Source organism: Sturnira hondurensis, unplaced genomic scaffold (genome assembly GCF_014824575.4).
Source record: "Sturnira hondurensis isolate 20B ecotype Veracruz unplaced genomic scaffold, ASM1482457v3 Scaffold0001120, whole genome shotgun sequence".
Classification (NCBI taxonomy): Eukaryota; Metazoa; Chordata; class Mammalia; order Chiroptera; family Phyllostomidae; genus Sturnira; species Sturnira hondurensis.
The window spans coordinates 1,229,167-1,337,367 of record NW_028073751.1 but is presented as its reverse complement, the minus strand read 5'-3'; the positions used below and the strand labels follow the sequence as shown (position 1 = coordinate 1,337,367).

Here is a 108,201-nt window from a genome sequence, read left to right as displayed (position 1 = left end):
TGAGAGTGGGGCTTGGAGTTTGGAGGACTTATTCTCAGGTTTCTGGGCTAGTGCAGTGGAGGTCAAGGTGAAGAAGGGCCTTTGGGAGGCACTGACTCAGTCCTTTTTAAAAAAAATTTGGCTGTATTTTTTCCCATTACTATTTAGTCCTCTTATACCCCGCTCTCCCCCACAATCACCACACTGTTGTCCATGTCCATGAGTCTTATCCTTTTTGCTCAACATAGCAAGACAAAATTCTCTTTCCCCATCTGTCTGTCTTTATCATATACACAAGCAGCCACCTGGTCTCACTCCTCCCTCTCTCCATGCTCCTCAGAGGAGAGAATTAGGCATGAATATACATAAGTCATATTTTTTCATCCTGCATGCATATTTCAGTTTAAACTTCTTAATGGCCCTCTGAGGGAAGGTGCTATTCCCATTTTACAGATGGATAAACAGCTGTCTGGAAGGTAAATCAGCCTAAATTCACAGAGCTAATCCCTGGCAAGTAGATTTGAAGCAATGGATCTGTGCGAGCTGTGAAAGTGCCTGTGACCTAAGGCCTGTGAGGCTCCGGAGTTGGTGGGGGGCAGTTAATCCAGGGTGGGGGCGTCAGGAGGAGGCAACACGTGAGTAGGATCTGAAAGGACAGAGAAACTCAACCGATGGAGATCAGCAGAGACGTGTTTCTTAGGAAGGGAAGGAAGCCTGAGAGATGATCGTATCCTATAGTGGGATGTCAGAAGGGAGGCCATCTCTTTCCTCCTTCTCAGTGGCATTTAGAAGGTCTGCCTCATTTCCCAATTGCCCCCGGCAGACTCTGCCTGCCCTTTAAACAGTCTCTGCCACAATGCCTCCTTGTGTCTTCTGAAAGAGACAGTCTGATTCAGGCTGGCTCCCCATCCAACCCCCTTCCCTATGGGGGAACTATGTGGTGAGGGAGCCCAGCAATGAACTCCTTCCTCAGCCAAATCAAATACTCTTAATTCCTCAGGAATTACATGTCATGTCTTAGGGAATGCAGCTCTCTGGTTCAGTGAAAGCATGTTGTAGTGAGAAGACCACAATGGAAAATGAATCCAACTTGAGCTGGGTGTGAATCTCAGCAAAACCACAGTTGACCCTTGAATGATGTCGGGGTAAGGGAAGCTGACACCCCCTCCCCATCCCCATACAGAGGAAAACACAGATATAACTTTTGACTTCCCATAAACTTAAGTTGTCTGTATCCACAGGAGAATTGGTTCTAAGACCCCTCCCCATACCCAAATCAGCAGGTGCTCAGATCCCCTATATAAATGGTGTAAATGAATGCATGCTGCTTCTCCTTAACATCTACAACTCCAACGGGTTTTTTTTTAATTTCTTAATTATCTGAAGTTCAGCATCTAATTCAATCATTTTTAAATACATAAATAAAATAATAAAAATATTTTTAAATTTATTTTTAGAGATGGGAAGGGAGGGAGAAAGAAAGGAAGAGAAACATCAATGTGTGATTGCCACTCACACCTCCACCATGGGGACCTTCCTTTAGAGGGGAAGGGAAGGAGAGAAATATCAATGTATGGTTGCCTCTCGTGAGTCCCCTGCTGGGAACTGGCCTGCAACCCAGGCATGTACCCTGACTGGTAATCGAACCGCGATCGTGTGGTTCGCAGGCCCATGCTGAATCCACTGAGCTACACCAGCCAGGGCTCATCTGTTTTAATTTTTAAAATATTTTATTTATTTATTTTTAGAGATGGGAAGGGAGGGAGAAAGAAAGGAAAAGAAGCATCAATGTGTGATTACCATTCACACCTCCACGGTGGGGACCTGATCTGCAACCCAGGCATGTGCTCTGACTGGGAATTGAACTGGCCACCTTTTGGTTCTCAGGCCGGCACTCAGTCCACTGGGCCACACCAGCCAGGGCTCATCTGTTTTACTTTTAAATATATTTTTTATATTTTTGCCTTATCCCAGGAGACATTTGAAGTGTCTTATAAAAATACACAACATAACAAAATGAAAACAAAGGCACACAAACCAGGTTGAGGAGAATCAGAGTGAACAGACAAATCATTTTAGTAATCTGTGATGCACGTGGAAAGGTCCTGCCCAGATTAGTACCATTACCATGAAATCCCTAGTATATTGTGCTTGCAGGGAGTAGGGGTTAGAAAATATATCTTAAACAGAACTAAAGGTAATATTTCTATTTTATAAATGAAACTGGGGGTAAGTCCTGCCCTGATTCCAGTATACAGGGTGTATTTGTGTGTGTGTGTGTGTGTGTGTGTGTGTGTGTGTGTGAAGGAGAAGGAGAACTTTGTAAATTATACAAAATTTAGGACGCCTGTGTTTGTGTTTGGCAAGAAGTCACAGGCAGCAAGAGAGGGAAGCCAAAGGAGAGTAAACCTGCATTAATATTTCAATAAGTTATCCTGCCACACAAAAATTTATAGAGTGTGTTTTATGCACCAGCTAGTCCACTAAGCACTTCACACTTAGAATGTATTTCCTGTGTAGTATAGTCTCAGTTATATGTTGGAGGATAGGTAGCCTAGGAGTTAAGGGCACCATCTAGGGTAGGACAGGTGGGAGTCCGCCTCCCTCAGAAGCTTGCTGCACATCCTTGGCTATGGTGCGTTTCTCCACCTGCAAGCCCCAGTTTCCTCTCTGCCCCTTGAGTCTTGGTAATGAATCTGTGAGCTAAAGAGTATTAAGTGCTTTGCCCAGTGCTGGTACACAGTAAGCAACAATATGACGGCAAACGTTTTTTGACTGAGATGGATGGCAGGGGCACCCAAACCCTGAAACATTATCCCCCTCTCCTGTCCCAGAGCAGCATCCTGGGTGTAGCTGGGGCGGTGACGTTAGTGCCCCACACCTGGCACGTGTGGTGGGGGAGCCACGGGCATGTGAGGAGGAGGCCCGCCGCCTAATGCAGTTGTCCGTTAATTAGGGTAGAAGGTTATGTCATTAACAGCGGGATCGATGCAAAGGGAATTAAGAGGATCTGGCAGCGCCGCCACTGTGCTTTCTGCACGAGCCTTGAGCCCTTGAGCCGAATTCAACAAAAATTCGATACGCATTAGCGGACTATCAACGGCCGCCCGGGGCGCGGGGCTGTGAAGCTGCGAAGCGTGGGAGCTGCGCCTGCGCCTGGGTCTGGCGGCTCCGGAGGGACACGGAGCACAACCAGGAAAGGCAGGTGCGGAAGAAGGCAATCCTGCTGGAGCCGCCCAGAGGCCCTGCGAGGGGTGAGATGCAGGGTGGGGTGCAGGAGGTCCTCCCGGGCCAGCATCGCAGCCTGACCCTGGAAAGGCTGGGGCCGATGTGAAACGTCCCAAACTGCTCCTTGTGCTGTTTCCCTAGCACACTCTGACCTGGCTCCTCCGGAAGCCCCCTCCCACTCATCCTTTGCGTCCAGTGACTTTGGCACAGGAAAGCTTCCCTGACCTCCCCAGATGAGGCCAGGCCACAGTGTAACCCACCCTTCCAGTACTTACTTCTCCTTCATGGACTTACTCACAGTGTCATCTATACAGCTCTCTGGTCAGTGTCTTTCTCCCGAGCAGGCTGTAAACCTCAGGAGAGCAAGGACTGGGTAGGCCTGCCTGGCACCCACAGAGCCCCAAACATGACAGGTGCTCAGTGAATATTTACAGGAAGAATGAAGTCCCTCAGCATCCCAGTGAGTTGGTAGAGTGAGGAAACTGAGACTCAGAGAAATGAAATAGCCTACCAAGATGAGCAAATCACCTAATCTCTCTGAATCTTGGTTTTCCCATCTAGAGAAAAATTACTTTTAGCTGCCTCCGTAGTACATGCTGGGGACTGTGCTAATACTTATTTAGATTTGCCCCTTTAATTCTCATAACAACCCTGTGAAATAGAACTATTTTATAAAGAAGAAATTTCTTCCCTGGCTGGTGTAGCTCAGTGGATTGAGCACAGGCCTGTGAAGCAAAGGGTTGCCAGTTCGATTCCCAGTCAGGGCACATGCCTGGGTTGCAGGCCAGGTCCCCAGTGGGGGACACGTGAGAGGCAACCACACATTGAAGTTTCTCCACCACTCTTTCTCCTTCCCTTCCCCTCTCTCTAAAAATAAATAAATAAAATATTTTTTTAAAAAAGAAGAAATTTGCAATTAGTGAGACCTGGGCCCATCATTTGCCTGTTTGGCCTCAGATCCATTGCTCCCCTTCTGATACTGTGTCACAGGTGGGCTGCCCCCACTCCTCTACCCCATCCCACCTCCCAGCAGGCTGCATTTCCCAAGGTTCCTTGTCTCCTGGGTTTTGGCTGAATTTGGACATTGGGAGCCACTGGCACAAGATTGGAGGGCTGAGGACAGGAGGAGCCAGGGTATCCCCAGCCTTGGCAGTATAGTGAGAAAGAAACTCTCTTGGACTCTCAACGTTCTTTCTGAACCCTGACTGGTGTGGCTCAGTAGGTTGAGCATTGTCCTGCAAACTGAAAGTTTGCCCAGTTTGATTCCCAGTCAGGGCATGTGCCTGGGTTACAAGCCAGGCCCCTGGTTGTGGGTGTGTGAGAGGCAACTGGTCTATGTTTCTCCTGCACATCGATGTTTCTCTTCTTCTCTTTCCCCCTCCCTTCCTCTCTCTCTCTCTTAAAAAAAAAAAAAAGAATCTCCAAATAAAGACCTGAAAATAACCATACTTTCTTTTTAAAAAGAAATTCTTTTCACTGGTCTAATAATCAAATGGACATGAGACAGATTAGTAACAGAAAAATGACCAAATTTAATTGCATATGTATGGGAACCCCACGTACATGAGAGTCAGAGACCCCATATACACAAGACGTGTATGAGGTAAGACATCTTGGGGCTTCAGAAGGTAATTTCAGGGAGAGCCCATGTTCAGTAATTAGTAGTCTTCCCTGCCATATAGAGAAGTCATAAAAAGTTATTTCTGGTGATAGCTCTTATCATTGGCCAGGCTTCTAATTTAAATTCTTCTAGATAGTTAAGGGGTGGGTGAGTTTCTCTTGAGCCTACAGGGTCTTGGTTGCCTTTAGCTCAAAACAATCTGCAAACCACAGAGGCCCATCCGGAGATGCCTTGTTCTAAACCCTTGCAGCAGCAGCTCCTTCCTTTGGCCTGTGGACCAGGAATGGTGGTGGTTTCCTGCTCTTGCTAATCTCTGGGTTAGCTCGCTTTCCCCTGTTTGGCCTCTCAGTTCTTCCATCACCTAAGCGACCAGGGTGTTAAATTCCCTGTGTTGAATTCCTTCTGTTGGAATACTGACAGGGAATTCATTTTCCTGATTACCAGAAGAGCCGAGATTGAAATCCAGATCTGCCCTGACCACAGAAGTGCACTCTAAGTTTCTTGTAGAAGATGACAGCGAGGCAAAGCAGTAATAGAGTGATGACCATTTAACCACTCTGCTCAGGGAGCTCTTCCCAGGTCCCTTCTTCTGTGAGAGAAATTAGTTTTAAAGATTATGTTCCACTCATAAAACTTATTCATAATTTATTATTATGTTTAAGAAATTCTACTTTCGATAATTAAAATATTGTTTATACCTGTAAATGGATTAATAGCATCAGCCTATTAGAGCTGTGAAGATTAAATGCACTAATGTATGCCGAATACCTGGCATGTGGTAGAAATTCAGTGATAGCGCCTTCCCTCAATCTTTTCAAATCTGGAGACTTGTTAGTGTCTCTGCTTTCTCAGCTTGGTGATCCTGGAATGTGGGGGACAGCAGCTTTGTCTTTCATTCTCTAGTATTCTCATCACAATGTAGATTCACCTTGTCCGTCAGACCAGTAAGTGAGTGAGAAGTAGTAATCAGATGGCTTGCTTGGCAGCTACAATACACAGAAGATGTGTGCAGTGAATGTTAGATCTGAGTGAATGCTCCTAAATCAATTGCACTGCCCCAGAGACTTGGCTGGCAATGAATGAGAGTGTGAGGTGCTTTTGACACATGCATACAGGGTCTGATTTGAGCGAAGATGTCTGCTCAACAGTCCCGAGGGCAATTTTCTCCTGATTGATTTGCAACTTTCAATCTTAATGGAAAAGAAGCCAAGTGTAAAGGAGGTAGCTTTCTCCCTGAACCAGAAATCCTTGTTGTGCTTTCCTTTCTGAACTTGATGGAAGAGAAGTGGGGGTGGAGGGTGGGTACCATCTTCTATTACTTGCAAAGGGGCTACAGAGCCAAAGTTTACTGGGGGTGAGTGCTTTATAGTGGGGGGTGGGAGTTGGAAAGAGGAGCTGCTTAACTTACACAGTCTCCTGTGATTCTGGAGAACCGGAAAACCAGACAGACACTGCTCCTGATGACTGAACAGTTGCAGGTTGCAGATCGGGTCTTCAGGCACCACAGCCTGGAGGCTGAGGTTGGGAGTCCCACCTGTGGACAACGCCCTTCATTTGAACCTGCCTTGACTACTGCCGTGGTGGCTGGAGGCTCGGCGGAGCCCTGGTAGCTCAGTTGGTTAGAGCGTGCTCCCAATACACCAAGGTTGTGGGTTTGATCCCCTGTTAGGGAACATACAAGAATCATCCAGTAAATGCATAAATAAGTAGAACAACAAATGAGTGCTTCTCTCCTTCTCTCTCTCAAATCAATCAATAAAAAAGTTTTTAAAACATGGTCTTCTTAGAAATGAGTTTATATACTCAAAACACACCCTTACCTCAGTAATTTATTAAGCATAAATCAGTCAGACCAGTTATTAAGCAGTCTTAACCACAAACTAGTTGAGAAACACTTTTTAAAAGATTTTATTTATTTATTTTTAGAGACAGGGGAAGGGAAGGAGAAAGAGAGGGAGGGAAACATCAGTGTGATACATCAACAGGTTGCCTCTCCCACACCCTTAACTGGGGACCTGGCCCACAACCCAGGCATGTGCCCTGACCAGAGTTGAACCAGCAACCTTCCAGTTCACAGGTCAGCATTCAATCCAGTGAGCCACACCAGCCAAGGTGAGAAACATTTTTTTACCCACGTACCTAGGATATTTTGTCATTATACTGACAGCACCTGGAGGTTCTCAAAAATTGCATTACATGATCATACAATTTTTAAAAGGATGTTGAGGACCTAAGGATGGATGGTGTTAGAGGACTTACACTGAGAATAGGAAGCAGGATGAAGGGGGCAAGGCCATCTGAGAGTGTGTGTTTCTAAATGTCTATTATTCCCATCAATAAAATGGGTGTAACAATGTACCCACTTCATGTCATTGATCTGAATATTAAATGAAATAGTGCATACAAAATTCTTTCTTTTTTAAAAAATATATTTTATTGATTATACCATTACAATTGTTGTTCTATTCCCTCCTTCATTCCCCTCCACCCTGCACACCCCCTCCCCCACCATTCCCCCCCTTTAGTTTATGACCACGTGTCTCAAATTCTTTAGATTCTATATTTTCCCTACTATTCTTGCCCTCCTCCCTATCTATTTTCTACCTACTGTCTATGCTATTTTCTGTACCTTCTCCCCCCCTTCTCCTCCTCCCACTCCCCTGTTGCTAACCCTCCATGTGTTCTTCATTTCTATGGTTCTGCTCCTGATCTGGCTGTCCTCTTGGTTTGCTTTTGTTTTAGTTGTGCTTGTTAATAACTGTGAGTTTGCTGTCCTTTCACTGTTCCTATTTTTCATCTTCTTTTTTTCTTATATAAGTCCCTTTAACATTTCATATAATAAGGGCTTGGTGAGGATGAACTCCTTGAATTTGATCTTATCTGAGAAGCACTTCATCTGTCCTTCCATTCTAAATGAAAGCTTTGCTGGACAGAGCAATCTTGGATGTAGGTCTTTGGATTTCCTGACTTGGAATACTTCTTTCCAGCCCTTTCTTGCCTGTAAGGTCTCTCTTGAAAAATCCGCTGACAGTCTGATGGGAACTCCTTTGTAGGTGACTGTCCCCTTATCTCTTGCTCCTTCTAGGATTCTCTCCTTCATTTTAATCTTGGCTAATGTAGTTCTGATGTGCCTTGGTGTGTTCCTTCTTGGGTCCAACTTCTTTGGGACTCTCTGAGCTTCCTGAATTTCCTGGAAGTCTATTTCCTTTGCCAGACTGGGGAAGTTCTCCTTTATTATTTGTTCCAATAAGTTTTCCACTCATGGCTGTTTCTTTTCCCCTCTGGTACCCCTATAATCCAGATGTTGGAATGTTTAAAGATGTCCTGGAGGTTCCTAAGCCTCTCCTCATTTTTTTGAATTCTTGTTTCTTCCTTCTTTTCTGTTTGGTCATTTTTTTCTTTCTTCTGGTCCACTCCCTTGATTTGAGTCCCAGTTTCCTTCCCATCACTATTGGTTTCCTGTGCATTTCCCTTCGTTTCAATTAGTTTAGCCTTCATATGTTCCTCCAATTTGTGACTATAATCAACCAGTTCTGTGAGCACCCTGATCACCAGTATTTTGAACAATGCATTGGAGAGGTTCTCTATTTCTTGGTCACTTAGAGTTATCGGCTCTGGGGCTTTGAGTTCTTCTTGAGCCATATTTTGGACTGTTCATGCCTGTTAGGTATGAGGAGCAGAGCCCTAGGTGTTCACCAGTGTGGGGCAACTCAGTTGCTGGGTTGTGATGCTGTATGTGGGGGCGGGGTCAAAGGAAAGCAATGGCGGCTCCCTCTGCTGCCTCCTGCCACTGCCAGGGCCACTCGGTCCGTCTCACTGCTCACTCCTCTGCTGGTTTATCGGCGCATGAATGTGTGACCGAAGTCAGCCTGCCCTGCACCCTCACTGGGTCCATGCTACTACCCCGGCTGCCTGCGAGCCTGGGTCAGGGGATCCTTCCTGCCCAACCCCGACTCCGCCGCTGGCTCCGCCCCTCTTACCAGTCCCAGTTGAATGGTTCGTTGTTGTTGGACTTCCTTATAGTTCAATTTTCTGTTCTTTGGCTGCGTCTTTGTTTAGTAAACCTTTGTTGTGTTCAAACTTGGTTGTGGGAGAAGGCACAGTGTTTCCACCTACGCCTCCATCTTGGCGGAAGTCTGCATACAAAATTCTTTATCCGGTGCCTCGAAATGTATGCAGGTTAAAATCTGTAAGTGTTTTATTGGTGGCTATGATCATAAAGATATGACAAGACTTGCTGCCGGAGACAGATTTTAAAGGGAAATGCTCTAAAAGTAAAGTAAAATGAAAGTAAATGCTCTGGTATCCACTTTGTCCTGGTAGGGACTGGGTCTCGGGTGTCGTGGTTTTCTCAGAGCCTAGTGCCTATTCAAGTTTTTGAAGAAACATTGAGCCTTCAGTGTGGTTATCCCAGGGCTGAAAAGCAGTTCGAAACTTTGGAAAGTACAATGGTAATTTTAAGAGGATGCTAATGGTGTAGAAATATTGAAAAGCAGGTAGATGAGAAGAGTGGAAAGTAAGGGTCCATGGACTTAGAAGCTTAGCATGGCCATAGGCAGAAAGTGACAAATTCTTAAATACACAAACATGAGTTTAGTCAGGAAGTATTAACATGAATTGTGTCCCCCCCTTAATTCATATGTTGACGTCCTAACCCCCATTGCCTGAAAATGTGATTGTATCTGGAATAGGGTCAGTTCAGATACAGTTAGTTAAGGTGAGTTCATACAGGGGTAAGGTGGGTCTCTAATCCAATACATTGGGTAGCTTATATAAAGGGGATTATCGGATATAGAAGAGCACACAGAGAATGTCATATAAAGATGAAGGCAGTGATCAAGATAGTGCTTCCACAAGCCAAGGAAGGCCAAAGAGTGCCAGTAAACCACCAGCCAGAGAGGCCTGGAACAGATTCTCCCTCTCAGCCCTCTGAAGGGAACAACCCTACTGACACCGTGATTTTGAATGTCCCGCCTCCAGAACTGGAGACAGTAAATTTCTGTTGTTTATGCCACGGTGATACTTTGTTACAGCAACCCTAGCAAACTAGTATATGAGCCAAACAAATCCAGATAGGCTGCCCCTCTAGCTCTCCCTGTGCTAATTCACGCCCAAGTCCAGGTATTGAGAAGTATCTATATGTGTTCGCCATCAACCATTTCTGTTATAACAGCTCCAAACAAGGTCCCTTCCAAGCAGTGGGCAGAATGATGTGGAAAGCCCTTGACCTATTAATCCCAAGGAGCACAGTAGTTTCAAGTCTAATCAACTACAACTGTGTAATTAAAAAAAAATCCTGCTTAGGTCTGAAGAGCTTAAAAAATGTTTGGAATTGTTTAGCTATTTCACCTTAGCATTATAGTAATAAGTAATCATAATTGCAATATTTTGATAGGAGTGAGGGAGTTTGCTAAGCACTTTATGTACATCATTTCTTTACTCCTCTCAATAACCTTCATAGATAAGAACTGTTATTATATACTTTTTACAGATGAACTGACTCGATCCCAGGTCCTGGGGGCCGAGGAGTTATTGATCAGATGAGACAAATTCACAGACTACCGAGTCCTGTGGAGGAAAAGCTTCTCTCTCCAGGGGAGAGCACCTCAACCCTCACCTTGACAAGTTATTGGGTCCCATTTGCACTGGAATACAGGGTGTATATGTAAAGCTCATCAATTGTTGTCAGGCAGAAATTATTAAACAATAGATAACATTCAAAGAACTTCTGGGGGCTTATTCTGAGTCAGGGTCAGATAGTTAAAGGGCCCTAAAATTTGGGGAACAAACTCATTTCCTGCTTGGACCCTTATCATTTAAATTGAGGGTATTAGCAAAGTAGGTTTCATAGGATTTTATGCATTTTTTCTCAGGTCTGATTGCTCTAGGGAGCCTGCCCTTTCCAGCCCAAGGCCACACCCACCTCCAGCATTGTTTCAGGCTTAATGCATTGTCTCAAGCTTAAATGAGGCAGGGGAAGTAAGGCAGCCAACAGATTAGGAGACTTCTTGCAGACAAAATGAGGACTCAGGCTATGTCAAAGCCGAGGGGCAAGAGTCCTCACCCCATTTTTATAGCCCCCTAAGTTCTTTCCTGAGGGCCCCTTCATGACCATGCCTGTCTTAGGTCATCCCTCTTTTGAGGAATCTTATCCATCATTGGCTAAATAGTCATCCGCCCAGGGCCAAGCAGGGTGAAGTAAAGAGGGCAGAGGTGGTGCCTCTACAATGAAGATAAGCTTTGTCTCCTAAGTGGCTTATGGTCCCAAGGTCCTTTACTCAGCTTTAGCCATGGGGGATTACAGTTTGTGAAACCAGGCAGGGCAGTTTCCAACAATGAACAACCTAAGACTCAGAATTAGATTCTCAATAAATGTACAGCTAATCAGTAATGGAGCTGACCTCAGATGTGAATTGGCCTGAGTCCAGAGTCCACATTCTTTGGTCCCACACTCCTCTGTCTCCTGAGAGAGTACTGGGCCTAGTACATAGAGAAGCTTGTAGAATATTATGTAGGGGAAGAAAATTTTCCCTACCTTCAAGGTTCTTCCTGCTGGTTTAATAGTCAAATACACAGGAGACAGATTAATAAGAGAAAATAACCAAATTTGATACATACACATGTATGGGAGCCTCATATACCAGAGTCAGAGGCCCCACATGCATGAGAAGTTCAGAGACAGAAAGGGAAAATGGGTATATAAGACCTTCTGAACCCTGGCAGGTGTGGCTCACTGGATTGAGTGCCAGCCTCTGAACTGAAAGGTCGCTGGTTCAATTCCCTGTCAGGGCACATGCCTGGGTCACAACCCAGGCTCCCCAATTGGCTATATCCCCAGTTGGGGAGTATGCCTCACACATTGATTTTTCTCTTCCTCTCTTACTCCTTCCCCTTCCTTCTCTCTGAAAATAAATTAAATAAATAAATCTTTTAAAAATATATAAATAAAGAAAATATTAAAAAAATAAAATAAGATAAAAAAAGACTGTCTGAGGCAGGTATGAGGAGCTTCCCAAGGTAATTGCAGGGAGAGCATGTGTTCAGTAATTAGTGGTTTGCCCTGCCACCTACGTAAGGTAAAAAGTCATTTCTGGTTTTAAGTCTTATGTTCTAATTTAAATTCTTCTAGATAGTTAAGTGGGGAGGAAAAATTTCTCTTGAGCCCACAGAGTCTTGATTGCCTTTAACTCAAAATAATCTGCACATCACATATGCACATTTGGGCGGGGGTGGGGGCTTGCTCAGAATCCCTCCCCTTGTTTGATGTAGTCTCATTGTAATGAGACATAAAAGCTACTACCTTTTCTGCTTACATTTTCAAGCTCAAAATGACATAAAAGTGTCTGGCACATGGTAAGTGCTCAGTGTTATCTGGCCTGACTATTAATATTGCATTGTACATGTTCCACTCTGGCAATGGAGGTAAATCCCTAGTCTATTGCTAACAGTGGGTACTTAGAAGTGTTCTTGGATGACAAGATCAGTGGGGTAGGGCCTGGAAAGTAAAGTTGATCTAGAAAAAATGAAAAGTGAGGGTGGGAAGGCTGGGCCTGGGGAGTGGGGGAGGGACAGAGAGAACAGTTGGCTGGAGGCCAGACTTCACTTCGCCTTTGGTGTGGCTGCCCCTAGGGTTTGGGAGGGTGGTGTATAGCCCTTCTGCTCCTGATTGGTCAGCTCACCTTGTATCCTTTATTTCTTCCCTTTTGGGGTGATGGGGAGGCTGCAGCTTGTGGTTACATAAAGCTTCCTGGAAATCTTCCAGGAAGAGGGGAAGCAAATAAGGTGCTGGCAAACAAAGGTGGTGGAGGGTGAAGGAGTATTCGAGGAAGAATGATTGCATATGAGCACTATGGGCAATTAGCAGGCTGAAGAGGAGTCCAGGCATTGGAATCAGGACAGTTCAGATGCAGATCCCAGCTCTTCCTTTTCAGCAACTGTGAGACCTTGGGCAGGCAACTTACCTGCCTGAGTCTGAGGTTCACTTCTGTAATAGCAATGGTACTGGTACTGACCGTACCGACATTTTGTGAGGGCTTAATGCACTAAAAAGCATAGTACAGTGCCTAATGAATAATAGTTGTTATTATTTTTATTGTTATACTACTAAGTGTTAATAAGAATTTTATGTTCTCTGTGCCTGAATATATGGATTTCCCTCCTGTTCCCTTGGTCATGAAAATTGGAGTCAAATACCCCTGAGTGCCCCTTGATACCCCTGCTTTGCCCTAGGCCTCCCAGGGGGTCAGGTCTTCCTTTGGAGCCCCTTGAGCAGCCCCAGGACAGTGCAAAGCCCTGGAGCATCCTTCTATGACAGGGGTCCCCAACCCCCAGGCCACAGGCCAGTACCAGTCCATAGCCTGTTAGGAACCAGGCCGCAAGGGGAGCTCACCTGAGCTCTGTCTGCTGTTCTCCCTACCCCTTCCCCTACCATTCCTGGAAAAACCTGTCCCTGGTTTCAAAAAGGTTGGGGACCACTGATTTAGACACTGGGAAGGTCTTTTCTTTCACAGCTAAGGAAGGATTGATAAAAGTCTTATCTGAGTCACATTCTATTATGGGATTAAATCAGACTTGCTTTGGGGCCTTCTGGCTGCTACCCTGAGGCTGGATGCCTGCAGCTTCTGGTTATTGCCTTTGACCCAATCTGAGGTCATCACACTTCCTTGGGCCCAAGGGAACCGCAGAGGCAGGGGCTGAGGAGAGGCTCTGGCAGTCATTTGGAATCACTAGTTTCAACTAGTGAGCACTGACTATCCATGGCAGCCAATGGCCAGGCACATGCTAGGCACTATGGGAAGGAGCAAACAGGGAGGTGGGACACTTACCCAACCAGCTCCAAGCTGAGGCACCAGATGACAGGCTCTGTGAGGGCATTCCACAGGGATGTGGGAGATTAGCAGGCTCAATGAGGCAAAGGAGTAGTTGTGTGATCCCAAGTAAATTGCTGGATTTCTCTGGAGCCTTGGTTTCTTTGTTTCCGAGTTAAAGGTTAATTTCAATGGGAAGGTACTAGTTAAAACAACGTTTTTATGTATAAACCTGGGTTTGGATCCTGCCATGGCCGTGCACTCGCTTTGTGCCATGGCTGTTAACTTCTCAGAGCCTCAGTCTCCTCACATGGGAAAAGGAGGAAATAACACTGCTGTCCCAGGTTTGTTGGGAAGACTAGGTAAAGCGGTTAGCACTTACTCACCGCACACCCTCACCCCCACCCCCAAGGGTGGCTCAGAACGTGGGAACTCATGAGTTTTCTTCAACTTAGGTCACTGTGGATGGGGATTTGGTTTAGCCTCCTTGTCAGCCTCCCCAGTCAGAGAGGCAGGAGAGAAAAATGCACTTTTTCTTGCTCAGGGCTTGAGGATTGGGAGTGGGGCTGGTGGGTGGGGTGCATATCTTTGTGTGTCCCCTGGCAGAAGGAGGCTGGACCGAGCCACATGCCACCTCAGCATGAGGTCACTAACGTGGAGACGTGTTTACTGGACTTGGATCAGCTTGGGACCAGCCTCGGTTTGGAAGGCAGAGCCTGGTGCGGGGAGGGAGAAAGGGGGATTTCATTAGCCTTTAACAAGCAGGGAAAACTTGGAGTAGACAGGAGCCAGCCTGTGAGCTGTCTGGGAGGCCTAAGCAGGCAGGATGCCCTAGCAGAGACTGGGTCCTGAGCCTGCGGTGCCTGTTCCAGGACTCCCAGCTTGTACTTCAGTCTCTCTCTGCCCAGATGTTTCATCCTCCTGGCTCCTTTCCTCTCTTTTACCCTTGTTTTTATTTGCCACTGACCCTAAATTTATTGTGGTTGATTCTTTCCTGACCTGGGCCCAGTTGATAATCTGGCCAATGTGGAAGGACACCGTCCCCTGTGGCCGTTGGAAATGCAGCAGACTGTGTACCTACTATATGCGCAGCACAACTTCATCTCATCCTCAAAACAACCCTATGAGCAACCTTTTCTTTTTTAAAAACCTTTTTTGAAAATATTTTAGTTATTTATTTTTTAGAGAGAGGGGAAAGAGGGAGAAAGAGAGGGAGAGGCAACACCTACTGGTTGCCTCTTGCACACCCCCAAATGGGGACCTGGCCTGCAACCCAGGCATGTGCCCTGACTGGGAATCAAACCAGTGACATTTTGGTTCATAGGCCAACACAGTCCACTGAGCCACACCATCCAGGGTGCAAACTTTTCTTAATATCCTCCTATTCCAGTTGAGGGAACTCTCTCATTCTAAGAAATTAACTGCTCATGGTCACTTGGCTAGGAAGTGGCTGAAGCAGGACTCGAATCAAAGACCGACTGACTCCAAAGCCATGACTTCTACACTCTGACTCCAAATAAAGAGCATTCTCAGGGCTGAGCTGCACTTCCTACTCCCATGGACCCTGGGCAAGAATGAGAGCTCTGCTGTTTTCTCAGGGAGGGCCCACGAGCCCACTACAGTGGCCACTGTGGCCTCCGGAAATGTGGGCTGCTACAGGGTCCTCTGATGTCTTCCTCAAGAGCAGGAACCAGGCCCTGAAGTTTCAGGACAGTGGAGATGATTCCGTCTTAGCTTTAAAGGGGAGCCCAGAAGTTCCTGGAGAACACAAGCAAAATAAAACAAAAATGGGGGAGGCAGCAGGTACCCGTAGGTTCCTCATACCATGGCAGTGGTTAGGCATGTGGGCCTTGGAGTCTGGCAGACCTGGGTTCCAGTGCCGCGCTGGCACCTGCTTCTCTGTGTGAACTTCGGCAAGGCATTAAAGTTCTCAAGACTCTCTTTCTTTCTGTATAAAATTAAGATGATAGTAGTTTTTTGTTGTGAGGATCAAATGATAGCATGCAAGTAAAGCACTTAGCCTAGTGCCTGGACCTGAATTATGGTCAGAACGGTATTATTAGTAGTAAAACTGGGCTAAGAGTAAACACTTGTCAGAAATGTTCTACAGTTGATCCTGGAACAAAGGGGTTGAGGGGTTAGGGGCACTGATCCACCGAGAAACCAAAAATCTACCTACAACTTAGGTCAGCTGTCCACATACATGTAGTCCCCACTACAGATCAGGAATACCTATCTCTTGCCCTGGCTGGTGTGGCTTAGTGGATTGAGTGCCAGCCTGCAAACCAAAGGGTTGCCGATTCTATTCCCAGTCAAGGCACATGCCTGGTTTGCAAGCCAGGTCCCCATTTGGGGGCGTGCAAAAGGCAACTGATCTATGGTTCTCTCATGCATCCATGTTTCTCTCCCTCTCTTTCTCTCTCCCTCCCCCCGCTCTAAAAATAAATAGGTCAAATCTTAAAAAACAAACAAACCTCTTTTGCCCTGGCTCGTATGGCTCAGCGGTTGGAGTGCTGGTCTGTGAACTGAAAGGTTGCAGGTTCTATCCCCAGTCAGGACACATGCCAGGGTTTCAAGCCAGGTCCCCAGATGGGGGCCTGTGAGAGGCAACTGATCTATGTTTCTTGCATACATCTTCTTTCTGTAAAATATAATAATAAAAAAAGCATATCTTGACCTGAGTGGTGGTTATATGAATATATGACAAATAAATAACAAAATCATCGAACTGTACACTTAAAATCAGTGTGCTTTTCTCATTTTATTGTATGCATTAACCAAAAAACAAGAATAACAAAAGAAAGCTTTTGTCAGTCAACATTGGCAAAGTGAAAATGTTCAACTTAAAAAAAAGTCTGTAGCCTAAAACATAGGAGAAAATGTATTATCGATGTGTGACCGGCAGTTAATTAGTAAAAAACAGGGTTTCCTTCCTCCTGGATTTCATAATGCTTGTGGCATTTGTCAGTCTTCTTAAATGTGTCTTTGTTGTGACTTCTTTTATTATCTAAGTAAATATTCACTTTTGAAGTTAAAAAATTTTACGCCAGGAGAGAAAGCAGAAGATGCTAGGTTGGATAATGTTGGAGCCACACCCAGCTTGGAACCATGGGCAGCCTGTGCGGGTGGGGTCCTGTGGTGGTCCTGGGGGAAGCCACCCATCAGGCAATTTGGCCTGCCTGATGGGAAGCCTGCTGCAATCAGGCTCAGCCTGCTTCCCCTGCAGAGGAAGCCCCTTCTGGCTCATCTTCCTGAGACAAAGAGGCTGAGCAACACAATGATGTCAGCTTGATCAATTTTTCTTCCTAACAGTTCTCAACAGTGACCTTGGAGGTGAGGCATCCTTAGGGGGACCTCACTGAGTAATAGAGATGAAGGACACTGAGAAGGGGGTACCCAGGCTGCAAGCCCCTGATGAGCAGTGCTGGTAGCAAGGCCTCCCATTACATCCTGGAGCTATTACCTTGGGGAGAAGGAATTGGACAAGCCTGCCTTTCCATTATGCAAAGAAAGGGCTTTTCAAGTAAATTTCCATTTAAGTATGAGCTTAGATCAGTGAAGATGGGGACATAATAGCTGAGATGGTCATCACAGCTATTAAAAATACATTTTTCCCTGTGCTTAGGCTGCCTATCATCTTCACAATGTTCATCCCCAGAAGAATATGACTCAACCTTTCCCAAGCTTCAGGGAGGCAGGTTAATGTCCATCTGTATCTCCACCTTTTTAATTCTGCCCACACCCTAGCACATGTAGTTCCCTAATCCTTTTCTTCACTGTTCTTCTCATAACTGTTATTAAATAATTCCTTGTGTAATTGTTTGGTTATTGTTTTTACCCCCTACTAAACAGTCAATGAAGCCCATGAATGTAGGGATTGACTATCTTATTCATCACTCTATTCCTAGAGCTTGACACTTAGTGGGAGCCAAGTAAGTAGTTGTTAAATAAATGATGGATGGATGAGTGAACAAATAGGTGAAAGATAAGTTTCCAGGAACCCCCACATTGCAGCATAAGGCTTTGGAGATAATCCTGGAATCCCAATTCTACCATTTCCTAGCTGTTTGACCTTAGGTAAGTTTCCAACTGTGAGGGTTTCAACTCCACATTTGCTCTCTCCCCTTTTCTTTGTGACCCTCTTAGCTTTTTCTATCAGGTGAGGGGAGCTAGTTTCCTTGTTTTAAGGATCTTCCCACAACTCCCAAGCGTTGGAAACGGGGCAAGTGGCCCTCAGAGTATACCCCCTACTCTACTAGGTCCAGCACAAACAATGCCTCCTTTTTAATGACAAAATCTTTTATTACAAAATCATAAGCATGTAATTTGGTAACATCGTATCACACTCAAGAACACCATATGAGACGTTAGGTGAAATGTTCAGATTAAAACTATAAATTATTACACTCATATTATCTATTGCCCTACCAGCCACACTCAAGCAAGTGTTACTTCTGCTGGACACTGTGTGTAGACCGCTGCCTCAGCACCACTAGTGGCTGCGAACCAGTGGTTCTCAAAAAGGAGGGATTCTGCCCTCCACCCCTTTCCCAGACACTTGGCAACATCTGAGACATTTTCTGTTGTCAGCTTAGGGAAGGGGCATGCTACTGACATCTAGTGGGTAGAGGCCAGGGATGCCAAACGTCCTCCCCCCAGCCCCAACAAAGAATTAACCAGCCCAAATGCTAAAAATGCCAAAACCCTGCTGGGAACTGACTGTTCTTTCAGTCCTCACTGGGTTTATATGTAATAAATTCTTCCTGGTAGTAGTCAGTCCTCACCCTTCTTTGGCCTCTAGTGTGGTAGTGGCCACAGTCCTCCCATATGTGGCCCAAATAGCTTTTAAACAACAGCTTTTCTGCTTAAGCAGTTTGAAGAGTAGAGAGAGGGGGAATGACTCTATCTGTTGGCCAGAGCAGGATCACAGCAGGAGAAGGCAATGAAATTTTTTCCAAGAAAGGCCTCAGGTATGTTAACTGTGCTACACACCCTGAGGGCAGCTGGAAAATGTTGGGTGAGATAGGACATGCCTGGATAAAGCTGTTACCAAAGCTGTTGTGCATAAGCTTGAGGTTAGGGCCTAGAGTTGTATTTAGCAATTTCTAATTCTTCTTGGAATGTTTTTCTTCTTGCTTTCTAGTATTATTATTTTTTATTTTCTTGCAACAGCCCTGGTGGGTATGGCTCGGTTGATTGGAGTGTCATTCCATAACTGAAGGGTCCCCAGTTGGATTCCCAGTCACGGCACATGCTTGGCTTGCAAGCCAAGTCCACATTTGGGGGCCTTCAAGAGGCAAGTGATCAATGTTTCTCTCACACATCCATGTTTCTCTCTCCCTCTTTCTCCTTCCCCTGTTTCTAAAAATAAAGAAATAAAACAAACTGTGAAATATATGATACTTTATATAAGTGTGCTTTTATAGCATACAGGAGAGGTCCCCAACCCTTGGGCTGTGGGCTGGTACTGGTCCTGAGGTAAGTGGCAGGTGAGTGAGCAAAGCTTTACTGCCTGAGCTCCTTCTCCTGTTTCGCCCCCACCTCCCACCTCCACGGAATGGGGTCCTTGGTGCCAGAAAGGTCGAGGACCACTGCCATAGAGTATCTAAGTACCTTTTAAAGAATAATATTAAAAGGAACACCATGACCCACTATGCAGATTAAGAAATAGATCATTACCAGTTCTTTAGAAGCCCCCATGAGACACACAGTCTCTTTGCTTCCTCCTTCCCCCCTCCTTTTTCTCCTTTCCTCTTCTCCTTTTTTTTACATTCTTTCTTCCATTCTGTTCCTTTTAAATAATTTTTTTCTTTCCGCATTCCACCATTTTATAACTGTGCAATCTAGAGCAAGATACTTAATTCTTTAGCAACCTTATCTGTAAAATGTCAATAATAATGTGACAGTGGGAAATTGTAACCCACCCACCATTCTTTTGACATTGTTGCTCTAAGTGCTGACTCTGACTAATACGTGGCTTGTAGATGAACAACATGTGTGTGTAAGAATCCTAGAAACTAGTTTCAAAAGATAGAGACTCCACCTTCAAGCATCCCAATTTCCAGAGATTTGCTGACCTACGTCCATGAAGCCAGGATGACTAAACCCGGATGATGCACACACACCAGATCATCACCTGTTTTGTCAAATGGACTGTGCTAGTCTGCACCCAGGGGATTTTGCAACCCTCTCCCTTGATCTCTTTGTTCTGTTCCCCTCTCCCTCCTTACAAAAACCTCTGCCTCCAGTGAGAGGTGGAGATAGGCTTTGAGACCTAAGTCCCTCATCTTCCAGGTGGCCAGCACCTGAAAATAAACCACTTTCCTTTACATCAGCACCACCTCTAGAGTATTGGCTTTTGTAATGGCAGACAGCTATACCTGCTTTCGGTTGCAATAAGAACGATATCTACCCTGCTGGCCTGTTGTGAGATTTAGTGAGATAATGTTTGTGTAAGAGTTAAAGTGAGATAATTTATGTAAGAGTTTAGTACAAACCTTGGCATATAGTTGCAAGTCAATAAATAGGGATTGTTTGTGTTTTTATTATTTTTATTCTTTTCGAGAATTAAATTTATTTACTTATTTAATTCCTTTTTTCCTTTTTGTTTTCTTATTTATTTAACTTCCTTTTAAAAAAATCCTCACCCAAGGACAATTTTTCATTGCTTTTAGAGAGAGGGAGGGAGAGAGGGCGAGGAAGAAACATTAATGTGAGAGGGCGAGGAAGAAACATTAATGTGAGAGAAAAGCATTGACTGTTTGCCTCCTATACTTGCCCTGACAAAACCTGAAATCCAGGCATGTTCTCTGGCCAGAAATCGAGTTTGCATCCAACCGAGGGCTTGATGCTCCAACTAATCGAGCCACATTGGCCAGGGTCTCCGTTACCATTTATCCCCCCTACACTCTCTTTCACCTCCACCCACCATTCCCCCATTTACTATTATCCATTTTCTATTATTTTTAAATCCTTTCTTCTCTAACAAAAGAATTCTGTGGTATAATGGAAATAAGCATGAACTTTGGAGTTATGCATTCAAATTGTGGCTCTATTAGGTACCACCAGTGGCTTAATGCAAGTCACTAAATGTTTCCATCTACAAAACAAAGGTGATGATACTAGGATCATACACAGTCGTTTCACCATCTTAGAAATCCTGTGCTCTGTCACTCATCCCATCTTTTCCCCTTATCTCTGGCAATCACGGATCTTTCTACTTTTCCAGAATATCACATAGTTGGAATCATACAGTATGTAATCTTTTTATATTGGCTTCTTTCACTGAGTAAAATGCATTGAAGTTTGCTCCAAGTCTTTTTATGGCTTAATAGCTCATTTGGTTTTAGTGCTAAATAATATTCTATTCTATGAATATACCAATTTATTTATCTATTCACTTACTAAAGGACATCTTATTTTCATATTTTGGCAATTGTGAGTAAAGCTGCTATAAACATCCGTGTGCATTTTTTTTTTTTTGCATGTTCAAGTCCCTTGGGTAAGCACCAAAGAGCACAGCTGCTGGATCATATGGTAAGGGACTATTTAGTTTTGTAAGAAACTCAAACTATCTTCCAAAGTGGTTGTACATTTTGCATTCCCACTAGCAATGAATGACAGGGGTTTTTTTGTTTGTTTTTAGAGAAGGGAGGAAGGGGAGAAAGGAAGGAGAGGGAGAGAAATACTGGTGTGAGAAACATCAGTTGGCTGCTTTTCGTACATGCCCCTACTGAGAACCGAACCTGAAACCTAGGCATGTGCCCTGACTGGAACTGAACCTGTGACCTTTCGGTTTGCAGGATGCCTCCCCACCAACTGAGCCACACAGGCCAGGGCTGAATGAGAGTTCTTGTTTTTCCACAGCCTCGCCAGCCGTTGATGTCAGTGTTCTGGATTTTGGCCATTCTAATTGGTGTATAGTGGTATATTTATTTTTCATTTTGGTTACTGTATTCAAGTTTTTTGTATTGACCATACATTATTTTGTGATAGAAAAAAATGTATTATAAAATAGAAAGCTATAAAGTCCAAATAGTAGCAGGGAGTAGAAGGCATGGTGAAGGAAAAAATATAATACAAAGTAGCGATACTATCAGAATGGCTATGATTTTAAAAATTCTAAAAAATTTTGTGTGACAATTATATCCAATTTAGCTTTTCATTCTTTGGGAGGAAAGACTGGCTACACCAAAGATGTGTTGCTTGTAGAGTAGTAATTGCCAAAAGCATCTTGAAATCATCTCTATTTTGTTATTGAAAAACAACAAAAATTATATACAACTATAAAAACAAAAAAAATTGATAAAAGGCAAAATGTAAGAATGCTAAACAAGTCATAAAAGCATTATTGGCCCTGACCGGTGTGCCTCAGTTGGTTGGGAGTCCTTCCACAAACCCAAAAGTCACCAGCTAGAGATTCCCAGTCAGGCACATGCCTGGGTTGCAGGTTTGGTCCCTGGTCCGTGGGAATGAGAAGCAACGGGTGGAGGTTTCTCTCTCCCACTGATTTTTCTGTCCCTTTCTCTCTCCCTTCCTTCCCCTCTCTCTAAATCTCTCTAAAAATAAATAAATAAATAAATAGATAGATAGATAAAATCATAAAAGCATCATTTCACTGCCTATAATGCCATTGTTAAATAAAAAGTTTTAACTTCCACGACTGAAAGCGTTGATGAAAATAAAGGGTTTATTAGACCATGTCTAACAAAAAAAGAAGAAGAAGACCGGTCTTGTAGCATACCATCTCAACCCGGCAGCTTGACTAGGTAGGAAAGACGACATGTCATCCCAGAATTTTGCAAGCCTCTTTTTTCACCAAGTAGCGGCAGAAAGATGTAATTTGTTCTGAAAGAATTCACTAGACATAGGCATCACTTGATTATCCAGTGGCACAGGATGCGCCCACAAACTACACTTTATCTTTCGTTCAATCACATCACCCCAAAGGTGCAGGACACTCCCTCCCTGCAGTCTTTCTAGCTCCTACTCCCACCCTCAGCTTCCCAGGGCACATTTCACTTATTCCTCTCTGTCACGCCCAGAGATTGTGGCTTTTTTTCCCTCCCTTTCCTGTTTCTAACTTTCCCGCCCCAGTAGGTCTTGGCCAATCAGAAAAGTAATTGTTTCTTCTTTCCCGGCCTCTTGGTGACGTAACGCAACACAAGATCTATGATTGGTTTTCCTGGAGCAAGAGTTCACCAATAACAGGCAAACTTTTTTGGTGCAGGCGCTCAGCTAGTATTATCGCTGGTGATTGGCTGAAGTGGCTGAGACAGAAAAATGGCTGTGAGTCCATCTGTAGTCCCTGTGGCCCTGACGGCTCCAGTGGTACCTGTCTTGTCAGCGAGTGGCGATTTCTCAAATTTGCGGGAAATTAAAAAGCAGCTGCTACTTATTGCCGGCCTTACCCGGGAGCGGGGCCTACTGCACAGTAGCAAATGGTAAGATGTCGGGGTGGGAAGGGACCCGGCTTAATCCTTGGCTTTGGGGGCTTGTGAAGCTGATTCCGTTTGCCGGGGTGTTCCAGGTCTGCGGAGTTAGCCTTCTCCCTTCCGGCGTTGCCTCTGGCCGAACTTCAGCCACCTCCGCCTATTACAGAGGTAAGGACTTTACAGCCCGCGCTCGCCATCAACCGAAGAGGTACGGAGTGACCTGTCCCTGGAGGGGAGCAGATTACTTAGCAGGAATGTTTGTAGAGGGAATTCAAGCATTTAAAGAGCAGGGTGGTTGTGTTGAGCTTTGAAAGATCTGGTGGTGCTTTTACTTACGCTGGGGAGAGTAAGTAAACACTCCTTGCTTAAGATTTCAGCCCTTTAGGTTTTGTAGCCCAGCCTAGTCAGTAGTCATAACGATGAGCAGAATTAAGAGTTTTTACAACAGTACGAAACTGGTTTTGGATTCAAACAGCTATAGGTTCAAATCTCAGCCACACTACTGACTTTTGGCAGCTTAACCTCTTGAACCATAGTTTCCTCGTCTGTGAAATGAGGATACTTGTATTTACTTTATGGAATATTGAGAGAATTAAATGAGATATGAATATATATTTCATACACATATGAAATATATATTTCATTTATAGTACATATGTTTACATAGTTTGTGTAATCTGAATGCTTTTATCATAATCCATTTGTTACATGATTCCAACAACTCCTCTCCTCATTTAAAAACAGTGACTGTTCTTTACCCCAAAAGGTGTGATGCAAGTGAGAGGAGGAAGGGGAAGAAATAAGCAAATGGCAAGTGGATGTGAAAAGAGCCACCACAATCCTAAGCTAAATAGCCACATTTAAGACATTTTTACTAGTGAAGGACATGCCAAATATGTTTTGGTTCCTGTTTTGGAACAAGAAGAATGAGGAGAATTAAATTATTAAAGTTTTAATCAACTTATTCCTAGAATTTGGTTGGGAGGGTTGTATGTTTTTAACTTAAAAATGCATCATTTCATTTTTTTACATAGAGAATAACAACAGTATTCTGTACTTTTTGCAATACTAACATGTCAAAACCTTATTTTACTTTACCAGTTTTTAGAGAGAAAAGGGAAGAGAGAGAAACATTGATTTGCTGCTCCACTCGTTTATACATTCATTGGTTGGTTTTCATATGTGCCCCAACTGGGTATTGAACACACAACCTTGGCCAACCTAGGCATATCCAACGATGCTCTAACCAACTGAGCTACCCAGCCAGGGCTTTTCAAAATGCTCCTGAAGTACAAAAAAGTACAAGTAATCGCACAGTGTATTGCATTTATGCAGGGATTTAAAAGCCTGGAGAAGGAAGGGAATGTTAAATATTAACGCCAGACATTTTCCATGGCTTTTTTTACTTTTTCCTTATGTCAAATCTATATTATTGGCTCCATTTTGCAGATGAAGACCTGAATACTCGAGAAGCTACGTAGCTTCCCTACTAATGTCATGAAACCAAGAAATCAAAGAGTTAAAATTTGAATACAGGTCCCTAATACTAAAGCTAATATGCAACCTCCACTACATTTGCAGAAACAATACAAATTTCTGAGTGGTTGGTTTAGTTTTTTTTAAAAAAAAAAGTTTTATTTTTTTGCCCTGGCTGATGTGGTTGAGTGGATGGAGTGCTGGACTGCAAAGCAAAAGGTCACTGGTTCAGTTCCCAGTCAGGCACATGCCTGGGTTGCGGGCCAGGTCCCAAGTAGGTGGTGTGTGAGGATCAGCCACACATTGATGTTTCCCTCCCTGTCTTTCTTCCTCTCTCCCCCTCTCTCTAAAAATAAATAAATAAAATCTTTTAAGAAATTTATTTTACCCCCAATGTTTTATTTGGGGGGGGGGTGGAGTTCTCTGACCTTGTTTCATAATAAAATAAATATATATATATATATTTTACACGTATTTCAGGTTTTTTGGGAGGAGGAAAAATTACTTTTTCTTACATCTTGAAATTAATGAATATACATCATGGATTTGAACTTCTATTGCCCTATTCCCAACCACTTACAAAAACTTATCTCTTTTCTAGGAGGATGCCCAAGATATGGATGCTTACACCCTGGCCAAGGCCTACTTTGATGTTAAAGAGTATGATCGGGCAGCACATTTCCTGCATGGCTGCAATAGCAAGAAAGCCTATTTCCTGTACATGTATTCTAGATACCTGGTGAGGGCCATTTTAACATGTCACTCTACCTTCAGTGAAGCATCTGTATTTAGAACCAAGTAGAAAGAGTTAAATCTTTTAAATAGCTTAGCAGTAGTCTACTTGGTGAATATACTTTATAAAAACTTTACAATAATAAAGGAGTTATTATTGACATAAAGTAAAAAATGATATGAAATAAAATATTTAAAATATTGATAATATTAATTATTAACAAAGATGTGGGCCAGTAGACCCCATTTTAGTAGTTAAACGTTCATACAGCCGTATTGGAAGTCAGTTTTGGCTGAGTATGTTCATTTGAAATGCTATGACCAAACAATTCTACTTTAACTTGTCCAATGCAGATACCCCAATATATGTACAAGATTATATGTACAGGGCTGCTCACTGAGGTATTTTTTGTAATACTCCCAAAATGTCAACAACCTTAATATCCATTTGTCAAGAAATTCACTGTTACTTCTTGCCTAAAGTATTTTTTACTTTGGTTGCAAAATGATGATCTTTCCCTCCAGCAGTCTCTACATGTACTACTTACCACTTGGCATTCCACTCTAAGCAAGAGCCTTTCCATTGATCACTGTGGGCTCAAGATTTCTTGAGAAGATTTCAAGATTTCTTTCAAGATTTCTTTTATTTTTAATCATTTATAATTCAGTACTGTACTTAATTATTTTGGTACTCATATTACTCCAGATTTGATCAGTGGTAGCCCCTGAATAGTTACTTAAAATTAGTAACCAGTAGTCGACACCGTTTTGTTTGGTCTTAAGCCCTTGAGATATTAGAATCAGGCTGCTCATTTTAGAACAGGATCAGAATAAATTGGTAAAAAGGCCTGAGTGTGGATTTTCTCTTACAGTCTGGAGAAAAGAAGAAGGATGATGAAACAGTGGATAGCCTAGGTATGAATTTCTTTTTCTTACCTTTTAGATAAGGCAGGGGTTGCACACACAAATGGCTCTAGGAACCAGGCAGATAACACACGTGTATGAAGTAATTTAGGGAGAGCTGTTTCCAATTAGATCGAGTAACTGGCTGATTGTCACCCAGCTCTAGCTGAGGGCTGCTTTGTGGCCTGGAGTTGTCAGGGCTTTCTTTCCTAGGCCCTACCTGGTCACTGCAATCTGCAGCCAGTAATTCAGATTTTTAGTTGAGACTTCTGATTTTTAAATGTTACTAGTTCAAAAACTTAAACACTTTTGTGGTCCTAAAAAACTATGACTGCAGACCACTATCAGCTGTAATTTTTGGAAGAAAATAAACAAGTTGTATAAGATATCATCGGCCACTTGTGAGTGCTTGCTGGAAGTTTCAGGTGTAGCTGCTTGATGCCAAAGGGAATATCTAGGTCTGTACTTGAAGACAGTAGAGACTTTGTTTCTTTCCTAGGTCCTCTAGAAAAAGGACAAGTGAAAAATGAGGCTCTCAGAGAACTGAGAGTAGAGCTCAGCAAAAAGCACCAGGCTCGGGAACTTGATGGATTTGGCCTCTATCTGTAAGTGTTAGAGTAACTTAGAACTTCCTATAACATGCTCCTGAGTAGAAAAGATGTTACAGAGCATTAACGTTTGTGATTGTTTCCTTCTTTGCTAGGTATGGTGTTGTGCTTCGAAAACTGGATTTGGTGAAAGAGGCCATTGATGTATTTGTGGAGGCTACTCATGTTTTGCCTTTGCACTGGGGAGCCTGGCTAGAACTCTGTAACTTGATTACAGACAAAGAGATGGTAAATTGAAATGAGATATGTGAAAAACCCTGTGCTTCAAGTCTTATGTTATTCTGTAATAATGGGGTGGAGGGAGAGAGGTTTGCTAAACCTTTGACTGTAGCTAGCTCTTGGCTCCTTCTCTAGTCTCTTTCACTGTTGGGATTTTGGTCTTAAGGTCTTCATTTGAAAGACAGATGTCTAGCTCTTGTTTGGTAGTTGCTGTTGGATTTGCATTTGGTCGTATTAGAATATCTTTTCATGTTCATGTTTTCACATTCAAATTTTACTCTAACTAGTTTTATAGACTAAATGCTGTTACAGCGTCTCTCCTGATTCTAAAGATGCTACAGGAAAAGTTCACCTGATATCAAGGATTATATTTAAAATATGTTAAGTCTGCTAAGCTCACAGGACTCTGTGAAGACATAGAGATTTGTTAATGAAATAATGTATATGAAATTGCTTTATACACTGTAATCGTTTTATTAGTCATCATTAGAGGATATTAACTACAGAGTTTATTTTGCTGTCCTTCAGTAGTTAATGGAAATGAGGACACATTTCCATTTGCTTGCTCTAAAGAGCCAAAGGCTGATTGATTTCTCCCAATAATGATATATGCTACTAAATCTGTGTCTGAAATCTTAACCTTGGTTTACTTGTATTCATCTGTCTCTAACTGCCTACTAGACTTTATCTCAAAATACACAAAACTAAATTTCTCATCTTATCTGCCAAATTCTTTTTCCCAACTCAATAGACTCATTAGTGGCACTATTTCTCAAGACACTCATTCTTAATGTCTCATTCATATTAGTCTCTTCCCTTTCTTTTACTTCCTTTACCTATTCAGTCACCAGATAGTGCCATGGTTTTCTTCTTGTATACACCTCTTTCTCTCAGCTTCTTTTGCCATCTTGGTTTTCATATCCAATTTGGATTTCTTATAAGTAATAGATACTTTTACATAGCTTTCCCATCTTTAATGCTCCCATTTCCAAGCCATCCTGCATACCATTTCCAAACTTTTTCTTAAAACACCCATGTATCATGTCATTCTCTTGCAAAAAACCTGCAGTGGTTTCCTATTTGCATCGCATTTCTTGTTGCACCATAGGACCCACCCTACCAGTTCAGTCTTACACAAACCACCTTGTTTGCTCAACTTCTTTACCCACACTCATCATGACTATTTTCCCTCTGTTTTTGTTGCCCTCTCATAGAACATTGTCTTTTTTTCCTCCACTCCCTTTTTTTCTCTTCAAATTTACTCATCCTCCAAGACACCTCAGATCCTATCTATTTTGTGAAGCCTTCCCCATCTAGGCCCTTTTCTCTGTACTATGCTTGTAAGTCCTATTATAATTGAACTGCCCTTTGTTCATTATTAAGTGCTGTGATAAACTTTTGGTGATAAAGTCCTTTATGCCAGCGATTTTCAATGTTTTTCATCTCATGGAACACATAAACTAGTTACTAAAATTCTGCAGCACACCAAAAATATGTTTTTTACCAATATGACAAGAAAAATAGGTATAATTTTGCTTTATTCACACCAGGAGACTATTGTATCAGCTGTTGTCTTTTTTTTTAATTTGACAATCTAAGGGAAAAGAGGTCAGTGCCCCTGACTAAATAGTTAGGTATTGCATGTTTTAAAAATCCTTGTGGCACACTGGTTGAAAATTGCTGCTGTAGACAATAAAAATAGTTCCTTGATGTTCATTTGGAGAGAGGTCAAAGTATACTAAGTATGTTCCCCTCTCTCCTGCTGCCAGCTGAAGTTCCTGTCTTTGCCTGACACCTGGATGAAGGAGTTTTTTCTGGCTCACATATACACAGAGTTGCAGTTGATAGAGGAGGCACTGCAAAAGTATCAGAATCTCATTGATGTAGGCTTCTCTAAGAGCTCATATATTGTTTCCCAAATTGCAGTTGCCTATCACAATATCAGAGGTAAGTGAATAAGGACAATGAAATCCATTAAACCCTGAAAGTAGCATTGTATTGTTTTCTGAACTATCTTCTTTCTGCAGATATTGACAAAGCCCTCTCTATTTTTAATGAGCTAAGGAAACAAGACCCTTATAGGATTGAGAATATGGACACATTCTCCAACCTTCTTTATGTCAGGGTGAGCTGCTTCCTTTACTTGGTCTTCATTAGCTCTTTTGTGCTTTCATCTGGGTTGGATTGCCACTCAGTTGCATTAGCTACAAGAAAAATAATTTAAGGGTTTCCTTTTTCATGCTTAGACCATCCTTTTCTTTTCTTCCAGAGCATGAAATCTGAGTTGAGTTATTTGGCTCACAACCTCTGTGAAATTGATAAATATCGTGTAGAAACGTGCTGTGTAATTGGTAAGAGTCATCATTCTTTTTCTTTTAAGTTTTATCTTTATTGTAAGTAATTCAAATGTAAAAATAACAACAATATAAAAGTGTCAAAGGTCACAGAATTATATACGGTAGAATGTGAAAGCTCACTGTGTAACCCTGTCCCCAAGGTTGTTTGGTGAACATGGCTCCAGAATGTTTCTCTGTGAACACTAAGAATGTGTGTGCATGCACTTGTGTGTGTACAGTTTGCTTGTAAAAATAATATCATTATACACACTGCCCTGTAACTTCCTTTTTTTAAACTTAATATATCTTTCCATTTTTTTAATTTTACTACATCTAGATTTTTTATTATGTTTTTATGGCTATTTTGTATTTTATTATATAGATGTGCCATCATTTTTATTTAATCATTTTCTATTATATAAGGTATGACCAGTGTTTGTTAATACTAAAATTGCTTCAGGAAATATCTTTTTTTTAAGGTTTTATTTATTTATTTACCTTTAGAGGGGAAGGAGAGAGGGAGAGAAACATCAGTGTATGGTTGCCTTTTGTGCATCCCCTGCTGGGAGTTGGCCTGCAGGGAACTGGCCTGCAACCCAGGCATGTGCCCTGACTGGGAATTGAACTGCGATCCTCTGGTTCCCAGGCCTGTGCCACACTAGCCAGGGCCAGGAAACATCTTCGTTTGTGTACATCTATTTTTGCTTGTTTATGCAATTATTTCTGTGTAATAAGCAATAAAAAGACTGGATGAAAAGTGTGTATATTTTAACCTTTAGTATTACTGAAAAGTTTGTAAGAATTTCCAGGCCTATGTAAAGAGATGGGAGTACCTGTTACCTGTTTCTCTGTATTAGGTTGTCTCAGTTTTGGCACTAATGACATTCTGAGCTAACAGCCTTTTTGTGTGTGGGGCTGTTCTGTGCATTGTAGGGTGTTAGCAGTATCCCTAACCTATACCCAGTGCTCCCTTCCCCCAGTTATGATGATCATATATGTTTACAGGTATTGCGAAATAACTTCTTGGGGTCCGAATCATCCCTGGTTAAGAACTATGGTCCTATGTACTTGGCCATGCTAGTGTGGCCTGATAATCAGTTGATAGAAAGAGATGAATGGCCATTCCTGGATAAAAGTAAGCTTGGTTGATTGTAATTGAAAAGCATAGGTTCCCTGGAGGTGAAAGAGATAGTGTCCCTGAGTCTTTAGTGACACACTGCATTGAGATCATGCATTTGTATCTCTCAAGCTCAAGATGTTGTTAATAAACAAATAGGATTTTAATACATTAACTATTCAATAAGTATTTACAGCCCTTGTGGAAATTGTAGTCTGGCATGGGAAATAAGTATTAAAAAAAAACAAAACGTAGTGAATCCTATGGGAACATAGATAAGAGTAGGAACAAGTAATCTTTTCAATATCAGAACATTATGAATCCAGTCCATTAAGGTGAGGGTGGAACTCTCAATTTATTCAGAAAACATCATGCATCTGAGTACCAAGCACTGTGCTTTGTATTGTAGAACCTACCCTGATTGCCTATTTAGGAAGGCAATAATAAAACAATTATTATACTGCGTGGTGAGTGTTATGATTGAGGCAAACATAGGATGCTAAGAGAGTACATAGTAAAGGCATCACATCCAGTGTGAGATTAGGGAAAGTGATGCTTGAAGAACAGGCAGGAGTGGAAGAGTTCAGTAAGGGAGAAGGATGGACTGCGGAAGGGTATCACAGTGCAGAGGTAGTTAAGTGTGGAACAGATGTTGTGCTGGAAATAGTTCAACATCCTGAAGCATGGTGTGGGAGGTAAGAATGTATCAAAAGGGGCTAGATCTTGAAGAGCCTTTTTTGTCTTAAAGTTTAGATTTTCTTCTTTAAGGCAGTAGGAGTCTTCTGAAGGATTTTAAACCAGAGTGATGAAAGTTTTCAGGTTTTCATTCTCAAATGATGATTGTAGACTGTGCTGGGAGGATTAGAAAAAGGCCAAGACTAGAGGCACTGAGACCAGCTAGGAAGCTTTTACAATAATCCAGTCTAAGGATGATGAGAACCTAGGAGGAGGATGTATTGACAGGAGGAATGGAGAGAGGAATTTAGGAACTAGAGGAAACAGGAATTGGTGACTGGGTAGCCAGACTGATAACAGTGCCCTTTACATGAAGAAAGGAAATAGAAGTGGGGAAGATTAACAAACGGTTCTTTTTTTCTAAACCTATTGCCTTAAAGCCAATTAAAAGAAAAGGCCACATACGTATAAAGAGGAATGATTTAGGAGTTTCTTGTTTTTTTTTTATTAATCACTTCAGATGAACTCTTCAATGGACTGTTTTTTTTTTCCTCAGCATATCTGTAATACCCAGCAAAGTTCCTGAGATTTAGTTAATAAATGTTTGTTGAATTCAGCCCACCTACCTTAAAATGTAAGAATAAGGAACATTAGCCCTAGCTGGTGTGGTTCAGTGGATTGAGTGCCAGCCTGCAAAGCAGAGCGTTGCTGATTCGATTCCCAGTCAGAGCACATGCCTGGGTTGCGGGCCATGTCCCATTAGGGGGCATGTGAGAAGCAACCAATGGATGTTCCTCTCATACACCAATGTTTCTCTCCCTCTCTTTCTCCTTCCTTTTCCTTTTCTCTAGAAATGAGTAAATAAAATCTTTAAAAAAACAATGTAAGTTGCTTAGCACATTGTAATCATTCAATACTTTTTAGCTATTCCAACTGGTCAAAAAATCACATCTACTTAAACTTTGTTGAGGACTTCCGCCAAGATGGAGGCATAGCTGGAAACACTGTGCCTTTTCCCATAACCAAGTTTGCATACAACAAAGGTTTGGAGAACAAAGCCACAGTCAAAAAACAGAAAATTGAATTATACGGAAGTCTGACAACGACCAACCGATCAACGGGGACGGTAAGAGGGGTGGAGCCAGCAGCGGAGCGGGGTCGGGCAGGACAGATCCCCCAACCTAGGCGTGCAAGTCAGGGTGTGGGGCAGACTGACCGCGGTTGCACATTTGCGCACAGTGAGACGGACCGCGCAGGCCCCAGGGGGCGAGGGCTGAAGGTGATGGCACACTCGTGTGCAGTGGGACAAAACGCATGGGCCCGGTGACGGTGGCACCTGTGGCTGCGGCGCGGGAGGCGATAGCCAGGTCGCCATTGCTCCTCGTTGACCCCGCCCCCACATACAGCATCACAACCCAGCGACTTAGTTGCCCTGTTCTAGTGAACGCCTAGGGATCCGATCCTGCTATGGAACAGGCACGAACAGGCCAAAAGATGGCGCAAGAAGAACTCAAAGTCCCAGAGCCAATAACTCAGCGACCAAGAAATTGCCAGCCTCTCAGAAGCACAGTTCAAGACACTGTTTATCAGGATGCTCACAGAACTGGTTGATTATAGTCACAAATTAGAGGAACATATGAAGGCTAAACTAATTGAAATGAAGGGAGATGTCCAGGTAACCAATAGCGATGGAAAGGAAACTGGGACTCAAATCAATGGAATGGACCAGAAGGAAGAACGAAACATCCAACCAGAATGGAATGAAAAAATGAGAATTCAAAAAAATGAGGAGAGGCTTAGGAACCTCCAGGACATCTTTAAATGTTTCAACATCCGGATTATAGGGGTACCAGAAGGGGGAAAGAAACAGCCACGAGTGGAAAACTTATTTGAACAAATAATAAAGGAGAACTTCCCCAGTCTGGCAAAGGAAATAGACTTCCAGGAAATCCAGGAAGCTCAGAGAGTCCCAAAGAAGTTGGACCCAAGAAGGAACACACCAAGGCACATCATAATTACATTAGCCAAGACTAAAATGAAGGAGAGAATCCTAGAAGCAGCAAGATAAGGGGACAGTCACCTACAAAGGAGTTCCCATCAGACTGTCAGCTGATTTCTCAAAAGAGAACTTACAGGCAAGAAGGGGCTGGAAAGAAGTATTCCAAGTCATGAAATCCAAAGACCTACAGCCAAGATTGCTTTATCCAGCAAAACTTTCATTTAGAATGGAAGGACAGATAAAGTGCTTCTCAGATAAGGTCAAGTTCAAGGAGTTCATCATCACCAAGCCCTTATTATATGAAATGCTAAAGGGACTTATATAAGAAAAAGAAGATGAAAAATATTGACAATGAAAGGACAGCAAACTCACAGTTATTAACAACCACACCTAAAACAAAAGCAAACCAAGAGGACAGCTAGATCAGGAGCAGAACCATAGAAATGAAGAACACATGGAGGGTTAGCAACAGGGGAGTGGGAGGAGGAGAAGGGGGGAGAAGGCACAGAAAATAGCATAGATGGAAGGTAGAAAATAGATAGGGGGAGGGCAAGAATAGTGGGGGAACTATAGAATCTAAAGAATTTGAGACATGGTTATAAACTAAGGGGGGAGAATGGTGGGGGAGGGAGTGTGTGGGTCGAGGGGAATGAAGGGGGGGAATAGAACAACTGTAATGGTATAATCAATAAAATATATTTTTAAAAAAACTTTGTCTAGAACTTAACCATTCTAACTTCTTAACATCTCCTTTGTCATCCTGATTTCCTTAGCAGCTAGGTTATACCTTTGCTACCGCTATGACCCCATTTCTCCTATTCTGTTACAGAAGTTAACCTTTGGGCACTCTGCCTAGGGTCTCTGTTTCTGAGTCAGGGGCAGAAGCAAAGATATCTTTGTGCAAGACATAAAATTCTCCATTTTGCTTTTTTCCAGGTGAATATGAACTTGAAATTGTGCTTAAACAATCAGGTATAGGGTACAGACAATTGTTTTAAATAATTTCTCCTAAATCGAACTAACAACTGGGTCTATAAAGATTTCAAAAAAATATGGAAGTTTTCTGTTTTTTCCCAAAATGAAATCATATTCTGTAATTTCTCTGCAATTTGTTTTTTCTACTTGACAGTATATCATACTCTGTGTGTGTGTGTGTGTGTGTGTGTGTGTGTGTACACACACACGTACATATCTCAAAACCTCTCTATTTAGTTTATTTGTGCATATACAATATATACATAAAGGAGATTTTTTGAAGTGCAGGGTTTTTTTGGTGGTGTTTTTTATTTTGCTTGCTGCTCCCTTTCCCCTTTAAGATACATGTGTTAGGATGTTCCATACCAAATAAAAATGTATATACACATATGTAGGGTTTAATGGGCTATTTGCTTTACAAAAATAGATCACATTAGCTCTGGCTGGTGTGGCTCAGTTGGGTAGAGCATCATCCTGTAACCTGAAAGGTTGCCTGTGTTATTCCTGGTCAGGGCACATGCCTGGGTTGCAGTTCAGATCCCCAGCTGCGGGCACACGAGAGGCAGCTATTGATGTTTCCCTCTTTCTGCTTCCCTTCCCCTTTCTCTAAAAATAAATAAATAAAATATTTTAAAAAATATGTAGAAATACACATTTCTCTGTATTTCCTTTTTTTTATTCAACAAGATCTCGTAAAATTTTCTCCAAGTGTTGGTATAGCTGTAGTTCATCTTCTTTTTTAAAAATTTGCTTTATTGAGTCCTGGCTGGTGTAGCTCAGTGGATTGAGCACAGGCCTGTGAACCAAAGGGTTGCTGGTTCAATTCCCAGTTGGGGCACATGCCTGGGTTGCAGGCCAGGTCCCCAGTAGGGGACACATGAGAGGTAACCACACATTGATGTTTCTCCCACTCTTTCTCCTCCCCTTCTCTCCCTAAAAATAAATAAATAAATACAATTTAAAAAATAGCTTTATTGAGGTATAATTTACAAATCATAAAATTCATCCACTTTATAGTTCATGAGTTTTTATGAATTTATACAGTTGTGTAACCATAGCCATAATCCACTTTTGGATACTCTTGTCATCCCAAAAAGTTTCTTTGGGTCTATTTGCAGTCAGTCTCACTTCCATTGCCTAGCAGGCACAGATCTGCCTTCTGAATGTTTTATCTTTTTTAGAAGTGTCATATAAATGAAGTCTCGCAGTATTTAGCCTTATTGTCTGGTGTCTCACCTAGCAGGTTTTGAGGTTCATCCATGTTGTAGCATGTAGCAGTAGTTATTTCCTTTTTATTGCTGACTAGTATTCCATTGTTTGGATATATAACACATTTTGTGTGTCCATTTACTAGCTGACCTAAGACAAATGGCTTTTGTACCCTTTCTTCAGACAAAATCTTTCACAGAATCCTAATATCTTTGACTTGCTTTTTTAAAGACCAGTAATAATATAACTGCTTTGATTCCTGAGGGAGAGGGAGCTCAGAGCTCCACATTTTTCACCCTTGAGTTACCTATCTCCTTAGAACCCTAAGAATATAGTTGGAAAACCACCAATCTAAAGCTTACTCTAGAAATTTCCTACCCTTTAAGAAAATATGTGTATAAAAACTATATCCAGATGAAAGAAAATGAAGGAAAAAACTTGGAGCGTTAGGGAACGCTTTTTTTTTTTGTTAACCAGAATGTGTGATAGATGATACATATTTCCCAAGGGAACACTGATACTCCTCTTGTGTACAATTTGGCTTTTCTACAAGGACCTTGAGGGAAGTGGGTTATGCTTTCATGCTCACTCTGTGAAATGCTGTCTATTTCGGAGGACTTGTGTTTTTACCTTTCTAATTATTCCTATTTTTGTTCGTTTTTCAATCAGGCAATTATTATAGTTTGCGTTCTCAGCATGAAAAAGCAGCCTTGTATTTCCAGAGAGCCTTGAAATTGAATCCCCGGTATCTTGGGGCCTGGACACTGATGGGACATGAGTACATGGAAATGAAGAACACATCTGCTGCTATTCAGGCTTATAGGTGAGCTCCTAGTTGCAGGGTTAGGTGGAACAGATTGCCAGGATACTAGGAGCCTCTGTTGAGCCTGCAGGTTGCTAACCTTGATTCTGCCCTTTTATCGGTCTATCTTCCATTTCTTAGACATGCCATTGAGGTTAATAAACGGGACTACAGAGCCTGGTACGGCCTTGGGCAGACCTATGAAATCCTAAAGATGCCATTTTACTGCCTTTATTATTACAGACGGGCCCACCAGCTTCGGTAAGTCTGGCCACTTGACAATGTGTTTGTTGTAGGAAGGGCTGCTACTTTTCTTTTCTTTTGACGGCTACTAAGTGACTAGCTGCCAGGTGGTTTGTGGAGTGTAGATGTACTGGACAAAGAGATGATTTATGTCCCAGATGGGAGAAAGCAAGATGGCCTGAGATTTCATCATGCCACTAAGAATGGTGTGCAATTTAAAACTTACGAATCGTTCATTTCTGGAATTTTCCATGAAATAGCTTAAGACTGCAGTAGCTGAAACTGTGGAAAGTGAAACCTTGAATAAGTGGAGGGGACCACTGTAGTAGTGGTGGTGGTTCCTCAAGGGAGGACTTTTAGCTGTCTATAGTCTTTGCTCAGACTGCTATTCCTGTTTTCTCTTAGGCCTAATGATTCTCGTATGCTGGTTGCTTTAGGAGAATGTTATGAGAAACTCAATCAACTCGTGGAAGCCAAAAAGGTATCTGAAATTGACTCCTAGAGAATTTGAATGGAAATTTGCTGTTTGGATGAAGAATTGGGCTATCTGTGCTCTTTAACTTTTCTTCATTCTGATATCTCTACATAGGGAAGTCTGAAAAAGTACATAGGCTTAAAAGCAAAGCTGGGGTGACATCATCAGTGGGAATGGCATTATGTAGCCTGGACCTATCAGATTTAATAAAAATACCTTGTATCTTGCAAATCTGAAGTTTTGGGAGCTTTGTAGGACCTGAGCCTTTACATGATTAGACTTGGCACATGTGGCAATCATCAGATTGACTGGTTTATTTTTTTGACAGTGTTATTGGAGAGCTTATGCTGTGGGAGATGTGGAGAAAATGGCTCTGGTGAAACTGGCAAAGTGAGTGAATGGAGTAAAATGCTATTGATATTTCTTTTTTTCAAGATTTTATTTATTTATTTTTAGAGAGAAGGGAAAGGAGGGAGAAAGAGAGGGAGAAAAACATCAATGTGTGGTTACCTCTCAAGTGCCCCCACTACTTGGGGATCTGGCCCGCAACCCAGGCATGTGCCCTGACTGGGAATCAAACCGGCCACCCTTTGGTTCACTGTCCAGCGCTCAATCCACTGAGCCCCACCAGTGAGGGCCAGTATTGATATTTCTGTTGGCTTCTCTGGTATGTTGGGTCTTGCATGCTCTAGAGCCTCCTATCCATCATCCTGCATGAGGGTGGTGATGTAGCATGGTGTATGAGTACTTGTTTGGAAACTTAGCCATCTTGACTTGAGAGAATGCCACTATTCTTTGAAGGGGGAGTTGCTTTTTTATTAGGCAAGGGATTGAGAATGAATTGAAATGAAATGAAATTTCCACATCAGAGCAATCTAGGAAAACTAAGTACTGATCTCCTAATAAGGACTAGGAAAATAAGAAATAACTCAGAAATTATAGACAAACAAGGTTCTTAAATGCAATTTTATTCCTGCCAGTTCTTTGCTGGTTTCTTAGGAAAAAATCTGAATTGCTTGGTATCTTTTTAAAATCTTACTCAGGGTATTAACAGCAAGTTTTTGCAAAGGTGTCTTACCCAGCTTAAGTATTTACTAACTGTCCCTCCATTACCAGTAGCAGAGTAATGATTTTCAGCTTTGATAAGATAACCATCACATCTGGGCACTAAAACTATTCTGGGTCTGTTTGTTATTTATGTTAAAATTTGTAAAGCCCTGGCTGGTGTAGCTCAGTGGATTGACCTCAGACCTTCGAACCACATGATCAAAGTTCAATTCCCAGTCAGGGCACCTTGACTGGGAATTGCCAACCCATGCCTGGGTTGCAGGCCAGTTTCCAGCAGGGGACTCACAAGAGGCAACCATACATTGATGTTTCTCTCCTTCCCTTCCCCTCTAAAGATAAATAAATAAAATCTTTTAAAAAATTTAAAAAATGATACTTGTCTATGTATTGTTATTTTTTTGGTCTCAATCATGTACTTTTACTTTTTATCACTAGTTTGGCTTTGAGATATGATTTGTACTTAAAGAACGATTTCTTTTGTAGGCTTCATGAACAGTTGACTGAGTCAGAACAGGCTGCCCAATGTTACATCAAATATATCCAAGATATCTATTCCTGTGGGGTATGTGTCATGAGCATGACAGCTCGGATGCTGATCTTATTTATATTTATTCTTTTTATCAGTATTTTTAATCGATCGATTTGTTGTTCCACTTAGTTCTGCACTCATTAGTTGGTTATTGTATATGCCCTGACTGGAAATTGAACTTGCAACCTTGGTGTATCAGGTCAGCTCTCTACTGGCTGAGCTACAGGGCCAGGGCTCTGACTTGAGTCGTTTCTGTTTTCCCTACCTAGGAAATAGTGGAACACTTGGAGGAGAGCACGGCTTTCCGCTATCTGGCCCAATACTATTTTAAGTGCAAGCTGTGGGATGAAGCTTCAACTTGTGCCCAAAAGTGCTGTGCATTCAATGATGTGAGTATTAGTTCTTTAATAAAGAGTGGATTTTAGGCTTGAACATATGATCTTTACCATGATTTGGGGCTGGGAAGTAGATAAGAGGAATAAAGGCTACCTTGATTTATAGAACTTACATATGAGTATTTTAGAACCCATTTTTGAGAGTATCTTTGGACATATTTTGAAATAGTTGCCTGACTTTGTTTCAGACCCGGGAAGAAGGTAAGGCCTTGCTCCGGCAAATCCTGCAGCTTCGCAACCAGGGAGAGACTCCTTCCACCGAGATGCCTGCTCCCTTTTTCCTCCCTGCTTCACTCTCAGCTAACAACACTCCTACGCGCAGAGTTTCTCCACTCAACCTGTCTTCAGTCACACCATAGTTGGCTACTTTCAAGCTAGCACATTGCTAGACCCAAATTAAGCCTTACCTCCACGTAAAAAACGTCCATGTTTGTTCTTCTAAGGACCTTAGTTCTTTGATGTGTACAGATGGAAACTCCTTGGGCAGAGTTTACAGAATCACCTTCAGAATAGACAGACAGAAGAATCCTGGCAGGAAAAGATGTTGTCTTTTGCCAGTTAGAAGCACTTCTTTATTCCTTATGTTCAGGGTAGCTGCAGATCTTGGCCTTCTTCCCAGTTTCTTCCACCCCTGCCCCCCAAATTCTCTATAATAGCACTTTAGCCCCGGCAAGGCTACTGGAACAAAGTATTAATGCTGCTGGGAGTGGATGATTTCTTGAGAGGTAAGGAAGGGAGAAAAGTCTGTGACTCTACCCTCTGCTGAAAATAGGGTCACTGGATATCCTAGCAAGGTCAGGGCACTGAATAGAACATGACCCTGTGGTCCTTGGATTTGTTGAACATGACTAGCCTGGTGTCAGATGTTAGGTCTAAATGGAATAAAGCTGTACATTTGTTCTTATTCTAGAGAGATTCTTCCAAAACAGTTTTGAAGTCTCCTAGAAGCTTTCAAATTGGAAGGAACTTACTAGAGTTGAATAAAAGAAGGGACAAAAGAATCTCACTGAGCATATGAAGGCCCCTTCTGAAGGCAAAAGATGTCTTACAGAGTTATCTATATCTTCCACTAAAGCAAAGTAGGGAGACAAGATTAGATAATTTCGTGGACATTTGGGAATAAACTTCATTTCAAGCTGGTCTGTTTTAGTATTTTTGATGTAATTGTCATTTTCTCCCCTATCTCCAACAGAATTTTTTTTCAGGCATAATAGGATTAGACAATGTAAGGAAAATCACTGTTAGTGTGTTCTGAGGGTTTCCAGCCTGTGCATGTGTATTCAGTAGGGGGTAATATGCTATGACTGTGTATGCTGTAATGAATTCGTATAGTAGGTGATAGGTATTGAGTTCAGGACCCAGCCTTCCTATGTTCATGTTTCTAGAACAAGTTTGTTACCCATTCACCTCCTATCATACGACACTTCATTTTACATTAAGGAAGGCTTAGAATATCTAATGGATTCATTAGATATTCATTAGTCCCATGGATTCATTTCTTACCAAGCTTTCTTAGGTATCTAGTGCCATTTCTGTGCAAGGTTTCCATGGGCCTGAATGATGATTTTCAATTTTCCTTCCTTTTTGTAATTTAAATGATTTTGCTAAATTTGGTATTCAAATTAAAAAAAAATGTAAAACAAATGTGAATGATATATTTAATATAGCTTTTTGTGTATATATAGAAACCATATAAGTAAAAAAGTATGAGATTACATAGGTGATTATATTACAAAAGGAGGGGGACTCAACTAGTGTCAGAATACTGCATTTTGTATCAAGTTCCAGGTATATGGTGAAGCTTAAAAGAGACCTATTTCTTAAGCTGAGCAGCTGACCCACTCAGGACAAGGGCTGCTCTCTTCCTCCTCACAACCTCAGTATTTTTTGCCAAAAGGCCCAGATTTGAGTAAAGGGGAGCGCCGGGAGCGCAGGATCCGAGCATAAGGGCTGCAGTCTGTTGAACTTTGGTAGGTGGGTGTTCGGGGAAGTAAGTTTCGAAGAAATGGTTTCTTTCCTGGGGGCTGTTGGTTTGGTTGCTGGTTTTCCTGGTTGGCTCCAACACGTTTTTTGGTAGAAGCTTGGCCTTGGAGTTTCAGCACAGTGTGATACTGCTCTGCAATGCATGCTGCCTTCTTCCGAAGATCCAGTTTTACTAACATCATGTTATTTTGCAGCTCAGCCAGGGTCTGATCCTAAGGAAGATCAGTGAAGTTACAGTTACATATATTAGAGAAACAAGAAGACAAGGCAGTATGTGCCATCTACTACTAGTTACAATTGTTCTTATAAAGATCAACCCTTTAGAGTCAGACCTTATAAGTGAATGGAGGTATTTTCTTTAAGACTCAAACAGCAATGGCTATAAGGCCATTTTCTAACACGTAAAATGATAGAAGCTTGAATAAGGTTCCTTCACCTCTTCAGTTCGTCGGTATTAAAATTAAGTGCTGTGTTTAGTTTAAGATTTTTTTTTACATTTTAATTACAATCAGGATGCATTTTCTGAAGACATGTCATAGCTTAATTGTTACTGTTTTGTCTTAATGGTACATAAAATAATGGTTTCTTACAATCTAAGCATCTTGGATGAAATGTACTATCTATCTCCCTTGGGTTGTTATAGCTGTACCTAGTGAATAGTTCTTTTTATTTTGCAAGGAAGAAAATTCTCTTCACCATAGAATAACCTAAAAATCTTTCACATTCTTTACCTTTCTCCTTGGTTCCTTGCTTCTCTTCTCACCTGACTCTGGAGTGGGCTGATGGGAGGAGAGGGGATATTTAGGCTGTCCTAACCTGTTTGATTAAGATGTCATCACAAGCAGTCAAGGCTTGGCGAAGTTTTCCTGCCCCAGTGCTGTGGCAACAGGCTCTTTCTGCTGACTGGAGAGACTCGCCAAGTTTCTGAAGCTCTGTCCGTAGCAACCTTATATTCTGAAAAAGGAGGGACAGTAACAAATTGTGGCCAAGATCAACCAGGATAATGATCTGGAGGAGACAGATAGCCATTTGAAGAGAAGTAAAATTAGAAAGGCTAGTCAGCTGAATAAAGGAGCCACTGTCCAGCACAGTACCCCAAAACATCTCATCCTTGCATGCACCAGGGATATAGTGCTGGAAATTGCCTTAGGTAAGAACTTTGGTAACAGAGAAAGGTAATTACCTTCTGTCCCTCCTCTAACTTCTTGTCCACATCAGTGGTGAAGGGCTTGGCTGAGGGTGGCGGTTCTAACATTTTCTGATACTTATGCAGCTCTGAGGGAAGAAAACAATAAACTTCAATACATGGCCTTTCTAATCTTGGACTTACAACTCTGAGTTAACAGTAGTTTGCAGCAAATATAAAAAGTCCCTGTGCATCTGAGAGTGAATGATTGGGGGACATAGCTCCAAGTTGGCACCAGAAGGTTGAAGTTTGAAAAGTTCTTCTTTGAGCCATTGTTAGGCGTCTTGTACTCTCTCCTTCCTCACCTTCAGTGGTGGCATTTAGCTCTGCTCTGCACTGGTCTAGTTTAGCTTTAACCTCCTGGAGCTGCTGGGTGGAGGCAGAAGCTGCCAACCTTTGGGACCGCCGTAAGGACAATTCAGACCCTGGTTGTTGATGGGCCATTGGCTGTTGTCTGGCTTCCTGCAAGAGAGCTTCTAGCTCTTGAATCTTCTCATCCCGCTCCTTAGAGGAAAGCAGAGAGCACAGTTCCAGCCACAGTTAGACAAATACTGCAGGAACAGACAGTTGAATAATGAACAAAACCTTCCCTGATACTCAAACCTCAAAAGCCTGCTTGTTAGCATGTATACCATTTCCTGACCAAGTAGATCTTTAATCAGTTCATCAGATTGGGATAGCACTAAGGATATTAGAGAAAAGAGAGTTACGTATTCCGGCCCCTACCAGAGTTGATAAAATGGGTCTACCTCGGGCAAGCTAGTGATGGGAATCTGAGTAGCCAGTTGTGGCTGGTTCAGGGCAATTCACCTGAAGCTCTTCTTGGTAAAAACTTGTCAGTGACTCCTGGAGGATCTTTAGTTTCTCCTCATACATTTCCTCTAATAGTTCCTTTTGGGTATCCAAATGTTCACTGTTGGGAGAAAAAAGGAGTAAAGATTCTGAGTAGTGAGCATAGAGGACTCTTGAGTCATAATGCCATGCTAGCCCCTACTTCCCACCACTTGTCCAGGTGACAAAGAGGTGATACCTGCACCACTGTTCACGCTGTTGCATCTGTTCCACCATCTCACTACAAATTTCGTCACGGAGCTGCATCTCCAGCTGCAACTTTTCCTGCCGTTCTTTCAAAAGCAATGCTTTCATGGCTTCTACCACCTGTAGGAGCTCCTACGGGGGACACACGGGTCAGACGTCATCAGATGGCCATGCCCCCTAAAAGGCATAGGCCTACCTGAAAGGCAGCATGGAAAATGTGTAGTCATCAGGCTAAAAACTTGCGTCAAAACTTTCTTGTATTCTCACCTCTTTGCCATACATGGAGATGTCAACTTCATTTTCAATGTCATCATCAAGGCCTGGGTCTGTCTTAGTTTCTGTCTCTAAGCTGGGAGATGCCTGCCGACTGTGTTCCTTGATGAATGAATGTAGTGATGGGAACCCTAGTTGTACAGGTGGTGCATGCACAAGCTGGCAGGGGAAAAATAATCTTAATGGAACCCATTACTAGTCCTGGTAACTTTCTTAAATTAAGGTACCATTCCAAAGGTACCAGCTTCTCACCTGGCTGGCAATGGCTGAGAATTTGGCCACATGAAGGGTTTCATCATAGGTAGATGCACAGGGGTTCACATTGACAATCATGCAGGAGCGGCCTCGACCTGTGAAGAAGCCTTGGAACACTCGAGTCAACTTGCTGTCGCGGAATGGAACCAGGTTCTGCTTTGACCTGCCAGGGAATCAGAAGAGAGCTGTGGGCAGAACTCCAGCCCTTGGGCTGTTGTAGCACCATCCCCAGTGGTGACCAGAAGTTTTTTAGTAAATTGCGAAGCTCCAGTTCATCCTAGCCCATGACTGGCAGCCAAATGCTCACCGGTTCTGTTGGTTTTGGCGTAGGGCAGCAATACAGCGGCCCAAGGCATGCAGGGAAGTGTTAATATTTCCGGCTTCCTTCAGCCGCTCACCACTCTTTTGATCTTTGCAGCGTTCTGAGCCAGCCAGATCACAGAGTGACAACCTTGAAAGATGGACAGGATCAGACATAAAGGATCCCACCATATGTTATGAACCTTACAGCTCTTCCTATAGTTTTGAGGAAGGGAAAGCCTATCAAGAATCTACACAAGGAAGGAGAGTACGAATCTAACAAGTAATTCCCCTGAGGACCTCCCTTACTCCCCTCCCCTTACTATAATATATGGCCAAGAAGTTTGGATTTCTAAATGGATAATCTTACTCGCTGATCTTAGGGACCATATCCCCTTCTCCTTGAAGGTGGAGGATCCGAATGGAGAAGATGCTGTGACTAGAAGTTAAAAAAAAAAAAAAGTCATTGTACATCTTCCATGACCAGATGGAGGACTAACATTCCCCAGAATGCAACCCACAACTCTCACCTGCGGCTGGAGTTCTGGTTCAGGTGTGTGCTAGCAAAGCTCTGGTTTTTACGACCCACTTTCAGGAGTTTCCAGGCTTCCTCAGCATCCTGAACATGAATCCAATTGAGATCTGAGGCCAAGAAAAGGGCATACATAAGATGGGAATACCTAACTCTTGGTCTCTCCTCAAGTCCTCTCTGGGTTTCATGTCAGCCTCCTTGCTTTCCCATACCTTTCACATAGGGATTCCCATTCTGATCCTCACACAGTCGCAGAACCTGCCTCTTGCGCTGCTGGCTAGGTGGTTCTAACAGATCATAAAGCAGTTCATTGTAGATCTCAAAGAAGGAGACCCAGATGGAGAAGCGAATGTCTGCAGGGACACTTATTGGGGCAGTGTCTGGCTGTGCCCAGCGGTGACTTGTTTCTGGGGAAGAAGCAAATGTACAAGGCATCAGTCCTAGAGTAGTCCATCTTCCTTTTGGCCTATGGGGTCCTTGGAAGTCAGAGTTCAGCTTACAACCACTAGTCTCTACCCCTGGCAGTTGTTGGGAGTGGAGAGTGAGTTCTTACTATTACTTGACACTAAGCTCAATCATACTCACCATCTAGCTGGCTACTACTGGTAAACTGACTGGTGGAGGAGAGCCCAGCAATGCCACTGTCAAAGCTGGTGCTGGTACCAATCCGATTTTCAATGTAGACACTCCTCTTCAAGGAGGTAGACAGCTCCTCCTGGAGAGGCCCAAAGAGAAAATAAGTATAAAACTTCCCAGAGATTTGTCCCTCTATCCCCACCTCTGTGGACACCAACACTTCACCTCTTGGAGGCTTCCATTCAGCAGGGCCAGTTTCTTCATTCCCTCCTGCCGGATCTGCTTGCTGTCAAGCCAGATTACCTCGTTAGAGAGCAAGGGCTTCAGATCAGGTAAGGGATGAAGTTGGCCTTGGAGACTATTGAAGATCAGAGCCAGGGACCGGGGCAGTATCCCTCCATCTTTGATAGTACCTAGAAGAATGTGAAAGATAGATACCTGACGCAAGTGCCTTTCTCCTCCAATCGAGAGCATCAAAAGGCAAAGACACTAACATTACAGGCCCATCAGCAATCCTGTGAGGCCTATTGCTTACCTTGAATAGTGTGGGTTTTCCCTGAATTGGTGACTCCATATGTATAGATAAGCCAGTTCTGTCCTTTGAGTACGTCTTTTACCATGTCCTTCACAGTCAGATTGAAGAAGGATGCTTGTCCCACTTCTGGCCCAAAGATCTAGAGACAGAGCCAGTTCTCAGAGATCCCACTTGCTTTCCGTGCAGAGCTAGCCAATGCATTTCTGTGGGTAGTTGGCTATGGACAATACTAAAGTGACTTCTTCCTGCAGTGCTACCAGCTGCTCCCTAAACATTGAGGACTCAACTACTCCCTGCCAGGCCATCTTTTATCCAGATTAACAAATCTCTAAGGAATGCTATCCATTAAGTCCAATGCTGCACACAGTGGGGCAACATAATGGTCACAAGCATGGTCTTTGGAAATGGATGGATCTAGAGTCAAGTTCTAACTTTACCACTGAATAATAGCTTCACTGAGCCACAGTATCCTTGCCAGGAAAACAGAAAGACATTTATGATAATTATAATAGAGTTGTTGGGAATTAATGCACATAAGCTACTTGACACATTAACTAGCTCATAACAAGGGTCCCAAAGTTGTAGACATGCACATACAGGGTGAGGGAAAAAGTAAGTTTCCAGTTGTTCATATGCAAAATAATACACTAACTAATTAATAATAATACAAGAGTAAACTCTGTTTCATTACTCACAACTGTAAAAGTACTTTTGCCCATCTGTGTAAGAAACTCACCGTCAAGTAAAAAGCTTTCCCTCTCAAGAGGGAATAAAGTCACCCCTATACATTGGTCTCTTGTTCACAGACCAGTAAGTACCTCCATACCTGGGAAAAGGTAAACCTATGAGTGGCTTGGCCAATTCCCCGCTCATTGCTCTTCTGGGCAAAAGAGTCTTTTGGTGCCTGTAGAACAAGGGTCTCCACATTCTCAATACGGATACAACCCTGAGAGGAAGAAAAACAGTTGACACAGATGGAAACATTCCTGAAAACTTCTTCTGTACTGCATCATTCCCACCTTAAATCCTCCCTCCTCAGAAACTCACCTGGTCCTCCTGCCGTTCCGACTCTGAAGGCAACAAGGGCCTGACTCTCAGGTATACTTTCACCTTCTCAGTACTATCCTCACATGGAACCTGTGGTGGAATTCCAGGCCGTAACTACAGATTAATCTCAGCAGTTATCTGAGCAGATGGGCAAGCATAGCACAGTTCCAGGTAATCATGCTAACAATACCCTCATTCTACGTCAAATGTCTCCCTGTAGCTACTCTTTGGTTCCATAACCATTCCAACCCACATGGACTTTTTCAACATTTTATCACCTTCCCTGTCTCTTCAGTATCCTGTAAACCTGGCTTGCCAGACCCAGGGTTAGATCTGGTCAACTGATGTGAAAATTAGCATGTGATATTACAGTAAAGCACATTAGTTAAGCACCTTGGAGGCAGACATACCTGTATCTGAGTCCTAATCCCATCATTTAGTAACTATGAGACATTGAACAAGTTCTTTAAATTCTCTTTGCCTCACTTTCCTCATCTCATTCTTTCAACAGATATTTATAGAACTCCCTATTATGGCCCAAGAACTCTAAAAGGAATTATCAGGACTCCTGCTCTTATAAAATTTTCTGTATAAAAGAGGAGACTTCTGGCACACTATCCCTCCCAGAAGTACACCCGTGCCTTTTCCTACGCCCTCTACTTCCCTCACAGGCATGCATCTCCTAAACTCTAAGGGACCCCACGTGACTTGCAACCAGGGAACCAGTGGGCAGCATCAGCTCATCTCGGGCTAACCCCCTGAACCTGTCTCCAAGGTCCCCCTTTTTCCTGACTCTCCAGTGAGCAGACAGCCCTGCCTAGTCTCCCCTGTTACTTCTTTCATAGGCCCTTCCTTATTTCACTGTTCCCAGCTTGAATAAATGTACTCTCAAAAGAGAGAGAGAGAGAGAGAGGGAGAGAGACTTCTGAGTAGAGTGTTCTCAGCTAGGACCACTTCCCTCCCAAGGAACAGTTAGCAGTGTCAGGAAAGGTTTCTAGGTTGTCACAAGTGGAAAGGTGCTACTAACCCTTAGTGGGTAAAGACCAGAAATGCTGCTAAACACCTTATAATGCACAAGACGGACCCATACAAAGAATTGCCTGGTCCCAAATGTCAATGAGAAATTCCAGTCTCGCAGGAAGAAAGGCTCCATAAATGGAAGTTATGGTTGGTATTAAAACTTGAATGTACATTTGACCTACTTAATGGCAGTATAATCTTGTGCAAATTCTTTAAGGCCTCTGGGCCACAAGTTGAAGGAGAGATAACTATTATCCTTCCTTCATAGGATTAACTGATAGTATGCATACCGTTTGATATTTCATTAATGCAATGCAAACTATAGGTCTTAAGAACACAGCTCTACAGTTTTTTTTCACTTGTCATGCACTTAATTTTGAATTGAATTCTCAGAATCTGATGATTGCTGGTTTCTGACCTGTTACTCTACAGGCTGAGGATACCAACTTTCCACTCCCACCACTCTCCAACTCCTTTACCTGCTGCTTGTCCTCCAGGGAAGTGGAGATGACAGAGCAATCTGACAGCAGGTCCTTACGAACCACAGACCCCAAATCTGCAGCTGTGGACTCAAACATGGGGGAGACTACAACCTCCTCATCGGACAGCAAGCCGGCTGGTGGAGAAAGGATACCTTGCGACATAACAGCCGAGGCAACTTAGGTCTAAAAAGAGACAAAAGTGGGGAGGGAGAAGAACCTTAACGACAGAAGGGCTGCAGATTTTAGATAAGAAACAATTTCCTTATCCCAGGACACTCTGGGCTCGCTGCCTGAATTCCTACTCCTGTTTTCCCTTCAATGGCCAGCAGAGAGGAAGGGGTTAATTATTGAAATCAATTCGAGGCATTTTCGACAGCTAACTAGAATGAACAGATATCCAACTTAAAAAAAAAAAAGATATCGCTGGAAGTAAGGTGCCTCACCCATAGGTGGTGTCAGTAGCCCTAGGAACCTTCTCCAACTTCACCCCCAGGCCCACAGTGAGGAAAGAAGTATTAAGGAAAAAGTGATGGCAGCAAGCTCCGCTTTCCCACAGCCTATTCCGCGAAAGAAAGAGCTGGTACCACAGCTTGGCTCCAGCACAGCCGTATACTCACCTGAAGACGAGACACTTATTTCTCCTCTGGTACGGGCCCACTCAGATTCCCGCGGACAAACCCCAACTTGGGCTTTTTACAGAGCACAACTCCGCCCGCGAGGTGCACTTCTTCTTACTGATACAATGTTTTAAACTACGCGCTGCATTCGTTCCGCCAATCAGATAGAGAAGCCTGCGGTTACCAATCAGCACAAAGGAAGAGGGAAGGGGAAGGGGAGACGGGAGACAGTTTGTTCCGGTTTGACCTCCCCACTCTAATGTGCGTCCGGGTTACCAACTGTCGGAGTTTGGAGTTGAGTACTGTGGAATTTTTCCCGCTTAACCCTAACTTGAACCCTAAGACTTTCTCTTCAAGGAACCCTAAAGGAAATCCTTAGGCGTCCGCCGCCATCCTTTATCCTTTAGCACGTTCCTTCCCAACAGCTCAAGAGAGAACTGGTTTAGGGCGCTTGTTCGTCTTGGGGTGGAACACTACATTTCCCAGCAGGCACCGTGTCCAAACTACCAGACTACTTCCCAGAGTTCCCTGGGTTTCGGCCCTACCCAGTGGTCTTCACTTCGAGACTACGGGGGCAAGATGGCGACCGGGACGGGCAGTAAGTGTTTGCATTCGTTTTGCGTGGGAAGTCTTTGTAGTCCCTAAACGTGTGACAGCACCAGATTTCTGCCACACGTATAGGGAGTTGGAGCAATGATTTGACTGAAAGCCCAGGGTCTGGAGGGACTTTCAACGGAGTCGTTGAAGGCCAGCGTGTGCGGGTCGTGAAGTGTAGCGTCTCGTGTCCCAGGGAGGCCACGGAGATTTGAGAGAAGCCAGCCATTCAGCGAATCCTTGTATGTTTGAGAGCTGGGTAGGGTGAGCCATAAAGGTGGTTTAGAGACTGGCATGCAGACTAAGACCTGTTGTGAGCCCTGCCGAGTGGCCCGCTTCTCACGCCATTCACGTTGTGACCAGCGTTTGTGGGCCCGTACTCCCTCTCACAGAGAAATGGGGTATTTTATCCGGGAGCTTTTTTTGCCACTGGGGAATTGCGTTTCTTGCATCTCAGCCATTTTCCTGTTTCCTGGACTGAAAAAGTTTTAGGCCCAATAACTCAAAGGGGGAGGGGGTTACTGAAAGCAGTAAACAAGTTTATGCTAAGGAGGAGGCGGGGCGGGGGCGGGGGCTGCCCGGAATCCTGGGAAATTAGCCTGGGAGTTCAAATTGGGAGAAAGTGTGTATTTTTGTAACTGGACTCTTCGGGGGAACTGCTTTATCTTAATCTGACATTTTAATTAATTTTTTTTATAAAGCAGGGTAGGTAGTCATGAGATAAAATATTTTGCCGGATACTCAGTGCAATTTGCACGCAGTAAACCGCCCAAAGGTGATATTTTGCGGTCCAGATGAAAATCAATATTTGGCGATAGGAGCTCAGTTTGTCCTTATAATTTGGAATGTTTTGTATTAGGCTTTTAGTCCTCCCTCTGAGGCTTAGAACTAGTGACTCAGTGGTTGGTTGCTCTAAACCTTCACTCCTTTCAGAACACAAGCTGTTGAGTACTGGACCCACAGAACCATGGTCCATCAGAGAGAAGCTGTGTTTAGCGTCTTCTGTCATGAGGAGTGGAGATCAAAATTGGTAAGGTATCTAGGATGTCTGGTTTCTTAGTTCTTTGAATCTTTTCTTTTTTACATTAGTGATTCCTATAGTTAATTATAGTGACCTATGTGGTATTTGTTTTTAAACAAGCTTTATTGAAGTATAATTTATATACCATTAGATTAATTCAGTGTGTTCACAGAATTTAGTATATTCGCAGAGCTGTCCATCTATCAGTCATTCTATCATTTTTCTCTCCACCTCACCCAAAAACTCATCTACTTTGTTTCTCTTGATGTTTCATGTAAATTAAATAATATTAATTTATGATTTTCTGTGACTGGGTTTTGTCACTTAGCATACTTTCAAGGTTCATAATGTATCATGTGTCAGTACTTTATTTCTTTTTGTGATTAACAGTCTGTATGGGTATGCCACATTTTGTTTATTCATTAACTAATAAACATTTGGGTCATTTCCACTTTTTTGGACTACTATAGTTAATGCTTCTATGACCATTTGTGTACGGAGTTTTGTGTTGACATTTGTTTTCAGTTCTCTTAAAAGAGTGAAATTGCTGGGTCATGTGGTAACTATTTAACTTTTTGAAGAACCGCAAAGTGATTTTTAAATAGTCACCCCTCCGTTTTTTAATCCCACCAGCAATAAACAAGCCCAAATTTCTCTGCTTTTTCAGTAACACTTACTGTCTTTTTTTCTAGAGAGGGAGGAAATAGAGGGGGAGAAACACTGGCCTGCAACCCAGGCATGTGCCCTGATGGGGAAAGAAACCTGTGACCTTTCAGTTTGCAGGCTGGCGCTCAATCCACTGAGCCACACCAGCCAGGGCAGTGTCTTTTTATTATAGCTGTACTAGAGTATATGAGGTGCTCTCGTGGTACTGATTTGTCCAGGCTATATATGGAAATAACTTTTCAAAGGGATATTCTATGTAGCAGCTGTTCTTGCACCAAATTACCATATTTTGCTGTGTATAACGTGCACCACATCTTTGGCCCAAACTTTCAGGGGAAAAAATCTTTCATTTTAATTTTTTATTCATTTATATTTAGATACTTGTTTTTGTATTATAAAGAAACTTTAGCATTTATTTATGGACATGTTATGGTATAAGAAATTTTATGTAACAAATAATTAAAAAGCACAAGAACAGCCTGGCTGGTGTGGCTCAATGGATTGAATGCCCCCCTACAAATCAGGGTTGCTGGTTTGATTCCCAGTAGTGGCACATTCCTGAGTGCTGGTCCAGGTCCCCAGTAGGGGACGCTTGAGAGGCAGTCACACATTGATGTTTTTCTCCTTTCTCCTTTTCTCCCCCTCTCTCTAAAAAATAAAATAAAATATTTTTTTGAAAACCCACAAGATCAGATACAAGGTATTTCAGGTATATAGGTGTACATGTGTATAATGTGCATCTTTATTTTTCCCTCAAAAATTTTGGCTAAAAAGTTTGCATTATACTCAGCAAAATATGGTAAACCCCAAGGCAAAATGAGCCACATTAATTTGATAAATGTCATATTGAATTTACGTATAATTCAGCCCTGACTGGTGTAGCTCAATGGGTTGGGTGTCATCCTGCAAACCAAAAGGTCCCCCAGTTTGATTCCTGGTGAGGGCACATGCCTGGGTTGCAAGCCAGGTCTCTAGTTAGGGACATGTGAGAGGCATCTGATTGATATTTCTCTCACACATCGATGTTTCTCTCCTTTCTCCCTCCCCTCCCCCTCTCAAAATAAATAAAATAATTGAGTATAACACAACTCAAATATAAATTGAACTCATTTTTTAAATCCTGATATGAGGATATGTTTATTGATTTTGGCGGGGAGGAAGAGAAAAATACCAGTCGGCTTCCTCCAGTATGTACCCCTACTAGGGATGGAACCCTCACAACCTTTTTGACATATGAGAAGATGCTCCAACTGAGCCCTGGGCCAGGGCTCATTTTTAGACAAACCACCAAGTAAACTGGTTTGGAATACAATCCAATCTGTATATTTTCTCATGTTTTTATTAGAAAGTTAGTATTAAAACACTTGGAAATTTTTAAGTGTATGTATTCTTTGAGGAAGTACTAATAAATAAAGTTCAAAATTCACAATGGTACAGTGCCTTTTTCCCATCACTGTACCTCATCTCCCAGTGTTAGCAGTTTCTTGTGTTTCTCCAGCATGAATTTTATATATATATGAGCAAACATACATTTTTTCTCCTCCATTTTAATTATTTTCTTGATTACATTTTATTATTTTGCCTTCACAGTTGTCCCAGTTTGTCCCTCTGCCCCGAACCTAGTGTCTCCCACTCCCTCAGGCAATTCCCACACCATTGTCCATGTTCATGGGTCATGAATATATGTTCTTTGGCTACTCTATTCCTTATGTTGTACTTTACCTCACCGTGACTTCTTTAACTACCAGTTTGCTTCTTAGTCCCTTCACCTTTTTTGCCTATCCCCCCAAACCTCCTCCCATCTGACAACCATCAAAACATTCTCTATGATTCTGTTTCAGTTCTGTTCATTTGTTTTTTAGAGTCAATTGTTGATAAATATGTGTTCCATTTTACTTATATTTTTGATCTTAAAGAATACGTTTTAACATTTCATGTAATACTGGTTTAGTTGAGATGAAACCAAGAATCAAATCAGCAATTTGGAATATAAGAAAGCAAAAAGCAACCAATTAGAAAAGCAAAAACAAACGATCCAAAAAAAAAATCCAAAAATATGAGGGTATCGTAAGGAGCCTCTGGAATAGCATCAAGCGTCCCAACGTTCATATCATAGGGGTCCTGGATGGAGAAGAGAGAGAACGAGAAGTTGGAAATCTATTTGAAAAAATGATGACAGAAAACTTCCCTAACTTGGTGAAGGAAGTAGACATACCAGTTCAGGAAACACAGAGAATACCAAAGAAGGTGAACCCAAAGAGGGCCCACCAAGACACATCATAATTAAAATGTAAAAGGTTCCAGACAAAGAGTCTTTAAAGCAGCAAGAGAAAAGCAGATAGTTACTTACAAGGGAGCTCCCATAAGACTCTCAGATGATTTCTCGAACTTTGCAGGCTAAAAGGGATTGGCAAGAAATATTCACAGTGATGAAAAGCAAGGACATACAACTAAGATTACCCAGCAAAGCTATTATTTAGAATCGATGAACAGATAAAGAGCTTCCCAGACAAGAAAAAACTAGAGGAGTTTTTTAACCTCTAAATTATTGTAGTATTATATCTTACAAATCATTCTATATCTGTAAATGAGGATCTCTCAGTCCTTTTTAATAGCTGCATTGTATTGTTTCTGGGTATGCATTAAACTGATACTCTCTTGATAAACATTTACTAATACAATCTTGCATAGTTATCTATAAATTATAGCTAAGATAAACTGAAAGTAGAATGATTGGATCAGAGAATATATGAATTTATAGAATGTGATACATATTTCAAATTGCCCTGCCCAGAGATTGTTTCAGTTTATACTCCCACAGATAATATCTCAGTATCTTCTCTGTGCCCTGGTTTGCAGATTGTGTTAGGTGTTTTTGATCTTTGACAGAATAATAAAAGGTGAGAATAATTCTGATTTTTCATTTGCATTTATCCTATAGTGATTTAGGTTGAATATTTTCATGTGGTAAAGAGTCAGTTGTATTTCTTTCTCTATAAACTTCTTTTTCTATTTGATTATCAGTCCTTTCAATTTTAGGGGCTCCTTACATTGGGGAGATTAGCTAGTTGAGGCGTGAGATGCAGTTTTTGAAGCCAGTGTGCTATTTGGCTGTCTAATGGTGATCTTTTTACTTTAAGGGTTTTGAAATGTAGTTTATTAATAATTCTCTTTTACATTTTCAGGATTTTGTGTCATACACAAAGTTTTTCTGTAGCCGGAGATATGGAGTAATTGTTTTATGATTTCTTCTAGTCCTTTTGTGGTTAAAATTTTTGAACATTTAAATCTTTGGTCTGTTTGGGACTTTTCTCAGTATAAGTTGTAAATTATGGCTCAAACTTTATTTTTTTGGTCGTAGCTATTGATATAACTATGTTAAAGTAAGCTTTTTCTTTAAAAGTATCCCTACATAAAATTTAAAAACTTTTAAAAGTAATATTTTAATCTCACAGAGAAGTGTGGAGAGTAATATAGATTGCCCATGTATTTGGTACCTGGACATAACAAATCTTAATATTTTGTCATGTTTTCTTCTTAAAGAAATAACAGACACAGTTGAAGCCCCCTTACACTTTCCTTGGTCCCATTCCAGTCCAGCTATTTTCATTTGTGGATGTTTCTTTGTTTTTATATCTGTAACTTTTTTTTAAAAATATTTATTTATTTATTTATTTTTAGAGGGGAAGGGAAGGAGAGGAGAGAAACATCAATGCATGGTTGCCCCTCATGAGTCCCCCGCTGGGAACTGGCCTGCAACCAAGGCATGTGCCCTGACTGGGAATCGAACCGCAATCGTGTGGTTCGCAGGCTCGCGCTCAATCCACTGAGCTATACAAGCCAGGGCGTATATCTACAACTTTTTAAAAGGTTGTGTAATTGCATCACAGTAAAGAAAATTGTCCTCTTTTTTTTAGTTAATATTATGTTATAAATATATTTCATATTACCACATATATTTCATCGTTATTTTTATGGTCTGTTTATATTTCATAGATTTGATGGTACCATAAGTTAAACATACTCTTGCCAGGCATTTAGGAAAAATCTAAGTGTTCATCAGTCTGATCAAGTCTATCTGGTACTTTCTTCTGGGTGCATGCTTCTTTTGTTTAAATTATTCTCTTACATTACTAGGATCTATGTTAGTGGATCAAAAGATCCACTTTTTTGGTGTGTAGTGTATTACAAATTACTTTTAAAAAGGCAGATCTGTTCTTAAAAAAACAAAATCAACATAAAAATATTTTCCCAAATGAACAGAAATACTTCATTAACTCCATTGGGTTCTAATACCTTCCCTTTACCCAGGAAATATATTACCTAGGAAAACTGTTTAGCAATGGCTCTTTCCTTCTAAATGACTTTCAAGTTTATGTCATTTTCTTGAATCACATACTGTAGTGTAGTTCCTAGTGGCAGTTTTTTATTCCAAGGTTTGTACTCCAAACATTGAACTCTTGGCATAATTTTTCTGTCTCCTACCCATCCCCAATTTGGTGTGTAATAAGGCATTTCTCATTTACAGGGTATCAGTTAGCAGAGCAATCAAACCCTTTGCGGAACCTGGCCGCCCTCCAGACTGGTTCTCTCAAAAAGTAAGTTCTCAAGCAAGTGCTTTTTTAGAATAGTCTTGAGATGTAAAGTGGGTTCACTGCCTTTCAGTCACAAGGCCTTTATACCATCAAGGAGAGTAGTATTCACCTTTTTCCTTATCTGCTACTCACTAATCCATCCATGTATGCTCATTTTACAAACTGTTATAGTCAGTGTGGCATAACAGAGCCCACGCTTGGTAATTAAATAGATCTAGGTTTAATACAATTCCACTTAAAAACTTTGGACAATGATCTTAGTTTTCTTATTTGTGAAAATAGATACAGGATTATTGTGAAGATTTCGTGGAGGGTAATACCTGTAAAGTATTTAACGTAGTGCCTTACACATGGTAACTACTATAGTCAGTAGATATTGACTATAAATACTGGCTCTTGGGTTGTCTTTTTCCAAATACTCACTCTTCAGGCCAAAAGACTCCCTTTTCTGTGTCTTGGTGTTGATTGCTTTGAACTGAGTTGATGTTAAGTAATTTGCTCTCCTAGAAACCACTCATGTCTCCTCTCTCTAAGCCTTAGTTTAATATGTTGAAACTTTGAAATCATTCTTTTTCCAGCTTGCTCATATTTTCACTTTTTTTTTATAGCATTGTGCTTCTCAGTACTCAGAGCTTCTAGAAACCACTGAGACCCCAAAGTGAGTACAAAGCCAGGCACTTAAGCTAAATCTCTTTAGCAGAGAGTGTTTACTGAGCAAGTCTGGTTTATATCTAGTTATATTACTGGGTGATAAAAGTACGGGAGAAGTCATCTGTGTTTTGGTGGTGGAGAAGGCTAAAAGAAAGGAAGTGGGAGTGGAAACATGTTTTCTTATTCAAATATATATATATATATGTGTGTGTGTGTGTTTTAATGTTCCACAGACGGAAACGGGGTGAAAAGGGAGAAGTGGTGGAAACTGTTGAAGATGTCATTGTTCGGAAACTGACTGCTGAACGAGTTGAGGAACTAAAGAAAGTGATAAAGGAAACCCAGGAAAAATATAGGTACTTACCAGAGATGTCAGATGGTTGGGAGAGACAAAAGGCACTGATTTCTAATATTGGTCAGAATTTTTTAAGTATCAGATTAAAAGACCCAGTCTAGTCCTGACTGGTGTAGATCAGTGGATTGAGTGCTGGCCTGTGAAAGGTTACTAGTCTGATTCCCAGTCAGGGCACATGCCTGGGTTGCTGGCCAGTTCCCCAGTTTGGGATGTGTGAGAGAGAGCCCATCGATGTTTCTTTCCTTCTCTTGTTCCCTCCTTTCCTTCTTTCTGTAAAATAAATAAATAATCTTAAAAAAAAAAAAAAACAGTCTACCTACATCTCTTTTTTTCCTACAGACGACTGAAAAGAGATGCAGAACTAATTCAAGCTGGGCACATGGACAGCAGACTGGATGAGCTTTGTAATGACATTGCGATGTGGGTTATATTGTTCTTATATTCATACTCTTTTCTCTCTGTTTACCACCTTTAGAGTAATCTTGCTTATTTCCTTCACTTGTCATTCTTTTAGACTTAAAAGATTCTATAAGGGGAAAGCTGCAGGGTGTCCTGGTAGCTGGGAAGGGGGAGTGAGTCCTAGGAATATAATGTGGAACATTTCAACCTGAAAACATAACTTAGTTCTAACTTAAAAGTGGCTTCAGTTTGTGTGAGTAAAGAAGTGGTGGTTAGATACTACACTCAAAATTCCCCATTTTGCCTTGGCTGAGTGGGTTAGGTGTTGTCCCATAAACTGAAAGGTCATAGGTTGTATTCCTGGTTAGGGCACATTCCTGGGTTGCAGGCCAGATACTCAGTTGGGACATGCGAGAGGCAACTGATGCATTTTTATCTCACACCTTGATGTTTCCCTCTCTCTCTTTTTTCCTCCCTTTCCTTCTCTTTAAAAATAAATAAATAAAATCTTTAAAATATATTCCCTGTTTTGCTGATTTGGGTTATGTAGCCCTTTCCTCCAGAAACTACTAGCCTGGCAAAAATTTCCTTTGTAAAGCACTGTGCACTGTAAAGGAGCTAGAGCTGGCTAGGATCTAACCTTTCATTTCTTCTTTAGGAAAAAGAAATTGGAGGAAGAGGAGGCTGAAATAAAGAGGAAGGCTACAGATGCTGCATATCAGGGTAGGCTGAGCCTAATGACTGTTTAGCAATTGACTATACAGTGTTGCATGCTAATGACAGTTGAAAACTATTTTGTAATATAGAATCCACTAATTCCAGTGTACTTTCACACTTTTTTCTCTGTCATCTCCTCTTACCAGAATAAAAAACATCCCTTTATATCCAGGAAGAAACTTTTAGAAAATAAGCCCTGCTTGTATTTCACTAGACCTTGTGTCCTTTGAGGATACAAAGGCGTAATAATAAGACATTGGACACAATTAAGGGTTTAGAAGTTAAAGGCTTATAAAATGATGGAGAGTAGTCCAGTCACTGGATAAGGGGAGGAACTTAAACATTTGTAACTCTTTGAGCCCATGAGGTCTCTCCCTGAACTTAAACATTTGTAACTCTTTGAGCCCATGAGGTCTTTCCCTGTTTAAAAGCAGAATCTTAGCCCTGGCTGGTGTAGCTCAGTGGATTGAGCACGGGCCTACGAACCAGAGGATTGCAGTTCGATTCCCAGTCAGGGCACATGCTTGGGTTGTAGGCCAGTTCCTGGCAGGGGACACACGATACATTGTGTGCCCTTGGCAGAGGCAACCATACATTGATATTTCTCTCCCTCTCTCCTCCCCTTCCCCTCTAAAGATAAATAAATAATTTTTTTAAAAAAGGCAGAATCTTAATAAGTTGTTGAGGATATTGGGGGGGGTGTTCAAACCACTCCCAGGACCTTTGGGATAGTTGAGTGGTTTAAATGAACTTGCTTCATGTGAGAATTTCTCTTACATAAGTTTTCCTATCTCTCAAAAGTGTTAAAACTTTCTAACCCAAATTCATAATGCTGCTTTAATATTTGCAATATCCTATCTGTCCTTTATTATATAATAGCCAAGTAATGTATAGTTTTGTTTATTCAATCTTAAATAAACAAAAAGATATTAGATATTAGATAATATCTAAAAGATATTAGATATTGGCATTTGAATGTTGTTGAATTTGGGTGGTTTATAGCGTGCTTAATTTCATCAAAAGTGACATTTATTCATCCCAGTTTTTATGTTTAATTTTTTTGAAAACTTGGAGATTCTTCTGTTATATTTCCTAGCTCGTCAAGCAGTGAAAACACCCCCTCGGAGGTTACCTACTGTGATGGTTAGATCTCCTATAGATTCTGCCTCCCCAGGAAGTGATTATCCACTTGGGGACTTGACTGCAACCACTCTGGAAGAGACCACCTCTGGGGTGAGTGTATTACCATCTGCAGGAATCAGTCAGCAAAGGGGCAATAAACCAGCAGAGAGCTGAGTGATGAGGAAACCACTTTTGGCCTAGAGGCAACTTCCTCTCTCAGTCTAAATACTAAAGACTTAATTTACCTTGTTCTGTGCTTCAAGATAAGGATGGACCTAAAAACATTGAGACTTTTGACCTTTTGAGAGATAGGTAAAAGACTATGGCAAGGAATTGTTCATAAGTGTGTTAGCCCTATGAAATTCATGCTGAAATAAAGGACAAATTACCTTGTAAATATAATATTGGTAGTGGGTAAGGAGTTTATAAAAGGTAAGTTAGGTGGAATGGTGGGGTTAGTGTGAGTTTCAATAAGTGTAAGAAAAAAAATTGGGGGAAAAGTTGTGGCTGAGAGCAGGAGGGTAGAGGGTTTCTGGGCAGTTCCATTCAGGACTAATAAAATAATAGTTAGATACACTAACCCATCCAGATTACTAGGGAACCTTTCAGAGTTTGAGAAGTCAGATAAAGGTTCTCTGTTGTCTCTTAGGTAACCCCTGGGACTTTGCCGAGTACCCCAGTCACCTCGTTTCCTGGAATTCCTGACACCCTTCCTCCAGGCTCTGCACCCTTAGAAGCCCCCATGACCCCAGTAACAGATGATTCACCCCAGAAAAAGATGCTTGGACAGAAAGCAACTCCACCCCCCTCCCCTCTGCTGTCAGAGCTCTTGAAGAAGGGCAGCCTCCTGCCTACTAGCCCCAGACTGGTATGGAGACTTCTGTGGGTGTTTGAGAGCTGTGGTGATTTAGTACTTTGGAAGGGAGTGCCTGGGACCTAAAATGTGACATGGGAAAAAAGTTCAAAAGAGGAAGAGATTTCCTAGTTAAACGTTATTTAAGGGAAAAAAAACCCAAACAAACAAACCCAGCACAGTAAGTTAATAGTATCCTTGGGTCCTGAGGTATTTAAAACCATAATTATTTTGGTTCTCTTCTCCAGAGAACTCTTGTTAAGTAAGTTTTGAAAACTAGAGTTTCCCTTTGGTCTGAAAATATTCTCTTTGGATATTAACTTTTAGTTTTGTAAAGTTTGGTCGACTGCTGGAGCTTTTTTGGGAAGTGGTAGTAATGGAAAGCTTGAGTGTAGCCTTCACCTCTATTCTTCCCTGGTAGGTAAATGAAAGTGAAATGGCTGTGGCTTCTGGCCACCTGAACAGTGCAGGTGTTCTCCTGGAGGTAGGCGGGGTCCTTCCCATGATACATGGTGGGGAGATGCAGCAAACACCCAACACCGTTGCAGCCTCCCCTGCTGCCTCAGGTAAGTTGTCACTTTTCCACCACCTACTTTACTTCAGAGATGTTGAACTTGGCATTGACCATCTTTGGTTTCTGGCTTTTGTTACTAAGCAGTTGTCAATCCTAGATTTAAGCCCAACCCCTGTAGTGCCTAGATTTTAAATTCATTTCATCTTCAAAATACTGATAGTCCTGGATGACCACAGCATAGATATTAATGAGAGGAATAGTCGAGGTACCAGTGAAGCAGTTTCTCTAAGGCTTGTAAATCAGAGACCTGAGTTTATAGAGTAGGGGGTGAGATTTAGATCCAGGGAACTGCTCTTGAGTCTCAGGTCTGCCACACTCTGGTTTCTGACTGGCTAGGTTAGCTTAACTCTTGAGCCTCAGTTTCCTCTTTTATTAATTGTAGTGTATATACTTCATAAAAGTGTTTACTAAGAATTAAATGAAGTAGAAAATATAAGGCAAAAAAGAAGCCCTTTACAAAATACCAAACAAATATTAGATATTGGCATTTGAATGTTGTTGAATTTGGGTGGTTTACAGCGTGCTTAATTTCATCAAAAGTGACATTTATTCATCCCAGTTTTTATGTTTAATTTTTTTCTGAGGAAGAATTGCCACCCATTTTTCATAGTGTTGCATGTTTTAGTGTTTTGGGTCATTCCTAACTCAGGAGATTTTAAGTAAGGTTGGGGAAAGTAAGGATATAGGTAATGAGCTTATTCAACAGAGGAGTTGCTTTCATTCTTTAAAACTAGAAATTTCCTCGGTTGAGTCTTAAAGTGGCTGTTGTTTCTTGTTCAGGTGCTTCCTTCTTACCTCATTTTGTGTACCTCTTTGTTAGGTGCTCCCACTCTTTCCCGGCTTTTAGAAGCTGGTCCTACACAGTTCACCACACCTCTTGCTTCCTTCACTACTGTTGCCAGTGAGCCTCCAGTTAAACTTGTGCCACCCCCTGTAGAGTCTGTGTCCCAGGCTACCATTGTCATGATGCCTGCGCTGCCAGCACCATCCTCTGCTCCGGCTGTCTCCACTCCTGAGAGTGTAGCTCCAGGTGCGTCCCTGACCCATGCCCTGAGCAGCCGCTAGGTCCAAAATTTCATCTTGAACCTCAGTTAGAGAAAGTTGATCAGTACCATCAGCTCCAGTTCAGATGCTTCCGTTCTGTTCTCCATGGATATTTGCCATCTATCCTTAGAAAAACAATGCGAGAGTGGTGGGTGGGCTTTTATGTGTTGAGGGGGAAGAAAGCTAAGTGTACACAGAGGAGTGGGCTTGAGAATGGGTTCTTACCTCACTTTCTATTAGATAAAACCAGGGAAAAGAAAACACAGACCCATGTAAGATAACTCTTTCTGAGCTTTAGTGTGTGGGTACTTGGCATCCATCTACATCCTTGGTGTGGTCCAGGTGATCGCTTGGTTCTAAATAAGTTTCTGAGATGCTCTCTCTTCTCTTCCTATTTAGTGAGTCAGCCTGACACCTGTGTTCCGATGGAGGCTGTGGGAGATCCACATACTGTGACTGTTTCCATGGATAGCAGTGAAATTTCCATGATCATCAATTCTATCAAAGAAGAGTGTTTCCGATCAGGGGTAGCAGAGGCTTCTGGAGGATCAAAGGCTCCCAGCATAGATGGGAAGGAAGATTTAGATTTGGCTGAGAAGATGGATATTGCAGTGTCTTACACAGGTGAAGAGCTGGACTTTGAGACTGTTGGAGACATCATTGCCATCATTGAGGACAAGGTAACTATTCAGTAAAGCCCAAAAGAATCTCTCATGGGTCTTACATAGGCTTCTCTCCTAGTTTCTTGCAGTAACAGTTACATACATAAACAACAACTGTCCCTGCTTCTGCCCATTTCCGTAGTCCCAAAGCCCTTTGGTGCTGATGTACTAGTCACCTTCCCAGCCATCCCTATGTTACTGGTTTGCACAGGAAAGGTGCCTGGACAGGTGTCTGTCCATTGGTTGCTTCTGCTACATGGAGAAGATGGAGGGAGAAGCTGCAGCTTCTGGCCATCTCATTTGGTGCTAACAGAATTGAGGTAATTGGGCTTCTTTCTGTAATTTCAACAGTGTGTGTGTGTATGGGACAGGTAGATGACCATCCTGAAGTGCTGGATGTGGCAGCAGTGGAAGCAGCACTGTCATTCTGTGAAGAGAATGATGATCCTCAGTCTCTGCCTGGCCCCTGGGAGCACCCTATTCAGCAGGAGCGGGACAAGCCAGTTTCTCTCTCTGCACCAGAGTTGACAGTCAAGCAAGAGAGGCTGGATTTTGAGGAATCAGAAAACAAAGGAATCCATGAACTTGTGGACATGCGGGAACCCAGTGTTGAGATCAAAATGGAACCTGCAGAACCAGAGCAAGGCATTTCAGGGGCTGAAATAGTCACTGGAGTTGTTTCAGCCACATGTATGGAGCCACCAGAACTCAGGAGTCAGGACTCAGATGAGGAACCCAGAAGTATGGCAACTGGAGAGATTGCTGAAGTGGATATAGCCAGTGGGAAGGGCGATGAGACCCCACTTACAACTGTGAAGACGGAGGTATTTAAGATCGGGGCCTGGGAGAATGGAGGGTTATACCTTACGCAAGAAGTGAAAGTTCAGGCCTCTGATTTTTTTTGTTGCATTCCTGAGTTCTGACATTTGATGGTAAAGCATGTAGGTGTGATCAGTTCTATACATATATACTATTTCTGTTAAGGTATATATTAGAATCAAATTATATGGATAGGACTTAGAATTGCTGCTATAGTCCCATTATCACTGGAGAATAAAATTGTGTAAGCTATATGATTTACCAGTACTTAGAGTGTGTGTGTTTTTTTTGGTCTTCAGGCATCCCCTGAAAGCATGTTGTCTCCATCACATGGCTCAAATCCTATTGAAGATCCTTTAGAGGCAGAGACTCAGCACAAATTTGAAATGTCAGGTAAATAATAAGGCTAGGAAATCTGATTCTGAAACTAACTTGAAATCATTTGCTTTGGCTTCTGAGGGATTGTGGGCTGTGGGAAAGTAGAGGAGGTAGAATAGGTCAGTGTGGAAAGGAGAGCTGCAGGGGATTATTGTCCATAGGAAGGGGAAGGCTAAGGTGGAAAAAATCTTCAGGTAGTCTTTCTCTCCTCTGCAGACTCATTGAAAGAAGAATCAGGGACTATTTTTGGAAGCCAGATAAAGGTATTTCAGACTTTTCTTTATTCCTCTTGGTGTGTGACTAGATTTCCCTATAGCACTACCTTTTTAATGAATTCCAGTAAACTCGCATCTTTATTCTCTGAGATGAGACTGGTGAAGAAGTTGCATGGGGAAAAGCTGCAGTGAAAGTTAGGTATGGTGGGAGTAACTATGGTACCCTGTGCTTCCCATCTGAAAGAGTTCGTGAACATCACACAGACCTTTCTGTGCATGTAATGCACAAAGAAACTTTGATATATCTAGTGATTTGAAATGAATAGGAATATCAGAGCGAAGGAAAACATACAACAAAACAGGTTATTAAATACACTATCTAGAGAAAATCATTCAAAGTTTTCTTTTTAGATTTAGCTAAAGCAGTAGTAACAAACAGACTTAAATAAAGCAGTATGAGCTTGCTCCATCAGATAAGAAACAAAATAAAAACTATTTTTGATAACTTTGTACCCAGGGTCAGAGTTCCTCTCAAGAGCAAGGGGAAAGAAGGAACGCCTCTTAGCTTAGTCTTAAGTAAGTAGCTTTTTTGTTTCTTCCTTTTAAAATGATCCTGGGTCTTATTCTTTGTCCAGGTTCTAAATTCCTTGATCAGTCAGTTTCTATAAGTAGATGGTAGTGTAAGTGATAGAGGGCTTAGATAGGAAACAGTGTGAGGTCGTTTTCTAGAACCGGTCTAACCCGAAAGACAGATTATGTTTAATGGTGATTTGCTGGATAGCTTTGCTTGCATTTAACTGGAACACACTGTGTCTAAGGATGCTGCAGGTGAGGATGAGGAAGAAGATGGAGTCAGTGAAGCAGCCAGCCTAGAGGAACCTAAGGAGGAAGATCAAGGAGAAGGCTATTTGTCAGAAATGGATAACGAACCTCCTGTGAGCGAGAGTGATGATGGCTTTAGTATACACAACGCCACACTGCAGTCCCATACACTGGCAGACTCCATTCCCAGCAGCCCTGCTTCTTCACAGTTGTGAGTATCTGAGATTCTTTCTTTGAGGTCAAGAAAGTGAAGGTGAGAAGTAGGAGAGGATCTTTTCTTTAATCTTACTTTTTCATCTTCCCTTTCTTGGCCTGGAACAAATACAGGTGTACCTTGGAGATAGTGTGGTTTTGGTTGCAGACCACCACAAAAAAACTGAGTATCGCAATAAAGTGGGTCATAATCTTTTTGCTGGTGGAGGGTTTTGCCTTCAGTTTATAGAAAAATGGAACATCTCTGAAGCTCAGTAAAGCAAAGTGCAATAAAACAAGGCATGCCTGTAGTTGACAAGAAATAATTAGGACTTTTTTTTAAAGCTTATTGGAACTTCTGTATTTCTTTTGTTTTAGCTCTGTCTGTAGTGAGGATCAGGAAGCTATTCAGGCACAGAAAATCTGGAAGAAAGCCATCATGCTTGTGTGGAGAGCTGCAGCCAATCATAGGTAAGTGGGGCTTTCCTACTCAGTAGGAACATTTTCTCCTGTTTCTCCTCAGTGTGGGTGACTAGAAAAAAGTTTGAGTAGGCTTATTTGGGACCGGAGGCATTGCCTTCTACAACCTTCAGCCACTTAAGTTCTTTCACCTGTGCTTCTGGAGGATGAGCCAGTAATTGCACCTATTCTTTTTGGCAGATACGCCAATGTCTTTCTGCAGCCTGTTACAGATGACATAGCACCCGGCTACCACAGCATTGTGCAGAGGTAAGCCATAATCCGTTCAGCATGCTGACTTCCCTGGATTGTGAATTGTCTAGTGGATTTTGCTTTAGAGAGTAAGTTTAAAGCAAATGTTTTTGATGTGAGTAAAGATAACCAACCACTAAACTGATTGTTTTAGTGGGTGAATCACCAATGATAGTCTTAACAGAATTAACTCCTTTTATTACCTTTCTCAATACTTACTATACAGACTGAGTTTGGTTTTTGGGTTCAGTGCATTTTTCAAGGTGAGGGGTTGGCGTTTAAGTCCTGGCAGCGGGGACTGAAGGGATGTGTGAGTAGGTCTATATGGTAATAATATATTCAGGGATTCAGTTGAGTCCTCTTTTTCCCTTTGCTGACATTTATCCCTGTTCTTTTTTTTTTCAGGCCAATGGATTTATCAACTATTAAGAAAAACATTGAAAATGGACTGATCCGCAGCACAGCTGAATTTCAGCGTGACATCATGTTGATGTTTCAGAATGCTGTAATGTATAATAGCTCAGATCATGATGTCTATCACATGGCGGTAGAGATGCAGCGCGATGTCCTGGAGCAGATCCAGGTACTTTGAGGATCCTCAGTGTTTTAGCAAGGATGAAATGAAAGTACTCAAGGGGATGACTTATATTGATAGGAAGGGGCGCTGTGGCTTTTACTTGGAATAGCCATCAGGGACACAGGAACATAAAATTTTGTTCTTGGCCAGATTCATGTTAGTTTTTTCAGGTTGGTTTGGTAACTGAGTTGTGAGAGAATTGTTTCTCTTTCTTGGGCAAATTTCCTGAAGTGTTTTAATAAAATTCTTATAAAATGATGAGTGTATATTTTTTTATGTGAAGTACATACAGAGTAGACAATCGACAAATAGTTTCTTCTCTCTTCTGTTTTGCTACAGATAACTGATTTCTATCCTATATTTACATTACTAGGCACCCTTAGGGATATTAAACTTGAAGGGCTGTTTTCTGTCTTTGCTGAGTCTACCAAATTACCTAAGTTGCTTGATGATCTTGGTTCATCTAGTTTTATTCTTTTTCTCAGTCTCAGAACAGATTTTGGTCCTTTGTTATAGCAAACAAAACAGAGATTTTGATCCTTTGTTATAGCAAACAAAACAAAACTGCCATTTTCAGATTCTTGAGAGTGCACAACAAAAATTAAAACTTAGTATGCTAAACTTGTAATCAGTCAAGAAGTATTTGAATGCCAATTGCAAAAGTGTACTATATGAAGTCCTATTTACAAAGCATAAGGTGTCTTTAATTCGTCTCTACTGGATCAGGTTTCTGGGGCCAACTATGTTTCTTCTCCCTACAGCAATTCCTGGCCACACAGTTGATTATGCAAACATCTGAGTCTGGGATCAGTGCTAAAAGTCTTCGAGGGAGAGATTCTACCCGCAAACAGGATGCTTCAGAGAAGGTGAGGGGACCAAAAAAGGGCTTGTGTGCTGCTGTTCCAGTGTTAGGAGTCTGAAGCGTCCAAAGAACCTTATGTTACCATTTGGCATTGCTGGGCTTTGATAATCCGGTGGTATGTAGAAGAAACCTGCCGTGACTGGAAGGCTCAGTCACATGGGAGAAATTGCAAATCAGAAATGAGCAAATTACTAATTCCTCAGGGAGAGTGCTTGCAAGGTGGGAGAAATGATTTAGCTTGCAACAGTTGGGGACCATCAATTCCTGTTCCAGAGGCATAATGGCCAGATTGCTTTTGGATCTCTTTCCTCTTGTTCTTGAGTTTTTAAATTTTGTCTTTGTGTGTGCGGTGCTTGTGTCCTTGTCCTGAGGTTTGGGGTGCTTGTCCTGAGAGTTTCCATGGAACCTGATCAGTGTTTGTTTGTCCTCTAACAGGACAGTGTCCCCATGGGCTCTCCTGCCTTCCTTCTCTCTCTCTTTGTAAGTATTGAATGGCTGCAAGGGATGGTGTTGCCACAAAAATTCTCTGCTCCTGCTGTTGGTGGGTGGCAGAGGGAAATCCAACATGCAGACTGTACCAATGTCTTGAACTTCATGTATTTGGGTCATTAAATAAGAAACTGTCTCTTCTGCTGCATTCCTGTCTTTCTGCATGTGTGTGTGTGCGGGCTGCTTAGGGACTTTGTATGAGTTCACTGGGCTGAAATGAGGTATTGGTAAGAACCTAGGATGCACTTGCTCCCTGTTTCTTGACTCCACCTTTTGCCAATTCTCTTCTCACAAATAGGTTATTCAAAGCAGCAGCTGCTAGCTGGCTCTTAAAGTGTTCCTCGTACTGGATACTCAGCACATAGTTTTTAATCTTTTTCCCTAATGTTAAGTTGCAAAACTGATGCCTGATACACAAACACTCAGTAAAATTAAGATAAAGATCTCAATAACATTGACCACTGCAGACAGTAGTGGTTGGTGGAATTAGAGATACGCTTAGTAAAGCTAGCCTAAAGACTTTTATTCCTTCCTCCATGAACTGAACAACTCTGACTCTCTGTTGTTCATTATGGGGCACTGAGACATGATAAAATTGGAAAGAGCATCAGGCTAGATAGAAAACCACATGATCTTAAATTGACTGGATTATTTCTTGGAGCCTTGGTTTCCTTATCTGTGTGATGGAGCTAATATAATGAGGTACCTGTCCAGCCTACCTCACAGGGATGTTGTGAGGATAAAATGTGCGGTAACAGGTATGGAACTGGCTTGAAGAAAATTAAAGTGTTATACAAATGCAAGGTGGTATATTTGTTTTTACTATTGCCTCAAAGGCAACTTGTGTTCGTGAGCTCTAAAAATTTTAGAGTCCTTGCATGTTCGAAATGTAAAAATGCCCTGGCCCAATAAAAGTGTTCACTAGTTCATCTTATCTACAGGCCTGAGCCTGTACTTCAAACAGAACACTATAATCTTCGTTCTTTTTTATTGGCCTGCAACAGTGACTCTGGATCCCCAAGCAATTGGCTGGCTGTTGCAAGGCTGGTTAATAGGATCTTTTATCTATTGAAGACAGCAAAATATTGCACAAGAGGAAGGATCTGGGCTGCAGGGAGAGAGCAGCACATGGAAAGAAGCCTTCTGATTATCGTGATCTCATGGAAAACAACTGTCAGGAGGTGCTAGGGAACTAGTGCCAGGGTCAGTCTGCAGGAAAGGCCTTTCTTATAGGGACCAACAAACAGCTGGACAGGTATGTTAGCCAAGAATCTCACTATCCACTGCCACTGCCCTTTCTGATTCTCCCACCTTATTTTACTCTTCCTGTTCCTTTGCACATAATTTGGGAGCTGGGTGGGATCACTAATAGTCATTCTGTGGGACCCCTGGTGAACTCCAGCAACCTCTGTGGTCGGCAGGAGCAAGATAATCTGTACTGTATGTTATCTCTCAAACTACTACCAGGTGATTTTTACCACATTCTATGGGAAGACAGATATATGTCCCTCATTTCCTGGATTTCTCTGCTGATTCCTCTCTCCCCCAAGAAACCAAATCCCCAGCATTTTTGTACCTTCTCTTACCTTTTAATCAACTCACTCATGCTCCTTTTCTTTGTCTGCCTGTCATTTAGGATGGGGGCACGAGGGGGCGCCGCTGTGCCATTGAAGCAGATATGAAGATGAAAAAGTGAAGTCTCAGAATACCCTCATTGAGCTGAACCCGAAAAAGAAAGAAACAAGATAGAGCTTGGGCTTGTGGGCCTAGTTCCAGAAGAGGAGGCGCCTGGGCCGTGTGACATGAGCTGGGAAAATCTCTCTCAGAGAGTTGGAGTAGCACAATTGCCTGTTTTAGGGCAAAAATCATGGGCTGTGTTATGTCCTAATGTGTAACTAGCAGATTGTAGCTAATTTGTACTGTCTTGTGAAGTGTATAGACTTTTTAAAAAAAGAATGTGAAGTGTGTGTATACACAATAAATTCTGAAATAAAACTCTATAGTCCTTGTTGTGTTCTCTGTGTGTGTGTATGTGTGTGTACAAAATGTGATTTCTTCTGCATGAATAACTATTTCGTCATTTGTTAGGGAAAGTGGTCTTATAAAATGAATTGTTCTAGTATAGCTCAGAGAAGGTAAATAACCAAAATTGAATTTTTAATGTTTTAAAGTATTGCATTCTTCAATAGGGACTCTCAGCTTTTATTGATTGGAAAGACTTAAAGGTTTTCAAAGATTTGTTAATGGCGTTGCCTTAAGATTAGAGCGTGGACATAGGTGGTGCTGACCCTTATTTCAGACATTTGTACTTAATGTTGTCTTTGCGGATGGTATTTCTAGGATAGTTTATTGCTATTTCCTTATCTATGTCTGTGTAGGGTTTGTACGTGTTTTAGATTTCCTAACTTTGCTGTTTGAAGGCCAAACTCAGAATTATCAAATTTATCAGCTGGGTTTATCTCTACTTAATAAAAACTAACTCAGTGAAATGAACTAGGTATGAGCCTTTTATTACAAAGAGATGGGGATTAATAGGTTATTGCCTAGTACTTTTGAGTCTTGAGAAAAATGGGTTTAAGAAAGATGATTTTATGTCTTAAAGCTTTTTAAGTTGCTAACAAGAATGCAGTCTTTATGAAGTGATGGAAAGGAGTTTAATTGATTCAGGAATTAGAAAATTAACCAGTATATTCACAAAGCAGTGTGTGAATATGATAAGCAGTAAAACCTGAAAAGTTGAAGTATGTAGACAAGGTCCATTAAAGGAACGTAGATTTGGCTTGGTATAGAGGTGATGAAGGAGCTTAGCAATCCAAGTTGAAGGTGTAGGCATCTATGGTGGGTGCATTAAAGAGACGAATAATTAGAAAAGGGATCTACCTAAGGAATAGTCAAGTTCAGGTACCAAGTCATGGGAACAAAATGGGGCTTAATTTGTGGAGGACTTTGGCAGGTTGAGAAATTTACATTGAGATGCATGTTGTAAAGCATTGAACAGGAAGACTTAAGAGCAGATTGAATTAAAGATACCAGGAGGCTGTAACATTTATTCAGGAGCAAAGGATGGGCATTAAGAAAAATGGCAGAAGAAAACTGGGAAGTGGAGTTGTTTACCAAATATAAGTCAAAACAGCATTAAGAAAATAGTGTTGATGGAGATCAGGAAAATTGGGAGGTCCAGTGATCTGGAAGGTGATCAGGAAGATAACTGATTGTAGTTTTTGAAATGTTGAGCTGAAGGTGGTAGTAGGGTACCAAAAGGAAATTGACCTTTGGGTACATGGAGAAATGAGACTGAGATTCATAGAAGAAATAAAGGTGGAGTGATTTGGGAGCCAGCTGTAAAAATCAAAAGTTGAAACCTCAAAGTATATACATTTTTTTAAACGAAGTGATGAGGAAGCAGAGGACCAAGGAAGAACATAGATAACAAGGATTTATTGAAAGTTGTAAAGGGAGAGGACAAAAGGGTAAGAAAACCAGAATAATATACTGTAATGAAAGCAAGGAAAGTTTTCTTTTAAACTCAACATTGAAATTCTGGTTCTGAGAAGTGAGTGTTGCATATGACGGGAAGGATACCACAGGTAAAGTATGTTTTGAGGATTTAATAGTTGGTTGATTATAATGTCTATACACAGGAAGATATTGCTGGTCCCTCAAATGTATTGCCTTGCAGTTGATTTTAAGTCATTTGGGATAGAGGAATTCTATTTCGCTAACTATGGTCTAATTTTTTAATTTTTAAGATATCTTTAAATTACAGTTTTTATTCAATATTAATTTTGTATTAGTTTCAGGTATATAGCATACTGGTTAGACAATCACTTGACAAAGTGTTCCCCCCTGGTATTTCCAGTACCCACCTGGCACCTTATACAGTTATTACAATGTTATTGACTGTATTTCCTATGCTGTACTTACTCTACAGTTCTTTCTCTTTTGGAACTGTAGAGGGTATGAGGAAGTCCAAGAAAAAATACTGGGTGTACTTTTGTTACACTGTTTGACATGGGACTTTTCCTTTATTCTTAATGACAGATTGTTTCATCTGGTGTTTCACTTCCGCTGGCTTTTACTGTTTTTAATGATGAGTGGAAAGAAACTGCTGGCCCTTATCTTTACCAACCTTGGGAGTTGCAGATGCCTTAGGAATATCAATATGAGTGAATTTAATAAATTTAATGCATTTTTTTCTGTGTATTTACAGATGGGGCGTGAGTGGGTTTGGTTGGATACTGAACAAGACTATCCCAATGACTCTGAGTTGAGCAACAACTGCAGGTCCCTCTTCAGCTCATGGGACTCCATTCTGGATCTTGATATGGGCAGCTGGAGGGAAACTGAGGAGCCAGGGGCTGAGGAACTAGAGGAAAGCAGCCCAGGGACAGAATCTAGTGAGCTGCTTATGGGGGATGGAGGCAGTGAGGAATCTCAGGAAGAGGCAGAACAAGTCAGCCACCAGAACCTCCTCCACTTTCTTTCTGAGGTAATGGGGATTCATTATTTCCAAAGTTGGACGTGTCAACTCTATAGAGAATGCTTACCTATATACTTTTTTCTTTTACCACTCTTTTTAAAAATACTTCATTTATTTATTTTTAGAGAGAGGGGAAGGGAAGGAGAAACAGGAAGAGTAACACCAATGTGTGGTTGCCTCCCATGCTTCCCCCCATTGGGGACCTGGCCTGCAACCCAGGCACGTGCCCCGACTGGGAATCAAACCAGTGAAATTTTGCTTCACAGGCCCGTGCTCAATCCACTGAGCTACACCAGCCAGGGCTCTTTTACCACTCTTAATGTTGTTTACTAAAATAAAAGCACAGTGGCAGGGACTAAATTCATTGCTGTGTCTTCAGTACTTGATGCTAACAAAATATGCTTTAGCCCTGGCTGGTATGGCTGAGTGGATTGAGTGCCAGCCTGTGAATCAAAGGTCGCTAATTCAGTACCCAGTCAGGGCATATGCCTGGGTTGCAGGCCAGGTCCCAGATGGGGGTATGTGAGAAGCAACTGATTGGTGTATCTCTCCCTCTCTCCCTTCCCCTCTCTCTAAAAATAAAATCTTTTTAAAAATATGAAACATTGGTTGTGACCCACAACAACAAAAAATGTGCTTCAAATGTGCACTTTTTGACTGAATAAAATCCTAGTCATTGAAAAAAAAATCCCAGTCATTAGAACCTTGAATCAAAGGAAGTGAAATTTCTGCATTCGGGACTGCCCTATAGTGGTATCCTTGCAATTCATGCTTTCAGTCATGAGAGGTGATAACTTGCCCAAACTCTCCTGGAAGCTTGTCATGTTACTACTTCAAGGCAATATTTTAGTGTTCTTACTACCCTGGTTAAGGGCTGAGGACTAGAAGTAAAAAGAATTGGACAGTTTATTTTTATGCAGCAACTGCACATGTTCAGGAGAACCTAGGTAAGATCAAGAATCCAGTTCAAATGTTGGCACTCTGTCTACAGCAGACAGAATTTTCAGCGGTTTTCAGTCAATCCCAATTGATCGGAGTTGACACTTGAGATGAAAATTTAGAACATAAGCTTGAAGAAGCAAGAACAATATCTTGTTTACTGTTGGGTCCATAGTAACTAGTACAGTGCCTGTGTATATAAAATATTTAATAAATGTTTGAAGGAATTAATTTGTTAGCCATTTTAAGCTTAGCCACAGTGGCAATCTAATGTGGCATTATTGATACATAAATGATGCTTCCCATTGGTGTTCCTGTGCATCTAACAATAAACTATGATTGCAGGTAGCTTATTTAATGGAGCCATTGTGCATTAGCAGCAAAGAATCAAGTGAAGGCTGCTGCCTTTCATCTGATACCAGACAAGAAGAAAGGGAAATTGAAGCTACTGAAGAAGGGGATCCTGAAGAGCTTTCAGCTAAGGTAGAACACTTGGTAGCTGAGAAGTCTGTGGGAGAAAATAAGAGGCCAGAGGTGGCTCCGGCTCCCCCACATATTTGTGCAGTTCAGGGACTACCCACAGAGAGTGAAGAGGTAAGTGAATAACATAAACCAGCTGTCTTATTGGTCCTCTGCACAGGGAGGTAGAGCAGAGTGGTTAGAGCACGTAGGCTAATTCTAGGAAGTTCCAACCACCTGGATAATCATGGTTTTTAGCACCAATTAGCTGTGTAACCTTAGGCATATTAGTAAACATTTTTAGAACCTCAATTTTCTCTCCTGTAAATGGAATACAGTTGTCTACCTTACAGTTTTGCTGTGAGGTTTAAATGAGAATTCGAGTAAAGCACTTAGCATAGGGCCTAGCTCATAATAAGCAATCAGTATAATTTAGAATGTCATTATCATTAATATTATCTGATCAGCTAGACTAGTTAGTTCCAGGGTGACAAATGATAATGAAAATCTTAAAAGGATACAGCATCCATCTAGAATTGAATATATTGCTTTTTCGTTTTTTCTTGGGGTAGAGAGTCAAAGTTGTCCAGCAAGACAGTGAACAAAAATTCACTGACTTAGATCTAAAGTCACATTTCTTGAGTTTTTTAGAGTTCTATGTAATTGGCCCCTTCTCACCTAAGGTCAGCTTTCATTTACTACATGCATGTAAAATTACCTTGCAGTTAGTAAATCTCTATTTAAAGTTTCCTTTGTTTCCTGGCACTCCCAGGAAGAGGTTCAGGAAGAATCCAAAGAGGAGGAGGACCAGGGTAAAGGGTATGTGTCGGAGATGGAAGACCAGCCCTCCCCAGGCGAGTGTGATGATGGCTGTAGCATTCAGGAGGATCCTTTGGTGGACATCCTTTTTAGCCATGCTACTTCCTCAAAGCTGTAAGTATAGATACTTCTCTAAGATTGTTAAGATTTAAATTTTTACTTCTGTTAATGCCTATTTGAATTTGTTAGGGCGAACATTGGTTACTTTTGTAAATTAAAAAAGGAAATTAGAGTTGGAAAACACTAGAAATAGTATTAAATATAATTTTCAAAAAGATTTTGTTTATTAATTTTAGAGAGAAGGAAAGGGAGGGAGAAATAGAGGGAAGGAATCATCAATGTGTGGTCACCTCTTTCACGCACCCCCACCAGGGACCTTGCCTGCAACTCAGGCATGTGCTCTGACTTGGAATCACACCGGTGACCCTTCAGTTTGCAGGCTGGCACTCAATCTACTGAGCTACACCAGCCAGGGCAGAATTAAATATAATTTTATTGTATAAATAGAATTTATATGCTTTTCCTTTATAAAACGAGTCTGTTTTATCAACATTAACAATCTCTTTCATAAATAACCCTTCTTTCTAATTACTATCTTTTTAAAAAAAATCCTTACTGAGGATATGTTTTTATTGATTTTAGGGGTGGGGAGGAGAGAGAGAGAGAAAGAAAGAGAAACATCAATGTGAGGGAGAAGCATTGGTTGCCTCCAGTATGTGCCCTGAGCAGGGATCAAACCTGCAACCTTTTGATATATGGGGATGACGCTTCAGCCAACCAAGCCACCTGGCCAGGGTTAATTACTACCTTTATTTAGGGAACATTGCTAAGTCAGATTGTCCCTCATGTCCAATGTTATACACACTATATTTCTTTTAAAAATATGAGGACAGTTTCTATTAACTTAAAATGAAAAGTTATTTTGAAGTTATAATCTCCCTTGTTCCTTTTTCACAAATCTTAGGAAATTATTTATATAATTATATCATATTTTTATTAATAATTATGGGACTAAAGGGAACATTTTAGGATTTTTTTTCTTTTTAGTAAAGTAGATTTCTTTTAAAATCAGAAAGACTAAGTTACTTTTTTTGTGATAATAGATAAATAGTTCATTCTATGGGCCTGGTCTTTCATTGAATTTTTAAGAGAAGATACATGAACTGTTTTTTCCGTGTATGTGTTTGTTTTTTACTGCATCCCATATTTACCTGCATGTCTGTGGAAAGGCAAACAAATAATTATTCTAGCCTTTTTAAATTTAAGGTATACAACTGAACAATACATATATGTTTTTTGAGTAGCAGATTGCAGATTTTTGTTATACGAATAGAATGTAGCTTAACACCTAGGTTGTTGAAGAATTGCTTCCTTTCCTTGTCTCTAACTCCCTGTATGAGTATGAGCAGATGGCATATGGCGACTATCTAAAAAACAGAAAACCTCTAATTTGGGACATTTTATCTCATGACATTTCAATATCTTGAATGACACACTTTACACTCTACCTTAGAATGTTAAGTTAAAATTGAAATCTGTATTAGAAAGTGGTATTAGTAATTGAATTTGTTTGGCCAGGTAGTTTAAAGGAAGCTAGAAAGCTGAGTTCTTGAGCTACCATTGGAAAGCTTAAAAGTACTTTGAAGGATAGACATTCTCCGGGCCCCTCTTTTCTGGCTTCACCTTTAGTCTGTACTGACTCCCAGGAGGAAAGAGAAGTAGAGCCTTTGGAGCATGACTCCCAGCCTTTAGCTCCTTTCCACTCCCACACTTGTGTTTATAGTTGCTCGGCATGCATTTCCAAATAGGTGGAAATAAAGATAAGCAAGGAGTTGTTTCTGAAAATATTATAAAGGTGATTGGCTTTGCAGTACCTAGTGCAGTACCTTTCATGTAATGGAAACTTACTATATACCTGCTGCATGGATGTGGGAACAAAATTACACCAGTACCAAGGAGTTACATTCATTCTGGTTGACTGATGAGAAACAGGGAGAGGTTTATTACAGGGCTTTAAATGCCTCGTTGTAATAGGGTTCTCTGTTTAAGGATAAGTTGATTTTTGTGGTATGTAATTTAGATGCAGGTGAGATATTGATTGCATAATGAAAATGAATAGTTACATGAAGCTGCTCGAATTGGAGAAAGATAAAATGAGATATGAGTTGGGTTCAAAATGGATGCACACAATATGGTACATAAAGCAAAATGAGGGTGTGAAAACTTAGGTGTAAAGAGAACTCATTTGGAGTAACATGATGTTTAGCTTTGGAGTAAATCGAAAGCTTGCTAACTGGGAACATTATAAAAAATAAAACATTGAACAGTTGCATCTCTGAAGAAAAGCTAAATAAATTATACAGTTTATCTCACCTATACATTTTATTTTTTAAAATAAAAACTATACAGTTTATTTTTACCTAAAAAACTAATTTTTCTTAGGTATTATAAGGATTTCTATATAGAAGGGAGCAAAAAGGAAAAATATTTAAATTGTATAGCAATCAAATAAAATGTGAGAATTCCTTGGGATGTGAAACCAAATATTCTGTGGAAACATGAGAGAGGTACTTATTAATGTGGCATATTTCTACATAAAAATAGGACCAGATTCATTTATCAAATACTTAATTGAGCATCTACTATGTGCCAGGCACTTGGGAAACATCAGTAAACATTATGTTCTGAGACCATAATGTTTTTTTTTTAGAGGCACAGGTGCAGAAGAATAAATCATCAAGAGGCCAAAAGGCATAGGAAATTGTAGGTTTGTAGTATACTTTATAAGAAGATAATGACTTCATGGGGATACTAATAGTGATTAGTAAGAGAATATTTGTAGAGTTTGGAGTCTCTTATGGAAACCTTAAATATGTTTTTATTCTTACAGTATTCTATTCCTTCAGATATTAACTAGGACCACTATGTCTTGAGAAAATCTCATTACCACCTGGGGGAGATAGAATGCCATTTGTGAAGTTACTGTTTCTTTTTTGTTCTTTTTTATACCATAGGGCTGATCTAAGCCAGAGTGACCCTGTTCAGGATCACTTACTATTTAAGAAGACTCTCCTGCCAGTCTGGAAGATGATTGCCAGTCACAGGTAGGTCTCCAAGCCGCTCTTGGTATTCATAGCCACTCTTCTCATTTAGAGAAACTTTCTACAGTTTCTTCATCCTTTCTGGATTTGTCCCCTAACAGGTTCAGCAGTCCATTTCTGAAGCCTGTGTCAGAAAGGCAGGCCCCAGGATACAAGGATGTGGTGAAAAGGTCAGTGGAAAAGGGGTCAAGAAAGGTTGGTTGCTTTTATATCTGTCTTTTCATACTTTATTTTCTATCTGTTGGATTATTTATTTCATTTATATTACAAACTCAAGATATACTTTACAGCTGAACAAGTTTTTAAAATTATGGTAAATTCAGTCTTTATTTGAGGCTGACTAAAGAGAGCAAAAGGATGAAATAGGCTTTTTTTCATTGTTAGCTTTTAGGTAATATGATCCATTTATTATGATTTAACATTAGCCTTCAGTAGTTTTTGACATTGTTCTTTTGGAGCAAAACTTTAAAAGGAACACTGTATTAATTCTCACAGTATAGATATACTAAGGCAAAGACAATAATCCAAATGATGTTACACACATTGGTTGGTTGCAGTATTTTGGATTGTTTTTAAGTCTTCATCCAAAGATTTTTTACTGATTTTTTTAGAGAGAGGAAAAGAGGGAGCGAGAAAGAGAAACATCAGTGTGGGAAACATCAATCGGTTGACTCTTGTTCACATCCTGACTAGGGATCTAACCTGTAACCTAGGTGTGTGCCCTGACCACAGGGATTGAACCTGCAACCTTTGGGTGTATGGGACGATGCTCCAACCAACTGAGCCACGGCCAGGGTGCAGTATTTTTTATTTTTATAGCATGTTTCACCTAAAATGCTGTCATAAACTAATGTGTTAATAGAGTTATAAAAGACCAGGAAAGGACCTTTGGAGACAGACTCCTTCATTCTATAGATAAGTAATCTAAGACTCAGAGGTGGTCTTGACTTTCCTGTGGTCAGCAGTAAATAGCAGAGCTGGAACTAAACCCCAGATTCATACCTCTCACTTCAGTCCTCCTTCTGCACTGCTGTGCCTTCTCTTATGTACCCACTCTCAGTGTCTCATTAATAATTTATCCATTTTAACATTCACTTGACTCTCATTCTTTTCATCTCCATGAAAGGAGAAAAAAATTTTTAGCTTTTGATTATGCAATAAAAGAAGTAGATTAAATACCTAATATATGACTACACATTGTAAACAGTCAATCAATAGCTACATATGACAAACAGATCATTGGGCTTCTTTACAACTTTTGTACTCGGAGCCAGCACACCTCCCACAATGCATAGTGTAGTGGCTGGGCATGTGGGTTTGGAAGTCAGGCTGCCTCTGATTTGGAATCCAAGCTGTGTGACTTTGAGCAAGTACTTAACCTCTTCAGATTTCAATTTGCTCATTGCCAATTAATGATAATAGTAGTACCTACCTTATAGGTTTATTGGGATATTTAACTGAGTTAGTACAGAAAGTACCTAACAGGTCTTGGCCTGTTTTAAGTAGTGGCAGTCAAATATTAACTGCTCTTGCTGTTTTACTATCTGATGGGGATTGTTATCTTTACCACCATTTTCATTAAGAGTTGGTTAGTTCTTCAAGAGAGCATGTTATGTTATCCCATGTTCCACATGAAGGTTAGATTCCCTCTGGTTTCTCTTGGCCACTTGTAGACCCATGGACTTAACTACCCTGAAAAGGAATCTGTCTAAGGGAAGGATTGGCACTATGGCACAGTTCCAGCGGGACCTGATGCTGATGTTTCAAAATGCTGTGATGTACAATGACTCTGATCACCATGTGTACCACATGGCTGTGGAGATGCAGCGAGAAGTCCTGGAGCAGATTCAGGTACTGTAGGTAGAAAGCTGCAAGAAGAGGAGTGTAATTTATGGAATATGATTTTAGAAAGGCTACGAGAAGAAGGGTGATATGAGAGTGTTTCTAGAATTTATGTTTAGAGGTGATTCAAGGGTTGATATTTTTTTATTTGCTGGTTTGGGAAACCCTGAGGCTCAGTAGTACCAGTTTTAATGGTGAAAGTAGTCTAGGAAGGCAGACTGAACTGAAGAGCTCTCAAGAGAACTGCGATGGTAATGGGGGCTCCTGCTTCCAGAGCCTCAAACCAGAGGGCTCCATGCAAACCAGAGGCTGGAGTCACTGTACATTTTAATGTTGCCAACTGCCTCATGTAATGTATGTTACAGGGGATAAGATATGGTAGCCAGAAGAAGACATGTGAGGGTTTCTTTTCTGGTTAATATGGTATTTTAAAGAAAAAAGGATAGTCAAATATCACTGTGGAAAAAGAAATGAAAATGCATTCAAACCTCAGTAGCTTTTAAGATTCATAGCTTGTTATCTGCCTTGACCCTGTAGGTGCTGAGTATTTGGTTAGACAAAAGAAGAAACTTAAATAGTCTGGAATGAGAACCAGCCAACCCAGTGCATGGTGGAAAACCTGTTTTGTTAACCTGGAGTTGCTGACCTGGCCTTTTCTGGAACTTGGACCTCTCATTGAAACTCTGACCCAGAGAAGATCCCAGTATTTGTTTACCACTTCTCTGTTCTGTTTTCTGATAATCATAATACCTAACTCACAACCAAGGAGTCAGAGGTGCCTGTGGACATCATGTAAAGAAAAGGGGGGCAACTGAGATTGGGGGTAATACCGTAAATGTTGCCCATGTCTTTGTTCCATAGGCTTAATTTAGAGGTAACTGGACTCAACCTCTAATTACTGTTCCATAAATAAATGTTACTTCACAAGTCGAAGATTGCTGTTTACTGATCATAGAAGCTGGGAATAGAGGGGACAGCATCATCTGGTGAAATGAGGAAGGTATTTGACATGGAAGGGGGATGGGTTGGGATGAGGGGAAAGTGTTTATGATTTATCCCATCATTTATAAAACGATAATTTTGAAGTGTACTTCAAATGGGTAGGAGGATGAAATGAGATAAATGATGAGGAGGATTACTAGTGCGGTAAGATTCATAAGAGGAAAATAATGCCTGTGGCTGGCTCCCTTTCTTGGTTACAAGAGCCTACCAGGGGCTGTGAAGCAGGCTGCTGAGATTGGCCCTCTGCAGCCACCGTCCCTAAGCTGGGCTTGGGGTCTCCTAGCAACAGGCTGTGGTCGCACTGGAGGACTGAGTGCTAAGGTGAGTGGATGGACCAGTGTTGGACTTGGAATCTTTGGGTACACCCAGGAGGGAGGGCTTGAGGGGATCTAGGGACCCTGCTTTCCAAACAGACCTGGCCCTACGCGCAGTGCAGGTGGGCCGGAGCCTCGCCATCTGCCACGGAGTACGCAGAGAGTTGCCCACCTGGTCTCTTGGCAGGTATTCAGAGAGTCTGTGCCGGTTCCAGGCCCTCGGACAGCCCGCTAGTCTCTCCACCTCACTGACAGTGTTTAGGAAATCCATCAAGGGGAAACTGTAAGACAGGCATACCTCGTTTTGTTGCACTTGGCTTTCCATGCTTCACAGGTTTTGCATGTTTTACAAACTGAAGGCGAGGCCCACCACCAGCAAAAATATCACTACTCCCTTTATTGCAACACTCGAGACAGAACCTGCAATACTCCCAAGTATACCTGTATTGAGACACTGCTTATAGAAAAAGGTAGTACTTTCAAACTATGAATTAATAAAGTAAAGCGCCTAATAAATGGTGTTCTTAATCACAATTACACTTAATTGGGGTGGGGGCATGACTGTCATTGCAGTTGATACCTGTCAAGAATCTCTTCAATTGTACCTCAAAAAGCGAGAATGGAAGTATCGATGACCCCACCTCAGATATATGTAGAAAAAACTCTGGCCATTATCAAACCAGATATTGTTGACAAAGAGGAGGAGATACAAGATATTATTATCAGATCTGGATTCACCATTGTTCAGGTAATTTCTGGGCAAGATGATAGTGTTCTTTCAGTGATCCTTTCTTTTTGTTTATGTAAATGTGTTAACCTATTTAGGTCCATAGTATTTATTTAGCATTAAATTTAGGTTTATTCTTCTGACTATGAAAGTTATATGTGATAGCTTTAAAAAGTTTTTTTCATACTTCACTTATATAAAATGAGAAGTAAAATTCTTTTACTGCCTCTCCCATCCCAAGTCCTAGTCTCCAGAGAGAGGTAACCACTTAACATTTTCTGTCCTTCCAGGACTTTTTTGTGCATTCCCACCCCACCTCCAAATAAAATAAGTGAGTCCCTCTCCCTTGATCACCTGTGTAAAAGTCCCTCAGGTAGCATTCCATATCATTACATCTGAATCTAAGCTCATTCTTCATAACTTTTGTGTAATATCCTCCATGTGGATGAACCACAGCTTATTTACTTGGTCTTCTATTGATGGACTTTGAGACTGTTGGTTTTTTTTCAATTATTACAAATATTTAATGTTTTAAGCCTTATATTTACTCTGCAGTTGGTAGAAGTTTGAAAATAAATGTAAAAAGAGTGTTGTTAAAGATTATAAAAAAGCCCTAGCTGGTGTAGCTCAGTGACTTGAGCACGGGCCTGTGAACCAGAGGGTCACTGGTTCAATTCGCAGTCAGAGCACATACCTGGATTGTGGGCCAGGTGCCCAGTGGGGAGTGCCTGAGAGGCAACCACACATTGATGTTTCTCTCCCTCTCTTTCTCCCCCTCCCTTACCCTCTGTCTAGAAATAAATAAATAAAATCTTTTAAAAAAAGATTATAAAATAGAATTGGATACATTTAATCTTTCCTTTTTTTGTAGCATTCTTATTCTAAATCCCAGTTTTACTCTTATGCAGTGTCTTACTGCCTATTTAGTTAGTGTTTTAAAAAATAAAAAAAGAATCCTGGCTTGTGTGGCTCAGTGGATTGAGTGCTGGTCTGCAAACTGAAAACTGTATGGTTCAATTTCTGATCAGGGCACATGCCTTGGCTGCCAATTAGGTCCCCAGTTGGGGGCATGTGACAGGTGATAGATGGATGTTTCTCTCACTCTCTTTCTCCCTCCCTTCCCCTCTCTCTAAAATCTTTTAAAACAATAAAAAGAGGAAATTTCAATCTTCAGGGAAGAAATGGCATTTTGGTCGAATTTAGCATAGGTGGAGGCTGAGGGTAGGGATGGTACAAGAAAGTATAAGGAAATAATATAGGAAAGTATAAGGAAACATACTTTCATATAGTAATTAAGAGACTCAGGTAAAGGTGCACTTTTTAATAAATGTTAGGAAAACCAAGTAGCCATTTTTTAAAAAGGTGGATTCAAGTATTACACTGTATATACCAGGATAAACAGCAAATGGATCTGAAAGTTAAATATTTAAGAAATAAACCATATATATTCTAGAAGAAAAGATTAACAAATTCCTTTATTCTTGGATTGGGACAGCCTGTTTTTCTTTATTTTTTAAACTATGACTTAAAGTCTAGGAACCATGAAAGAAAAATCCAGATAGGACTATAAACATAAAAAAACTTCTGCATGGCCAAATAAACACCATATGCAAAGTCAAAATACAAATGATAAACTTGAAAAAAAGGTTTTCAACTCATATCACAAAGGACTAATCTCCCTAATAAATAAAAAGCTCCTAGAAAAAGATAAAAATTCAGTTGAAATGGGCACATCCTGAAGATGATCACAGGAGAACACAGATTCTCCTTGAACTTATGAAAAAATACTTGATCTCTAAGTAGAAAAAAAAGCAATTTACAGTAGCACTGAGGAAGCATCTGGCAAAAATATAAAGGTAAATGGCATGACCCCAGTGGTAGGGGATCTGGCAATTATCAATATTACAGATGTATTTATTTACCCTTTTACCCCACAATCCTATGTCATATTGGTACATGTAATACATGCATTAATAGGAAGTGATATATATATACAATTAGTATTATTTTTCTTTTGTTTTTTAAGATTTTATTTATTTATTTGTAGAGAATGGAAGAGAGGGAGAAAGAGATGGAAAGAAGCATCAACGTGTGGCTGCTTTTCGCATGCCCCCAAATTGGGGACCTGGACACACAGGCATGTGCCCTGACTGGGAATCGAACCACTGACCTTTTGGTTCACAGGCGGGCACTCAGTCCACTGAGCCACACCAGCCAGGGCTATACAATTATTTTTTGCACAGCAAAAAATTGAAAACAACCAAGCTTTAGAAGATTGGTTAAATAAATCCTGGCAAATCCACCAAATTGGATACTATGCAACTAATTGTAAAAAAAAAAAAAAAGAATGAAACTCTCTGGGTCTTGTGGAAAAAAGCAAATGTATAACAATATGTAAGCAACCTTTTGTGATAGAGAAGAACTAGTATATATTTATGTTTGCCAGTATTTGCAAAATGAAGCTCTAGGAGATAAATGTTAAAAAAATGTTTCCCTAGCCCTGGCTGGTGTAGCTCAGGCAGGGAGCACGGGCCTGTGAAGCAAAGGGTCACTGGTTCGATTCCCAGTCAGGGCACATGCCTGGGTTGCAGGCCAGGTTCCCAGGAGGGGACACATGAGAGGCAACCACACATTGATGTTTCTCTCCCACTCTTTCTCCTTCCTTTCCCTTCTCTCTAAAAGACAAATTAAAAAAATATTTTTTAAAAAAGGTTTCCTATTGTTCCAGCTGAGGTTAGAGTGTCATCCTGATACACCAAAGTTGCAGGTTTGATCTTTTGTCAGGGCACATACAAGAGGCAACCAGTGAATTCATTAATAAGTAGAACAACAAATTGATGTGTCTCAAGTCAATAAATTAAAAAAAATTAAAATACTACCTATTGAGGGCAAGTACAGTGTGCTGGCTGGGAATAAGATTTTTTAGTATATACCTTTTAATATCATTTTGAATTTTTAACTATGTAAGTATATTACCCTTTAATTTCATTCTTTAATAGTTTACTTTTTATTGTCTTTTTCCATTACCATTTATCCCTTTTATATACTCTTCCACCTCCACCCACCCCCACCCATTAATTTTAGAAAAACAATTAAATGAAGTATATAAATGAAATAAAAATGTCCTATTTAAGTTTTACAATTGTAAATCTATTTTGCCCCACCTGTAGGCTTTCAAAGTAGGCTTTACTGCAGTTAGGAGTTCATTGAACTAGAGACTTTATTGTCCTATCTAGGGAAAATCTGAAAAATCTGTCCTTTCAGTAGGTGGCAGTCTTTCCTTTGTTATGAGCTAATAGTTCCTTTCTGACGTTTGATGTCATTGCTTCTCTTTGTGAAAATATTCATCCAAATTCCAAAAAATTTTGCCAGATCTAACTTTTAAGTAACCAAATGGAATAATTGATTCAGTATCAACATTAAGAAGAGCCTTTAGTTTTTATAATTGTGATGTATTAGCTAGCACACCTCAGAAGGAAATATCCTCTGTTTAAGGTGCCATGTGACAGTTAAGGGCTTACTTACATTGTAACAGAAGAGATTTTTAATTTTTAAGCCAGCAACAACAAAAAGCCCACACCAATATGTATAAGAATCACAAATATTGTCATATTTTAATTTTAAATAACAGAATCAAGGATTGTATTAAATCAAGTGCTTTTGCAACTTCTCAAATTTCTGTTATTTCTTGACTATATGAATTTCAATATGAGAACAGTTGTGGAACTTTTTCTTTATAGTGACTGGTTCTTGACTGATGAGAATGTTATGCTTGTCTAGTCAAACCTGTTCATGCAGTGCTGACCCATGTAAGTAAGCATATTCTCAAGTTTCTTGCTCTGGGCAGTTTAGGTTTCTTGCTGCAAACCAAGCAGTTTTACCAAGTTTCTGAAACCTAAAAACACATTATAGTTTTGGAAGGAGTTTTAAGAGGTAGGTCACTTGGTAGAATTCACACTCTACTCTCAGCAAAGTATAACCCATTTTATAAAGATGGACTTCTGTCCTTTTGTTTGAGAGAGAGAGAGAAATACGGATTTGTTCTACTTGTTTATGCATTCATTGGTAGCTTCTTGTATGTGCCCTGACGAGAAATTGAACCTGTGCCCTTACTGGATCTGGACAACGCCCTAACCAACTGAGCTATCTGGCCAGGGTGATTTTTATCTTAATTGTAGAGATTTTTAGTCTTCATCTTGAAACTTATTTCTGTGTGTCATCATCCTTACTTCAGCCAGATCTTTCTTTGAATCCCTTGTGATATTTTGATCCTTTTTTCTCATGATCCACCTTTAGTGGAATTGAAAAATAGTAGTAATGTATAATTTTTTATAAACTCTCAAATACCTGCTTTTGGGGAAAGCATGATGCTTCTTTCCAATTGGAAGAATGACTGACTCAGCTTCTATGGTTTTTTAAATTTAATGATTCATTTGTATGGTCTTTCATTTGTAAAGAAACTAACATTTATTATCCTAAACATTTTATATTTTTTCAAACTAATAAGCAATGCTGGCTAATTTTTCTTAAGATCACAGTGAATCTACATATTTGTGGTGGAAACAGAATAAAGAATGCACAGCTTTCATGTTCAAGTGAAAAACTTGTTTACTGCATCATTATACTGCATGTTATTTCTAAGTACCACAGTGGACCAGCTCCCTAAAATGATATAGAAAAATTTCATAATAAATAGAAAAATACCTCAATAGGTAGGAAAAATGAATTGTAATATTCTAACATCCAGTTTTATTACTTTAATGTATATCAAGTATACATCAAAAAATACTGATGGTTGGAGTGTTTTCACTCTAAGAAGGAGATATATGGTGAATTTGTCATTTAACAAACCCTATGTTGGAGGCTGCTAAACAGGAGAAGTTTTTCTTAAGTAGATTAAATCATTCTTACAGTTTTATTTATAGTCTATATTTAATTTTCTTACCTCACTCTTTCTTCATAAGACAAGAATAAATCTCATATATAACCAGATTGGTATTCCAAATTGTTAATGACTTAATGAGATATTATTGAACTGTCATTTTAAATGCTTTTGTTGACTTTATTTCTCTTATAGAGAAGAAAACTACATTTCAGCCCAGAGCAATGTAGTAACTTTTATGTGGAACAGTATGGGAAAATGTTTTTCCCCAATTTAACGGCTTACATGAGTTCTGGACCACTTGTTGCCATGATATTAGCTAGACATAAAGCCATCTCCTACTGGAAAGAACTTTTGGGACCAAGTAATAGCTTAGTAGCTAAGGAGACACACCCAGACAGGTAATTTTACTAGGGTAATAATGTAATACAAGTATGAAAATGAAAAGAAATCTGATTTCATTGTAATAGAAATTTCCTTTCATTTGAAAATTTTCCTAAATTTAACTGTTTGTGTGTGTGTGTGTGTGTGTGTGTGTGTGGCAGGGTAGTCCAATTTATGTTTTAACTATTTAAATGTCTATCTTAATACCAAATACCACAAAAAGCCTCGGGGAATGTCTGCTTTATGGTTGGTTAACCTTATTCTCTCATCCTGGGATTAAACTGCCACTGAAGTAGGATTTCTCATGGGAAAATTGGGGTGGTATTTTAAAAGAATATTGATAATACAGGACCAGAAATCCAGATTTTTAGCATTATCACTAATGTCTGGAAACCAAAGGACATTGAATTCTTGCACTTTGAAATATATATTGCTTTTTCACTTCTCACAAAACAACACCTCTTTTTCATCCAGCAAATTCCTATTTTCCCAGTGTATCCTTCCTATAGATTTAAATATATTTGACCCTCATCTAGACAGATGGAAGCTTAAATTCAAGCTTAAAACCCCCATATGTAAGAAGTGGCAAAAGCTTTTGTAAAATACCTAAGTAGAATGCATATGTAAAAAATAAGAAAAAAAATGTCAGATTGTACAGTCATCGTCTCTATCTTGCTTTTAGCTTAAGGGCAATTTATGGCACAGATGACCTAAGGAATGCCCTTCATGGGAGTATTGATTTTGCCACAGCAGAAAGAGAAATTCGATTCATGTTTCCTGAAGGTGAGTTACAGATGAGTAATTAGTCAATTGATCTCATTATTGTTTGCTTTTTCTTTTATTTTGGGATGTAACTGGGAGGAAAGATAACAGTTTCTCTTCAATATATTTAGTCATATTTTCCAGTTGTAGTTGCTTAAAACTTGAAGCTAATAATGGAAAACGCAACATTTTTCCTCAGAATGAGATTGTGCCTTCTAGGAAATCTTTTGAGAAGAGTTTACTTTTTCCTTTCTTTTCTCCGTGTTTTAATTCCTTTTAGTTACACCCAGTGCATCAATGGTTTGTTACACATGAAAAAAAGAGTCTCCCTTGTAAATTATGATTGATTTGCCATTTTCTCTAACAGTTTACCATTTGCCCAACAAACAGGCAATTGTGAAATTAATAATGCTCAGGCTTTTTTTTTGTTTCCATCCTTTTTATGGAGGTTATAAATCTTTTAGAAGTTGGCACAATAAAGATAGCACTGAGGTTTTTAGTTTGTTTTTAATAATGTTAGAGCAGAAAGAATTTGGTGATTTTCATTATGAAGAAAAAAATGTAAAGCATCAGGGTGTTTCGAATTTATTTTTGGCATGTTATTTTTTTCTGACTTATTTAAACTTGTTCCTCTATTTTGTACTAAAGATTTATAACAAGAAAACTAAGAACTGTCTTGTTTATTTAAAAGTCATGATTTTTTTATTTTTAAAGATTTTATCTATTTTTAGAGAGAGGGGAAGGGAGAAAGAGAAACAATGATGTGAGAGATACACTGTTGCCTCTCATACCTGCTCAAACCTCCAACTGGGGGCCTGGCCCAAAACCCAGGCATGTGCCCTGACCAGGAATTGAACCGGTGACCTTTAAGTTTGCAGGCCGGTGCTCAATTTATACCAGCCAGGGCAAAAGCTGTGATTTTTAAATAAAAACTGTTTTATAGATATTTATATACAAAAGGATTTGCCTGCTTACATACATTATTCTTACCGATGTAATTTCTGTCACATATTCATTCCATTAAGTTATCTTTTTCTTCAGAACTGTTTATTTTGGAAAATTTTAATCATACACAAAAGTAGACAGAATAATATAATAAACCTCGAATAGGCCCATCACCCAGTTTCAACAGTTGTGGTCTGTCTGTCTTCATTTATAACCCCTGCTTGTATTTCTTCTGCTTCATATTATGTTGAAATATATCTAAAACATGAGATTTTATTTTTTAATGTGGTAGTACTTTAGGATTAGTCCTACTAGTAAATTAGACTTATCCTCTTTAGCTTTTCACTAAAATAGTATAAAAACTCACTTTATCTTAAGTAGAAGATATATTTGGAAGCTCTTCTTATAGGGTTATATCCCTAAACCTTTATTTTAGATTGCCTTTTATATTACTCATTAATTAATCCTCTAGACATGAATTTAAGAGATATAGTTAGTCATTTGGGAAGCAGCAGATCTTTTGCTGTGGGAATATGAAGTTCTTTGGAGTAACTTCTCATTTGTAATATGAGCTCCATGTTGTTTAGCAGTCACTCAAAAACTGTATACAAGACTATATGATGAGTGACTAAAGCAAATTATAAACATATTCAAAAACATGTTCTTACACCTTGAAAAAGATAGTACTCTACCACTTCCCTTCTAATAGGATGGCTGGTGAAGCCTTGCTATATTCCATCCACTCAACAAATTTGCCCTGGTTCATGTGGCTCAGTGAATTGAATGTTGGCCTGCGAACCAAAGGGTCACTGGTTCAATTCTCAGTCAGGACACATGCCTGGGTTGTGGGCAAAGTCCCCAGTTGGGAGTGCGGGAGAGGCAACCACACATTGATGTTTCTCTCCCTCTCTTTGTCCTTCCCTTCCCTGTTTCTAAAAATAAATAAAATATGTATTTTTTAAAACTGCAACAAATTTGTTGAGCCCTGATTAGTGTGGCTTAGTTGGTTAGGCACTGTCCTGCAAAGCTAAAGGTTGCAGTTTCAATTCCCTGTCAGGACACATGCCTACGCTGCTGGTTTGGTCCCTGGTTGGGGTGTATACAAAAAGGCAAACAATTGATTTTTCTCACATTGATGTTTCTCTCCCTCTCTCTCCTCTCTGTAAAATCAATAAGCATGTCTTCAGGTGAGAATGAAAAAATAATAAGTTTTTTAAATTTTTTGAAAAGAGGCCCTGGCTGGTGTAGTGCAGTGGATTGAGTGCGGGCCTGTGAACCAGAGGATCGCGGTTCGATTCCCAGTCAGGGCACATGCCTGGGTTGTAGTCCAGTTCCCTGCAGGCCAACTCCCAGCAGGGGACGCACAAAAGGCAACCATACATTGATGTTTCTCTCCCTCTCTCCTTCCCCTCTAAAGATAAATAAATAAATAAAATCTTTAAAAAAATTTTTTTTGAAAAGAATCTTATAAATAATTACTGTTAGCATTTTGATGTTTCTTGCCAGTCTTGTATAGTTTAATTTATTTTAAGACTTTATTTATTTATTTTCAGAGAGAGGGGAAGGGTGGGAGAAAGAGAGAAACATTAATGCGTGAGAGAAACATCAATCCATTGCCTCTCACGTGTCCCCAGATGGGGACCTGGCCTGTAACCCAGGTATGTGCCCTGACAGGGAATCGAACTGGTGACCTTTTGGTTCACAGGCTAGCACTCATAATCTACTGAGCCACACTAGCCAGGATGTAGTTTTATTTATTTATATTTTTATGTATATGCTTTTGTGTTTTTGAACCAACTATTATGCTATGTACCTAGTTCTGGTCCATTAAAAAAACTTTGTAATTATTTCTCATGTCATTAAAAATTTTTTGAAGGTATGTTTTTAATGACTGTATAGTATTCTCATCATTTATGTTAGCTTTAATGGAAATACTTGTGTGTTTTCAGTGATTGTTGAGCCCATTCCAGTTGGTCAAGCTGCTAAGGACTATTTAAATTTATATGTAACACCAACTCTGCTTAAAGGACTCACAGAGCTTTGTAAGCAAAAACCAGCAGATCCTTGTGTAAGATACCTTTTCATTCACACTAAAGAATATTGACTATAGTTTTCATATCTAAAACACTGCATGCTTTGAAACAGTGTAAGTATCAAGAATCATGTTTAAAAACTTTTATATACAGTTTAAATACTTCTGTATATAGCTTTTGATTACTTATTTTCTTGCTGTTTTGACTCTATAAGCACATCATTCCTAAATACTCGTATACTTTCAATTGCCAGCATTGTTTCATATATGATTTATATAATCAAGTGATAAAAGTGTATATAATATACTTAAATTTTGTTCAAATTTTTGTTTCTTGTGATACTGAAATTTTTTTAATTGAAAATTATATTTATTTGCACCTCTAGATGCTTCAACATTGCTTAGTCATGGAGAGAATGATCGGGTAGGGGGAACTAAGATGGTTATCCGGGGCCAAATGTTATCCTGGGCCCTTCTTTGCCGGTTTTCTTACCCATTTGAAGACTCAGAGATAATCAGGGAAAATTCTTTTACTAACAGCCCTACCAAAATAGAGTATAATTCAAAAGTCACAAAAGAATATACAGGGTTCAGCAGAAATAATACCTGCTTGAGTGTGGTTGGTAGGGTAATAATTTGGGTGTAATAATTTATAGCTTTAATTTGAACATTTCACCTAAAATGTCATATGTCGTGCTTGAGTGTGATACTGTTATGTTACAGAATTACATGTTTATTATTTGTAATAAATAGGGCTGTTATTTGTGCCAGATCCTGCATAATGGAAAGCAACTCTCCTTGCCATTCACCCAACTGTACTCCTTGGAGTAAATCACTGTGACCATCCTCTAGTATAACCTGTATGAGAAAACCTGTGTATATACAGAGTGGGCAAAAGTGGGTTATATGTAAAAATTCATCATATTGAATACAAGAATAAATTCCAAGTTTCACTTACAGCTATAAACCTACCTTTGCCCATCTCTATAAGTACATTATCTGTATGTACTTAAAAATACATATACATATACGTTCAAGGCCCTGTCTGGTGTAGCTAGCTCAGTGGATTGAGTGCGGGCCTGCAAACCAAAGTGTTGTTGGTTTGATTCCCAGTCAGGGAACATGCATGGATTGCAGGCCAAGTCTCCAATATGGGGTATGCTAGAGGCAACCACACATTGATGTTTCTCTCCCCCTTTTTCTCCTTCCCTTCCTCTCTCTCTAAAAATAAATAAATAAAATCTTGAAAAAACAACAATACTTATTCATTCAAATGCTAGCTCCTAAACACACTACTGTATTTGATACTTTTTACCTTATTTACTTAATATATAGTAAGTCATTAGATAGCCTCACAAACAAAATTGTCCCTACTGATATTCTTATGGTGTGTCTAGAATCAGGTAATAGGAATATTATAATCTAGAAACACGACAGCATCAGTCAGTGCACAGAATGGCCTTTTAACATCTCATTTCAGTTCTCTAGCAGCCTGTCATAGGGAGTCAGGCCTATCCATGTTGATTATCTCACATAGTATTAAAGTTTCCGTAGTTAGGTATTTGCTGAATGTGCTTTGGACACTTTTGTATTAATTTTAGGGTAAGCTCCTTTTGACATCCTAGGGACTGACTTATCAAAATATTAGTAAGAAAAGTTCTTGTTTTACAGCCATATAGGTTCAGCTGACTTTGTATATAGAATTTTATGCCCTGGCTGATGTAGCTCAGTGGATTGAGCACAGGCTGCGAACCAAAGGATCACAGTTCAATTCCCAGTCAGGGCACATGCCTGGGTTGCAGGCCAGTTCCCAGCAGGGAATGCACGAGAAGCAACCATGCATTAATATTTCTCTCCCTCTCTTCTTCCCTTCCCCTCTAAAGATAAATAAATAAAATCTTTTGAAAAAAAAGAATTTTATCATGAATCTGGTTGGAAACAAAAAACAAAACACTGGAGTGGGAGTGGGACTGATTAGGTAGCAGGCAAAATAGGCAAAGAAAGATGATATTTTAATTGTGTTAACTTCCACCTGTATATAACTGGTAAGGTTAAACTATTTTTTCTTATGTTTGGTTGTATTTTCATCTTTGTGAATTATTTGTTCATCTTTTGTTCACTTATCTTGGGAGTTTTGTAACAATGCTTTATATATTAGTTATATCAACCTTTGATCATATTTGCTGCAATTATTTTTTCTGTTTAAGTTTTAATTTTGCCTTTTATATAATATTCTGTAAGTCAGACCTTGATTTTTTTCCTTATTGTGGCTTTTTATTTGCCATCTAAGTGAAGAAAGTCCTATCCCATTGAAAGTTTTGCTAAATATCGCTTTTTTCCTAGATTTTAAAAATATTTAACTTCCCTGGCCCTGGCTGTGTGGCTCATCAGATTGAGCACCAGCCTGCGAATCAGTCACCAGTTTGATTTCCAGTCAGGGCACATGCCTGGGTTGCAGACCAGGTTCCCAGCAGAGGGCGCATGAGAGGCAACCACACACTGATGTGTCTCTCTCTTTCTCCCTCCCTTCACCTCTGTCTAAAAATAAATAAATAAAAATTAAAAAAATATTTAACTTCCCCATGCACCTGGAATTTCTTTTTGTATATAATGCAAGATGAAGATCTAAATTGATTTTTTTCTGACCAGTTCTCCTTGTATATTGATTTATGAAGCCTTACTTACTAATATGAAATTCTCTACCTGAGCATTTTTCTGTTACATGGATTGTGTGTTTAACAATAGTACCACAATAAATAATTGTATGTTGAAAATGCAAAATAATGTTATTTAATACTTTTGTATATACTCAATCTTTTTTCTAGTTCTTTTTTTTTAGGAAATCTATATGACATAAAATTTGCCATTTTAATCATTTTTAAGTGTATATTATAGTTCAGGTCAGGGACATTAATTATAATCACAATGTTGTACAGCCATCATCACTACCTATTTTCAAAATTTTTTCATCACCCCAAATTGCTCTGTAACCATTAAGCAATAACTCTCCATTACCTTCTTCCTCTAGGCCCTAGTAATCTAATATCTATATATTTCATGTAAGTGAAATTATAGAATATTTGTTCGTTTATATCTGGCTTATTTCACTTATCACAATGTTTTCAAAGTCCACTCATGTTGTAGCAGGTATCAGAATTTCATTTCTTTTTTTAAAAATATATTTTATTGATTATGCCATTACAGTTGTCCTATTTCCCCCTTCATTCCCTTCCACCCTGCACACCCCCTCCCCCACCATTCCCCCCTTTAGTTTATGACCACGTGTCTCAAGTTCTTTAGATTCTATATTTTCTCTACTATTCTTGCCCTCCCCCCTATCTATTTTCTACCTACTGTCTATGCTATTTTCTGTACCTCCTCCCCACTTCTCCTCCCACTCCCCTGTTGCTAACCCTCCATGTGTTCTTCATTTCTATGGTTCTGCTCCTGATTTAGCTGTCTTCTTAGTTTGCTTTTGTTTTAGGTGTGGTTGTTAGTAACTCTGAGTTTGCTGTCCTTTCACTGTTCATATTTTTTATCTTCTTTTTCTTAGATAAGTCCCTTTAACATTTCATATAATAAGGGCTTGGTGATGATGAACTCCTTGAACTTGACCTTATCTGAGAAGCACTTTATCTGTCCTTCCATTCTAAATGAAAGTTTTGCTGGATAAAGCAATCTTGGCTGTAGGTCTTTGGATTTCATGACTTGGAATACTTCTTTCCAGCCCCTTCTTGCCTGTAAGGTCTCTTTTGAGAAATCCGCTGACAGTCTGATGGGTACTCCTTTGTAGGTGACTGTCCCCTTATCCCTTGCTGCTTCTAGGATTCTCTCCTTCATTTTGGTCTTGGCTAATGTAATTATGATGTGCCTTGGTGTGTTCCTTCTTGGGTCCAACTTCTTTGGCACTCTCTGAGCTTCCTGGATTTCCTGGAAGTCTATTTCCTTTGCCAGACTGGGGAAGTTCTCCTTTATTATTTGTTCAAATAAGTTTTCCACTCGTGGCTGTTTCTTTCCCCCTTCTGGTACCCCTATAATTCGGATGTTGGAACGTTTAAAGATGTCCTGGAGGTTCCTAAGCCTCTCCTCATTTTTTTGAATTCTCATTTCTTCATTCCTTTCTGGTGGGATGTTTTGTTCTTCCTTCTGGTCCATTCCATTGATTTGAGTCCCAGTTTCCTTTCCATCACTATTGGTTTTCTGGACATCTCCCTTCATTTCAATTAGTTTAGCCTTCATATGTTCCTCTAATTTGTGACTATAATCAACCAGTTCTGTGAGCATCCTGATAAACAGTGTCTTGAATTGTGCTTCTGAGAGGCTGGCAATTTCTTGGTCGCTGAGAGTTATTGGCTCTGGGACTTTGAGTTCTTCTTGCACCATCTTTTGGGCTGTTCGTGCCTGTTCCATAGCAGGATCAGAGCCCTAAGGTGTTCACTAGCGCAGGGCAACTAAGTCGCTGGGTTGTGACGCTGTATGTGGGGGCGGGGTCAAAGAGGAACAATGGCGTCCCGTCTGCTGCCTGCTGCCGAGGCCCCCACGGCGCCGCAGCCACCACCGTCACTGGGCCCACGCGTTTCGTTCCACTGCACTCGAGTGTGCCACTGCTGTCAGCCCTCCACCACTGGGTTCGCCCCCTGGGGCCTGCGCGGTCCGTCTCACTATGAGCGAATGTGCGACCGCGGTCAGTCTGCCCCACACCCCAACTGGTTCCGGCTGTCTGCTCGCCTAGGTTGGGGGACCTGTCCTGCCCAACCCTGTTCTGCTGCTGGCTCCATCCCTCTTACCGTCCCCGTTGAACGGTTTGTAGTTGTCGGACTTCCGTATAATTCAATTTTCTGGTCTTTGGGTGTGTCTTTGTTCTCCAAACCTTTGTTGTATTCAAACTTGGTTGTTGGAGAAGGCACAGTGTTTCCACCTATGCCTCCATCTTGGCGGAAGTCCGCCTCTCCTCATTTTTTGAATTCTTGTTTCTTCCTTCTCTTCTGTTTGGTCATTTTTTTTCTTTCTTCTGGTCCACTCCCTTGATTTGAGTCCCAGTTTCCTTCCCATCACTATTGGTTTCCTGTGCATTTCCCTTCATTTTAATTAGTTTAGCCTTCATTTGTTCCTAGAATTTGTGACTATAATCAACCAGTTCTGTGAGCATCCTGATCACCAGTATTTTGAACTGTGCATCTGATAGGTTGGCTATCTTTTGGTCGCGTAGAGTTATTGGCTCTGGGGCTTTGAATTTTTCTTGAGCCATGATATTTTGGTCTGTTTACACCTGTTACATATGAGGGGCAGAGCCCTAGGTGTTCACCAGGGTGGGGCGACCCTGTTGCTGGGTTATGACACTGTATGTGGGGATTCAAAGAGGGGCAATGGCGGTCCCCTTTGCTGCCCCCAGCTGCTGGGGCCTGCAGGGTCTGTCCCACTGCTTGCTCCTTCGCCTGGTTTATCTGTGCACGAATGTGTGACTGTGGTCAGCCTGCCGCCCTGCACCCTCACTGTGTCTGCCCGTTGCCACCCCATGACTGGGAACTGCCAACCGCTGCCCACTGGGTCCCTGGGTCTGTCTGGTTGAGTTTTCCTGCCTGATCCCCCTCCACCAGTTGCTGGCTCCGCCCCTCTTACTGGTCTGGGTGAACGGTTCGTTGTTATCGGCCTTTTGTAAAGTTCAATTTTCTGTGTTTCAGTTGTGTTTTTATTACTAAAACTATGTTGTCTTTAAAGTTGGTTGTGCGAGGAGGCACAGTGTTTCTATCTACGCCTCCATCTTGGCTGGAAGTCCTTAGCAGGTAGTAGAATTTCATTTGTTTTAGGACTGAATAATATTCCATGTATATATATATACATCATTAATCTGTTGATAGGTATTTGTGTTGCTTCTGCCTTTTGACTGTCATGCTTTATGTTGTGTAAACATTGGTGCACAACTAATCTGTTTTCAGCCCTGGGTGGTATAGCTCAGTGGATTGAGCATGGGCCTGTGAACCAAAGGGTTGCCAGTTCAATTCCCATTCAGGGCACATGCCTGAGTTGCAGGCTGGGTCCCTAGTTGAGGGCATATGAGGGTGACCACACATTGATGTTTCCCTCCCTCTCTTTCTCCTTCCCTTCTCTCTAAAAACTAAGTAAATAAAAATAAAATAGATACCTTTTTTCAGTTTTGTGGGCTACACCTAACAGTGGAATTGTTGGGTCATATTCTGTGTTAGCTTTCTGAGTAACCATACAGTGTACAGTCACTGTACAGTGACAGCTTTTTATATTCCTACTCACAATGTATGAGAGTTTCAGTTTCTCCACATCCTGTTTTATTTTAATCCTCATTGAGGATATATTTTTTATTTTATTATTTTTTAAGATTTTATTTATTTTTAGAGAGAGGGGAAAGGAGGGAGGAAGTGAGGGAGAAAAACATCCAGTGTGTGACAGATACATCAATTTGTTGCCTCTGGCATGGCCCCAGCTGGAGAAACAGCCTGCAAACCAGCCATATGCCCTGACTGGGAATCGAACCAGTGACCTCTCAGTTCACAGGCCAGTACTCAATACACTGAGCCACACCAGTCATGGGGAGCAAGGGAGGAAGTGGGTAAGAGAGAGAGAGATGGGGAGAGACAATCATCAGTTGCCTCCCATAGTTGGATGGTCCCACATTCCAAGCACGTCATCTGACCAGAGCATCAGTGTGGTTTTGATTTGCATTTCTCTAATGACTAATGACATAGAGCATCTTTTCATGTGTTTATTGGCCATATGTATATTTCTTTTGGAGAAATGTCTGTTCAAGTTTAAGATTTTGCTCATTACCATGCAATGCAGGATTCTAGCATAGGAAACTAAAGCCTCAAAACCTCTGGCTTAAAAACCTGTGGGGATTTCAGTGGTGGGAGAAACTCCCAGCCTCACAGGAGAGTTCATTGGAGAGACCTACAGGGCCCTAGAATGTACACAAACCCACCCACCTGAGAATCAGCACCAGAAGGGCCCAATTTGCTTGTGGGTAGCAGGCAAAGTGACTGAAAGCTGGTGGAGAGCTGAACAAGCAGCATTATTCACTGTAGGACCCCTCCCCCACATATAGCGCTATAATGTGAAGGTGGGTTGCTCAGCCCTGGAGAATACCTAAGGCTCCGCCCTTTACAGTGTAATAGGTGGTGCTAAGACAAAGAAATATGGCCCAAATGAAAGGACAGATCAAAACTCCAGAAAAATACTAAGCGACGAGGAGCTAGCCAACTATCAGATGCACAGTTCAAAACACTGGTAATCAGGATGCTCACAGAAATGGTTGATTATGGCCACAAAATAGAGGAAAAAGTGAAGGCTATATGAAGTGATATAAAGAAAAATATATTAGGAACCAACAGTGAAGGGAAGGAAGGTGGGATACAGATCAACGATTTGGAGCAGAGGGAGAAATAAACATTCATCCACAACAGGGTGAAGAAACAAGAATTTTTAAAAAATGAGAGGCTTAGGAACCTCTGGGACAACTTTAAGCGTTTCAACATCCGAATCATCGGGGTGCCAGAAGGAGAAGAGAAAGAGCAAGAAATTGAAAATTTCTTAGAAAAAATAATGATGGAGAACTTCCCCAGTCTGGCAAAGGAAATAGACTTCCAGAAAGTCCAGGAAACTCAGAGAGTCCCAAAGAAGTTAGACCCAAGGAAGCACACAGCATGGCACATCATAATTACATTACCCAACATTAAAGAGAGGGAGAGACTCTTAAAGTAGCAAGAGAAAAGGAGACAGTTACCTACAAAGGAGTTCCCCTAAGATTATCGGTGGGTTTCTCAAAAGAAACCTTTCAGGAAACAAGGGGCTGGAAAGTATTCCAAGTCATGAAAGGCAAGGATACATCCGAGACTACTGTATCCAGCAAAGCTATCATTTAGAATGGAAGGACAGATAAAGTGCTTCCTAGATAAGTTCAGGTTAAAGGAGTTCATCATCACCAAGCCCTTGTTATATCAAATGTTAAAGGGGCTTATCTAAGAAAAAGATCAAAATTATGAACAGTAACAACAAACAACTATCAACAACTGAACCTAAAAATAAAAACAAACTAAGCAAACAACTAAAACAGGAATAGAATTATAGAAATGGAGATTACATGGAGGGTTTTCAGTGGGGAGGGGGAAGAATGGGGGAAAAGGTACAGGGAATAAGAAGCATAAGTGGTAGGTACAAAATTGACAGGGGGAGGTTAAGAATAATATAGAAAATGGAGATGCCAAAGAATTTATATGAACTAAGGGGATAGAATGCTGGTGGGATGGAGTGTGGATGGTTAAGGAGAAAAAAATGGGACAACTGTAATAGCATAATCAAGAACATATTATTAAAGACGATTTTACCCATTAAAATGTTTTTAGTTGTAAGAGTTTTTTAATATGTTATAGATATTAAACTCTTATCAGATATGTGATTTGCAAATATTTTCCCCCCCTCTGTAGGTTGGTTGTCTTTTTGCTTTCTTGATGTTTTTTATGCATAGTTTTAAAATTTGATGAAAACCAATTTATCTAGTTTTTGTTTTCTTGTTTATGCTTTTGGTGTCATATCTAAGAATCCATTGCCAAATCCAAGGTCATAAAGATTTATTCCTGTGTGTTCTTTTAAGGTTTTAATGGTTTTAGCTCTTATATTTTTGTTGTTGATCCATTTTGAATTAATTTTTGTATACCTGTCAGCATTTATTTTTGGACTCTCAGTTCTATTCCATTAATCTGTATGTCTGTCTGTATGTCAGAACCACATTCTTTGGATTGCTATAGCTTTGTAGAAAATTTTGAAATTGGGAAGAACAAAGTCAGAAGATCCTTCAACTTTATTATTTTTCATAATTGTTTTGGCTATTGAGAGGCCCTCGAAATTCTATATTAATTTGAGGATTGACTTTTTCATTTCTTCAAAAATGACTGTTGGAAATTTGATAGGAATTGTGTTCAGTGTGCATATTACTTTCAGTAGTATTGATATCTTAACAGTACTAAGTTTTACTATCCATTAACTCAGGATGTTTTTATTTATTTTGGTCTTTTTTTAAAATATATTTTATTGAGCCCTGGCTGGTGTAGCTCAGTGGATTGAGCACGGGCCTGTGAACCAGATGATTGCAGTTCGATTCCCAGTCAGGGCACATTCCTGGGTTGCAGGCCAGTTCCCAGCAGGGGCCATTTCCCAGCAGAGGATGCACAAGAAGCAACCATACATTGATGTTTATCTTCCTCTCTCCTTCCCTTCCCCTTTAAAGATAAATAAATAAATATTTAAAAGCATATATATATATTTTATTGATTATGCCATTACAGTTGTCCCATTCCCTCCCTTCACTCCCCTCCACCCTGCACACCCCTCCCCCACCATTCCTCCCCTTTCATTCATGTCCATGTGTCACGAGTTCTTTAGATTCTGTATTTCCCATAGTATTCCTGCCCTCGCCCCTATTTTCTACCTACCATCTATGCTACTTATTCTCTGTACCTTCTCCCCCTTCTCCTCCTCCCACTCCCCTGTTGCTAATCCTCCATGTGATCTCCATTTCTATGGTTCTGCTCCTGATCTAGCTGTCCTCTTAGTTTGCTTTTGTTTTAGGTGTGGTTGTTAATAACTGTGAGTTTGCTGTCCTTTCACTGTTCATAGTTTTCATCTTCTTTTTCTTAGATAAGTCCCTTTAGCATTTCATATAATAAGGGCTTGGTGATGATGAACTCCTTGAACTTGACCTTATCTGAGAAGCACTTTATCTGTCCTTCCATTCTAAATGAAAGCTTTGCTGGGTAGAGCAATCTTGGCTGTAGGTCTTTGGATTTCATGACTTGGAATACTTCTTTCCAGCCCCTTCTTGCCTGTAAGGTCTCTTTTGAGAAATCAGCTGACAGTCTGATGGGAAGTCCTTTGTAGGTGACTGTCCCCTTATCTCTTGCTTCTTCTAGGATTCTCTCCTTCATTTTAATCTTGGCTAATGTAATTATACTGTGCCTTGGTGTGTTCCTTCTTGGGTCCGACTTCTTTGGGACTCTCTGAGCTTCTTGTATTTCCTTTGCTAGATTGGGGAAGTTCTTATTTATTATTTGTTCCAATAAGTTTTCCACTTGTCACTCTTTCTCTTCCCCTTCTGGTACCCCTGTAATTCAGATGTTGGAACATTTAAAGATGTCCTGGAGGTTCCTAAGCCTCTCCTCATTTTCTTGAACTTTTGTTTATTCATTCTTTTCTGTATGGTCATTTTTTTTCTTCCTTCTGGTCCACTCCCTTGATTTGAGTCCCAGTTTCCTTTCCATCACTATTGGTTTCCTGTGCATTTCCCTTCATTTCGCTTAGTTTAGTCTTCATTTGTTCCTCTAATTTGTGACTAAAATCAACCAATTCTGTGAGCATCCTGATCACCAGTGGTTTGAACTATGCATCTGATAGGTTGGCTATCTCTTGGTTGCTTAGAATTACAGGCTCTGGGGCTTTGAGCTGTTCTTGAGTCATAATGTTTGGTTTGTTCGCACTTGTTATGTTTGAGGGGCAGAGCCTTAGGTGTTCACCAGGACCGGGTGACCCAGTTGCTGGATTGTGATGCTGTATGTGGGGGCGGGGTCAGAGAGTTTCCTAGTTTCCACCTACGCCTCTATCTTAGCCAGCAGTCTTATTTTGGTCTTTAAATTTTCAGCAATGTTTTATAGTTTTCAGTTATACAAGTTAATTAAACGTATTCCTAGATAATTGTTTCTTCAGTGCTATTAAAAGTGTTATCTGTTTTCAAATTTTGTTTATTTTTAAAATTCATCCATTGATTTATAGAAAGAGAGCAAGAGAAACATTGATTTGTTGTCCCACTCATTTATGCATTCATTGATTGACTCCTGTTATATGCCCTGACCAGGTATCAAACCTGCAAACTTGGCATATCAAGACAATGCTCCAACCAACTGAGCTACCTAGCCAGGGTGAAAGTGTGTTCTTAACTTCCATTTTGGATTCATTGCCAATGAATAGAAGTAACTGATTTTTTTGTGTTGATCTTGTCACTTATAACTTTGCAAAATTTATTTATTAGCTTTAGTAGCTTGTGGATTCTTTAAGATTTTTTATATGTAGGATCATGTCATCTGTGAATGGACATGGTTTTGCTTATTGCTTTCCAGTATGGGCCTATACTTGACAATCTTATATACCGTAAAACTTAGTGTTTCTGTTTTTAATGGTTACTTTTTCATTATTATTAAAGTGATTTTGAAAATTTTAAGTTTTAAATTGAGATACTATATATTGAAGAAAATATTTAAGTTAAGTTTATTAAGTTACGGGTTTTTTTCTTTTTTCCATAGATTTGGCTAGCCAATTGGCTGCTGGAAAATAATCCCAACAAACCTAAACTTTGTCACCACCCATTTACAGAAGAACCTCATTAAAATAAAGTCCTCCAAAGAACAAATCATGTACAATCTCATTGGAAAAGGCATGCTTCTGCCTAAAATTAAATAAACAAACAAGCAAATAATTTAATTAATTAAAAAACAATGAAATAAAAATCACAATTTCTAAGGGCTTAAGTGACTACAAGTGAAATAAATTATATCTTACATACAATTTTTAAAAGAATAATTGTATTTTTTGCAGCAGATAACACTAAGGTAAAATACAGGTTTAGATTTTTTTTTAATCCTCACCTGCGAATATGTTCATTGATGTTAGAGAGAGAGGAAGTGAGAGAGAGAGACATTGATTGGTTGCCTCACATAATGCACCCTGACCAGGGATGGAACCCACAAACTAGGTATGCACCCTGGCCTGGGATCAAATCCATGACATTTTGATGTATAGGATAATGCTTCAACCAACTGAGTCATCTGGCCAGGGCTGATTTCTTTTTTTCTAATAAGAAAATTGTATTTATTTAGAGGCATTTAGAATGTCAACAAACCAACTGCAACTTTTTGGAGGGATTACAAAGTGGTATCCAATTAACAGAACAGCAATTAATTCATAGATGATGCATCAGAGACAAAGGAAGGTGGAAAATTATCATCCTTATATATAGGTAACTAATTTGTGCTATGTACCAATAGGAACTTACTTTAAACTTCTATGCCAATTTACAACCCCTGTAAGTGTACCAGGCAAGGTTAGTGGCTATTGAAAATACCACCAGGACAGAGCTAGCTAGTATTTAACACATTTGGTGGTATGTTAATTATACAAAAAAATAATAATAATACAGTTTAAAAACAAGTCTTGCTTAGCCTTACATTTCATGTTTTTTTTTAGAAGGAGTGAGTTGTATACAGAGAGGTTAAATGCTTTATGGACCAAGAAAAATAGAACCAACTTATTTATCATTATCTTCTCCCATCTCCTCTTCATCTTCTTTTCCTTTTTCTTTCTATTTTTTTTGCCTTGATGACTCGCTTTTTTGCTGCATAGCCTTATGTAAGAATGTATTTTTCAAATTTTTCCTTCAGCTTAGCAGCCTAATGAACACTGCTGTCGTCTGCTGCAGTGTTATTTCACATCTCTCCCAGCTTCTTTGCAGCATCACCAATGGATAAACCTGGATGTTCTTTGATACATATTCCTTTCTCTAGCAGACATAGTCTTTCACTCTCATCCCTTTTTTGAAAACTCTGACAAAGAGACTGAAGTATCTGGGTACTTTTTCTTGTGTTCCTCCCAGCACATTTGCAAAAAGAATGCATACGATGACATTCTGCTTCTCAGCTTCTTAGGATGTTCTTTGCCCATGTTTAGTTTTTCTTCCCCTCAGTGAGGCACAAAGTCACCCAGTGCCTGGCAGACTCTCACCTGCCCTAGTGTTGTCCCTATGCAGTCATACTGCAGTGGTTGTCACTTTCCGGTATGATTTTAACAATTACGTAACATTAAGTAATAAAAGGCTTATGCACAATGTTCCTATAATATTACTTTAAGTTTGAGGAGTAAGAAATGGAATTTTAGTCACGATATTTTCCCAAGAATGTATCTTATATCTATATGCACAATTAATGCACAGTTCAGACTATTTAGTTTAAAAGTGTAAATATATAAATAATTATTTGATGTAATGAAAATGGGCAGATCCAGGCTATGGTTTTAACCAATCATTTATATAACTATTTCTTCAGCATTATTAGTAAGAGCCCTCCAAGGGTGACCAGTCAGTGATCCTAGTTTGCCTGGGACTTTCCTGGTTGTATCACTGAAAGTCCTTCATTTTCTGGGAGCCACCTCAGTCCTGGGCAATATGGAATGATTGATCACTCTATCAAATAGTCCTTAGATTAGTGTTTCCCAATTATATTTTTGTGCTAAGGTACTAGTATTTTAAAAGTTGTAAAATTATTTATTAAAGAAATTATAATTTACCCTAAAAAATCCAGGTTATAACTGGCCTCATCTCTTCAAAAAGTTGATGTCATTATAAAACAAATAGAAATGATGCCCTGGCTGGTGTAGCTCAGTGGGTTGAGTGCGGGCCTGTGAACCAAAGGATCTGGGTTCAATTCCCAGTCAGGGCACATGCTTGGGTTGCGAGCCAGTTCCCGGCAGGTGATGCATGAGAGGCAACCATACATTGATGTTTCTCTCTCTCTCTCCTTCCTTTCCCCTCTAAAAGATAAATAAATAAAAATCTTTTAAAAAATGAGGAGGAACTGTTGTAAGATAAAAAAAAAGATCATAGAGGCTTCTGGTCAAGATGGCAACATAGGTAAATGATATTTACCTCCTAAAACCACATCAAAACTCAACTACAGAATAACCATTGTTTAGAACCACCTGAAATCTGGCTGAATGGAAGTCCTACAACTAGAGAGTTCTAGAAGCCACCTCAAGACTGGTATTGAAAGAGGCTAGTAAACCAGAACAAGTGGTACAGGGAAACTGAGACAGATAGTTAAACTGCCAAGCAGTGTACAGCCATCTAGCAAATCACTAAACTGTACCTCCCCTAACTGGACTTTTAAGAGTAAATGGTTTATACTTCTCCTCCCCATACTTCTCCCCAACTGAAGGGTAAATAGCTTAAATCACCCTACTCGGGGAGATACATAACAGAAATCCAATTAGTGCCATTTGTGCCAACCACACACCAAGATGGATGAAGTCAAAGAGATAAATCTCATTTTGGTGCACCAGCATACAGCTGGTGAATATTCTATTGAGATCTTCCCCTAAGACCTCCCTTAGAAACTCTCAAGACAAAGGACCTAGTGCACACTCTCCCTCTCAGCTGACCTTGGCTTGCACTTCTCACAAGGCCCCAGGGCCAGCACACTCAGTGGATAGCTTTAGATCACGTTGAAGTACTACCATCCTTTCACCTCCACAAGTGACACTCTCAGGGGTGGACTGGGCACCAGAGCCCTGTTGAAATAAGTCCTGCATTGTAAGGGGACCCCTGCACAGCTAATCCTCCATTGTGGTCAGAGGTCAATGGTCAGTGGTCACAGCCAGTCCCTGTAGCTGATCTGCCTGGGCATAAATCTCTCTCACTGTTGTGCCAGGAGCACTTAAGACTGGACTACAAGAAGAGGGTGTACACAGCTGACAAGGGGTATACCTCAAGTGCCCAGCTTGGGTAACGGGAGGATGTGCCACTGGACCCTACAAAACACCTACTACATTAGGCCTTACCAAGCCCAGGAGATGTAGCAGCTCTACCTAATACACAGAAACAAACACAGGGAGGCTGCCAAGTGAGGAGACAAGGAAATGTGTCCAAATGAAAGAACAGAACAAAACTCCAGAAAAAGAACTAAAAAGTTCTTTTAAGGATGCTCAATGAACTCAAAACTTCAGCATGAAAAATGATCAATCATGAATAATTTATAGGAAAATCAAAGTAGATGAAGCTGAGAATCAAATCAGCGATTTGGTTTCATATTTGTTTATTCTATTATAGTTGTCCCAATTGCTTCTTTATAATAGGAGTAAAACCAATTGATGTCAGGGCATCAATTTAAAAAAATCAATTTGGAATACAAGGAAGCAAAAACACGAAATCAGAAGAGCAAAAAGGAAAAGAATCCCTCCAAAACGAGGGTAGTGTAAGGAACCTCTAGGACAACTTCAAGCATACCAACATTTGCATCGTGGGGTGCCAGAAAAAGAAGATAGGAAGAAATTGACAATCTATTTGAAAATATAACCACAGAAAACTTCCCTAACTTGATGAAAGAAATAGAGATATAAGTCCAGGATGTGCAGAGAGTTCCAAACAAGATGAACCCAAAGAGACCCACATGAAGACATCATGGTTAAAATGCAAAAGGTGAAAGATGGAGAATCTTAAAAGTAGCAAGAGAAAGCAGTTACCTACGATGGAGCTCCCATACAACTGTCAGTTGACTTCTCAACGGAAACTTTGCTGGCCAGAAGGGTTTGGCAAGAAATATACAAAAATATATCCTTTTCAAAATGATGAAAAGGAAAGGCCTACAACCAATATTACTCTACCCAGCAAAGCTATCATTTAAAATCAATGGACGGATAAAGAGCTTCTCAGACAAGAAAAAGCTAAAAGAGTTCACCACCCCAAAACCAGTATTATATGAACTGTTAAAGGGTCTTCTTTAGGAAGAAGAAAAAATAAACTAAAAAATATGAACAACAAAATGGCAAAAATATGTATCAACAAAAAATCTAAAAACATAAATGAGCCATGGCTGGTGTAGCTCAGTGGATTGAGTGCAGGTCTGCAAACCAAAGGATTCCAGTTCCATTCTCAGTCAGGGCACATGACTGGGTTGCAAGCCACTTCCCAACGGGGGACAAATGAGAGGCAACCATACATTGATACTTCTCTTCCTCTCTCCATCCCTTCCACTCTAAAGATAAATAAATAAAATCTTTTTAAAAAAAGTAAATGAACAAGCAGAACAGAAACAAACTCATAGATACCGAAAATATTTCGATGGTTGCCAGATAAGAGAAGAGTTGGGGGAATAGGTGAAAAAATGAAGGGAATAAGTACAAACTGGTTGTGGCAGAATAGTCATCGTGGGGATGTAAAGTACATCACAGGGAATATGGTCAATAATATTCTAATAATTATGTGTCAGAAGGGTGTGAGATTTATCAGGATGATCACCTAGTAAGTTATGTAATGTCTAATCACTGGGGAGTACACCTGAAACTAATATGATAATGTATCTCAACTATAAATGAAAAATTTTAAATAATTTTGAAGAGAGATACTAAAGAGACAACTAAATGCAATGCTTAGATCTTAATTGGATCTTGGTTTTTAAAAATCTATAAAAGATTTTTGAGGTACAATTAAGGGAATTTATATATGGACTAAATATTAGATGATATGGAATAATTACTAAATTTTGTAGCATCAAAATGATATGACTAAAAGGAGAGTGTCATTATATTCATGTGATGCAGTCTGAACTGTTTAGAGGCAAAGCTGATACTTGTAACTTATATTCAAATGTTTCAGCAAGAAAGAAATACTTTTAAAATTTTTATTTATTGATTTTAGACAGGAAGTGGGGGGAGAGGGAGAAGGAGACATATATTTGTTGTTCCACTTAATTATGCATTCTTTGGTTGATTCTTCTATGTACCCTGCCTGAGGATTGAACCTGCAACCTTGATTTATCAGGACGATGCTCTAACCAACTGAACTACCTGGCCAGGGCTGGAGAAATATTTTTATAATGTATAGATAAAGCAAAGTTAACAAATATTAACAATTGTTTACTCTAGGATACTTGAGTATTCATTGTACTATTCTTTCTTTTTTTTCAATTGATTGATTTTAGAGAGAGAGAGAAAGAAGCACTGATTTGTTGTTACACTTTTTTTATGCATTCTTTGGTTGATTTTCGTAAGTGCCTGGACCAGGGATTGAACCCACAACCTTGGTGTATCTGGATGATGCTAAACCAACTGAGCTAAACAGCCAAGGCTCATTGTACTTTTCATTGAACTTTGCTCTACTTTAGAACTATTTATAAATGAGGTGGTGGGGGGGAAGAGTAAAGATTTGACTGTCATTACCATAACTAGTGGTCAAATTTTCACATCATTGATAGGAGATATTCAGATATTGTAGAGCTCTTGATTTGATACAAACTGAAATACGCAAATCATCTATGATGTGTTCTAGCCCAAAATGGATACCTTAAAGTTATTAAACCTTTAGGTGAAACTTACAGTTTACAGTAACAGGAGATATAGGGACTACACCTGAGGGACACCATAAAGAAGCAGCCAGAAAAATTCAGAAGATTTATGTTTTCCCAGACAGCTGCCCTGATCTTTTCAACAAATTTGTATCATGAGAAAACGGACTGTTTTGGTTAAAAGAGATTTAAGATACATAATCAGAATTAGTCTACAGCCATACCACCCTGAGCGCGCCTGATCTCATCTGATCTCAGAAGCTAAGCAGAGTTGGGCCTGGTTAGTACTTGGATGGGAGAATCAATACTTGTTGCTATATTATTGGACCCTGGGTTAGGCAGATAAACTGCAAAGGACATTTTGAGACAACTGGGAAGATTTGAATTCAGATGAAATGAAAATTTATTGCCTTGGAGGGTAAAGAGTGTTAACTAAAAAAAGCATGTCACAAAGAATGTTTAGAGTGTGTTCTCACTTTGATAAAATATGTGTACATGTGGTTAATAAAATGTAAAAGGATACCTATTCAATGTTATCATCTATAATCTCTGGATGATGGCATTTATGCTGGGCTTTTTTCTTATTTTTACTTAGGTGTATTTTAAATTTTTCTATAGTGTTCGTGGTAACTGCTTTTGTAGTTTTTATTAAAGAATTAAAAAACATAAATATCTTTTAAAAATTTTTATTATTTTTCAAGCACAGTTTTCTGTCTATTACTGCCATCCCATTCTACCCCCCCCCATGCTCCCCCCTCCCTCCCATTTCCATCCTTCTTAGTTGTTGAAAAGATAAATATCTTAATGGATGTACATTTTTAAAGTGCTGTCAACACTTTTTTTATTAATAGTCTGTCTTTAAGCTATATATGACCAAAATGTTTAGCAAGTTTTCAGTGCTGGCATTTATCTGAATTTTTTGATATATTCCTCATGAGACTGATGTGCCTGCCAGCTGTATTTCAAAACACCTTTAGCTTCAGTGTTGGGAAGGCAAACTAAAATCTGTTTTTTTTTAACGTCCTCACCGTCCACTTTAATTAAACTAGAAAAAAGAAGAGAAAACTAAATAAACCTAAAGTAAGGATGAAGAAAGTAATAAAGACAAAAAATGAAAACAAATACTGTCATAGAGAAAAATTAATGAAACCAAAAGGCTAGAAAAGCTCTTTTTTTTCTTTTTACAGACAAAAGTTTACTCAGAAAGTCACAGAGCCCTGGAAGTAAACCCTGGAAGAAGTGAGCCAAGTGGCCCATGTGGGCTCAGGAAACAAGTTACAGAGGCAAAATAAGGGCCATTGGAACTTAGAAAAAAGAAAGGCAAAGAATCCCTGGCAAGGTGGCTTGGTTGGAGCATCGTCCAGTACACAAAAGGCTGTGGGTTGGATCCTTGGTCTG

At 40.4% G+C, this 108,201-nt stretch overlaps 5 protein-coding genes, 1 long non-coding RNA gene and 1 pseudogene across 10 annotated transcripts; 5 read left to right on the top strand and 2 right to left on the bottom strand.

Moving 5' to 3' along the window:
• The first annotated feature begins 19,232 nt into the window (after positions 1-19,232).
• Positions 19,233-40,454, top strand: LOC118997524 (uncharacterized). Its single transcript, XR_005068677.1, has 3 exons — positions 19,233-19,244; positions 21,849-21,850; positions 40,313-40,454. It is a non-coding gene; the product is annotated as an uncharacterized LOC118997524 (long non-coding RNA).
• On the top strand, positions 22,885-39,853 carry CDC23 (cell division cycle 23). Of its 2 annotated transcripts, XM_037061174.1 has the most exons (16): positions 22,885-23,078; positions 23,165-23,237; positions 25,147-25,284; positions 26,150-26,192; positions 26,680-26,785; positions 26,884-27,016; positions 28,777-28,954; positions 29,035-29,132; positions 29,277-29,358; positions 35,988-36,141; positions 36,262-36,381; positions 36,769-36,844; positions 37,167-37,228; positions 38,390-38,468; positions 38,705-38,824; positions 39,019-39,853. In XM_037061174.1, exons 1-16 carry the CDS (start codon positions 22,918-22,920, stop codon positions 39,187-39,189), a joined length of 1,794 nt encoding a protein of 597 aa, XP_036917069.1. In that variant the 5' UTR covers positions 22,885-22,917; the 3' UTR covers positions 39,190-39,853. The 2 variants fall into 2 exon arrangements, with proteins under 2 accessions (XP_036917069.1, XP_036917077.1); XM_037061182.1 differs by lacking the exon at positions 23,165-23,237 and having other exon boundaries at positions 23,007-23,078.
• Positions 40,455-40,476: 22 nt separating the features above from the next.
• KIF20A (kinesin family member 20A) lies at positions 40,477-48,804 on the bottom strand. The gene is made up of 19 exons (XM_037061172.1): positions 48,675-48,804; positions 48,055-48,240; positions 46,556-46,645; positions 46,335-46,454; positions 45,509-45,647; positions 45,199-45,386; positions 44,983-45,112; positions 44,610-44,804; positions 44,396-44,507; positions 44,236-44,304; positions 43,873-44,016; positions 43,563-43,728; positions 43,305-43,469; positions 43,030-43,169; positions 42,810-42,912; positions 42,305-42,503; positions 41,997-42,088; positions 41,630-41,767; positions 40,477-41,025 (listed from the first exon to the last, which is right to left on the bottom strand). Exons 2-19 carry the CDS (start codon positions 48,217-48,219, stop codon positions 40,708-40,710), a joined length of 2,673 nt encoding a protein of 890 aa, XP_036917067.1. The 5' UTR covers positions 48,220-48,240; positions 48,675-48,804; the 3' UTR covers positions 40,477-40,707.
• A 383-nt stretch (positions 48,805-49,187) lies between these two features.
• On the top strand, positions 49,188-68,992 carry LOC118997476 (bromodomain-containing protein 8). 3 transcript variants are annotated; one of them, XM_037061158.1, is made up of 22 exons: positions 49,188-49,272; positions 50,202-50,298; positions 55,484-55,553; positions 56,159-56,208; positions 56,435-56,557; positions 56,896-56,976; positions 57,614-57,678; positions 58,769-58,905; positions 59,444-59,662; positions 60,069-60,213; positions 61,042-61,251; positions 61,665-61,945; positions 62,299-62,751; positions 63,046-63,139; positions 63,341-63,387; positions 64,158-64,372; positions 64,732-64,824; positions 65,014-65,082; positions 65,470-65,647; positions 66,403-66,507; positions 66,939-66,983; positions 68,629-68,992. In XM_037061158.1, exons 1-22 carry the CDS (start codon positions 49,254-49,256, stop codon positions 68,686-68,688), a joined length of 2,856 nt encoding a protein of 951 aa, XP_036917053.1. In that variant the 5' UTR covers positions 49,188-49,253; the 3' UTR covers positions 68,689-68,992. The 3 variants fall into 3 exon arrangements, with proteins under 3 accessions (XP_036917053.1, XP_036917061.1, XP_036917063.1); XM_037061166.1 differs by lacking the exon at positions 59,444-59,662; XM_037061168.1 differs by lacking the exons at positions 61,042-61,251; positions 66,939-66,983 and having other exon boundaries at positions 68,629-68,845.
• Positions 68,993-70,558: 1,566 nt separating this feature from the next.
• Positions 70,559-79,538, top strand: LOC118997186 (bromodomain-containing protein 8-like). The gene is made up of 8 exons (XM_037060826.1): positions 70,559-70,579; positions 71,203-71,481; positions 72,757-72,894; positions 73,643-73,803; positions 76,704-76,793; positions 76,892-76,960; positions 78,464-78,641; positions 79,170-79,538. The coding sequence occupies exons 1-8, from the start codon at positions 70,559-70,561 to the stop codon at positions 79,218-79,220; spliced, it is 987 nt and encodes a 328-aa protein (XP_036916721.1). The 3' UTR covers positions 79,221-79,538.
• A 370-nt stretch (positions 79,539-79,908) lies between these two features.
• NME5 (NME/NM23 family member 5) lies at positions 79,909-101,171 on the top strand. 2 transcript variants are annotated; one of them, XM_037061153.1, is made up of 6 exons: positions 79,909-79,955; positions 80,522-80,696; positions 85,753-85,958; positions 86,624-86,724; positions 89,598-89,716; positions 100,999-101,171. In XM_037061153.1, exons 2-6 carry the CDS (start codon positions 80,568-80,570, stop codon positions 101,080-101,082), a joined length of 639 nt encoding a protein of 212 aa, XP_036917048.1. In that variant the 5' UTR covers positions 79,909-79,955; positions 80,522-80,567; the 3' UTR covers positions 101,083-101,171. The 2 variants fall into 2 exon arrangements, with proteins under 2 accessions (XP_036917048.1, XP_036917046.1); XM_037061151.1 differs by lacking the exon at positions 79,909-79,955 and adding an exon at positions 79,984-80,418.
• Positions 101,172-101,888: 717 nt separating this feature from the next.
• On the bottom strand, positions 101,889-102,450 carry LOC118998789 (high mobility group protein B1-like; annotated as a pseudogene).
• Between the last annotated feature and the right edge of the window lie 5,751 nt (positions 102,451-108,201).

What these genes read in the sequence shown, in the direction of transcription:
- LOC118997476 (XM_037061158.1), top strand. An exon ending in TGGAAGAGACCACCTCTGGG is followed by an intron (nt 58,906 to 59,443) that starts GTGAGTGTATTA and finishes GTTGTCTCTTAG; the next exon opens with GTAACCCCTGGGACTTTGCC. An exon ending in ATGTCCTGGAGCAGATCCAG is followed by an intron (nt 65,648 to 66,402) that starts GTACTTTGAGGA and finishes TTCTCCCTACAG; the next exon opens with CAATTCCTGGCCACACAGTT.
- LOC118997186 (XM_037060826.1), top strand. Translation starts at nt 70,559, where the DNA reads ATGACGGGAAGGATACCACAG. An exon ending in CATGCTACTTCCTCAAAGCT is followed by an intron (nt 73,804 to 76,703) that starts GTAAGTATAGAT and finishes TTTATACCATAG; the next exon opens with GGCTGATCTAAGCCAGAGTG. An exon ending in TACAAGGATGTGGTGAAAAG is followed by an intron (nt 76,961 to 78,463) that starts GTCAGTGGAAAA and finishes GGCCACTTGTAG; the next exon opens with ACCCATGGACTTAACTACCC.
- NME5 (XM_037061153.1), top strand. Translation starts at nt 80,568, where the DNA reads ATGGAAGTATCGATGACCCCACCTCAGATATATGTAGAAAAAACTCTG. An exon ending in TCGATTCATGTTTCCTGAAG is followed by an intron (nt 86,725 to 89,597) that starts GTGAGTTACAGA and finishes GTGTGTTTTCAG; the next exon opens with TGATTGTTGAGCCCATTCCA. An exon ending in AAAAACCAGCAGATCCTTGT is followed by an intron (nt 89,717 to 100,998) that starts GTAAGATACCTT and finishes TTTTTTCCATAG; the next exon opens with ATTTGGCTAGCCAATTGGCT.
- KIF20A (XM_037061172.1), bottom strand. Translation starts at nt 48,219, where the DNA reads ATGTCGCAAGGTATCCTTTCTCCACCAGCCGGCTTGCTGTCCGATGAG. An exon ending in GAAAACCCACACTATTCAAG is followed by an intron (nt 45,387 to 45,508) that starts GTAAGCAATAGG and finishes ACATTCTTCTAG; the next exon opens with GTACTATCAAAGATGGAGGG. An exon ending in AACCAGAACTCCAGCCGCAG is followed by an intron (nt 44,305 to 44,395) that starts GTGAGAGTTGTG and finishes TTTAACTTCTAG; the next exon opens with TCACAGCATCTTCTCCATTC.
- CDC23 (XM_037061174.1), top strand. Translation starts at nt 22,918, where the DNA reads ATGGCTGTGAGTCCATCTGTAGTCCCTGTGGCCCTGACGGCTCCAGTG. An exon ending in CACCTCCGCCTATTACAGAG is followed by an intron (nt 23,238 to 25,146) that starts GTAAGGACTTTA and finishes TCTCTTTTCTAG; the next exon opens with GAGGATGCCCAAGATATGGA. An exon ending in GCTCTGGTGAAACTGGCAAA is followed by an intron (nt 37,229 to 38,389) that starts GTGAGTGAATGG and finishes TTTCTTTTGTAG; the next exon opens with GCTTCATGAACAGTTGACTG.